Source organism: Bubalus kerabau, chromosome 7, assembly GCF_029407905.1.
Source record: "Bubalus kerabau isolate K-KA32 ecotype Philippines breed swamp buffalo chromosome 7, PCC_UOA_SB_1v2, whole genome shotgun sequence".
Classification (NCBI taxonomy): Eukaryota; Metazoa; Chordata; class Mammalia; order Artiodactyla; family Bovidae; genus Bubalus; species Bubalus kerabau.
Window position 1 is genome coordinate 74,500,530 of NC_073630.1, and position 144,179 is coordinate 74,644,708.

Below are 144,179 nucleotides of genomic sequence, written 5' to 3' on the forward strand. Positions count from 1 at the left end.
CAACAGTTCATCAACCATGTCAGTTTTGGGGAAACATTTTGACAAGGTTTTTTCAAGTGAACCTTTCCCACTGTTCCATGTGTTTCCTTTGGGTGAGAGGGGAGTACCCAGGTGAGTGCAGGATGTAGTTCAGTTCAGTCGCTCAGTCATGTCTGACTCTTTGTGACCCCATGGACCACAGCATGCCAGGCCTCCCTGTCCATCACCAACTCCTGGAGTTTACCCAAACTCATGTCCATTGAGTCGGTGATGTCATCCAACCATCTCATCTTCTGTTGTCCCCTTCTCCTCCTGCTCTCAGTCTTTCCTAGCATCAGGGTCTTTTCCAATGAGTCAGCTGGCCACATCAGGTGGCCAAAGTATTGGAGTTACAGCTTCAACATCAGTCCTTCCAATGAACATTCAGGTCTGGTTGGACCTCCTTGCAGTCCAAGGGACTCTCAAAAGTATTCTCCAGAGGGATGCAAATGGGACTTTGAATTTCTGGGCTGCCTCTTGCTCAATATGATCATGGATGTTGGGGGGGGGGGGTTTGTTTGTTTTCTGTTTGTTTGTTTTTTTCCCTCTTCAGGTCTTATTTCTTTGAGGGTAATAATTCCTACCTACTTCTATTCACTAATATGCATCATTCATTTGGCAACTCATTGGCTATATCAACTTCAAGTCCCTGAAATTACCCTAAAGTACTTTTATAATCTTTTAGTACTTTTAGAACTGTCTCTCCCAGTCCCCTCCACTATAACCTGTGTTCCTTCATGCAACAGCCTTCCTGGAAGATTTATTCTTTGAATTAGAATAAAGACTGTCTTCAGTTTTAGGTTCACAAAAAAATTGAGCAAAAAGTACAGAGAGTTCCCATATACCTCCTGACCCATACAAGCACAGCCTCCCCCGCTACTGGCATCCCCCATCAGAGTGGTACCTTTGTTACAACTCTGTATAATTCTACATTAACACAACAGTATCACTTTAAACCATAGCTTACATTAAGGTTCACTCTAGTGATGTTGAACATTCTATGGGTTTGGACAAGCATATAATGACATGTGTCCATCATTACAGTATCATACAAAGCAGTTTCACTGCCCTAAAAATCCTCTGTGCTCTGCCGATTCATTCCTCCCTTCCCCTAACCCCTGGCAACCATTGCTCTTTTTACTGTTTCCCTAGTTTTGTCTTTTCCAGAATGTCATATTGTTGGAATTACACAGTATGTAGCTTTTTCCAACTGGCTTCTTTTACTTATTAATATGCATTAAAATTCCTCCATGTCTTTTCCTGGCTTGATAGTTTGTTTCTTTTTAGTGTGAATAATATTCCCTTGTCTGTATGTATCATAGTTTATTTATCCATTCACCTACTTAAACACATCTTGGTTGCTTCCAAATATTGACAAATATGAATTAAGCTGCAAAACACATCTGCATGTAGGTTTTTGTGTGGACATAAGTTTTTAATTGATTTCGGTAGATACCAAAGCACCCAACTGCTGCATCATATGGTAAATTTTGTGAGAAACTGCCAAACTGTCTTCCAAAGTGGCTGTACCATTTTTCACCCCAACCAGCAATGGATAAATTCTACTCCACATCCTCACCAGAATTTGGTTTTGTCAGTGATTTGGATGTATGATTTGGATTTAGATTATGATAGGTATCTAGTAGTATCTCACTGTTCTCTTAATTTGCATTTCCCTCATGAAGTATAATGTTGAACTTTACCTTTTAAATTTTCTTAATCCATTTTATTGGTTTTTAGTTTGGTTAGTTACTGCATTGACATTCCACTGTAAAATGGTTCTTGCCACACAGGGTCATTATGAGGAAGAAAGGAAAGAATCTTATCTCTATAAATACAAAATCTCAGTTTATAGCTTTTATTTTTGTATCTTGCTCAAGTTGGATAAACCCAGAGCTGGAAGTCATATTGGTGGAAAGTCAGTGCACATGAAGTTCATAGGATAATCAACCTCAAATACACAATGCCTTGTGAGCACAGAGAAGGAAATAACTGGCTTTGCCTGAGGAGTTGAATTAGATTTTATGTTGCCTAGAATATAGTAGCCCCTCATTCATTCTTCATCAAATGAGAGGATGTTTGAGAAGGTGGACTCTGGAGTTGGACTCCTTAGAATTGAAACAATCCTCCATTAGTTGATCAGATTATGACTTTTGGTCAGTTACTTAACCTCTCTGTTTCCCCATGTGAAAAAATGGGGCTAATAGCAACCCGAAACTGGAAGCAACACAAATGTCCTCAGAGGATGAATTGATAAACAAAATGTGGTATATCTACACTGTGCAATATTACTTAGTCATAAAGAAAAAGAATGAAGTACTGATACATGTAACAACATGGATGAACCTTCAAAGCATTAGGCTAAGTGAGAGAAGCCAGACACAAGAGGTCCCATACTACATGGCTCCATCTATATGGAGGGCCTAGGATAGGTAAATCCATAGAGACAGAAAGCAGATGGGTGGCTCCCAGGGACTAAGAGGAAGGAGTCATGGGGAGTGACTACTTAACAGGTACAGGATTTTATTTTGGGTTGATGAAAATGTTTTGATGAAACAAGATAGCTCTGGTGGTCGTACATCATCGTGAAGGTACTAAAAGCCATTGAATTGTACACTTAAAAGTGGTTAATTTTATCTTAAATGAACTTTCAGTTCAGTTCAGTTCAGTCGCTCAGTCATGTCCAACTCTTTGCGACCCCATGAATCGCAGCACACCAAGCCTCCCTGTCCATCACCAACTCCCAGAGTTCACTCAGACTCATGTCCATCGAGTCAGTGATGCCATCCAGCCATCTCATTCTCTGTCATCCCCTTCTCCTCCTGCCCCCAATCCCTTCCAGCATCAGAGTCTTTTCCAATGAGTCAACTCTTCGCATGAGGTGGCCAAAGTACTGGAGTTTCAGCTTTAGCATCATTCCTTCCAAAGCAATCCCAGGGCTGATCTCCTTCAGAATGGACTGGTTGGATCTCCTTGCAGTCCAAGGGACTCTTAAGAGTCTTCTCCAACACCACAGTTCAAAAGCATCAATTCTTCGGCGCTCAGCTTTCTTCACATTCCAACTCTCACATCCATACATGACTACAGGAAAAACCATAGCCTTGACTAGATGGACCTTTGTTAGCAAAGGAATGTCTCTGCTTTTGAATATGCTATCTAGGTTGGTCATAACTTTCCTTCCAAGGAGTAAGCATCTTTGAATTTCATGGCTGCAGTCACCATCTGTAGTAATTTTGGAGCCCAAAAAATAAAGTCTGACACTGTTTCCACTGTTTCCCCATCTATTTCCCATGAAGTGATGGGACCAGATGCCATGATCTTCGTTTTCTGAATCTTGAGTTTTAAGCCAACTTTTTCACTCTCCACTTTCACTTTCATCAAGAGGCTTTTTAGTTCCTCTTCACTTTCTGCCATAAGGGTGGTGTCATCTGCATATCTGAGGTTATTGATATTTCTCCTGGCAATCTTGATTCCAGCTTGTGTTTCTTCCAGCCCAGCATTTCTCATGATGTACTCTGCATAGAAGTTAAATAAGCAGGGTGACAATATACAGCCTTGATGTACTCCTTTTCCTATTTGGAACCAGTCTGTTGTTCCATGTCCAGTTCTAACTGTTGCTTCCTGACCTGCATACAGATTTCTCAAGAGGTAGGTCAGGTGGTCTGGTATTCCCATCTCTTTCAGAATTTTCCACAGTTTATTGTGATCCACACAGTCAAAGGCTACCTCAATAAAAATACTCACTGGATATGCTAAACAGGAGGTTTGACATAGCTGAGTGAGTAGTAAATTAGTGGGATGGAAAATAGAGTTCGTTAAATTACCCAGAGTGCCACAGAGAACCGAGATATGCAAGACAGGTTGAAACATAGGGCGTGAGGTAGTACAGAATTCTAGAAAGATGAAAGACAAAAATGGGATGAAGAGTATTTGAAGGGGGAAAAAAACCCAGAATTTTCCATAAACATTTGTTGGAAGAGTACAAACCTCAGATCCAGGAAACCCAAAAAGTTCCAAGAAGAATAAAAGAAAACTCATACCTAGGCATATTCTAGTAAAACTGTAGACCGTCTAAAGCCAAAAGAAGATCTAAAAGGCAGCCAGAAAATAAAAGGCACTTCCAAAGTGGTGACAGTTAGACAGCTGGTGAACTTTTCAACAGTAGTAATAAAAGACAAAAGACAGGAATAAATTATGCAATATGCTGAAAGAAAAAGTGCCGCTAGTGTAGACTTTCAAAGAAAGCAAAAATATCTCTCAATAATGAAGACAAAATACTCTTTTTAGACAAACAAAAATTGAGAGTTTTACCCCCAACAGATCTTTGCCCAAGAAAATTCTAAAAGATTCGTTTCAAGGAAAAATTTCAGATATTAGTAAATACTGCGTAAGTCTAAATATAATTTGACTGGATAAGCAACTAAATTAATGTGTAAATTATGGGATTAAATAAAAGGTATAACTAAAATAATTAATGTGGGAGTATTTAAATTATAGAGAAAGTGAAAAGGGTCATGGTGTTTGGAGGTCTTACATTGCTTAGGAGGAAAGGTAAAGATATTGACTAATGTGTTAAAATATGCACAGCAGTCACTGAAGAAGACTGCCGGATGCCCCTGATACCCATTGTCCTTTTCTTATACACTAATGAGACTTTAATTCGCATCTGACCGCATGACCATTTCTCAGCCTTTGAGGCTACAGTGATGGAGGTGCAACACATTGCATTTTACTTCCACATATGGGGCGCCCCTCCTCCTGGGGGGATTATGTATTTCCTCCCCTCCTGACATCAGGTGTGATCTCCTTTGGGAGGGTTTTATTTAAATACTGGTGATATCAGGCTTGGCCAGGTGACTTGTTTAGCCAATAAACTGTCAGTGGAAATGAAATATGTCACCTTCTGAGCAGAAGTTTTCAAAACCATCATGAAGTTCTACCGTCTCTTTTTCTTCTGCTCTATCCTTAGCAATGCTTCGGAAAGGGACTGGGGCCAGGAACGAAGAGCAAAAGCTGATGTGTACATGTGATATGAATGGAAATAAACCCACATTAAAGCCGCCTGGATTTTGGAGTTGCTGGTTACTATAGCGTAATTTAGCCTTAGGTGAGTGATACCGAAGTTAATGCCCAGAAATAAACCGCTGCTATCACCACAAATAAACGAATACAACAACCTCAGATTAGCAGTATATAGTACTGGCTTTCAGAGTGTGAAGCGGGTGCCTAGGAAACGTTAGTGGAGGCTAACATATATAGAAAGATGATAATCCGTGTTACAGAGTGGCCAAATATTGACCAAAACTTGCCTATGCTAACTTGAAAGGCAAACTATGGATGGAGGTTCGTAACATTGTACAGGAGGTGGTGATCAAAACCATCCCCAATAAAGAAATGCAAAAAGGCAAAATAGTTGTCAGAGGAGGCCTTACAAATAGCTGAGAAAAGAAGAGAAGTGAAAGGTAAAGGAGAAAAGGAAAGATATGTCCATTTGAATGCAGAGTTCCAGAGAACAGGGGGAGAGATAAGAAAGCTTTTTTAAGGAACAATGCAAAGACACAGGAAAACAAAAGAATGGGAAAGACTAGAGATCTGTTCAACAAAATTAGAAGCACCAAGGGAATATTTCATGCAAAGATAGGCACAATAAAGGACAGAAATGGTATGGACCTAACAGAAGTGAAAAATTAAGAAGAGGTGGCAAGAATACATGGAAGAACTATACAAAAAAGATCTTAATGATCTGGATAACCATGATGGTGTGATCACTCACCTAGAGCCAGACATCCTGTAGTGCAAAGTCAAGTAGGGCTTTGGAAGCATCACATGAACAAAGCTAGTGGAGGTGATGAAATTCCAGCTGAGCTATTTCAAATCTTAAAAGATGATGTTGTGAAAATGCTGCACTCAATATTCTAGCAAATTTGGAAAACTCAGCAGTGGCCACAGGACTGGAAAAGGTCAGCTTCCATTCCAATCCCAAAGAAGGGCAATATCAAAGAATGCTCAAATTACCGCACAATTGCATTCATTCCATATACCAACAAGGTCATGCTCAAAATCCTTCAAGCTAGGTTTCAACAGTACATGAACCAAGAACATCCAGACGTACAAGCTGAATTTAGAAAAGGCAGAGGGACCAGAGATCAAATTGCCAACATCGGTTGGATCATAGAAAAAGCTACAAAATTCCAGAAAAACATTTACCTCTGCTTCATTGACTATGCTAAAGTCTTTGACTGTGTGGATCACAACAAATTGTGGATAATTCTTAAAGAGATGGGAATACCAGACCACCTTATCTGTCTCTCGTGAAATTTGTATACAGGTCAAGAAACAAATAAGAACTGGACATGGAACAACAGATTGGTTCCAAATAGGAAAAGGAGTACGTCAAGGCTGTATATTGTCACCCTGCTTATTTAACTTATATGAAGAGTAGATAATGAGAAACGCTGGGCTGGATGAAGCACAAGTTGGAATCAAGATTGCTGGGAGAAATATCAATAACCTCAGATATGCAGATGACACCACCCTTATGGCAGAAAGCAAAGATTAGCTAAACAGCCTCTTGATGAAAGTGAGAGGAGAGTGAAAAAGCTGACTTAAAACTCAACATTCAAAAAACAAAGATCATGGCATCTGGTCCCATCACTTCATGGCAGATAGATGGGGCAACAGTGGAAACAGTGACAGACTTTATTTTCTTGGGCTCCAAAATCACTACAAATGGTGACTGTAGCCATGAAATTGAAAGATGTCAGTTACTTGGAAGAACAGCAGTAACAAACCTAGACAGTGTATTAAAAAGCAGAGACATTGCTTTGCCTACAAAGGTCTATCTAGTCAAAGCTGTGGTTTTTCTAGTAGTCACGTACAGATATGAAAGCTGGCAATAGAAAAGGTTGAGTGCCAAAGAACTGATGCCTTCAAACTGCGGTGCTGGAGAAGACTCTTTAAAGTCCCTTGGACTGCAAGGAGATCCAACCAGTCCATCCTAAATGAAATCAGTCCTGAATATTCATTGAAAGGACTGATGCTGATGCTGAAACTCCAATACTTTGGCTACCCAATGTGAAGAACTGACTCATTTGAAAAGACCCTGATGCTGGGAAAGATGGAAGGCAGGAGGAGAAGGGGACAACAGAGGATGAGACGGTTGGATGGCATCACCAACTCACTGGACATGAGTTTGAGCAAACTCTGGGAGATAGTGAAGGACAGGGAGGCCTGGAGTGCTGCACTCCATGGGGTCACAAAGAGTCAGACATGACTGAACAACAGCAACAACAATGAACTTATGATATAAGATGAAGAATGTGGGAAATACAGAATGGGATTTAAAAGTTGCATATTACCACATTGTAACAGCCTGAGATGACTAATGGAGTGATCCATATGACCAAATAAATCAATGTCACAATAAAGTAAGGAGATGCGACCCTACACTGAATGTGCACAGATCTTCAGATTAGAGGTTTTTAAAACTTCAACTCTATGCTATCAACTCCTTGCTATTTAGTCGCTAAATTGTGTCTGACTCTTTGAGATCCCATGGACTGTAACCCACCAGATTCTTCTGTCCATGGAATTTCCCAGGCAAGAATACTGGAGTGGTTTGCCATTTACTTCTCCTGAGGATCTTCCCAACCCAGGGATGGAACCCAGGTCTCCTGCCTGTCGGGTGTATTCTTTACTGCTGAGCCACCAGGAAAGACCAGAGACATATGTAAAGCATGCTACCAGAGACATATTTAAAACATAAAGACAATGGAGAGACTGAAAATGTAAAGGAAGAAAAAGAGCAGACCCTTAAAAGCAAAGCAAAGTGGACACAAATATCCAACTCCACATTCTTTATTGCATAGACACAGGTAGACCATTCTCAAACTGGACAAAGTTCACTTAAGAACAAAATAGTGGAATTATAGTTCAAAAATAGCCTCAGAGGTTTTTATGATGGGTTAAATTGTGCCTCTCCAAAATTTATGTTCAAGTACCTTGAGATGAGATGAGACTGTATTTGGAGACAGGATCTTTAAAGAAACAATTAAGTTAAAATAGGGAGGGACCCAATCCACACTGAGTAGGGTCCTTACAAGAAGAAGAAATTTGGACACAAAAAGAGGCACCAGGGATGTGTGGGCATGGAGGAAGGACTGTACCAGGGCACAAGGAGAAACAGTCATCTCCAAACCAAGGAGAGAGCTTTCAGAGAGAACCGACACTGCACACACCTGATCTTGAACTTCTAGCCTCCAGAACTTTGAGAAAACCACTTTCTGTTATTAGAGCCACCTTGTCCGTGACTTTGTTTGTGGTATCCAGTTTGTGATACTTTGTGACAGCATCCCTAGGATACTTAAGAAAGCCTTAAATAATAGTAGTAATTGCAATAATGTCATACCCTAGATCTTTTCAGGCCATTTCCTTTTGGAGAATTCCAAAGATCAAAAAAGCGGCCATGTGCAACAAGAAGATGTCTTCTGGCAACTCCCTCCTTACAAAGAGGCTTTTAATAATGGGCCTTGGCACAGAGGTAACCAGCATTGTGCCCTGGGCCGGTCTCACCATTGTCCTCCTCTGTGGGCAGCTGAAGAGAGCCAAAGATGCAATGCCATCCAAGGGAGTGCCATCTGGGAGGATGTTTCTAAAGAAAACAGGAGGCTCTGGTTCCTGGACTTGCCATTCTGATCCAGTTTAATCGCTAACATCTATAAGAAAAGAAAGTCCTCTTTCTTTCATATCACATTGGGCTAGAGCCAAATGAGATTCTTCATGCTGATGGTGAGGGGTAATAGCTATATCGTAATCATCATTTTAGAGAACATTTCTCTCCTACCAGCTCTTGCTGAACATATTTAGATTCTGAGATAACATTAGGGGGTAAGAACATTTGTCCTTTAAAGACTTCAATTTGAGGGCTTCAACCGCTCACTGGCTTTGTCATTTGTTATTCATATGTGTTCATCAAATTGTTCAAATGTTTTTATTTCCTCCTATCAATGGTTTCATTTAGAAAACACTTCGTATCCTCTCCAAGCTAATTATTTAATAAAAAAAGGTTTCTTTCATTTTTTATTTTCTCATCTCGCTTCTTTTGACGTTGAGGTCATGTTTCTCATCTGAAACTCCAATGTGTGCTAACTTTACATTTTTATAAATTCATACATTGCGGGCACTTTGTTTTGGTCCAGTCTTTTCCCCCCAGGAAAGTTGTATTTATAGGCATCTATAAATGCAAGGCTTTGTTGTGCTGATCTTTTCTTTCTTCTCGCCCCCTCGGGGTGGTGGCTAGAAATCTGCACAATTCTTGTTTTAAAAAAAAGTAAAGAATGAAAGACAATATGATACAGTTGGTCTCTGTTGATTACTTGGTAGTCTGGTGACTGTAGAAATGCTGATCAAAGGCTCTGGACAGTGAAAGCCAAGCTTGTGGGGGAAGAGGCTGAGGGGCAGCACGATTTAGGAAAGTTACAGAGTTTTGCTAGTCTAATCTAATAACTTTTCATACCTTCTTCTTCTTCTTTTTTTTTTTTTTTTATTTTTTTGATGTGGACCAGTTTTAAAGTCTTTATTGAATTTGTCACAGTATTGCTTCTGTTTTATGTTTTGGTGTTCTGGCCACAAGGCATGTGGGATCTTAGCTCCCAGACCAGGGATCAAACCTGTGCCCCCTGCATTGGAAATGCAGAGTCTTAACCACTGGACCACCAAGGAAGGGCCCTTCTTTTCCTTCTTTCTTTCTTTCCTCTCTGCTCTTTGGTCTTTCTACTGCTCTCTATTTTTCCATGTTTTGTTTTTTCCTTTCTTTCTTCTTTCCTTCATACAAGGAAGGAAACTACAAGATTGAACCACAGGCTGGAAATGGCCAAATATCAGCAATTTCACACACTCAGCCTAATACTGGAGAAGGCAATCCCATGGACGGAGGAGCCTGGTGGGCTGCAGTCCATGGGGTTGCTAAGAGTCGGAGACTACTGAGCAACTTCACTTTCTCTTTTCATTTTCATGCATTGGAGAAGGAAATGGCAACTCACTCCAGTATTCTTGCCTGGAGAATCCTAGGGACGGGGGAGCCTGGTGGGCTGCCATCTCTGGGGTCACACAGAGTCGGACACAACTGAAGTGACTTAGCGGCAGCAGCAGCAACCTAATACACAAAAATATTCAAGATTTAAAGCTTCTATACACAAAGAAAAGAGAATAACAGTACAATATTATTTTCAAAAATAGAGATTCTTCCTTATTCAAGAACGCAAACTGGCTTAGGACTGGCCGTGGGTTTAACCAGGCCTGAATGGAATCCTAGTCCCACAACTTGTTCTTTGCAAGACTTTGATCAAGTGACTTTGCCTCTCTCAGTCTCAGTTGCCTTATCTGTAAATGGGAAACCTGGTACCTATTTTACAGGATTTTTCTGAAAACCGAAAGTAAACATAAAAAGGCATTACACCTTACAGAGTGAGTGGTCTGACACATACACATGTCTAACTTTTTTATGGTACTTTGGTGATGAGAAAAATGCATATTTATTCAAAAGCATTACTGAATACTTGTGGCTTCAAGGCAGAAGTTACAAGCTGATTCTGAAAGAATTGATCACATTGGAAAGAAAATGTATTACTCAGTTCAGTTCAGTTCATTTCAGTTCAGTTCAGTTCAGTTGCTCAGTCGTGTCCGACTCTTTGTGACTCCATGGACTGCAGCATGCCAAGCCTCCCTGTCTATCACCAGCTCCTGCAATTTACTCAAACACATGTCCATTGTGTCGGTGGTGCCATCCAACCATCTCATCCTCTGCCATCCCCTTCTCCTCCTGCCTTCAATCTTTCCCAGCATCAGGGTCTTTTCAAATGAGTCAACTCTTCCCACCAGGTGGCCAAAGTATTGAAGTTTCAGCTTCAACATCAATCCTTCCAAAAAAAAAAAAATCAGTCCTTCTAATGAACACCTGGGACTGATTTCCTTTAGGATGGACTGATTGGATTTCCTTGCAGTCCAAGGGACTCTCAAGAGTCTTCTCCAACACCACAGTTCAAAAGCATCAATTCTTCGGCGCTCAACTTTCTTCACAGTCCAACTCTTACATCCATACATGACCACAGGAAAAACCATAGCCTTGACTAGATGGACATTTGCTGGCAAAGTAATGTCTCTGCTTTTTAATATGCTGTCTAGGTTGGTTATAACTTTCCTTCCAAGGAGTCAGCATCTTTTAATTTCATGGCTTCGGTCACCATCTGCAGTGATTTTGGAGCCCCCCAAAATGAAGTCAGCCACTGTTTCCACTGTTTCCCATCTATTTGACATGAAATGATGGGACTGAATGCCATGATCTTCATTTTCTGAATGTTGAGCTTTAAGCCAACTTTTTCACTCTCCTCTTTCACTTTCATCAAGAGGCTGTTTAGTTCTTCTTAGCTTTCTGCCATAAGGGTGGTGTCATCTACATATCTGAGGTTATTGATATTTCTCCTGGCAATCTTGATTCCAGCTTGTGCTTCTTCCAGCCCAGCATTTCTCATGATGTACTCTGCATATAAATTAAATAAGCAGAGTGACAATATACAGCCTAAGACCATGAACAAATATTTAACCAAAACAGTTTGTCTCCAAGCATCAATATATGGGGGACCAAGTACCAGCATGTGATTGATTGAACAAGGATGGGTTTCCCCAAGACTTAATTCCTTTTGTGATATATCACATACATGGGGCTGTGGGCAATTATGTGAAATGTATGTGTGTGTGTGTGTGTGTGTGTGTGTGTGAAGAATATACTGTCAGGAGTCAAAAGTCAGGATATACTGAAAGGTTTTCCCACAGTTTCAGGAAGACCTTGGAAATCTCATTTTCCAACCGGATGAGGCTCCCCCTCACTTCAGTTGTGCAGTGCAGAAGCTCTTTGGGGAATATATTCCGGGGCACTGGGTAGGGCTTTCTGTTTAAATACTGACTTAACTCTGGGACAGTGGCCACCAGGTACTCTGATCATCACACTGCTGACATCTTGTGGGGCTACAGCAAGAATCTCACAGTCCTGAGGGCATGACGGGAAGCCTTGTGGCTCCATTTCAAATACCCAATGAGTCTGGGATGAACAGCCATGAGGGGTGAAGGTTGAGTATTTGTCTGATTGCAATGATTATGATAGTTCCTTTACAACTTTGGTTTCAACTGCATGCTATTATGGGCCTTCCCAGGTGGCTCAGTGGGCAAAGAATCCACTTGCAATGCAGAAGAGACAGGAGACGTGGGTTCAATCTTGGGTCTGGAAGATCCCTTGGAGAAGAAAATAGTAACCCACTCCAGTATTTTTGCCTGGAAAATCTCATGGGCAGAGGAGACTGGTGGGCTACAGTCCATGGGATTGCAGAGAGCCAGTCATGACTGTAGAGACTGAACACAAGCGCATGCTAATATATAGCTTGCTGGCCAAGTAATATGCCTTTAAATGTGTTTAATAATTTTTGAATCACCTTTAATTTTTTTACTATGAAGGTATTCACACTCTCCTGTAGGTGTCTGAAGGATTTTGAAATTTGAAAAAGAAATTCATACCCTCAAGGAAGTCGGGAACCCCCGCCCTAGGCTCTGTGACTAAACTCTTCCTGTATCTTGCTCACCCAGTGTCTGAACTGACCTGCCATTCAGGTCTAATGTTTGATCCTGGGGAAACTTTATGAAATATATTCCATCCTGACTGGGGGATAGTTCTCTAGAGCAATGGGCCATGAGTCCCCAACCTCCCTTTGATTTCTCAGTCCAGGTCACCCTCTAAAGGATTCACCACTAACCACCTGGTCCCATTTCCCCTATTTTGATATGGGAACTTGTTTTTGGGGTGTCTTTTGTTTTTTTGCAAAACCAAAATTTAAGCAAAACCAAAATTTAATTATTTATAACATCCAAATTTCTCTCTATGGCTGCCTGGGTGGCTCAGACAGTAAAATTCACCTGGCAATGCAGGCGAAGACCTTGGTTGGATCCCCGGGTTGGGAAGATTCCCCTGGAGAAGGGAATGGCAACCCACTTAAGTATTCTTGCCTAGAGAATCCCATGGACAGAAGAGTCTGGCGGGCTATAGTCCATGGGGTCACAAAGAGTAGGACATGACTGAGCAACTTTCTTTCTCTTATGATAGGGACCTTTTTTTTTAAGAGAAGAAAATGATTAGCTTTTAAAATTATGACCCTATCAGAAAACAATGTCACATTCCAGTCTCACAACCAGCAAAAGCTGAGGAGGAAAAATGACTAACCCTGGGGTTCTCCAGCCCCTTCCTCCTATGGCTAGCCCGGCCCAGTACAGAGATAACTCTGGGTTATACAGCATGTTTCACCGGCTTCAAGGAGAGCCTCAAATACCTTCCAGCAAACGCTCCCTGACACGTCCCTGCCTTTACCCCATCACAGGCCCTGCTCTCGAGGCATCCGGATGCCAACATTCTGGAGATGCCTCTTCTCAGCTCCAGCTGGAGAAGGACATAAACACACATGGCCTTCACAGCCCATGCCAGGATCGAAAAATGTTTGGCCACTAGCACTCTCTTATTTGTGGTTATTTCTTGCTTCTAATTTTGCAGCCCACACCAAATCCTCCTCCAAGAGGATACTGCCTCGCAAGCTGACAGCTCTCGGGGTTGGGTGCGGGGAATGTCTAAACTCAGCACATCACCTGCACTCATTCCGAGACTCAATCCAGGTCGTCTAATGAAAAGTGCCCTAAGCAGGGTTTCTCAGAGAAATCCCTGGAACACAACAGAAAAGCCAGTCGGCCCGGCCCAGCACCTCATTGGCTGCGTTTCCTGCGCCCTCCCTAGCTTTCTTCCTCTTTCCTCTCTGCCTACATGCTTCTTTGTCCTCTTCCTGGTGCCGCTGCCACCGTGACCGTCCTTTTATTGTGGGGGCCCATTGTGTGGGCCAAGTTTTGCCCCGGGGGAGGGCCTCAAGCTGGCTCCGTGGATTCAAAGTGCCGGGGCTGCCGAAGGAAGATTGTCTGACCACAAGCCACCTGGCATCCATCAAAGACAAACAAACATGCTGTGCTTATCACCAAGCTGCCTGGTGTAGCCAAACTGTAAATTAGATCCATAACGGCCTCCTCAGCGGCATCACATGGCCCAGGCACAGACCCTGGTGGCCCTAGGTCTTAACTGCAAATATGGATACTTGAGTGTCTCCCACCTTGGCTTTAGTTGGAGTGTGAACTTTATTTCAAAATATCCTTTAAAGTTGGGATATATGTACACACTCATACACAAGACTGGTAGCACAAAGCCAAGATATAAACAGTGGTTGCCTTTGCCTGCTGACTATAGATCTCTGGGACTTCTTTTCTTTGTATGGTTTTGTATTTTCTGAAGTTTCTCCAATGAGGCCTTAATCATTTTTATAATATTGAAAACATGGACAGATACTTTTAATTTAAAATGTTTGAAAATCAAAACATCCTAACTTATGTGTGGATGAGGAGGTGGAAAGCAAGGTGGGCTTAGTTTAAAAGGAGGGCAAATTCTAAAACAGACTTACAGAGATAGAAAACAAACTCGTGGTGACCAAAGCGGGAGGGAGGGGGAAAAACAGAAGTATGGGATTAACAGATACTGGCTTCTGTATATAGAATAGGTAAGCAACAAGGATATACTGTGTAGCACAGGGAATTATAGCCATTATTTTGCAATAACCTGTAATGGAGTATAATCTGCGAAAATACTGAATTGCTATACTGTACACCTGAAACTAATATAATATTGTAAATTAACTATACTTCAGCTTTAAAAGAAAAAGGCAAATTCTGATTATATCAGAGCCAAGCACCTGGGTGAGTCAGAACCCAGGTACAGCTCCAGCAAACTTCCCCAGCGGAGCCATCTTTCACCTCAGGTCTGGGTCCTGTTACTGCTGATGCACTCAGGGTTCCTGCAGAGACAGTGCTGATCTTCTTGTAGGATTTCAAACCAAGAGGGATGTTGGGGAAGTGCTTTCTCCTACCCACCCCAGCCACACCTCTGCCAACTTTGCCTGAGGGCACAACAATCCTGGAACCCCAGAGTAAAGGCTAAGAGGCTTGTCAGTTATTTTTGGATATACCCTTAGGCGCTTCCTACCTTTCCTCAGCGGTCTCACAGAGCTGGAGGTAAGGTAGTTTCTCACCTGGTACAGTGCCTCACTCAAGTTTATGCAACAGAGCACAGATCTAGGTCAAATCTGTATCCATGTGAATAAAACCACCAGATCCCCTTCCATCCATCATTCCCAGGAGTCTTGTCCACACAGTGACAAGAGTTGACTCAAAAGTCTGGTTGTTTGGGGAGTTGTATAGATACAATTCTCATCAGAACATCATTCACTTCTACAGGAAAGTACACCAGCCAGACTGATCATATATTACAAGTATATCTGTGATAATACAATCTGAATCATTTACTTTTAATCTGATTGACTTGGCATTTGACTTGAGACTGAGGATGGCAAAGCTCTCCCAGGACACCCCATCTCTCAATGTATGCAAAGAGACACGGGATCACCATTGTAAACACATGTTCGATTGGAGAGTTAATTTTCTTTTTTCATTTTATGAATTATTTTGGAGAATTTACTCTATCGAATTTGAGAAAGTTAATTTTGAGCTCTGAGAAAGCAGATCCTGCTTTCTTGTCTGCTGCTTTCCAAAACAGTTCTGCCAAAATTCTTCATGCAGATACACTGCCGAAAGATAACAGCAACAGAAGTCATGTCATGAAGCCGAGGCTCACTGGGGGAAATGCGAATCCACAGGCCTTCAGATCCGAGGCAGCATTCTCAAATGCTGAAGTCATCTCCTATTCACCCGAGGCCCTCAGATCTGCACATCGATGTATGAAATTGGAGGCTAATATGCAGGTATTGATTTCTCGAAGGGTGAGTGTCAATATTTACAATCCCAAGAGGTGGCAACTGATGGAGGCAAAGACCAAAGTCGAGCTGGCCACTACCAAGGTCACAGTGAGCGATAATCCTGCTCTTCACAATGCGGGTCAAAGCCTTTGCCTCCAAGTGGTGCCCCATTATTTAGATGAAAAGCAAATACTACATTTGGTCTTCTAGACACTACCAATCTCTATCACCTAACAGCCAGGCAATGTGAAACTCCAGGTAACTTACTAGATGTTTTCTACCACACAAGCTTGGTCAAATTAGTCAGCTCTGGGGTCAGGGGTTTTTTCAAACTAATTGCTCAAATCACCTATTCTTCCTTCAGTCCAAAAGCTTGTTCCCTCCACTCTGTAAATATGAAACTGTCTCTCTGACTAGATCGCAAATCTTAAATAAGATTTCCTTTTTTCCCTCTCTCCACATCTCCGGCAAACTACTTGTTGTGTGTGTGTGTGTGTGTGCTCACTTGCTGTAGTCGTGTCTGACTCTTTGTGACCCCAAGGACTGTAGTCTGCCAGGCTCCTCTGTCCATGGGATTCTCCAGGCAAGAATACTGGAGGACGGTGCCATGCCCTCCTTCAGGGAATTTTCCCGACCCAGAGATCGAACCCACGTTTCCTGCACTGCAGGCAGATTCTTTACCCACTGAGCAACCTGGGAAACCCAAACTACTCATTACAGCAAGGCAATTGCAAGTTCATAGGTCTTTTCCCCTTGGTCAATGGGCTACCTGAGGTAAACAACCATGCATTACTCTCCTGGGAAGTCAGAGTTTGACTACTCTGCTGGATAGTGAAGTCATCAAAGCTGCTCTAGTAATATCTATTGCAAGGATGGACAAAATTGGACCTTCATTTTTGCAGTCAGGGTCTTTCAGAAATCAGGCGAAACCTGGATCATTTCTATATTTAAAATGGGGAAAAATCCAAATTCTTAGTTTGAAGCTCCCTGTGTACACAAGGCCAGGACCAGAGGTCCCTCTGATTTGGCCCTCCTCCTGATGATATCCTCTTTGGGTTTGGCTGGGATAACTCAGGTCGTTTCAGCCCTGAGTACCCCACATACCTCAGTGGTACAAGAATGTAACTCTTTCCGCTTACAGGAAAGGATAGCAGATCTGATGCCAACCAGAAGATGCATGAATGTCAGGGGAGACAATGGTAAAATTGTGAGGTAGACTGTTTATATTTGGTGGTGGTGGGGGGGCTGCGTTCCTTCCTCTCTCCTGTTTCAAAACTTCCCCCCATTCTTGGCTATTTTCCCACTTTACATTCCCACTTCTTTCCATTTATTGTGTTACTAATTATTGAGTGCAAACATTTAACATCACAATTTAGCATCAAAATAAGATTGTGTACACAGAGATGAAACAGATCAACAGGATCAAAAACATGTCAGCATCCAAACATGCAGGATGTATGACCATGGCTTGAAGAGCATCCTGGAGATGATTGCGGAGCCTTTTTTTAAGAAATGCTGTAACATCAACCCTCTTGATGGCATAGAAGATAACTTTGTGTGGAAAATCAGACTCTAATGACCCTGAGTAGAAAAGTATTATAGAAAAGTCATATTCTGTACGTGAAGAAGTTTTAGGAATACCTTACCTTGTGTAAGATATTTCACTTATGACTTCCCTTTTGCATATGCACAAGAGTTTATTTGATGAAAGTTTGTATCTAAATGAGGATTCTTTTAATATGCTTAAAATAAAAATTCAAAGCCTTGATCATGATTTAATTTGCTGTTTTCTTAGCGGTATGTAAAATCATGACGCTTCTATTAGTTTGCCAAAGTGAAAAGGAAAGAGTCATGTCCGACTCTTTGCAACCCGATGGACTGTAGCCTGCCAGGCTCCTCTGTCCATGGAATTCTCCAGGCCAGAAGACAGGAGTGGGTCGCCATCCCCTTCTCCAGGGGATCTTCCCAACCCAAAGATTGAACCCACGTTTCCCACATTGCAGGAGGATTCTTTACCACCTGTGCCACCAGAGAAGCTCTGCCAGGGCCACCGTTAACAAAGTACCACAAACTGAGCAGTTTACATAACAGCAATTTGTTTTCTCATAGTTCTGGAAACTGTCAAAGATCAAGATGCTGCTGGGGTTGATTTCTTCTGAGGCCTCTCCGCTTGGCTTGTAGATCGCCATCTACTCCCTATGCTATGGTTTTCTCTCTGTCCTGTCTGTGTCCAGATCCCCTCTTTGTATAAGGACACTCATCGTATTGGATTAGAGTTCATGCTAATGACCTCTTTTTAACTTAATGACCTCCTTAAAGACCTGATTTCCAAATACAGTTTATTTTCAGGTACTGGGGGTTAAGACTTCAATAATGAATTTTAGGAGAACACAATTCAGCTCATAACACTACCTTACAATTGATGGCTTCTTAGTTCAATGAATGTGAGAGCACAAACCTCAGAGTATTGTAATGATATTAAATGAGTCCCTGGAGCATAGGAAGCACTATGTGAGCCTTAACTGTTTATTGGTACCTACTTCACAGGGTGGTTGAGAAAGCGAAACAAGATAGCACTTGCAAAGCGCTTAGCACCAATCCTAGCGCATAGGGAGTGCTCCATCAATGTTGACCGCTATCTCACTATTAATTTGGAGCTATTATTATTTTTAAAATTATTCTTATACCAGTAAAGAAAAGTTACTGAGAAAAAATTCACCATATGCTTCAAAAATAGGAAATCTTTTTTTTTTTTAATCTTGGAACTTAATGATGACATTGAAAACCCTAGTGCACAATTAAGAAAGCAAGAGCTGGTAGCCATGACTTCAGGCGTAATGCTTACAAGATTACTTTAATGTGCAAAAGTGTTTTGTAATTACCTAATTGTCTGGCACCATCTCAAGTCCTATTTTTTAACCCCTTCATGTCAAGCCAAAGACATCTCCAGCGGGTGTGACCCACTGATACAAAATGCATTAAGCTTTTATGGCAGAGCCATGAGACCACCAACAGCATCAAGAGATTAATAATTGGAGTAAGAAAGATAAATTTCTTTTATGAATAATTCAGCCTCTCATTAGAAATTAGAAACTTGAGAGCCCCAATACTTGGGAGAGTAAACAGAAACCTGCCTTTAATGGGTTGTAATTTTAAATACAAAGAGGATGTTGCCAGTTGTCACTTAGACAAGCTATAAACATACTTCTCAATGAAAAGAAACTCCCTCAAAATGAGATCACTCAATTGAGTCAGGTTTGAGACAAATAATGAGATGAATACATTTCTGATCGAGTTTAACAATGATCTTTGTCATCCTGAACAAGGTGATTAACTTCCTTATAGATAAACTTATGAAGTTTTTCAGCCACACACATAAATTTTATATCTAAACTAGGCATTCCTCCACCGAGTCATACTTTAAGACTGCTTCTTCTATCCCAATGCCCAGAGCTTTTCACTGAATCCACGCTTATCAAAGTATCCCTCAAACCCCTAGAGCTTTCTAATATTATCAACAAGGGTACTCTGCACTAAAAATAAAACTAATGAAGGTGGTCCTAGGAAGAGTTGTGCATTTTACGTCACGCCTTAGGTGTGCAAAACTCCAACCTTGGCCATCAAATACAAAGGAATGACTCAAATGATGGAAATTTCCATTCAAGTAGGAGGGAAGGATTTTATCAAGGAAATACAGTACAAGTTTGCAGGTTTCCATCTACAAAAGAATATATAGATTTGTTGCAGAGACAAGTTGTGCTCATCAAGCCCATTTCATGTTCTTCCTGGGCACACAGTCAACCTCCTCTGCAGTAGGTAAGGCCATGTGACAGAGTCCTGGCCAATGAAATGAATGACATTTCCGGGCCTGGCCCTAAAAAAACTCCCAGAGCCATCCTCCACTCTCTCATCTACCACGTGCCACCTGGTTGGTGACGCAAGCCTGGAGACCACAGCACTCAGGGTAAGTTTGAGAGAAAAGCCCTGAACATGGCAGAGCCACACTCTAGCAGGAGCCTGGATCCTTACCACCCATATTCTACTGTGACATGAGTGAGAAATGCACATTCACTGTGTTAAGCACTGAGACTTAGCAGCGATTTCTTGCAGCAGCTGTAGCTTTATTTACCATGAATACTACATGTACGGACTTTACTGAAAGGACTATTACAAGGATCAAATTTGTGTGTTTGCTTTTTAATTTATTCAACAAGTGTTGTCTCAAGTCCATCATGTAAGAGTTACTCTACTAGGAGCCAACTCCTGAAGCACTCTGCTGATAGACTTTAAGACCTTGGACTTTCAAATCAAAATAGGGATTTGAATTCTGACTTCTTCACTTATCGGCTGTGTGACCTTGCTCATGTTACTTAATTTCTCTGTACTTTAGCTTTTTCACTTGCAAGATGGGGGAATGATAATATCTCCCTCATAGAGTTGTCCTGGGAATTAAAAAATCAAGGTATGTAAAATCCTTAGCTCCATATCCGGTTATATCTCAATAAAAGTTGACATCATTGTAAAGTCTGGACAAAGCTCCACTTTTCCAAATTAAACATAACATAAATTATGGTGAATCATCAAATTTATAAGTGCATTCTACTTGCGTAACTATGAAACTCAAATCCAATGACATCTCTGAAAGAGACTGAAGAAAAGTGGCCATAAAGACAGATTCCCAGCACTTGCCCTGGTTAAGACAAAGAGGGACACCCTCTGGCAGTGTGCTTGGAAATCACAGTTTAGTCGAGGAAAAGTAAAATTGCTAGTAAGGTTACTTGCAGATCTGGAAGAAGAAGAGAGGAGGAAAATGGCAGTTACAGGAGGGCTTCCTTCCCTCGGAGACCCCCAGTGACATGTTTCCTTGGCATGCTGGGGCTTTCCCAGTATGGTGGGTCCATTAAATAAATACATATTTATTTTTCTTTACTTTTGTAAAACCCAGTAATGCAAAGACTTATGTTTATTTAGTATTTTCCTATTTGTTTTCATAGCCAAGACATGTTTGCTGGGTTGGGCAGTTCCTTGAGAAGATCCTATTTCCCTGTCCTGCCCCAGTCAAGAGTTTTTTGGAAGAGAAAACAAAATGACATTTTAGAGGTATGATTAAATAAGCTGGTATTCAGAGATGCCATTAACTTGGAGAAGAAGAAAAAGAAAAAAAACCTACAAAGTAAAACTAAATCAAACTGAATACATTGGCATTGAAGGACCCCAAGCCCGGAAAAATCTTGTTTAAAAAGTTCATAGTATATAATTTTTTGTAGGCCTGTTGTTCTGGTTTCAATTATCAATAGTTAATGAACATTACTTTTCTGATGTGAACAAAGGAAATCAAGAAAATGGGAGCTCATGCTCAAACAGGCAGTAGGTAACTTGCTTTAGGGGAGAAGCAGAGATCCAAACCAGGGTACAAATCACCCATCTTTGCCTATTCAATGCCCATGGGTTTTACCAAAAAGAAGAGTTTGGGCAAAAATTCTAGGGCAAAGATTCTAAAAATGAGAAGGCAGCAGCTCCCTAAAGAGCTATCCAGGCAAGTAGCTAAATCTATTTTCCATTACAAATTGAAGGGATCACATTGTCCCAGACTTCAAAAAAGGTCAGTGTGAACTTTAAAAACCTCCATTTTATTTGCTCAGTAGTTGGTGTAAGACAGAAGACAGAGCCATTTGTAAGAAAGGATCACAATTTTGTGACTCTAACCTTAAAGACTGGAGAAAGATAGGAGCTTCCCCTTCTTGGCACTCCCCCGATGTGATCTGAGGTGGCCAGAGCGTCCTGGGCCTTTGTTCCCCGGTGGCGCAGAGAAGGGCCTGGGAACCAGCTGCCCTCAAGGGATTAGAGCCTGCAGTTTCTGAAAAGTCTTTTGAACATTCTTAAGCAAGGTCGGAGAAGGCAATGGCACCCCACTTCAGTACTCTTGCCTGGAAAATCCCATGGACGGAGGAGCCTGGTGGGCTGCAGTCCATGGGGTCGCTAAGAGTCAGACACGACTGAGCGACTTCACTTTCACTCTTCACTTTCCTGCATTGGAGAAGGAAATGGCAACCCACTCCAGTATTATTGCCTGGAGAATCCCAGGGATGGGGGAGCCTAGTGGCCTGCTGTCTATGGGGTCGCACAGAGTCGTACATGACTGAAGCGACTTAGCAGCAGCAGCAAGCAAGGTGGACTAGTCAAATTTTCTTTTTAGTGGTCTTTCATTTTAAACAAGACTGTTCTCCCATCCAAGTACTAACTGGGCCTGACCTTGCTTAGCTTCCAAGATCAGACGAGATTGGGCATGTTCAGGGTGATATGGCCGTAGACAACAAGACTGTTCTGAAGAAGGAAAATCTGTCTCCTGTTGGAGTCAGAAAGTCAGCCTTAACAATGCAGTTAACTGATTACCTTCAGAAACCCACTTAGCCCAGACTGGGCTCAGGCTAATAAAGAATTTCTTCAGCAGCCCCAGTACCCAGTACCCCCCATCTAATTTTCCCCACATCTAGGTTCCATGCCTGGGTTCAGATTGTACGGAATCTGCCTGCAATGCAGGAGACCTGGGTTTGATCCCTGGCTCAGGAAGATTCCCTGGAGAAGGGAAGGCTATCCAAGCCAGTATTCTTGCCTGGAGAATTCCATGGACAGAGGAGCCTGGCAGGCTATAGTTCATGGGGTCACGAAGAGTCAGACATGGCTAACTAACACTCACGTTCCGTGCCTACATTATGAATCTTTGTAACTGTCTTTGAGAAGTTTAGAACTGAACAAGAGAGGGAATTCCCTGGCCATCCAGTGGTTAGGACTCCGAGCTTCCACTGCAGGGCAGCAGGAAGCACAGTTTAATCCTGCATGTTGCTCAGTGTGGCCAAAAAAAAAAAAAAAAAAATTCTTAAAATGCTTTATCTTCAAACAAAATAAAACACAAAACTGAACAAGCCCTCAAGAAGGTTACACAGAGATAGGAAAACCCAAAACAAATCCTCGTCAAGGGGAACCTTCCAGGCCTGGAAGTAACTCCTCAACGAGACTACCTAGCCACCACATTTGACTGCTCAGAGAACCTGAACTCCAATTTAGGATTGGAACTCAGGAGTGAAAAGCTGGAGAGAGGCAGCACTGCTAGGGTACTGGTCTGTGTGTTCCATGCATGGACTCAATGTAATCTTTACAACAACTCTATGAGGCAGGACAGTCATTATCCAATTTTATAAATTAGGAAATAGGATCAGGGAGTTCGGGTCATTTCCCCAAGGGCACAGAGCTAGTAAGTGGCAGAGCTGGGATTCAAACCCAAGGGGCATGACTCCAGAGTTCATTAACTTAACTACTAATTATAGTATTTCTTCTATAATCTGGAACCCTTAAGATAAGAAGGAATAACTTCTGATGTTGGAAATGCAGGCAAATAGGTATTTTTGAGTGGCACAGCCTTCTTAGCACTCTTCACCTCTCACTTCACAGGACTCTGTTGATTCATATAACGTCCCATTCATATGGGATGTTAGGTCCCAACATCTGGGATCTAATGCCTGATGATCTGAGGTGAAGATGATGTAATAATAATAGAAATAAAGTACACAATAAATGTAACACACTTGAATCATCCCCAAAACATTTCCCTCCCTGCCCTAGTCCGTGGGAAAATTGTCTTCCATGGCACTGGTCGCTGGTGCCAAAAAGGCTGGGTACCACTGCTATAAGAGCCCCCCCAGTAGCTATCCCCAGATCAGTACGGCTACAAGCAGTTTCTCCTGTGCCTCACAGGACACCATCCCTCAGACATCCTATCCTGGCAGATCAAGCACCATGGGAGGAAGCGGCTCTCAGTCCTTCCAGCCCAGTAAGAGTATTCACATTTTCCAAGATCCCTGATTACAAGCCTGAATAGAAAATTTGGTTTCTGATTCATAAGCATCCTTGCCTTTATGTTTCTACAGAAAGCACTTGTGCTAATAATATGATGCTTAATAATGAGATGTCTATCAAAGGAAGTGAAATGTCAGTGGGGAAACAATGATGTTGGACCAAGTCTAAATGTCATGCCTTTTAAAGAGTCTTCACCCAAAAGGGTCCTGCCCAAATCACTGGTATTTATTAAAGGTGCTGCAAAGCAGAAATATTTGCTTTTCTTTCTCATCGGTGGTTCTAGGGAACTTTTCCATGTTTTAGAAAAGTCCTGGGCCTGAAAGTGCTCAAGCATCAGGCTGGCAGAGCTTGGCAGAGTAACACTGCCGCCAAGTTGAGGACAAATCTATTTGTCCCTCTGTTACCATTAAAACCTTCATCCCTACATTTAGAACCTGACACGTGCCAAACTGCCCAATTGTTCCTCGCCTGTCATTAAAGTGCACAGCTAAGCACGTGGTTTGAAATACATCATCACAACTGTCCAAACACAAACCCCAGTGTGTTCAAGAGTCCCAGAGAGGATAAGGGTGTGGGACTAAAATGATGTAAATTGGCCAAGACTCAAAATGCCATTTAAAATCAAGCACAGAAAAAAATAGTGCCTGTGAAACACACTGGATTGACAAGCATAAAGGCATCAAGGTTTGAGTCCCATGTTTTCTGAGCTCTGCAGAGAGCCTGCTCCCTTTTTGCCTGGTCTATGTGGCTCATTCTAAAGGGACAAAAAGAAAGTTCTGTTTTAGAAGATGCCTGGCCAAAAGTGTGCCAACAGAACAAGACCCTAGCAACATTGTGTCTGCCCAGCTCTCCACTCCATGAAAACCAATTCAACTCCAGTCAAATCAGTGGGGTTTGGAGGTCATAGGATGAAAAGGGGCTGAAAGGGGCCTCTGGTTACTACAAAAATAAATAAATAAACATAGTCCTTTTAACTTCCAATGTAATTTTCACAGGGAACCTAAAACAAAGAAGCATTGTGCTCTATAATCGAGCCTATCTGGTAGGGCTATGTCAAGTTATGCTACAGTAACGAGCAACTCTAAAGTAGCAGTGGCATCACACAATAAAGATTTACTTCCCATCCTACCCCTTCTCCATCACAATTCAGCTGGGAGGCTCCACTCACAAATAGTCTTCAGAGACCCAGGCTGATAAAATAGCCAACATCTCCAAAAAGCCAGAGGGGAAAAAAAGCCCTGGAGGGTCTCAGAGTGGCAGCTAAATGATACGACCTGGAAGTAACACCAATTCAATGGCTAAAAACTCATTAGTCAGAACTACTTGCATGGCTCCACCCAAATACAAGAAGGCCAGGACGTACAGTCCTACCACTTGCCATGGATGACTATCACTGACACTCTTGATCACATCTCTAAGCATCGAAATTCAAACTCTTTGATTCAAACCTTCTATACATCATAACCTTAATACAGAAGCAGAGCTCACAGGCCCAACCTGGCTACAGGGTTGTTCCAGGCTTGAGGCTGGGAAGCCAAATTGTCTAGATTGCTCTACATAGCCTAAGACTCTTATCTTTGGTTGGCTATCCCATTCTTACTCCAGAAGATATCAGAATCCCTGACTTAGTCAAGGAATAATTGATTCCCTTGCTCATTTTTTTTTTTTTTTTTTTTGAGTCCTCCAGAATGGAGAGAATTTGGAAACAAACCAAGTATTCTGGAGCCTTTCTGGCCCAGGCTCCTTTGCATTCTGGGTAGGAGAAAAACAGACCCCTGGAGCTGGGCAGGGAACCTAGGGAATAATTGTCTGACATTGGTTCTGATCCAGAATTACTGCTGGAGGTCTGTGAAGTCAGCAGTATTTGCCAGCTGCCAGGGAATTCTCCTCTCCCAGGTGTGTGTGTCTATTTTTATAATGTATGCAGATCTCATGATCCATAAAACGTACATTCAGTTAAAAGGGACCCTGAATTCATCCTAACATTACATATTTTCCCAATCAATAGCTTCTCAAAGTGCTTTCAGTGTAATTTCAAGGAGCGGTGAGGAGAGAGTGGTCTGCCAAATTTGGGGGAATGATTCAAAAGACTTAAAGAGGTTCTTGTATAAACCCCTGCTCTCCAGAAAGGCTATTATGTGAGGGTCTTTTTTTGGCATTCTCAGACCCTTTCGGCAAAATTTCTAAGACAAAGGAAAGCCATAGACAAACATTTTGATAATTGATTCTGAAGCTAAAATTTGCCTTTTAGGAGAACTATCACATTGAGGGTGGGGTAAGGTTATAGGGTGGGGAGCATTTTAAGAACGTCAGTCTAGAGCTCTGTGTAAACAAAACCTCTGCTTGCTGGCAGGTCAGTGTAAGTGACATTTGGTCAAAGGGCATCATGAGAAGCGTTAAATCAACAATTATAGAGGTAGCAAGGGGAGGGGGTTGTACACACACACCCTCCAGGGTTCACTGTGATAACTGAATGCCTGTCATCACTTATTCCAGGTATATCAGAGGAACCTGTCCACAGTTATAAATGGAGGGAAAAGCATGTGGACATTAGGATCATGGCAACATCTCAACTCCTGATTTTCTGTCATGTTAGCATAGATGATAAACTCAATTGTCCAGCCACTCCCATCTGTGGGGTGACTGCTGATGGTGCAGAGTAGGGAATCAGAACAGCCTCTTTAAGTCCATCTTGTTCATATACCTAATCAGTGCGCCTGCTCTTCTTGGCAGGCTTTTCTGGAAGAGTTGAAGGAGGCGTTACTGAGTCATATATGCCAGTTGCACACAAATCCACCGTCTGAGGAAAACCTCCCTGTTGATCGTCTTCCCTCTGAAAGTGGCCGCAGCTCATCACATGAGCTTTGCAGAAGAAATTAGCCTGCTGTACCCGTCACCAAACAAAGGCAGAAAGGTTTGTCCCCAAAGTTCAAGGGAGCCCCTCAGCTCTGAGGCCATCTACTCCCGAGAGGCAGAACATGCTGGGTAACTATCAAATCCTCACACTGGGGAGAAATCAAAGGCAGGCGAACCACAGGGGAGCCTGTTGCTTTAGACTAGGCTGCTAGTCACTGCTCCTAAAAACTCAAACACATGCTATTGTTGGAATTTCTGGGAACCAGAGTGACCCCATAGCCAGTAAGACCAAGGGAGTGACTTCCTGCATTACTCTGAGTCCCCAAGTGTCTTTGTAATTAGCTTATATTGGTTAGTATATGTGACTTTCCCTTTTGTTTCTCTCTTTGGAGATCTATCAGCATTATTTTTGTTGTTCAGTTGCTAAGTCATGTTCAACTATTTGCGAACTCTTGGACTGCAGCATGGAAGGCTTCCTTGTCCTTCACCATATCCCTGAGTTTGCTCAAACTCATGTCCATTGAGTGGGTGATGTCATCCAACCATCTCATCCTCTGTCTCCTTCTCCTCCTGCCTTCAATCTTTCCTAGTATCAGGGTCTTTTCCAATTAGTCTTCACATCAGGTGCCCAAATTATTGGAGCTTTAGTTTCAGCATCAGTCCTTCCAATGAATATTGATTTCATTTAGGATTGATTAGTTTGATCTCCTTGCAGTCCAAGGGATTCTCAAGAGTTTTTTCTAATGCCACAGCTCAAAAGCATCTTTTCTTCAATGCTCAGCCTTCTATTACGGTCCAACTCTCACATCCATACATGACTACTGGAAAAACCTTAGCTTAGACTATATAGACTTTTGTTGGCAAAGTGATGTTTCTGCTTTCTAATATGCTGTCTAGGTTCTTCTTTGCATTTCTTCCAAGGAGCAAGCGTCTTTTTTCATTTCATGGCGGAAGTCACCATCCACAGTGATTTTCAAGCCCAAGAAAATGAAGTCTATCACTATTTCCATTTTTCCCTCATTTGCTATGAAGTGATGGGACTGGATGCCACGATCTTCTTTTTTTGAATGTTGAGTTTTAAGTCAGCTTGTTCACTCTCCTGTTTCACCGTCATTAAGAGGCTCTTTAGTTCAGGGCTGAGAGGGAGACAAAGACAGAAGGGGCTGGTCTGCAGGACATGAGAAAAGTTCCTGCCGCCATCCTGGGCAAAGCCAGACTTGGGACAAAGGTATAGTTCAAGCCCCAGATCCATGGGGCCAGCGAGCTCCAGCTCCCCAGGGAAGCATCTGCCACCTGCCCAAGCAATGGGAGCAGGAGGGCCGAAGGCAGACAGAACGCAGGGAAATGAGCAGATTTCCCTGACGCAAAGAGGCCGCCCCTCTTCCAGAGGCTCCTTGGGAGCAGCTGCAGATGGATGCTGCTGAAGGGGAAAATGTCTGGATTTCACTTTTTGTGTTTGGGGTAAACCCAAGGGCCCTTTGGAGTCAAAAAATTATTGAAGTCAAGGAGCACTGACAGCTGAGGTGACTGCAGCCCGCCTCCGCTCAGCAGGCTGTCTTCTGGGAAGATCAGGATCACAGAGCCCATCTGCCAGTACTTACTGCTGAATGGCCACGATCAGTGGTGCGCATGCGCAGATATGACGCAATGCAGCGGGCCAGGAGGGTAGGTCTGGAGTCCGACTCCGGGAGAGGGCAGGGCCTGCAAGCAGCCTGCAAAGGTGACCAGGATACCAGGAGCTGATGGAGTGAACCCAGATGAAAAGAAAGGACGTAGGAGGGGTCGCAGAGCGTCTCCTTGCCAGTGAAGCAGCTCCTCGAGCAAGGGCGCGGAAGGCCCTGGAGTGGGACTCCTGAATCAGCTTCTGAACAAAATCCCAAGCTGATTCCAAGGCAGGTGGTGCCCTGAGCCACATTTTGACTGATGAGACTGATGTTTTATAGGACAGACCTGTGTGTCCTGTGGACATAGGAAAATACATTTTTCAATCTTCAAATGTTTTGGTAAGCTCTTCCAGGTCACTGTATCTTCTTCTCAGGCACAATGGCAGGGAAAGAAAGAGGGAAAGAAGGAAGAAAAAGTACCTCTGTGGGGCAGGGAGTCCTGTCCTAATGGGGTCGCGTGCCAGCCATCCGAGAGAGTGGAGCTCCGTGCTTGAACTCAACCAGAGTCGACTATGGAAACTTCTGTGGGCAGAGTGTTTGCACGCCTGCCAGCTCACACACTCCCACGCAGATCTGCCCTTGGTCTTGCTGACTGTGAATCTGTGAAGTGAAGATCAGTGGTACAGGGACTGATCTTCTGCCTTAGGGTCTTGCCCTTACATTATTACTAAGCCTGCCCCATGAGTTGTCATCTCTGTGTTCCTGAAACTGGGGTCTGACTAATTTTTAGGAATCCTAACATTTTTCCTTTGGAGTTTTGTTTTCATGATCATCTGAAGCAAAAGTTTTACAAGTTATAAAAATAACACTTTTCTTTTGGAGTAATGATTCTCATTTGAAAGTTTTCTTCCACAGAATCAAACTTGATTTTTTTTAAAGTCAGTGTTTCTCCAGCGATGGTCTCCAGAAATATTAGGAGACCTTCAAATACATTCTCTGGGATCTATATGAATGGCCTTTTCTTTTTTCCATTAAAAGTGAAAACTACCATTTTTGACAGTTGCAATGGAACAGTAGTTTTAAATATAGGATCTAGAAATGAAATTTTCCTTGGCTTATAATGACGTTAGGTGGAAAATCTCCAAGGTTGAAATACATCATGTGCCAATTCATTTGAATTCAGTTCAATTCAACAACTATTTATTAAGCTGTGGTCCTAATGCTATGGTCGGCACAAGGGAATAGAGTGCACTGAAGTTCCTGATGTACTTGGAAGAGAATTATTGTCCAAGAAGCAATGGGAACATTCTCTCTGGAGGAATCAGGAAGAGCTTCTTAGAAGGATGAATTCACCATTATGACTTGCAAAGAGGGAAAAAGAAAGGGGGAGAGGGAGAGAAAGAGAAAGGTAGACTGAGCATGACAGATGCAAGCTACAGCCTGAACAAAGACACAGCCTGTAACATAGTGTCATTAGTGCATAGAGTTTGAGGTCAGATAGGATGAGAAAGGAGATAAATAGGCAAGGGCACATGTGCCGTGCTGAGGAGCTTGGGCTCATTGGCAGGAGAATTTAACAACTCTTCTAGGTTTCAATGCCTTTCCAGGATCTCTCTCTCTATATATGCCTTTATTAGTCTGTTTTGTCTGGAAAGTTTGAACACGCTCAAGGGCCGCGTTTTACAGGTCTCACACTCCTAGGTGTAAAGAAGTTTAAAAAAGGAGACATAGTATATATACATAGTATGTGTGTATATATATATATATATATATATATATATATAATCTTAGCAGTGGCATCAGAATTTCATTTGAAGAAAGAAATGAATGTCTTTGTTGGAAAAAATACGCGGATAAAGCCTTGGGATAGATTCCAAATATCTGAGAATTTGTGACTTTAAATATCAGAAGAGGGGAAATACTTTTGCATAATTGGGGAGAGAGGATTTGGGGTTCAGGTGCAGGGCTCAGTCCAAAGAGAGCTATTGAGAAGGAAGGAAAAGGTAGAAGGATTGAAAAAAAAAAAAAGCAATATGGGAAATAGTGGAAGAATATCTCCCAACTCAACAAATCTTGAGAAACATCTTTAAAAATCCATTAGTGCTGTATAACAGTGGTGTTTTGTGGTGGGATATTGAGGACGGGCTTGAATTTCAGGACAAACTTGAACCGGGGTGTACAATGGAAGGGGCACAGCAGAATGTGTTGTGGAGCCTGAGGTGGCCCTAAATACATAAGCCACTGGGAGTGTGCAGCCATCTTGGAAAGGGCCCAGGTTTCCCCAGGCTATGGTTCTGAACTAGATTTGAGAGGTGAACTGGTTAATTTTATGTGTCAACTTGGCTAGGCTGTGGTGCCCCCAGTTATCTGATCAAAAATCAGTCTGGGTATCATTGTAAAGATCTTTTTTGATTTGGTTAGCATTTACAGTCAGGAGACTTTGAGTAAAGCAGATTACTGTCAGTAATATTGGTGGGCCTTATCCAATTAGTTGAGGACCTTAGGAGCAAAGATTGACGTTTCCAAAGAAGAAGCAACTTTGCCTTAGACTGCAAGATAGAAACCTTGCTTAAGTTTCCCACCTGTTGGCCTGCTCTGCAGATTTGGACCCAAGACTGCAACATTAACTCTTACCTGAATTTCCAGCCAGCCAGCTTGCCATATGAATTTCAAATTTGACAGCCCCCAAATCACATGAGCCAATTCCCTAAAAATCTCTGACTCTTGAGAGAGAGAGAATCAATTTTATTTCTCTGAAGAACCTTAATGCAAGGGGCAAGGGGACCCAAAATTATATGCAGGTGACATAGCTCTATAGAAGGCAACAGTACATTTCCAGGTCCTGGGCAGGAGCAAGCCTTGGTAGAACAGAAAGGTAGATGAACTCTAGATAGTCAAAGACATCCATGATTATCTGCGTCAGCTCTGGACTTCTAAATATGGGAGAAAAACAGACCTCTACCTTGTTTATTCTAATCTGGCCAAATTTCCTGCCACTTGCTGATGACTGCACCTCTGCCTGAGACCGCCACAACCTCAGCCACTGATGGGTTAGGCAATGACATTGTTTCCAGATAGGAAAAAGAAGAGTGAGGGGCCTGAAGACCTGACTGAATTCCTCAGTAGGCTTTTTCCAAATAGCAAATTAGCTGAGCTTGAATGATCACATCTACTTGTCACCACCTTGAATACTGGAGAGGTAAATTTCTGTGGTTTAGGATTGAGAGTTTCATGGAGAAGTGCTAAGGAGATCATCAAGAGATGGCAACAGAAGGGGTAGAGGGTATTTTACACTATAAATGATGGTTTAAAAAATAAAAGCATAGCTTAAAAAAAAAGGAAGTTCACTCAAAATAGTATGTGCTGTGCTTAGTCTCTCAGTCATGTCTGACTCTTTGTGACACCATAGACTGTAGCCCACCAGGCTCCTCTGTCCTTGGGGATTCTCCAGGCAAGAATACTGGAGTGGGTTGCCATGTCCTCCTCCAGGGGATCTTCACAACCCAGGGATTGAACTCAGGTTTCCCACATTGCAGGTGGATTCTTTACCAGCTGAGCTACCAGGGAAGCCCTTGAAATAGTATACCTGGATCTATAGTCCAGAAGGTGTTTGGTTTAAACAAAACAGAAATGAGTACTCAGGGGTGTGGCCATCATCCTATTTATAAATAAAGACATCTTCTATCTGTCTCCTCCTATAATTTCAGTTCATTTTTTCTCCTTATTCATGCATTCATTCATTCAATAAACATTTATTAAGTGAATAGGGGCTAGGAGCTCAAGGATGAGTAACACAATTCTTGCACTTCAAGAACCCAAAATTTAGTAGACAGGATAGTGAGCAGATAAATAACCAGATTTGTAAGTGATATTATTGTTGTTGTTGTTCAGTTGCTAAGTCATGTCCGACTCTTCATGACCCCATGGACTGTAGTCCTCCAGGTTCTTCTGTGCATGGGATTTCCCAGGCAAGAAGACTGGGTTGGGTTGCCATTTCCTTCTCTAGGGTATCTTCCCAACCCAGGGATTGGACTCCACATCTCCTGTATTGGAGGGCAGATTCTTTACTGCTGAGTTACCAGGGAAGCCCTGTAAGTGATACAGAAGAGATAAAAATAAGTCTTGAACCACAGGGAATGCCCAGAGAATTAAGAATGACTCCATAATGAAGGAGACATTTGAGCTGGGCTTTGAAGTTTAAATAGGAGCTTTGCAGTGAGAGAAGGAGGGGGACCGTTTCCATCTCCTGCATCTTCATGTCTAGAAATGTAAATATTAAAGGAGATTTGGCCCATTCCAACGTCCAAGGAGGCTTCTCTGAGGAAGTTTCCCTTGCAGTGAGATCTGGGTGAATAAGAGTTGATGAGGAATGAAGAGAATTCAAAGGAACCCAAAGATGCAGAGGCCTTGTGGAAGGTGAAGAATGACAGGTAAAGAGTGGCAGAAATGGAACTCAGATCATAAGGTGGAGAGTGGTATGAAATGAGGCTGGGGACATTTTTAGGGAGTCAGGATGATACAGGGATAGACAATGTTAAAGAGGCTTTTCTTTTCTCTTTTTCATAAAAGCAGTGAGAAGTGATTGAAATATTTTCTGTAATGGACCATGTGATCATCTTAGCTACTAACAATCTGAAACTCTCAGACTAAATATCTTAAGCTTTTCCCAGGAGCCCTGAGATTCTCAGTTCCCACTGCCAGCATTCTAAAGCCAAGCTATAGGCTTATTGGCCGGACTCACCATCAGTATCAGAATATTATGCCATCTCCAGTAGTTACATAATTCTTCTCCATCAAGACTGGCACACTGGCAAACTTTAATAACTGCCAGGTCTAATTCTAAACAGACATTGCCCTTTAGACTTGCAAAGGGGGCCCTTTCCCCTCCAGAGGCTGCCCTGTCAGTCTCAGAATGACATCCTATGAAACCAAGTATTAGACAAAGCACCAGAGGCTTTGTCTAATAGATGCAAAAGATGCAATAGTAGGAGGCAATCATATCTACACATAATACAATCTCTGAGACACAGGGTCTGGAGCCCAGCAGATATGCACTGATGGCTGCATTTTATTCTTACCCTATTGAATATGTCATTTCCCACAGTTAGGATGTCAGTCTGTGACCTGAATTTCCAAGCAAGTTGCTTGTACCCTCAGCCATTAGCTTGAAGCAAGGTGAGAATTTTAGCATGCAAAGCAGGGCTTATATATTCAGTGTTGTAGGTAAGGAAGAGGCCTTGGATTTTGGCCTGGTCGAGGAGTTGCCTTTATTTTTCATTAATGTCATTTTCCTTATAAGAACATGTTGACACAAACACACACACTACACACACTGGACACACAAAGAAAATTCTTGAAGGCTTCCCAGTGAGGATCTCTTAAGAAGTAAAGCCCTCAGAGGCACATTTTATCTAAAAAGGCAAAAAGCTGAGCTGGAGGATTAGAGAGAAGAAGGCTAGGGCTAAGGACAGCTATAGCAGACACGCCATGATTCTTCGGGAACCTCAGATTTTCCTCGAGGGAAAGAAGGACTCAAGGTCAAATGGAAAAGCAAGAGAAAAAATGAAATTATGGCTCTGTCTTAAATTGCAAGCAGCTCTTTTAGAAATGCTTTTCTGTACTGTTGGTAAAAGGTAGGGGCAACTAGTTTCTTTTCCAGAAACCTGCCTAGAATATGGAAGTCAATTTTGAAAGCAAACAAAATCCGTTTTATCTTCAAACTTCAAAAGGCTTGAAGTTCTATATTCCTGGCTGTCTTCATATTCAAACTGCTTACCTGGCCTTTGCTTTGCCCTGTGGCAAACAAGCTTCTTGAACACCAAGGCTAGTTTGTGACATTAAGAAGTGAGCATGTAAACAGCTTAAATGCAGCAAGTGGGTCAGTCTTTTTATAAGAACTCAGTCTTGTCATCCAACCAAAAGACAAGCAGAATTTTCTGACAACACTGAGAAATGGTGAATATATGATTTCCTGCTTCTACCACCCACCCCAATCAGAAGACCCACTTTCTCTTCACCTTCCCCATTCTAAGCATTCTTGTTCTTTCTCATTCTCCTTACTCTTAGCAAACATTTCCCTAGATGCTTTTGCCCAGTGATAGCATTTTGGGATTAAGAATATACCCTCTCAAAGCAGCAGGGGGAACATGGCTTGTTTGGAGGTACAAGTTCTGGCATTTTAGTTATGCTTCTGTTGAGCACCAGCTGTATGCATATAGAGCTGTCTTTTTTTGTTATTGCTGGCTGGGCCCCATGATAGGCATCTGATTTCCCTTCTTGCATCTTTTCTTCACAGAATGAGTCCTTCCTATCCCAGAGCAATTGTGCTTAGTCTGTATGGCTAGGGTGGAGTTTCCTTCCACCTCCCATCCCACAAGAAAAGTCAAGTGGCCTGACCTTCATCAATTCCAGCAGGTATTCCAAGATTCCTTGCAGTGATTGGCTCAGAGATACGTGGCAATTGTTGACATTTGGAGTTTCTTGACTCTCTTTGATTGCAGCTTTCTGTGCCCTGTTGCAATAAAATTCAGTTAATACAGTAATTAGTATTCTCTTTTGTTCACAAACAGCATTGAGGTTGAAAATGGATGTGCATAAACAAATATTTCCTCATTTTCAATGACTGATTCAGGAAGATCTTTGCTTATAAATGGAAGCTTGACTCAGGTGAGGCCTCCTGGAATGCCACAGGGTTTTAAAAGACAAGTCCAATCAATATAGGTTTACAAAAATAAACTCTGTTCTCCCATCCAAAGTACACCTTGTGTGCTAAGTGGCTTCAGTTGTGTCTAACTCTTTGAGACCCTATGGACTATAGCCTGCCAGGCTCCTCTGTCTACGGGGATTCTCAAGGTAAGAATACTGGAATGGGTTGCCATGCCCTCCTCCAGGGGATCTTCCTGACCCAAGGATAGAACCTGCATCTCTTATGTCTCCTGAATTGGCAGGCAGGTTCTTTACCACTAGCACCACCTGGGAAGCCCGAAGTACACATTATTTGACCTAGTGAAATTTGCACACATGCAATTTGTTTGTGGGTTTTTTTTTTGCTTGCTTTTCTCAAAAAAACTTTTGCCACTAACAGCACAACCCTTAAAACATCCCTCTCTTTGGGTTATAGATGCAATCCCCCTTCCATAGAGTTTGGATTATGGAAGACTATTTATGGATCCATGACTTATTAGCAAATCTGCAATGCCAGCATAAAAGCAACATTTGTGATTTTTCTCTCCACTTTCAATTTAAAGGGAAAATTGCAATAGTATACTTATTTTCAATAGTCCTTTCACATTCATTGCTCAGGGGATATGATGGGGTTTATAATTTGGGGGGAAATGACTCAGAAATTAGCAAAGTGGTCATAGGTTAAAATGACTGGGCATGGTTGCTGTACCATTTTTGATGTACAGCAAAATCAGCATTATTTATTTATTTATTGGCTGTGCTGGGTCTCTGCTGCCACATGAGCTTTTCTCTAGTTGTGGAAAGAAGAGGCCACTCTCTCTAGTTGCTGTGTGTGGGCTTCGCACAGTGGTGGCCTCTCTCTACAAGGGCTCCAGGGCACGCAGGCTTCAGCAGTTGCAATGCATAGGCTCAATAGTCGTGGTTGCCAGGCTCTAGAGCACAGGTTCAGTAGTTATGGAGTAGGCACCAGGTGCTTGGTGGCATGTGGGACCTTCCTGGAACAGCGATTGAACCCATGTCGCCCACGTTGGCGGGCAGATTCTTTACCACTGAGCCATCACAGAAGCCCAAGGTACTGTTTTTGTTTAAGAGGAAAGCTTTGTTCTAATTCATGCAATTAACTGAAAAAAAAAAAGTCAAAAGTGAAAAAAAAGTGAAAAGTCATATTTAAATAGTGGTTTTCCCTCTGGGAAACTTGGGATCAGAAGATTTTAAAACTACTTAACAGATTTGGAGCAGTATTGGTGTCCTAAGTTTGGTTTCCATTTCCTGGATAGACACTTAGTGTGGTGAAAAAAAAGGGAAGAAACTTTTGTTGATGCCCGTGTGTTCAGACTACTGAAGAAGCGGAGAGGTTGCATTGGGTAGATGCTACCTACTTGATTGCTAAACCCCATTCCAGCTCTGAGAGTCTGGCTATGAGGCTATGAATTTTCTTTTTATATATGTGGCAAGCAACCTTGATTATAATTTGACTTCTCACACAGCTTACCTTTAGGGAAAAGCTGTGCTGGTCAGAGGACTTGAGTATCTCATTTTCTTTGCAGCTAGTATATTACATTCTTGTTAAGAGTACAAGCCCAGGAGTCGGAGACACCTGGGTCCCCATTCTGCCTCTGCTTTTTCACCAGCTACGTGATTCTAAGCAGTGTCTACACTTCTGAGCCTCTGTTTTGTCAGTCTATAAAATGAGGACAGTAATGAATGTCTTCCTCACTCAGGTGTGATATGAGTAAGTGACATAATGCAGGTAAAGTGTTTAGAACATACCCTGGAACATGATTCATTTACTCTTGCTATACTTCTATCATAAACAAATAAGAAGGCATTCTGATTTAAAAGTTTCCTTTTAAAGATATTTTTAAAGAAAAATCTCAAACACAGAAGCAGAGGATTGCATAAAGAAGCCTCATGTACCCATTACCCAAAAGTCATCAAATAGTAATGGCCATTGTTGTTTTACTAATGTCCCCGCTCACACCCTTTCTCTGCCACCCACCACCCCCAGCAAATTCCAAACATGAGTAACTTCACCTGAGATTTATATGCTTCTTGATAAGAGACAGTCTACTTCTAGGGTGCTTCTAAAAGACCGCCCTACTCTCACTGCACTGTCAACTGAGACCCTGAATTATTGTAGTGAATTTTCCTAGGTGACCTTCTCTAGATTGTGTTTCAGAGAACATTTTCCCACAGTGTGTTCATAGGTTTTATGCCAAAAGATCGGAGTTCTCTGATCAAGAAAACTCTCAAATTGTTGAATTCAAGAATGCCATCTTGCTTTATTCTGGGTGCTTTTCAGATCTTTTAATAGGTTCTTTCACCACAGTCTCTATGAAGTGAATCTCAGTCATATATAATTCTGCAACCACGTTTCCCAGAAGCACCTTGGGGAACAAGTGCTCAGGGACACACTCTGACCAACACAGAACAAACACAACTTCATAGCCAGATGGTCTGCTCCAGGTCACAAATTTGCATTTGCTTTGAATTTCTAGAATTGCCATTTGGTTAGTGCAACTGGAAGCCAAAATCTTAAATTCTAGGACCACACTGTCCCCACTGCTAAAGGAGAAATGGTATAGATTCTTTGCCTGTATTGACATACAGGGAAGAAATAGAATAAAATAGACTGAGAGGTGAGAGAAGCATGAATAGAATTAAACTGAACCTAAAATGCAATGTCTTGATCAGCTCCCAAGACCTGAACTCCTGAGCAGTCACGGTCTATATAAGCAGAACCCTGTGAAGTCGAGGCCCTGTTTGTTCACACAGCCATTGGACTACTGGCATTAGACTGGAATCTTTATTTAATGACTTAAAGAAGGGGAAAAACAGGAGACTTGGGAGATCTTGGAAAACTATTGAGCCAAAGTGCCCTCTGAGGAATGCCATCAAGAACACACATAACCTGTCTGGTTGTGGAACAACTCTGTTGTCATGTGTGTCTCTGGGAATGTTGCTTTTCAGTTGATACTAAGATGCTGTCCTCAGGAGAAAGGAAGAAGTTGTGAGGCTACAAGGTGGACACCACTGGAGTTCACCCATGGCCACTTTTCTCCTGCTGAGAACTTGGGAGATTGTACTTCTCCATCCTCTTGCAGTTGAATAGAGCCATTTGACTAGCTCTGGCCAAACATGACCAGAAGTGTGTTAGTCCTATAGGATGAGTTACTGAGAGCCATCGGCATGCTTCTCCAGCCTTTCGTGTCCTCACCACAGTAATCAGGGTCTCATCTGCATATTTCAGATACAAAATGGAGGAGCATCTGTCAACCTGAGCAGAACCCTCCGTGACCCAAGATAAACACATAGTGTGAATAAGAATAACACTGTGCTTTGTTTAAGACACAGGGACCTGGGGGTTAACTTGTTAACATAGCATAAGTCATACTTTCTGAGAGAAGATTTCCCAGAGATCTGATTCAATAGTTCTGGGGAGCCACAAGAGGGTCTAGCACAATAGAGTCAGCAAATAGTGCAAATACTGGGTAAGATTTCCTATGTTGAAAGGAAATCTTACCCAGTATTTGCACTCCTGGACATTTACTACAGGTAAATGAAAATTTATGTGTACACAAAAGATCATAGCAGCTTTACTTGTCATAAACAAACCTGGAAAAAGCAAAATGCCCTTCATTAGATGAATGGCTAAATAAACCATTGTATCCATGTCATGGGATACTGTGCTGTGCTGTGCCAAGTCACTTAAGTCATGCCCAGGGGATCTTCCTGACCCAGGGATCGAAGCCTCATCTCTCACATCTCCAGCATTGGCAGGGGGTACTTTACCACTAGCGCCACCTGGGAAGCCCTTATGGAATACTACTCAGCAACGAAGAGCAACTACTGAAACTATTGATATGACTTACATGGATTTCAAGAGCATTATGCTGAGTGGAATAAAAAGCCAATATCAAAAGATTATTTACTGTATGACTCCATATATACAATCTGCTCATAATGACAAAATTATGGAGATTGAGAATACACTAGTTATTGTCAGAGTTTAGAGGTCGTGGTGGAGAGAAGAGTGGGTGGGCATGACTATACAGCGATGCAAAGGAAGAGCTCTGTGGTGATGGAATAGTTTTGATTGAAGTACTGATTACTTGAATTTAATTAATTAAATATAATAAATGAATAATTAATTGAATAATTAATTCAGTAACATGTAATACAATAAATGTAATACAATACAGAATGAAGCAGGGCAAAGGCTAACAGAGTTTTGCCAAGAAAATGCACTGGTCATAGCAAACACCCTCTGCCAACAACACAAGAGAAGACTCTACACATGGACATCACCAGATGGTCAACACCGAAATCAGATTGATTATATTCTTTGCAGCCAAAGATGGAGGAGCTCTATAGAGTCAGCAAAAACAAGACCAGGAGCTGACTTTGGCTCAGATCATGAATTCCTTATTGTCAAATTCAGACTTAAATTGAAGAAAATAGGGAAAACCACTAGACCATTCAGGTATGACCTAAATCAAATCCCTTATGATTATATAGTGGAAGTGAGAAATAGATTTAAGGGACTAGATCTGATAGACAGAGTGCCTGATGAACTATGGATGGAGGTTCGTGACATTGTACAGGAGACAGGGATCAAGACCATCCCCAAGAAAATGAAATGCAAAAAAGCAAAATGGCTGTCTGAGGAGGCCTTACAAATAGCTGTGAAAAGAAGAGAAGCGAAAAGCAAAGGAGAAAAGGAAAGACACACCCATTTGAATGCAGAGTTCCAAAGAATAGCAAGGAGAGATAAGAAAGCCTTCCTCAGTGATCAGTGCAAAGAAATAGAGGAAAACAATAGAATGGGAAGGACTAGAGATCTCTTCAAGAAAATTAGAGATACTGGGACTTCCCTGCTGGTCCAGTGGTTAAGACTCTCAGCTCCCAATGCAGGGGGTCCTGCGTTCATTCCCTGGTCAGGGAACTAGATCCCACATGCTGCAACTAAGACCTGGTGCAGCCAAATAAATGAATAAATATTAAAAAAAAAAAGAAAGAAAGAAAATTAGAGATACCAAGGATACCATGTTTGTTTCATGCAAACATGGGCTCGATAAAGGACAGAAATGGTATGGACCTAACAGAAGCAGAAGATATTAAGAAGAGGTGGCAAGAATACACAGAAGAACTGTACAAAAAAGATCTTCATGACCCAGATAATCATGATGGTGTGATCACTCACCTGAGCCAGACAACCTGGAATGTGAAGTCAAGTGGGCCTTAGGAAGCATCACTATGAATAAAGCTAGTGTAAGTGATGGAATTCCAATTGAACTATTTCAAATCCTAAAAGATGATGCTGTGAAAGTGCTGCTCTCAATATCAAATTTGGAAAACTCAGCAGTGGCCACAGGACTGGAAAAGGTCAGTTTTCATTCCAACCCCCCAAAAAAGCAATGCCACATAATGCTCAAACTACCGCACAATTGCACTCATCTCACATGTTAGTAAAGTAATGCTCAAAATTCTCCAAGCTAGGCTTCAACTGTACATGAACTGTGAACTTCTAGATGTTCAACTGGTTTTAGAAAAGGCAGAGGAACCAGAGATCAAATTGCCAACATCCGTTGGATCATGGAAAAAGCAAGAGAGTTCCAGAAAAACATCTACTTCTGCTTTATTGACTATGCCAAAGCCTTTGACTGTGTGGATAACAACAAACTGTGGAAAATTCTGAAAGATGGGAATACCAGACCACCTGACCTGCCTCTTGAGAAACCGGTATGCAGGTCAGGAAGCAACAGTTAGAACTGGACATGGAACAACAGACTGGTTCCAAATAGGAAAAGGAGTACGTCAAGGCTGTATACTGTCACCCTGCTTATTTAACTTCTATGCAGAGTACATCATGAGAAATGCTGGGCTGGATGAAGCACAAGCTGGAATCAAGATTGCCAGGAGAAATATTAATAACCTCAGATATGCAGATGACACAATACTTATGGCAGGAAGAAAAAGAAGAACTAAAGAGCCTCTTGATGAAAGTGAAAGAGGAGAGGGAAAATGTTGGCTTAAAACTTAACATTCAGAAAACTAAGATCATAGCATCTGGTTCCAGCACTTCATGGCAAATAGATGGGGAAACAGCGGTAACAGTGACAAACTTTTAGAGAGGCTCCAAAATCACTGCAGATGGTGACTGCAGCCATGAAATTAAAAGATGCTTAATGGCACCCCACTCCAGTACTCTTGCCTGGAAAATCCCATGGACAGAGGAGCCTGGTAGGCTGCAGTCCATGGGGTCACTAAGAGTCAGACACGACTGAGCGACTTCACTTTCACTTTTCACTTTCATACATTGGAGAAGGAAATGGCAACCCACTCCAGTGTTCTTGCCTGGAGAATCTCAGGGACGGGGGAGCCTGGTGAGCTGCCATCTATAGGGTCACACAGAGTCGGACACAACTGAAGTGACTTAGCATAGCATAGCATACTCCTTGGAAGAAAAGTTATGACCAACCTGCTACTGCTGCTGCTGCTGAGTCGAGTCAGTTGTGTCCGACTCTGTGCAACCCCATAGACGGCAGCCCACCAGGCTCCCCCGTCCCTGGGATTCTCCAGGCAAGAACACTGGAGTGGGTTGCCATTTCCTTCTCCAATGCATGAAAGTGAAAAGTGAAAGTGAAGTCGCTCAGTCGTGTCCGACTCTTAACAACCCCATGGACTATAGCCTACCAGGCTCCTCTGTCCATGGGATTCTCTAGGCAAGAGTACTGGAGTGGGTTGCCATTGCCTTCTCCTGACCAACCTAGAAAGCATATTAAAAAGCAGAGACCTTACTTTGCCAACAAGGGTCCATCTAGTCAAAGCTATGGTTTTTCCAGTAGTCATGTAGGGGTGTGAGAGTGGGACTATAAAGAAAGCTGAGCGCCGAGGAACTGATGCTTTTGAACTGTGGTGTTGGAGAGTCGCTTGGACCACAAGGACAACCAACCAGTCCATCCTAAAGGAAATCAGTCCTGAATATTCACTGGAAGGACTGACGTTGAAGCTGAAACTCCAATACTTTGGCCACCTGATATGAAGAGCTGACTCATTTGAAAAGACCCTGATGCTGGGGAAGAATGAGTGCAGGAGGAGAAGGGGACGACAGAAAATGAGATGGTTGGATGGCATCACCAACTCAATGGATATGAGTTTGAGTAAACTCCGGGAGTTGGTGATGGACAGGGAGGCCTGGCTTGCTGTGTCCATGGGGTCAGACACAACTGAGCAACTGAACTGAACTAACTGAACTGAATCCAATGGCATGGAACTGCACACATATTATACTAATGTCAATCCTCCGGTTTTGACATTATGCTATAGTTATATAAAATATGACCACAGGGAGAAACTGAGTGAAGGGTACATGACATTTGTCTTTACAATTTCCTGTAAATCTATATTTCACAAGAAAAGTTTTAAAAGAAAAAAGGAATCCCGAGATTTCTACCAAGTCCCTTCAACATCTGTTTCTTCTATTTTGGACAACAGCTAAACCTCTGCTCAGCTTTTACAGACTTCTGGCTTTGAGTTTTACTCAGCTCCTTGGCATCTTCCACATGTGTCCAAATCACCCATCCATTTGAAAAGTTTGTAAACAGGCCTGAGAGTTTACCCTCTTTGCAGGTACTTCTTTTTCAAGATTTGCCCCCTCAGTTTCTAGTCATTCTTGCAGTCCCAAACTGTATCTTCTGACACCTCAAACCAATAAGATTGTGGTTTTCTGCTTGAATTCTAGCCACCCTGTAGTTCATAGAATGCAGAGTGTTCTCAGAGGAACAACCGAAGAAATGTAGATCTCATGCGCTGTAGCTCCTTTATTTAAAAAATCAAAACCCCTCCAAAGGCTGTCTGCCTGTTTTCAGTGTTTTTCACTGTGTTGTTGCTGTTCAGTCACTGTGTTGTGTCTGACTCTTTGTGACCCCAGGGACTGCAGCATGCCAGACTTCCTTGTCCTTCACCATCTCCTGGAGTTTGCTTAAACTCATGTCCATTGAGTCAGTGAGGCCATCCAACCATCTATTCCTCTGTCATCCCCTTCTCCTTCTGCCATCAATCTTTCCCTGCATCAGTGTCTTTTCCAATGAGTCACCTCTTCACATCAGGTGTCCAAAGTACTGGAGCTTCAGTTTCAGCATCAGTCCTTCCAATGATTATTCAGGATTGATTTCCTTTAGGATTGATCAGTTTGATCTCCTTGCTGTCCAAGGGACTCTCAAGAGTCTTTTCCAACACTACAGTTTGAAGGCATCAATTCTTTGGCACTCAGCCTTTTTTATTGTCCAGCTCTCACACCCATTCATGACTACTGGAAAAACCATAGCTTTGACTATACGGAACTTTGTAGGCAAAGTAATGGCTCTGCTTTTTAACATGCTGTCTAGGTTGATCATAGCTTTTCTTCTAAGGAGCAAACATCTTTTAATTTCATGGCTGCAGTCACCATTCTTTATGTACATATATTTACATATTTAATGATTGTTATATGTACGTGCTGCTGCTAAGTCACCTCAGTTGTGTCCGACTCTGTGTGACCCCATAGACGGCAGCCCACCAGGCTGCCCCATCCCTGGGATTCTCCAGGCAAGAACACTGGAGTGGATTGCTATTTCCTTCCCCAGTGCATGAAAGTAAAAAGTGAAAGTGAAGTCACTCAGTCATGTCCGACTCTTAGCGGCCCAGATATAAAACACAGAATGCATAAAAGCAAATTGCAAACTTGTAGTAGTATTCTATAGGATGTTTTACAGTTTATAAACCACTTTTCCATTTTATTCACATCAATCCTATGAATTAAAAGGAATATTATTCCACAATGAATAAATTTTATGTAATTTACCTCAGGTCTCTTCACTTTGAGACCATTCTTCTTTAGCATTTTATGAACATTTCATTCTTTGTGTTCTCCATAAGCACTTTGGTTCACGAGAGTTCTCTCATTTTCTGGCTATTTTCCCTCCTCTTCTTCCCATGGGTGTTCTCACTCACTTTCATAATTTTAACTATCTCTTATGCACTACAAGTCCTAAATTTACATCTCAAGCCATGACCTCTCACTAGATTGACTCATGTATCTAATTAAACTCTCTACTTGGATACACATAGATAGCTCAAAGAACATATTCAAAATTCAACACTATATCTTCACCTAAGACCTGATTTTATTTCTGTATTTTCTGTTTCTTGGAATGGCTCTACTATTTTCAGCACTCAAGTTAGAACCATGAAAGTTATTTCTCACCCTTAGATTCAACTGCCCAGCAAGTCTTGTCAATCCTGTACCTCATTTATTTCTTGAGTCCTACCTTCTCTCATCTCCATCTAGCCTCTGCCTTAGTTCATTATCTCGGGAGTTTTCATCCAGATGATTGCAATAGACTCGTAACTGCTCTACTCATTTCCGGTCTTGCTATGGACTGGGCCAGGGGTTACAGGCCCAAGAGGGCAGGCGGCAACCTTGGACTGTGAGGTGAAAGAGGAGCCCATGTGTTTACTAAGTGACTCTGGCAATGTGGAACGCCCCCAAATTAGAAAGTTAGCACCAGCAAAGATTAATATGCTCCTTATCTTCTGGTCTTAGCAGACAGGCTTAGTGTGAAGACAGCCTTGGGGAGATGGTGGGTAGTTAGGCAGACTGCAATTTCTGATGGCTCCTGTCTTCTGGGAAGTCAGAGAGTAGAGAATGAAATAGGTGCAAACAGAAGTGGATAAAGGGGTTCAGTGGATTTCCTGGCTAACTCAATGACTCTGCTGGATGAATGGTAGAAAAGCAGCAGGTGCCCCACCCCAGAACTCTGCTCATCAACAGCAGGCAGAAAGGGAGAGAGGAAAGGTTTTGGCTTAGATTATTTACTGAAGAATTCTCAGTGTCTGATGTAGTCCAAAAACTTTGGTTTCATGTAAATGTTATACAGTCACTTGTGTTAATCAAACTTCTTTAATATAATCCTGTTTAAGTGTTCGTTGTTGTTGTCCAGTCGCTAAGTTGCACCTGACTCTTTGCGACCCCATGGACCACAACACACTAGGCCTCCCTGCCCCTTGCTATCTCCTGGAGTCTGCCCAAGTTCATGTCCATTGAGTGGGTGATGCCATCCAACAGTCTCATCCTCTGCTGCCCTCTTCTCCTTTTGCCTTCAATCTTTTCCACCATCAGGGTCTTTTCCAATGAGTCTGCTGTGTTTGTAGTAAGTGTTAAGTGTTTGTATTATATTCCAAATAGTCCCAAGAGTAAGGTTGGGGGTAGGGAGGGATGCCAAATAACAATGTACCCCACACAACCAGTTATCTTAAAACGTCACATAGCAAATAAAGCGGTTCCTCACATTGCCACCCAGCACCACCTAAAATGCAAATCTGACAAATCTGCTTAAAATATTTCAGTGACTCCTCATCACAGTTATTAAGCTCAAAATCTTTGAGGTCTATAACTCCCCCACCCCCCACCATGACCTTGCTCCTCCTGTCTTTCAAGCCTTATCTAAATTTTTCCACAGGATTAAGAGTCTTTTCCCATAGTTAACCCCAGATGCTACACTTGACTGTTGGTTTCATAGGCAAGAAGTCTCTCTGATCCATTTCTGTGTCATCATTACCTAGTATGATGCATGACTCATGCAAGTGTTTAAGAGAGATTTTCTGAACAATTAATTAAATCAAGGATCAGCAAACATTTTCTGTAAAGGGCCAGAGAATAAATATTTTTGGCTTTGCAAAATTAAAGTCTCTCTTGCAATTACTCAGCTCTGCTAATGTATCAAGAAAGCAGCCATAGGTCTCTCTCTCTCTCTCTCTCTCTCTCTCACACACACACCACACAAGAGGGCAAAGCAGCGTTCCAATAGAACTTCATTTACAAAACCAGGTACAGAGCTGGATTTAGCCTGATGACTCCTGAATTAAAGGAATGGATGGATGAATACGCAAATTGCCTTGGAATCACTTGGTTTTGACCCTAAACCTTCTTTTCTAGGAAGGCAGACTTCCCCGGTCCCTCAGCACACAAATTCTTCATAACTTCCTAAAGCAAGGTCTAAATCAAAGGCTTCTCCAAGTGGATGAAGGACAAGATCTGTTTATTTTCTTATCCAATGGCTTGAATGGAATTATTTTGATGCAGTGTCACTTGAAAGGATAATAGTGGCAGCTTCATTAAAGCTGAACTTTACTATCATGTGTATTAAAAACAGGAAAAATCCTTCCTGATATTCAAGGCTGTGATGTACTGAAGCAAATACCCCAGGATTTTCTAACAGCACAGATTCCCATGGAAAATGAACACAAATGATAACAGAATGAAATGCTGAATTCAAGCATGGTTCAGGTATATGTATCACAGTCATGACTAAGGCTTCGCTGAGGCCCCTGGGGGTAGAAATGATTGACTAATTGAGCAATTGGAAAAGTTGTGCCTTCAAAAGAAGTCTCAAGCACTAACTATGACCTTTATTAGCAGTGCGTATTAGTCGCTCAGTCGTGTCTTTGCAACCCATAGGCTCATTACGACCCCATAGACTTTAGCCCTCCAGGCATCTGTGTCCATGGAGTTCTCTGGGCAAGAGAACTGGAGTGGGTAGTCATTCCCTTCTCCAGGGCATCTTCTCGACCCAGGGGTTGGATCCAGGTCTCCTGCATTGCAGGCGAATTCTTTACCATCTGAGCCACCAGGCAGTTCCTCATAAAGCAGTAGGACTCCTCGAATTATTTAACTCTTCAGGGTCTCAATTTTAATATCTGTAAGTTGTACATAGTAATATCCATATCCCAGGGTTGTTTAGGGGTTACAGGAGGTAAATATTTAAAGCCCTGAAGTTGGTACAGGAAACACGATTGATCACTATCTGTGCTGGGTGCTGTGGTAGGTGTTTTCAGGTGTCTTGTCTCATGTACCCCCTCATAGCACTGATCTCTGCCCAATTCTCCTGTATACTTTAGTTTGTTTATTTGTTATTGCCTGTCTCCCTTCCCTACTAAAATGTAAGATCCACAAAGACAAGAACCGGTCTGCTTTCTGAACTAAGGCTGAACAGACTCCAGGCTCAGAGCCTAGACCCCTTTCAGTTAAAATGTCATTTTAATGACATTTAGTTTTTCATTTGCAATACTTTCTTATTATATTCTTTCAATTATAAAAGGGATACTTAGTTTCTCTTCATGGTTCTAATAAAAGTGCCCTTTTAAATTTATTTGATAAATAAATCCAAATTTGTATATGAATTTATTTAGATTTGTTTTTCAACAGTTTGCTGATTAAAAGAAAAGTATTAGGTAAGTGGTAGTGAAGATGATATGCTCATGACAAAAATATATACATCTATTCCTCAAATAGCTAAACTTGAGGGCTTGCTGGCTCATAAAACCTCAGAGGGTTTTTCCAAGACTGTCACTAACATATGGTGCTTTTATAAGTAGTGATCTTACCCTGAGCACAATGATCCAGAGATACACTCCTGCCTTGGGAGACCAAGTTTTGGGAAAGAAAGAGGCAGCCTGTGACTAGCCTCTGGGCATACCCTCCCTACCCCAAAAGGAAAGGCTCCAAGTTCTTATTTTCTTACTTAATTTTGTTCTCCCAGCAAGTTTCTGGTTAGAAAGTTTCTAGTCAGGCCCCAAACATCTTGGAGCCAGACATTAGGAAAATCAAAACAAAACAATAAAAGTGAGGCTTGAATAAGAAAGCAAACGGCGATGGGAAGGGAGTTTGTCAAGATTTCTTCATTTTACAAGGATCAAGTCCCAGGCATGGGGACATTCGAAGGCAGGATTGCATCCTAACACGAGAGGACCCAGACTGTTTCTTCATAACTCTTTTTTTTCTTGTTTCCCTTTCCCAAGCCATTTTTTTTTTCATTTAAAGGAAGAAATTTAATGCATAGTCTGATGAAATCTTTGGGTCTTCTTTAATTTGTTTTCAATTACATCAGAGTAGGGTGGAGGGGGTGAGGGAAAGTACATGTCGATTTCCTCAGCACCATCTTATTTTCCATAAACTTCCTAACTCATGATGGTAGCTGTCCTGATGACAAGATTTCATATGCTGGGAGGATGGTCCTCTATACCCGTGCTTCTCAAAATTTAGTGAGAGTATTAATCTCCCAGGGGTTTTCTGAATCAGTAGGATGGGAGGCGGCCAGAAGAGAGTCTGCATTCTAACTTGCTCCAGTGCTGCTGGGGATGCCAGCGATGCTGATCCATGGGCCATGCTGGATCCTTGAAGTTATATCATCACCATTTACATACAACATAGCATTTACAAGCATCTCCCTGAACTATTCTTGACCTAGATGCTGAACTGACATTCCTTTTCAAACCAGAAACATTCTCCTAGGTCCTGAAAAATTAGAAAGACAAATAAGATTTGATTTCTGCCCTCAAGTAGCTTCCTGATCATGTCTAAGATCAAAGGCAAAGACATAAAATGGTAATTATTACAAGAAAAAGCCCCTGTAATGGGGCATAACATATATACCAAATTCAACTTCAAATGTATACATTACATTCTCTCTCTCTCATGCCCACCATTCTCCAAAATTAAAGTTAGCTCTATTTCATGCATCTAGGACTTGCCTGGACTCTAGATGGTGGGTGGAAGGGAGGTAGCAAATCATTTAGACAGACCTTGTAATGGCAAGAATGTAAAGCATTGAAAAATATTTTAATTTAAATCACCCTTAAAAATCTCTTTGGAATCTCCAGAAGTGGCATTTCATAAATCGCTGCTGAATTTGGTCACATCCTGAATCCTGTCCTCAATTTTGATGGAACCCGTGTCCTTATGCATATAGACAGTAGAAAGCAGAATACCAAGGTCCGATATTATGTTCTGCCTTGACATCTGGAGCTATAAGGAGGGCTTTGAACAGCCTCCCTGCAAATCTCCATCCCCCATCTTCTGCAAATGAGGTTCTCTAGTCAAACAACCCTCGTTATCAAGGGAACCAGGTGCAGTTCCCACTTTCCTTGGGTAGTGGGTTTCAGTTCCCTCTCAGGCCAGAGGATTATTCAAACAAGCCAATCACATCCTCCCATGGGAACCAGGCGTCATCTCACCCTCTTGATACAATGAAGCTTGCCTCACAGTCCTGGTTGTTCACCCTGTTCCTGAGGTTAAGCCCCTTTGTACTATCCCCTGGGGTGGGTGTCCTCTTTCCCAGGCTGTGAAGGTAGGTGGCTGATCTCATTGGCCTGCTGTTGGGTGCTCTGTGCTTGGCCATGCCCACAACCCTAGGGCAGGAATCCCTCCTCACCAGTGAGGTGAATAGGAAGCAATTAAAACAATGGATGGTTTGGCTTTGAGTGGGATTTCAGTTTGAAGTGTACTGAATGGCATGCAGCTATAGTTTGCCACGCTGAACATAGATTTCAAGCAGTTCTGGCTTCCCTCTATCATCAATATTACCTCACAGGCATTCAGGCTTAGCTAACTCCCAGATGCCTTGGTATTTAAAACTATTTTGATTGGATTTCTATTTCAGTAATCCTTCCACTTACACTAATACTGTTCATTGTCTAACACAAAATTAGAAACATTTTAACCACTCATATATATTACAATTTATCCTGAAATCAATTCAGATTGTCTTCAATTCAATACCATAATCATTACTAAAATGCAAACATCATAGAAAAATGTTCATAGCAGCATTACTTGTAATTGTCCTAAGCTGGAAGGTCCATCAAAACCCAATATCTCAACTCAAATGCCCATCAATGGTAGAACAAATAAATGAACAAAAGTGTAATACTATTCAGCAACAACAGAAAACAAACTACAGCCACATACAACTACTTGGATAAATCCCACAAACATACTATTGAATCAAAAAAGCCTGACACCAAAGAACACACATGTATGGTTACATTATATAAAAATTTTTAAGTCAAACTAATTTGTGGCATTAGAAGTTATAAAGCTAACTTTGGGGAAGAAGAAGGAGTTAATGATTTGGAGGAGAAATGAGGGAGGGATCATGAAGGAGCATTTAATGTTCAATTTCTTGAACTGGGTCATGGTTTAATAGGTATGTTCACTTTGAAATAATTCATTGTTCTGAACATATCTTTCTTTCTTTTCTGAATGTATATTTCAATAAAAAGATAGGCTCATTAGAAAAAAAAAATAAGTATCTTTTCATCCATGGACTGTAGCCCACCAGGCTCCTCTATCCATGGAATTCTCCACGCAAGAATATTAGAGGGGGCAGCCATTCCCTTCTCCAGGGGATCTTCCCAACCCAGGAATCGAACCCCGGTCTCCTGCATTGTAGGTAGATTCTTTACCATCTGAACCACTAGGGAAGCCCTATTAAGTGTTTACAACATGCTTAAAATGAGGGTGAGATTTCTGTGGTAATCAAGACAGCATGGGTGCCTAGAGTATATTACGATAAGAGTTGAACGTTAAAAATTAGTGCTCTGGTTAGTAAGCGATAAAGTCCACAAGAGAGGTATTTATAGACTGTCACAGGAATTCACAGGAGGAAAAGATCATTTCCAGCTGGGGGGCTAGGGGAGGTTTCATGGAGGAGATGTCACTACTGCTGGGCCATGAAGGGTAGATAAAATTTAAATATGGAGACATGGAAGAAGATATTAGAGAGAGAGAAATGGTACCAATGGGATGAATCTAAGGTGGTGGATGAGGAAGTCAAGTGCTTTAGGTTGGCCGAAGCACAGGAATGCAGTAGGAAGTGATGGGGAAGGTAGCTGAAGTCTTTGAGTATCAGGCTAAAGAGGACAGGCTCTGTCCTGCAGAGTATGGGGTCTTGATGAAGGAGAATTAAACTTAAGGGAGGTAAGGATAGACACAATATGGCCATCAGATCATAGATGGGAAAGCCAGCTAAGGAGAAGCCAGGGAAGGGACTGTGGCTATATCCCAGAGCTGAGGTGTTAAGTACTTGAATCTATGAGTCAACTGGGTGATGGAGAGGAGGGGCTGGTTCAGATCAGATCAGATCAGATCAGTCGCTCAGTCGTGTCTGACTCTTTGCGACCCCATGAATCGCAGCACGCCAGGCCTCCCTGTCCATCACCAACTCCCGGAGTTCACTCAGACTCATGTCCATCGGGTCAGTGATACCATCCAGCCATCTCATCGTCTGTCGTCCCCTTCTCCTCCCTCCCCCAATACCTCCCAGCATCAGAGTTTTTTCCAATGAGTCAACTCTTCACATGAGGTGGCCAAAGTACTGGAGTTTCAGCTTCAGCATCATTCCTTCCAAAGAAATCCCAGGGCTGATCTCCTTCAGAATGGACTGGTTGGATCTCTTTACAGTCCAAGGGACTCTCAAGAGTCTTCTCCAACACCACAGTTCAAAAGCATCAATTTTTCGGTGCTCAGCCTTCTTCACAGTCCAACTCTCACATCCATACATGACCATAGGAAAAACCATAGCCTTGACTAGACAAACCTTTGTTGGCAAAGTAATATCTCTGCTTTTGAACATGCTATCTAGGTTGGTCATAACTTTCCTTCCAAGGAGTAAGTGTCTTTTAATTTCATGGCTGCAGTCACCATCTGCAGTGATTTTGGAGCTCCAATAAATAAAGTCTGACACTGTTTCCACTGTTTCCCCACCTATTTCCCATGAAGCAATGGGACTGGATGCCATGATCTTCGTTTTCTGAATGTTGAGCTTTAAGCCAACTTTTTCACTCTCCACTTTCACCTTCATCAAGAGGCTTTTTAGTTCCTCTTCACTTTCTGCCATAAGGGTGGTGTAACAACTCAAAGGAGCAAAAGAGTCCAAAAGACCTGATGTTTGAATCCCAGATCCACTACTTCCCTGATGTATACATGTGGGTACATTGATTAGCCTCTCTAAGCATCAGTTTGTCCATCTGTAAAATGGGGCTAATATACAGTGGTACTGAGGATTATGAATATGAATGAAGTACCTCATACACAGCTCATAAGACAAACTTGATAAATGTGAGTGGTCGTTAAAACTATTATGACCATCCTGGCCAGCTTTAACTCAATTTTCTTTGGGTTTGGTCTAAATTAGATTGCTTTCAGGAGAAGGTAACCTTCAGCTTGTAAGGAAGCATTCTCTTTGAAACAATTGAAAATATTTTAAAATGCTTCTCAAACAGAGTATATTTAAAATAAATAAACATCTGTGTATGTGCTCATTGGTGCCTCACACATTCCCAGCATTAACCAAAAAAGAACACCTTTCTGGAAACTGATGACCATAATCAGCTCTTGAGCTGGCCTGATGATCATCTGCCATCAAATCTAAACACAGCTTCAAGGTCATGAATCACACCAATGACAGCTCCCGACTAGAAGAGATGTTTTTTCGTGAGGACATTTTTATTTATTTATTTAACATCAGACACCACTCTGTCTGACTCAAAATGTGGTTAGCGTCTGTAACAAAATCCGTGTAAATAGGTCTCCCATGAGCCATTGCAAAGATCCTCAGTAACTTCATGCATAATGGAAGCTTATGTAAGTGTGTTGCCTTAGGCAGGCGCCTTCTCAGAGCTCCTGGGGGTTTCTCTTGTGATTTTTGAGTTCTCGTGCCTTAGATGTTTGGGTTCTCTGAGCTGTCATTCCACAGAGATGTTTTCAATTCTGGATTTAAAAGCCAGTCCAAAAAAAAAAAAAGCAGAAAGTGCACATTTATTTTTCCCTTCAGAATTAATTTGTCTGACATGAAACTCACAAAATTGTTGTCAAGAAAATAGACTTTGTTTCACCACATAATCAAGAGTTCGCTGTGCTCTAAATGGTATTTTGTGAAAACGACAACTTTAGACCAAAGGGATCATTTTTAACAAACATATTCTGTTTACAGGGGTTTGTTATCTTACATTTAAAACTTACTTTACATATTTATAACAGGTAAACAGACTCAAATGTAGTTTAGATTAAATTTGGGTTGATTTTGATATATCATGCCTCTTATATGGAAGCTATTTATCTGGTAACCTTATCAAACTAGAATATAAGAGCAAGCTTCTGCCATGACTGTGCACACCATTCTAACCAGCTTGGTTATCTGGATTCCCTTGTTAGAGAAGATTGGAAGCAAGAGTTAGAAGCTAGAATTAGATACTTTGACAATTATCACAAAGATAGGTTGACAACCTGCCACAGAGTGAAATAATACAAAATATCTAAAACATAAAAACATGCATGAAAATACAAAACCCATAGTTTGGAGCTATTAAATGTAGAGGTAAATGCTACTGACCTTCAAACCACATTGAGAAATGTTTCAAGTAGTCATCATCCATGCATTGAAAATATTTCCATCCAAAATGTTTTAAATTGATTTCCATCCACTGCTTACAGGGATAATCTTCAGACATTTAAAATGCAAATTTATGTGTATAGGACTTCAAAGTCAGTGGATAAAAGAGATGTTGGTATATTTCTAAAAATGGCAGAAACTATCAGCACAATTAGTTTAAAAAATAAAAACATACTACAACACCTAATAAACAATTTTTCCTTTTGGGTGAATTTCCAATGTAGGTCCACATGCTGGATTTCAAAAGTGACTCCATGAACTGTTTCTTGGAAAACTGCTTGCAAAAGATGATTTTTAGAAAAAAACGGCTAAGCGAGTTGAAGGCTTATTCACAATATGAATTAGGTTTATTGAAGTCTCTGAAAAGTCCCACAGTAAGGTAACATTCTAATTTTGTTAGACCCTGTACTTCATAACTTATTGGACCAATGAATCTTTTTTTAATGTAAAAATTATTCCTATTTTACAGTATCCATTTTCTGTCAATTGCTCTTTTGGAAATACTGGTCTCTGGCAATGATTCCCATTTCAGTAAGGGATCCAGCAGGAGATAGATGATACATTCAAAAGGGTCTAGCTGAAGTGATTGTAATAAAGGGACTATTCTGAGAGAGGGAGAAGGCAATGGCACCCCACTCCTGTACTGTTGCCTGGAAAATTCCATGGATGGAGGAGCCTGGTAGGCTGTAGTCCATGGGGTCGCTAAGAGTTGGACACAACTGAGCGACTTCACTTTCACTTTCCACTTTCATGCATTGGAGAAGGAAATGGCAACCCACTCCAGTGTTCTTGCCTGGAGAATCCCATGGACAGAGAAGCTTGGAAGGCTGCAGTCCATGGGGTTGCACAGAGTCGGACATGACTGAAGCGACTTAGTAGTGGTAGTATTCTGAGAGAGGTGGTCAGATCAGAGGTAAGAGAACCAGCAAGAACCCAGGAATTAGCAAATGATAGGAAGCTGTCGTCATCCTAGAGAAGGGCACAGTATAACCAAAGTATGGTGAGCCCTGGAGTGGTGGAAGGGGAGCAGGCTCCAGGAACTGTGGCTAGTGGTATGCTTCCTGGTGTATGTTTAACAACCCACTTTTCAGGGAGAAAAAAAAAAAACCTATTTGTAATATTTGCTGATTTTCATGGTGTAAATCCTCCTGCCATAGTCAATTTCAAGCTACCAAAGTAACGTCAGTGAATGTGGAGTTGGGAGGAGATGCAGAATACACACCTTTACCTAGGATTTCTAACACAGGAACACAATAGTTGTAAGTAGACTCTTGAGAGTCCTTTGGATGGCAAGGAGATCAAACCAGTCAATATTTAAGCTAACCAACCCTGAATATTCATTAGAAGGACTGTTGCTGAAGCTGAAGCTCCAATACTTGACTCATTGGAAAAAAAACCCGATGCTGGGAAAGATTGAGGACAGGGGAAGAATGTGGCAGAGGATGAGATGGTTAGATAGCATCACCAACTCAATGGATATGGAGTTGGAGATAGTGAAGGATGCGGAAGCCTGGCATACTGCAGTTCAAGAGGTTGCAAAGAGTTGGACTCGACTTAGTGACTGAAAAACAACAAGAACAACCTCAAGAGCATCCATAATAAAAAAAATAATGGGTTTTGAGTATTTAATATTTTTAATGCCATGTATTTCCTATAAATTTATCTATTTTTAAAACTGGCTATGTTTAACGACTAGCTCACAAAATTACTGAACATGTAACGAGCCAGTAACAGCAAACTATTGGCTGTAACCATACATGGAATGGTCACTTATCAAAACCAGAACCATGGGGAAGGATCCTTGAATGAGACACTGGGATCTCTGATCTCTAACCAAAGAGTTGAGAGAACTCTGCATCCATGAGCAGATCCATGAGAAGAAGGCTGCAGGGGTCAGCCTCCCAGGGTACAGGACAGGGCAGCAGGGGACAGAGAATGGATCTGGGGAATGGAGACAAAGGGAGAATAACCTGTGGATTCCCAACTGTGTATGTTCAAGACTCATGTACTAGTTTGGACAAGTGCCTTGAAAAGTACACACTGAAGCAAAAATCAGTAGATATACATGTTTAATGCTGCTCAGGTGATTCTGATATATAGCTAGATTTAAAATAAAGTATTATATGAATATAGGTCTCAGTATTAACGATGCTACAACCATCACAATTGACTGTTTTTCTCTTTCCTTGAACTCAGCTGTTCTTCACTGACTTGTCTATTTGAGAAAATATCCTCCTAGATTATTTTGCCACATCAGGGGTAGTTTTAGGGTTCTGGGTGATTCAGGTAAGAGTAGTACTATAGCCAGAATTCAAAGGTTAGAGAGAGGGCTGAGAGGAACTACACAGGTGATCAGGACCCCACCCAACTTGTAAGCAGGGTACAGTGGTCCCCCTGAGCAGAGGAGTCAGAAATCAGAAGTTAGGGCAGTTGAAGTAGCTGAAATCTGCCAAACAGCTCGGGCTGTCATAACAAAATACCAGAGACTGAAGAGCTTAAACAACAGGAACTTATTTCTCACAGTTCTGGGAGCTGGAGGTCCAAGATCAATTTGGCACTGGTCAGTTTGGTTCACCAGTGAGGACTCTCTTCCTGGCCTGTAGAAAACTGCCTTCTCACTATGTCCTCACAAGGTGAGGAGAGAATGATGCTACCCGGAAATCCATTCTCCAGAGCTTGTAAACCACAGCTTGACTCTGTTCACTCAACAAGCATTTCATGAAGACCTACCAAATGCTGGGCGCTCTTTGACTCTTTTGCTTAAAATCTTTCAGCAGGTTCTTGTTACTGTCCAAGTCACTGGGACATCCAAGGCTATCTCATATGAGATATCACTCTCCTTTCTTGTGTTGGTTGTCCTTCACCATAAGTCCCCTGATTAAGTCACCTCCTGAAGGCTAGTGGTGCTTTGAGTTGGGATATCAATTTGAGCTCCATCACTTACATGGTCATGTGACTTTGAACATGTTTTTTAGCCCCACAAAGCCACAGTTTCTCTATCTATAATAAGAAGTAATAATAGTATCTGCCTCTTCAGGTTAACTTGAAGATCAAAACTAATCTTGTTCATAAATTACTTAGCCATGTTCCTGACATAGAGGAAAAGTTCATTTCATGATAAAAGTTCATTTTGTTATCATTATACCATGTGGGGCTCTGTGAAGGACCGTTGTGTGTGGGGGTGCTAAGTCGCTCAGTCGTGTCCGACTCTTTGAGACCCTATGGACCACAGCCCACCAGGCTCCTCTGTCCATGGAGTTCTTCAGGCGTGAATACTGGAGTGGGTTTCCATGCCCTCCTCCAGGGGATCTTCCCCACTCAGGGATTGAACTCATGTCTCTTACGTCTTCAACATTGGCAGGTGGGTTCTTTATCACTAGCGCCACCTGGGAAGCCAATGAAGGACAGTTAGAGATATGCAAATATCTGCTGTCCCCCAAACTTTTCCCCAGTACTGCTTCAAAACCAATACTCTTCAAATATTTGTTCAATATTTAATCTCAGAAGGATGTCTGGTGCTCCCATCCTGAATATATCTCCCTCATTGAAGCAAATACTCAGAGCTGATCAGACCCACTCTTCATAGAAGGCAGTGTATCATCTTTCTAGCAGTGAACTTCTCCATAGGGATAACTTGTTGCCATCCCACTCAACCCAATCATCCTAGGTCCCAGGGCTTTATGAGTTCCTTGGCAAGGGACAGATACAGGGGAATGTACCATCAGCCTAGAGCCAAGTCAGTATTAATGTTCCATCAAGGAAGCAGTGGGGAGGCCTCCAAAAATCTTTTTCATAAGGCAGATCTCCAACGACAACTTTCTTTTACCATATTTGGAATGTGAAAGGACATTTTTAGAGAAGGGCATGAAGCAAGCAAGGAAGTGTAAGAATGTATTTCCAGACCTTAAACGTCCTCTCTTACAGTAAATACGCAGCTGATGTTTTGGAAGGTCTAGCAGTACCTCACCTAGGGACAATAGACAGTAGTAGCAACCTATTGATGGAAGATTCAGAGTCTACCACCCCACCTGTGGAATGTCCCTGAGAATCTTCCATAAAAGGATGCTCAGGCAGCTTCACAGCCCAGGACTTTCTCTGCCGTGTCCTCTGTCTACTATATTTTTCCATGTCCTGTTCTAGTTTCATAGGGCCACCATAAATGAATTATCACAAGCTTGCACAGTTTAAAACACAGAATTTATTGCCTCATAGTTCTGGAGCCTGGAAGTCCGGAATTAAGGTTTCAGTGGGGTTAGGTCCTTCTGGAGGCTTGGAGAATCTGTTCCCTGCCTCTATCCTAGTTTCTGGTGAAAGCAAGTGAAGCAAGCAAGGACAAATCCTTCCTAATTTTTAGAGAAGTGCATGAAGCAACAAAAATGTGTAATAATGTATTTTCAGAACATTTAAGGTCCTTGCTTGCTCATTATTACACATCTTGCATCCTCTGTTCATGAAATTCTCCAGGCAAGAATACTGGAGTGGGTTGCCATTCCCTTCTCCAGGGTATCTTCCCGATCCAGGGATTGAACCCAGGTCTTCCACATTGCAGGCAGATTCTTTACCATCTGAGCCACCAGGGAGTTACCAGCAATCCTTGGCTTTGATTTGTGAATGTATCACTCCCATCTCTGCTTCTGTGTCACATGGCATTTCTTTCTGTGTGTTTTTGTGTCCACACTTCTCTCTTCTTATAAAGACACCAGTCATCGACTTGGGACCCCCCTCATTCAGTATGACTTCTCTTTAACTTGTTTTTTTTTTTCTGCAAATACACTGTTAGATCAAATTCCCAGGTCCTGGGGCTTAGGGTTGTAACTTGCCTTATGGGGAAACACTGTTCAACTCACAACAACCTCCATGCGGCAAACACCTACCTATGTTTAAGACTCTAATCATGTCAAAAACTATGGCCTTAACATAATTATTTTAAATAGCTGTGTCTCTCTGGACCACAACTGTTTTTTCTACTGTTGTTCCTACATGTTGATTGCCAAGTCAGTTATTTCTTTTCTTGTGATTTCAGTTTAGTAATGTAAGAGTTATATAGATTTAAGGGCTTTGTAGATTCTGAATTTCTTTGGATTCAGAATCCAAAGAAATCCTGGGATTTCTTTGGAAGGAATGATGCTAAAGCTGAAACTCCAGTACTTTGGCCACCTCATGCGAAGAGTTGACTCATTGGAAAAGACTCTGATGCTGGGAGGGATTGGGGGCAGGAGGAGAAGGGGGCGACAGAGGATGAGATGGCTGGATGGCATCACTGACTCGATGGACATGAGTCTGAGTGAACTCCGGGAGTTGGTGATGGACAGGGAGGCCTGGCATGCTGCGATTCATGGGGTCGCAAAGGGTAGGACATGGCTGAGTGACTGAACTGAACTGAGATTTTGAATATGCACATTTCAATCTATTATTCTCAGCTGAAACTTGATAAGTCTTATTTAACTAATGTGACAGGGAATACATTTTTAATACTGATCAGTAAAGACAGCATCTTTTTGAAAAATACATGAACCAAAAGATTTTATAAGTGACATGCCAGTATGTTTGTATTTCTCAGCATTTTAAGTTTTATATATCATACCCAAAGACTTAAATATCAACAGTAAGCAACAGTAGGGAGAAAATAATATATTGACAAATTATATTTGTTTCTAAATCTTTCTAAATCTGTTTTTAAAATAAAATGCTTATATCTTTCTAAATCTTATATCTAAAATAAAATGCTTATATCTTTCTAAATCTATTTTATTTAATGAATAAAATTATAATTGTGTTTCCAAAATGAACTTTTAGTTTTCTATAACTGGGGTTGTCATTTATTACACACGTTAACACAGAAGGTTTTTAAGCAATAACATTCTGAGATTTTGATTAAATAATTAGGGTTGAATATATATAGAGAAAGGAGATGGGTTTTTGCCGTTTAATGAGGACAGAGTTTCATTCCTGGATGATAATAGGTTCTGGAGATGGATAGTATAACAACATGACTGTACTTAATGACATTGAAATGAACACTTAAAAATAGTTAAATGGGAAATTTTGTTTTAAAATAAAATGCTTAGCTTATTGGTAGCCTCACGGAAGATGTTTCTGGTCCAGTCATCTCTTATAGAATTGGTTACTCTCTTTTTGTGTTCCCTCTGATCCTCTGTTCAGTTTTTTATCATGTGTATTCTATAACTCCCTTGGTCTCTATCAGAATACTCAAGCATCAAAAAATATTTAAGCATCAGTATTAAAAACTTCCTTCTTCCTCTCACCACCTCCTTGTCCTCTCTGCTCTTCTTTTTTTTTTTTTTAATAATGTATTTATTTTAGTTTAGTTTTATTTTGGGTGCACTGGGTCTTTGTTGCTGCTTTCTCTAGTTGTGGTGAGCAGGGCCACTCTTCATTACAGGGTGCAAACTTCTCATTGCAGAGGCTTCTCTTGTTGCAGAGCATGGAGTCTTGGGCAGGCTGACTTCAGTAGCTGTGGCTGGTGGACTCTATAGCATGGGCTCAGTAATTGTGGTGCATGGACTTAGTTGCTCCACAGCACGGGGGATCTTCCCAGACCAGGGATCCAACCCTAGTCCCCGGCACTGGTCCCTAGATTCTTATCCACTGGACCACCAGGGAAGTCCCACTGTAAGGCATTTAGTGCTGGTCAGGGTAACAGGTAGAGCAGCAAAGTTGACAAGAGTCTATAGGAAGTGGCTAAATTGACTTACATGAGAAATGGTGTGAATCACTCTCAAAGGAAGATAATATATCCAAAAGCCAAAAGGAAGATGGGGGATCTGAATGCTCCTTGGGATCTAACACAGGCCATATATCTTTTTGAATCACCAGTGGATAACACAGTCCCTGGATCTTGGTAGGTAACTATTGATCATAGATAAGATCATAGAAAAAGCAAGAGCATTCCAGAAAAACATCTATTTCTGCTTCATTGACTATACTAAAGCCTTTGACTGTGTGGATCACAACAACAGCGGAAAATTCTTAAAGAGATGGGAATACCAGACCACATTACTTGCCTCCTGAGAAACTCGCATGCAGGTCAAGAAGCAACAGGTACAACTGGATATGGAACAATGGACTGGTTCCAAATTGGGAAAGAAGTACATCAAGGCTGTATATTGTCACCCTGCTTATCTAACTTATATACAGAGTACATGAGAAATGCCTGGCTGGATGAAGCACAAGCTGGGATCAAGATTGTCAGGAGAAATATCAATAACCTCAGATAAGCAGATGACACCACCCTTATGGCAGAAAGTGAAGAGGAACTAAAGAGCCTCTTGATGAAGGTGAAATAAGAATATGAAAAAGCTGGCTTAAAACTCAACATTCAAAAGACAAAGATCATGTCATCCAGTCCCATCACTTTATGGCAAATAGATGGTGAAACAATGGAGACAGGGACAGACTTTATTTTCTTGGGCTCCAACATCACTGTGGATGGTGATTGCAACCATGAAATTAAAAGATGCTTGCTCCTTGAAAGAAAAGTTATGACCAACCTAAACAACATACTAAAAAACAGAGACATTACTTTGCCTACAAAGGTCTAGTCAAAGCTATGCTTTTTCCAGTAGTCATGTATGGATGTGAGAGTTGGACCATAAAAAAGGATGAGTGTCAAAGAATTGATGTTTTTGAACTGTGGTGTTGGAGAAGACTCTTGAGAGTCCCTTGGACTGCAAGGAGATAAAACCAGTCCATCCTAAAGGAAATCAATCCTGAATATTCATTGCAAGGACTGATGCTGAAATTGAAGCTCCAAAACTTTGGACATCTGATACGAAAAGCCAACTCATTGGAAAAGACCCTAATGCTGGGAAATATTGAAAGCAGGAGGAGAAGGGGATGACAGAGGATGACATAGTTGGATGGCATCACCAACTCAATGGACATGAGTTTGAGCAAACTCCAGGAGATGGTGAAGGACTGCGAAGCTGGTATGCTGCAGTCAATGGGGTCTCAAAGAGTTGGACACGACTGAGCAACTGAACAACAAACAACAAACTATTGAATAAATTACTTCAATCTCACAATTTGGGAGCTATTCAAAGGTTTTAAAGGTGTGAGAGTAGAGACACAAGAGGCTTTGTGCTTTACAAAGATCATTGTTGTAGAAGTCTGGAATCTGTAGAGATTTATCTTTGGGATCTAGAACTCTTGATTCATCCCATCTTTCATAAATAAGGTTTGGTCTCAAAATAAATTATTTCACCTCCTTGGAATTCTGAATCCTGAATAATAAAAAGATCAGACAAATCCAATTTTTTTAGATTGAGGGACAGTCTACAAAATACTTGACCAACACTTCTTAAAACTATTAAGGTCATAAAAAAACAAAGGAAGTTTCAGAAAACTGTCAGAGATTAAAGGGAGCTAAGATGACAATGACTATAAGTAATTTGATATCTTGGTAGGACTCTGGAACAGAAAAAGGATATCAGGGAAAAAGTACTGAAATCCGAGTAAACAGTGGAATTTAGTTGACAGTAAAGCAGAAACTCCAATACATTGCGAACCTGATGCGAAGAACTGACTCATTTGAAAAGACCCCAATGTTGGGAATGATTGAAGGCAGGAGGAGAAGGGGACGACAGAGGATGAGATGGTTGGATGGCAACTGACTCAATGGACATGAGTGTGAGTAAGCTCTGGGGGTTGGTGATGGACAGGGAGGCCTGGCGTACTGCAGCCCACGGGGTCGCAAAAAGTCAGACACGAGTGACTGAACTGAACTGAACTGAACTGAAAGCAGCAGTGTTGGTTCCTTAGTAGTGACAAGTAGTAAAGAAAGAGGTTAACAGTAGGAGAAACTAGGTGAAGTGTGTATGAGAACCCTCTGTACTTACTACCTTTATATTTTGCAAATCTGAAAGTACTCTAAAATCTCAAAGTTTACTTTCAAAAAGTTTAGGGGATGTATGTAGAGATTAACATGGAAACTTAATTACCCTATGTAAATAGGTAGCCAACTGGAATTTGCTATATGTTTCAGGAAACTCAAACAGGGCTCTGATCCAATCTAGAGGAGTGGGATGGGGAGGAAGATGGGAGGGAGGTTCAAAAGGGAGGGGATATATGTATACTGTGAACTTCCTGATGTTCAAGCTGGTTTTAGAAAAGGCAGAGGAACCAGAGGTCAAATTGCCAACATCCGCTGGATCATGGAAAAAGCAAGAGAGTTCCAGAAAAACATCTATTTCTGCTTTATTGACTATGCCAAAGCCTTTGACTGTGTGGATCACAATAAACTGTGGAAAATTCTGCAAGAGATGGGAATACCAGACCACCTGATCTGCCTCTTGAGAAATTTGTATGCAGGTCAGGAGCAACAGTTAGAACTGGACATGGAACAACAGACTGGTTCCAAATAGGAAAAGGAGTTCATCAAGGCTGTATATTGTCACCCTACTTATTTAACTTATATGCAGAGTACATCATGAGAAACGCTGGACTGGAAGAAACACAAGCTGGAATCAAGATTTCCAGGAGAAATATCAATAACCTCAGATATGCAGATGACACCACCTTTATGGCAGAAAATGAAGAGGAACTCAAAAGCCTCTTGATGAAAGTGAAAGTAGAGAGTGAAAAAGTTGGCTTAAAGCTCAACATTCAGAAAACGAAGATCATGGCATCCGGTCCCACCACTTCATGGGAAATAGATGGGGAAACAGTGGAAACAGTGTCAGACTTTATTTTGGGGGGCTCCAAAATCACTGCAGATGGTGACTGCAGCCATGAAATTAAAAGACTCTTACTCCTTGGAAGGAAAGTTATGACCAACCTAGATAGCATATTCAAAAGCAGAGACATTATTTTGCCAACAAACATCCGTCTAGTCAAGGCTATGGTTTTTCCAGTGGTCATGTATGGATGTGAGAGTTGGACCATAAAGAAAGCTGAGTGCTGAAGAATTGATGCTTTTGAACTGTGGTGTTGGAGAAGACTCTTGAGAGTCCCTTGGACTGCAAGGAGATCCAACCAGTCCATTCTGAAGGACATCAGCCCTGGGATTTCTTTGGAAGGAATGATGCTGAAGCTGAAACTCCAGTACTTTGGCCACCTCATGCGAAGAGTTGACTCAGTGGAAAAGACTCTGATGCTGGGAGGGATTGGGGGCAGGAGGAGAAGGGGACGACAGAGGATGAGATGGCTGGATGGCATCACTGACTCGATGGATGTGAGTCTCAGTGAACTCTGGGAGTTAGTGTTGGACAGGGAGGCCTGGCGTGCTGTGATTCATGGGGGCGCAAAGAGTCGGACACAACTGAGCGAGTGATCTGTTCTGATCTGATGGCTGATTCAGAGTACATCATGAGAAACACTGGGCTGGAAGAAGCACAAGCTGGAATCAAGATTGCAGGGAGAAATACCAATAACCTCAGATTTGCAGATGACACCACCCTTATGGCAGAAAGTAAAGAGTAACTAAAAAGCCTCTTGATGAAAGTGAAGAGGAGAGTGAAAAAGTTGGCTTAAAGCTCAACATTCAGAAAACGAAGATCATGGCATCTGGTCCCATCACTTCATGGAAAATAGATGGGAAATAGTGGAAACAATGTCAGACTTTATTTATTGGAGCTCCAAAATCACTGCAGATGGTGATTGCAGCCATGAAATTAAAAGATGCTTACTCCTTGGAAGGAAAGTTATGACCAACCTAGATAGCATATTCAAAAGCAGAGATATTACTTTGCCAACAAAGGTCCGTCTAGTCAAGGCTATGGTTTTTCCAGTAGTCATGTATGGATGTGAGAGTTGGACTGTGAAGAAGGCTGAGTGCTGAAGAATTGTTGCTTTTGAACTGTGGTGTTGGAGAAGACTCCTGAGAGTCCCTTGGACTGCAAGGAGATCCAACCAGTCCATTCTAAAAGAGATCAGTCTTGAGTGTTCATTGGAAGGGCTGATGCTGAAGCTGAAACTCCAGTACTTTGGCCACCTCATGCGAAGAGTTGACTCATTGGAAAAGACTCTGATGCTGGGAGGGATTGGGGGCAGGAGGAGAAGGGGACGACAGAGGATGAGATGGCTGGATGGCATCATTGACTGGATGGACATGAGTTTGAGTGAACTCTGGGAGTTGGTGATGGACAGGGAGGCCTGGCGTGCTGCGATTCATGGGGTCGCAAAGAGTTGGACACGACTGAGCGACTGAACTGAACTGATGGCTGATTCATGTTGAAGTTTGACAGAAAACAACAAATTTCTGTAAAGCAATTACCCTTCAATAAATAAATAAATAAATTAAAAAGAAGAAATACATCTAAAAAATTTTAGGGGAAAACTATTCTATTTTACCCTGTATAAATAAAATTTCACTTTTTATTTAATGTCTTATTAAATGCTCTAAACATACTTGACACTTTCTTTTACACTGGAGGATCTTACCTCAAACTCAGGGTCATCATTCTGACTCACAGGGTCAGAAAGTTTGGGACCAGGGGCTAAGTTTCACGGAAGACAGTTGTCCACTGACCAGGGATGGGACATGGCTTGGGATGATTCAAGTGCATTACATTTATTGTGCACTTTATTTCTATTATTATTACATCAGCTCCACCTCAGATCATTGGGCATTAGATCCCAGAGATCCGCAACTCCTCATTTATTGGATCCTAAATGCCAAAGAATGCTCAAACTACCGTACAATTGCACTCATCTCACATGCTAGTAAAGTAACGCTCAAAATTCTCCAAGCCAGGCTTCAATAATACATGAACTGTGAAATTCCAGATGTTCAAGCTAATTTAGAAAAGGCAGAGGAACCAGAGATCAAATTGCCAACATCCATTGGATCATCAAAAAAGCAAGAGTTCCAGAAAAACATCTATTTCTGCTTTATTGACTATGCCAAAGCCTTTGACTGTGTGGAATACAACAAACTATGGAAAATTCTGAAAGAGATGGGAATACCAGACCACCTGACCTGCCTCTTGAGAAATCTGTATGCAGGTCAGGAAGCAACAGTTAGAACTGGACATGGAACAACAGACTGGTTCCAAATAGGAAAAGGAGTATGTCAAGGCTATATATTGTCACCCCGCTTATTTAACTTATATGCAGAGTAAGTACATCATGAGAAATGCTGGGCTGGAAGAAGCACAAGCTGCAATCAAGATTGTCAGGAGAAATATCAGTAACCTCAAATATGCAGATGACACGACCCTTATGGCAGAAAGCTAAGAAGAACTAAACAGCCTCTTGATGAAAGTGAAAGAGGAGAATGAAAAAGTTGGCTTAAAGCTCAATATTCAGAAAACGAAGATCATGTCATCCAGTCCCATCACTTCATGGCAAATAGATGGGGAAACAGTGGAAACAGTGTCAGACTTTATTTTGGGGGGCTCCAAAATCACTGCAGATGGTGACTGCAGCCATGAAATTAAAAGACGCTTTCTCCTTGGAAGAAAAGTTATGACCAACCTAGACAGCATATTAAAAAGCAGAGACATTACTTTGCCAACAAAGGTCCATCTAGTCAAGGCTATGGTTTTTTCAGTAGTCATTTATAGTTGGACTATAAAGAAAGCTGAGTGCTGAGGAATTGATGCTTTTGAACTGTGGTGTTGGAGAAGACTCTTGAGAGTCCCTTGGACTGCAAAGAGATCCAACCAGTCCACCCTAAAGGAAATCAGTGCTAAATATTCATTGGAAGGACTGATGATGAAACTTAAACTTCAATACTCTGGCCACCTGATGCGAAGAACAGACTTGTTTAAAAAGACCGTGATGCTGGTAAAGATTGAGGGTGGGAGGAGAAGTGGACAACAGAGGATGAGATGGCTGGATGGCATCACCGCCTCAATGGACATGAGTTTGAGTAAACTCCAGGAGCTGGTGATGGACAGGGAGGCCTGGCGTTTTGCAGTGCATGGGGTCACAAAGAGTCAGACACGACTAAGTGACTGAAGTAAACTGAACTGATAACTATGGTGTGATGCAGAGATCTCTAAATTCTTGAATTTCAAAGACCAGTAAAAGTTCATATAAAATCCAGGAATCTATCAGTGTTAAAAATAATTTGTTTCATCCAATAAGTAAAGTAACTTTTTAGAAAAACCACCATTCTAGAATCTGCCTGTAATGCAGGAGACCTGGGTTTGATCCCTGGGTTGGGAAGATCCCCTGGAGAAGGGAACGGCTACCCATTCTAATATTCTTGCCTGGAGAATTACATGGAGATAGGTGCCTGGTGGGCTACAGTCCATGGGATCACAAAGAGTTGGATATGACTGAGTGACTAACATTGTCACCATTCAGTTGTGAGTAACACATTATAAAAGGATAGTTTTAACACCCCTAAATGGACAGAATGAAAATTAGAATAAAGAAAGGCTTTTTACTTTTTTGCATTTGGAGGCTTTTATACATCCTGCCAATGTAACAACATGGATGATGCTGAGGACATCATGCTAAGTGGAAAAAGCCAATCACAGAAGGTCAAATATGTGCCAAGTGTGCTTTTCACTCAACTGTGTCCGACTCTGCGACCCCATGGACTGTGGCCCCGCCAGGCTCCTCTGTTCACAGGATTCTTCAGGCAAGAATACTGGAGTGGGTTGCCATGCCCTCCTCCAGGGGATCTTTCTAACCCAGGGATTGAACCCAGGTCTCCCATATTGCAGGCAGATTCTTTACCTTCTGAGCCACCAGGGAAACCCAAGAATACTGGAGGTGGGTAGCCTATCCCTTCTCCAGGGGATATTCCTGACCCAAGAATCGAACCAGGGTCTCCTGCATTGCACACAGATTCTTTACCAGCTGAGCTACCCAGGAAGCCCAGAACAAATATATCAGGTATTTAAAATAGTCAGACTCTTAGAAATGAAGGTACAATGATGATTGCCAGACGCTGGGAGGAGGGCGGAACTGGGCAGCTGCTGTTCAATGGGTATAAAGTGGCAGTATATAAGATGAATACATCCTAGATTCCTCCTGTATGACATTGTGCCTGCGCTGTACTGTACACTTAAAAATTCATTCTTCAGAGGGCTGAGTGTTCTTACCACAATAAAAGATAAAGAAATAAGGAAAAGCCCTTCTCACTGACTATTTGTCTTTATGAAAACTTTACATGATTCTTACTTTTCTTAGTTTGCTGCTGGCTGGCCAAAACTGCTTCTTAGATGGAGACTAACATTTGGAAACTGCTGGGATAAAAGATGTGGCTGAATCTGTGCTGGCCCCAAGAAGTCACTGGAAGAGCTCTCTGTTTTGTTTTGAATAGATTATTGATATGGGTTTTTTCCCCAACGACTCAGCCCTTTTTCATTAAAAAAAAAAAAAAAGAGAGAGTGAGATTTTAGGAGCCAGTAAATGTGCATTTTTTGCCTAGAACATTAAGGTGAGAATTCACTGCTGGCTTTACTGATGGCCATTTGTAAGACCTTGATCAAGTTGCTAATCTCTTCAACATCTTTTTCTCCCTTTGCAAAGTAGGAATTATTATGCTGTGGTAGGCAACCTCGAAGACGATCCCCAGTGGTCCTAATTCCTGGTATCCACACCCTTCTGTAATCCACTCACCTGTAGCGGGGCTGGACCCAGTGATTCACTTCTAACAAACAGACTATGGAGAAAGTAATGGGAGGCCACTCCAAGATTAGGTTACAAAGAAATTATGAGAGCTCTTTCCACTTTCTTGCTGAATCACTGGGAGGGAAGCCAACTGCCATGTTGGGAGCTGTCTTGTGGAGAGGTCACTATGGCAACCTGCTGATGGAGACCTCAGTTAGGTGAGGAACTGCCAACAGCCACTCAAGTGAGCTGGAAAGGGAGTTCTCCTCTGCCTTTAGATGAGCCCATAGCTAAGACCAGCAGCAGAACTGTGGCCTCCCGGGAGACCCTGACCCAGAGGTACCCAGTGAAGCCACACCCAGGGTCCTGACCCACAGAAGGTATGAGATCATGAATACTTGTGGTTTTAAGCTGCTTAATGTTGGGGTAATTTGTATACGGCAGTAGGTACTAATACAAATGCCTACCTTGCAAAATTGTGAAGAACAATTGGTAAAATGTGCTTAATTAGATTACCTATGCTAATAAGCTAAACCATGTGAAACAGGAAGAGAAAAGCCTAGCTCATAAAAGGCAGCCTATAAATGTTAGTTTTCTCTTCCATTCACCTCTAAAATGAGAACAATCATAACTGCTCTCTTGTGAAAATGTTTTGAAAAATGTAATCTACTATGGAACTATAATACATGTAATAATGTAAGGTATTATTGTAACAAGAAAGAAAACATTGTTACTTTAAAAGCTGTTTGCAGTTTACACTGGTCTGGTTGGCCCAAAAGGAAGGAAGAATTCTTAAGAAGACACTAGCTCTTTTGTTTGGGAGGTGGGGACCCTAAATAAGTGGGTACGATTATGAGAAAGAAAGGAATTCACTGAAAGCTGGAATTCAAAACAGGAGGTGACCCTGATAATGTAAGAACCCCCCAGGAAGCTTTGGCAATCTTGGAAAAGGTGTGGTTTTCTCACAATACTCAAGATTGGGCCACATACTATTTAATGTGTATGTTCAAAGACAAAGTGTCTCTAAAAGGATGGAGGGCCTGGAGGGTACATGGGCAGGAAATACAAAGATCATGAGATAGGTACAGGCCTGAAATCTGACCCCAGAATAAAGCTTAGCCTTGAGTTTAGGGACAGAATGAAGGTATAAAGTAAATTATTATAGAAACACTCAAGGAAAAAGCTCTTTCTCAAAGTATGGAGGACAATCATGTCTGTCATAAATATTTTCCACTACCTCTCATTTTATTTATTCTTATTAATTCTTAATTAATCTTCTTAATCTCTTATTCATTTAAGAGATACAAAGAAGGTGTGTCGTTTGCTAATCAAGGAACTGAATCAATAGTAAGTCAAATTTTCCCACAATTTATGTTACTTTAATAAAATCATGTGATTCCTTGGGTGTTCTCCTTTTTTTCTTTTACTTTCTTTGAGGGAGAAGTAGAACTTTTTAAATTATTTATTTATTTATTATTTTTTGGCTGTGCCACGTGGCTTGCAGGATTTTAGTTCCCAAACCAGGGATTGAACCCTGGCCCTGGCAGTGAAAGTGCCAAGTCCTAACTACTGAACCACTAGGGCATTCCTGGTATGATTTTGTGTGTGTGTGTGTGAAAACTAAGGATCCAGAGTAGTTCAGAGAATAAGACATTTGTATACCCAGCTTGGGCATTGTGCCTGCAGATGTGGCTGGGTCTGTCCTTTATTTCAGTCTTTCATAAGCCACAGGACAAAGTCTAAGCTGCTTGGTGCAACATTCAAGGTCCTTCATCATCTGCCTTCTGACCATCTCTCCAGTGGCACTTCCCACCCAATCCTTACCCCCTCCTATGACACACACCAGCAACACCAAACTGTCCAATTGTCAGAATTCACCTGCTATCTCAGACTTCTCTGCCTATAATCCACCATGTACTTCATCCTTAAGAGCCCAACTCAAAGGTCACCCCTACCGGGAAGCATCCTCCAGCCCCCTTCGGTCCTTTCTCACAACCCCTCTGTCCTGGGCATCTGTTTCCATAACTGCATTATGTTTAAGTGTGTGGGCTGCTTAAAGCTACCACTCACTAGCTATGTGACCTTGAACCAGTTATTTAACTCCTCTGTCCCTCAGATTCCTTATTTGTTAAATGATGTAGGTATATTATGAGGATTAAATGAGTCAATCCTTGTAAATTTAGAATGGTGCCTGGCATATCACAAGTGCTCTGTTTTCATTATAATTATGAATTTGCTTATCCTTCTGTTTGCTTATTTGATTCTGAGCTCCTTGGAATTAAGGACAACACAATGTCCAACACACAAAAGAAACTGAAGACTATACATTTTGTGCTAATGAAAATCTGGTGTGTGTGCATGAGTGTGTATTTTTAAACAGAAACTTCTGTAGCTATGGATTCCTTAGTGAATTCCTTAATAATGCCCAGATGTTTGCAAACATGAACTAAATTTGATTTTGTATATTCCATAAGCATCTATTGATAATGATAATAAAAATCCTATTTTTGTTTAAAAATAAGCCCCCAAACACTATCCTCAGAGCCCATGGAGAAGCAAACCAGGTCCATCTTTTATTTTCCTCCATGTAAACAAAACACCAAATTTAATTTGCATCTGTATCAAGAAGCTTTTTTTTTTTTTTTGAGAGTTTCATTAAAAGCAGAATATAGCATTTGGGAAGGATAATTAAATGCATCTGAAACCCAGGAGATAACAAGAGATGAAGAATTTTGTAATAAAATCAGCCTAGTTAAATCCCCTCCCCTTCCTTCTAAGTTCAAAAATGACTGTCCTTGGAAAACAGAGTGGGCTCTTCATTTAGAGCCTTGCTGGAGGCTTGCAGTGTCTCTTGGAGTCTCCACTCCTTGAGGCAGGAAGTAGACAGTTACAGAATTAATTTGAAAGTCTAAGCTGGGGAGTGCAGCCATACTGCTTCTCCTGCAGACCTGACCCAGGTTCTACAACCTCCACGTGACCTTCCCTGACCACCCAGACATCTCTGAAGTCATAGTACTTATTAGCTAATCCAGAGACTTCCAAACTTTTTCTATTCACAGCATCTTGTGTCTCCCAATTTTTGTGTGTGTGGTATTCTTTGGCCAAAAGAAATACCTAATCTTCATCATTAGCAGTTATGTCCAAAAAAATCATGTCCTAACAACTTAGCCGCTGCTTGAAAGAAATACTACATACAAACTGAAAGAAAACTGCTCTTTGAAATTTTATTCTTACATAACCATAATTACTTACCAATGGATATATGTGCCTGTTGGGCACTACACAACTTCTTAAACTTTGAAATCAGATTGGACACCACCACTTTCTTTGCTTGTTCCATACGGATTTTTGTGTAGTACTTAACATTTTTTATCACAGTAGAGTTACTGTGAGAATTCAGCCTTGCCAAGTTGTAAGATAGAGGAATGTAGCGTGATCTAATGTAGAAACAATGAACTACCAGTAACACATATGATGAGGATTACTGTCTCTGGGATTTTTTTATTAAAAAAAAAAAAAAATCCCATGGTGCCCCTGTGAATTCACTGTAGCACCCTGGGGTGCCTCAGTGTACAGTTTGGAAATTTTAAATATTATCTCTGGCTACTCAAAATTTGGCCATGAGCCTTCAACCTTGGCATTAAGTAGGAACTTATTCCCACCACCCCCGAACTACAGATCAGAATGCGCATTTTAACAAGATGCCTACAGAGATTTGTGTGCATATAACAGTTTGAGAAGCACAGTTATAAGCATTATTGAGCACCAGATCATATCCTGCTATTCTGAGATGCCCTATATTAGTAGATATTTTTAGATTCTTGTGCTTTTTAAAAAGAGTATTGCATCTTTTCTGTACAACTTTCCCATGCGGGTAGTCAGCTAGATGGAGGGCAGAGATGTCATTATGTTTTGTGATCTCCCCAGTGTTCAGTGTGGAGTATCTTGCATGGAGTAAGGGGCTCAAATATCTGCTGAACAAATGGATCCAATCTCTGACCCTCCCAGACATACTTGGTGGAATCACTTGTACAAGAAAATTATTGGCAAAGCTAGAGCCCAAAGATACCAACAACATTCTTAGTAGATACAGATTGAATATGGCATTTTAGGATCTTGGGTTTAATATGCTAGTTCTTTTAAAATAGACACATCCCAATATTTGGGTCATAGCAAGAAGAGAATTATACCTTATTTTTCGGCCTGATGGGAATATAATTATGTTGTAGAGTTATATAGCCCCAAACTACAGTGACATGACTATATAAAAGTGAAGGCAGAACAGAAGCTGTTAAAATTTAGGTATGCTGCTTTTCCTGAAAATATAATGCACTGAGTATTCAAAGATAATAATGCCATTTATTAATTGCACTCACGAATCATCTGAATGCCAAAATCTGCATCCATGCAAAATGTCATGGAAATTGGATTTGATTCTGTTTAAAACAGCTGTCTCCACTACAGCCAAACTGAATGTACCAAATTCTTGGGAATAAATTTGAAAGGAAAAGAAAGCAGAAACATTTCTTTGCTTTGTCAGAGGGTTCAAGTTTGTTCTCAATGCCACCAGGTACTCACTACTTTTCTTTTTCCTTCAGAGATATTTCTCCCATCAAATGTTCCACTCACTCATTGAGACAAAGCATCGTGATAGTAGATACAAGGTCACTGTGGTCTCTCTGCAGCCAGTGTGAATCTGCCTCATAACCACAAACTACTTTTCTCATCCCAAGCAGCCATCTCATAGATGTGGAAGGGAAGAGGGGGAGCCAGCTAGGAGCATAGAGTGTGGCATCTTAATAGAACAGTAGGTCTTGGAGGTATAAACATCCACTCCTTAGCATGTGCTCTTGACTCCAGCTCTTAACACACCCCAGCCCCTCCCACTGCAGCCATCACTCAGCTGGGTTACTGCAGCAGGCGCTTACTTCGTGTCTTGGCTTCATTCTTACTCATTAATACAGCCCATCTTCACAGAGCCTCCTGACAAATCTTTAAAAACAAAACAAGACAAAAATAGACCACATTACTCCCTTGCCCAAAACTGTCTGATGGGTCAGAATTGCTCATGACCACTTGAATAGAATCCACCCCCCTTCCACAGGTAACCAGACCTTACAGGATCTGGCCACCATGCACCTTTCTAACCTCATTTCATATCCACTCCATTTACACTACTCTCCAGCCACGCAGGTGGCACTAGAAGTAAAGAACCTGCCTGGCAATGCAGGAGGTGTAAGAGACACGGGTTCAGTCCCTGGGTTGGGAAGATCACTTGGAGGAGGGCATGGCAACCCACTCCAGTATTCTTGCCTGGAGCATCCCATGGACAGAGGAGCCTGGTGGGCTATAGTCCATAGGGTCTCACAGAGTCAGACACGACAGAAGCAACTTAGCACCAGCCACACTCACCTCCTTATCCCTGGAATGTACCAAATTCCTTCACTCTTCCAGGCCTTGCGCTAGCTCCTCTTGCTGCCTGGAATGCTCTTTCCCTAGATCTTCGTGTAGATAACTGTTTCTACCACTCAAATATCAGCAAAGAAGGAACCTCTTCAGAAAAGTTTGCCTGTCTACCCACCCTATATAAATTGTTGCTCTTAACAAACACATATCTCTCTGGATATTATTGGTATTATCCCATTTCATGTTCTTAAACATGTATGCTATCTGAATGCATCCTATTTATTAATTAACATGCCAGTTTTAGAAATTATGTTTCCCCATAATAATAAATGCTCAGTGGGATCAGGGATCATATATATTTTATTCACTCCCACGTTCCTTGAGCAGAGTCTGATATAAGAGGCATGCTTTTATAAAGGCTTTAGAAATGAACTCTCTTGTTTTCCTAGAATAATTGAGATCCAGAACAGTTGTGGGCATGTGCCACACCATATAGGCAGTTAATGAAGAGGCCAAGGACCCAGTCTAGGAGTTACTGTTTCACTGCTATTTCTGTTGCACCTCCTGGCTTTCATTCAAAGGAAAAACAATTTCTACCCAAGTGGCTTAAAAAACCTGTTCAAAAGAAATTCAGATGACTCTGATTCAGACATGCCCCATCTTTAGATATGAAATTGTCTGCAAAGTTCATTGTCCAAACTCTTCTGTGTAAAGACTGCTCGCCAAACTTCCCAGGGCATTCACATACAAGTCAGTCTAGACTTCAAGGTAGAAGTTTTTTTTTTTTTTTAAGTTTCATCTTTTATTAATAAAATAAATCTGTTGTTGAAATTAACATATCAGATGGAACAACAAAACTAGAAATAACTTAGATCTCTGAAGATAATTTATTCATTAAATTAGAACTTTTAAACACAGGCAAAAGAGAAAATAACTATTATTAAAATGTTCCAACCAAATTGCTGCTTATCTTACGCTATGCTAATTAGTAACAGCACCCAAAATTCACTCTTCCACAACCATCAGAGAAAATTGGAGATTATAGAAAGGCTGCCGGAGGAGGGTTGATAGGCAGGCAGGGGGGCTGTGCTAGTAGTTATTAGAAAGACTGAATACAAACCATTAAGGTTTGAGTTCAAAACCATCCTTGGGGTTTGTGTCAGATTGTTAATACTTCTCTCTTCTTTCCACCATCCTGAGGACAACCCTGTAATACTTGCAAGTTAGGTGTCTCATAGGATTATGAGAAACCATTTTCTGCATGCAGATAGAATGATCCTAATAAAGCACAAAATATACTAGGTCACGTTCCCGCTTAAAATCCTTCAAAGTCTCCTCATTGCCCTTAGGAGAAAAATGCACACTCCTTAGCGTGAACTACTGGTCCTATCACAGTGGTACCCCATTTGCTTCTCAATTTTATCTTTCCTTTGTGTTCTCTGCCTCAGTCACATGCAACTATATTCAGTCTTTCACCTGAGAACATTTGTAGATGCTGACTCCTTAGCTGGATGCATATTTCTCTTTTAAATGTTGGAAGTGTAGTATAACAGCACATGTTATGGACTGACCTTTATACTCCCAAAATTTGTATGTTGAAGCTCTAACTTCCAGTGTGACTGTATGTGGAGATAGGGCCCTTAGAAGGTAACTAAGGTTAAATGAGGTCATAAGTGTGAGGCTCTAATATGATAAGATTAATGTCTTCATAAAAAGAGAAACCCAGTAACTTTCTCTTGCTCTCTTTCTCTCTCTCTCTCTGTACAAGTAAGCAATCATTGAGCACACAGCAAGATAGATGGTGGCCCCTTACAAGACAAGAGAAGAAGCCTAGGAATCAAACCCACCTTTCTGCCACCTTGATCTTGGATAGCATCTTTTATAAGCACCTTGATCCAGTCTTTAGAACTGTAAGAAATAAATTTCTGTGGTTTAAATCACCTAGTCTATGGTATTTTGTTATGACAGCCTGAGTTGGCTAATACACCCTAGAAAATATTATTAAAATAATAAAATAATAATTACCTCCACATCCAAGGTAAGAGAAACCCAAGTAAGATGGTAGGTGTTGCAAGAGGACATCAGAGGAAAGACACACTGAAACCATACTCACAGAAAACTAGTTAATCTAATCACACTAGGACCACAGCCTTGTCTAACTCAATGAAACTAAGCCATGCCCGTGGGGCCACCCAAGATGGGCGGGTCATTGTGGAGACGTCTGACAGAATGTGGTCCACTGGAGAAGGGAATGGCAAACCACTTCAGTATTCTTGCCTTGAGAACCCCATGAACAGTATGAAAAGGCAAAATGATAGGATATTGAAAGAGGTACTCCCCAGGTCAGTAGGTGCCCAATATGCTACTGGAGATCAGTGGAGAAATAACTCCAGAAAGAATGAAGGGATGGAGCCAAAGCAAAAACAACACCCAGTTGTGGATGTGACTGGTGATGGAAGCAAGGTCCGATGCTGTAAAGACCAATATTGCATAGGAACCTGGGATGTCAGGTCCATGAATCAAGGCAAATTGGAAGTGGTCAAACAAGAGATGGCAAGAGTGAACGTCGACATTCTAGGAATCAGTGAACTAAAATGGACTGGAATGGGTGAATTTAACTCAGATGACCATTATATCTATTACTGCAGGCAGGAATCCCTCAGAAGAAATGGAGTAGCCATCATGGTCAACAAAAGAGTCCAAAATGCAGTACTTGGATGCAATCTTAAAAATGACAGAATGATCTCTGTTCGTTTCCAAGGCAAACCATTCAATATCACAGTAATCCAAGTCTATGCCCCAACCAGTAATGCTGAAGAAGCTGAAGTTGAACGGTTTTATGAAGACCTACAAGACCTTTTAGAACTAACACCCAAAAAAGATGTCTTTTTCATTATAGGGGACTGGAATGCAAAAGTAGTAAGTCAAGAATCACCTGGAGTAACAGGCAAATTTGGCCTTGGAATATGGAATGAAGCAGGGCAAAAGCTAATAGAGTTTTGCCAAGAGAATGCACTGGTCATAGCAAACACCCTCTTCCAACAACACAAGAGAAGACTCTATACATGGACATCACCAGATGGTCAACACCAAAATCAGATTGATTATATTCTTTGCAGCCAAAGATGGAGAAGCTCTATACAGTCAACAAAAACAAGACCAGGAGCTGACTGTGGCTCAGATCATGAACTCCTTATTACCAAATTCAGGCTTAAATTGAAGAAAGTAAGGAAAAGCACTAGACCATTCAGGTATGACCTAAATCAAATCCCTTATGACTATACAGCAGAAGTCAGAAATAGATTTAAGGGCCTAGATCTGATAGACAGAGTGCCTAATGTTCAATGGATGGAGGTTCCTGACATTGTACAGGAGACAGGGATCAAGACCATCCCCATGGAAAAGAAATGCAAAAAAGCAAAATGGCTGCCTGGGGAGGCCTTACAAATAGCTGTGAAAAGAAGAGAAGCGAAAAGCAAAGGAGAAAAGGAAAGAAATAAGTATGTGAATGCAGAGTTCCAAAGAATAGCAAGAAGAGATAAGAAAGCCTTCCTCAGCGATCAATGCAAAGAAATAGAGGAAAACAACAGAATGGGAAAGACTAGAGATCTCTTCAAGAAAATTAGAGATACCAAGGGAACATTTCATGCAAAGATGGGCTTGATAAAGGACAGAAATGGTATGGACCTAACAGAAGCAGAAGATATTAAGAAGAGGTGGCAAGAATACACAGAATAACTGTACAAAAAAGATCTTCACGACCAAGATAATCACAATGGTGTGATCACTCACCTAGAGCCAGACATCCTGGAATGTGAAGTCAAGTGGGCCTTAGAAAGCACCACTACGAACAAAGCTAGTGGAGGTGATGGAATTCCAGTGGAGCTGTTTCAAATCCTGAAAGATCATGCTGTGAAAGTGCTGCATTCAGTATGCCAGCAAATTTGGAAAACTCACCAGTGGCCACAGGACCAGAAAAGGTCAGTTTTCATTCCAGTCCCAAAGAAAGGCAATGCCAAAGAATGCTCCAACTACCACACAATTGCACTCATCTCACATGCTAGTAAAGTAATGCTCAAAATTCTCCAAGCCAGGCTTCAGCAATATGTGAACCATGAACTTCCAGATGTTCAAGCTGGTTTTAAAAAAGGCAGAGGAACCAGAGATCAAATTGCCAACATCCGGTGGATCATGGAAAAAGCAAGAGAGTTCCAGAAAAACATCTATTTCTGCTTTATTGACTATTCCAAAGCCTTTGACTGTGTGGATCAAAATAAACTGTGGAAAGTTCTTCAAGAGATGGGAATACCAGACAACCTGACCTGCCTCTTAAGAAATCTGTATGCAGGTCAGGAAGCAACAGTTAGAACTGGACATGGAACAACAGACTGGTTCCAAATAGGAAAAGGAGTACGTCAAGGCTGTATATTGTCACTCTGCTTATTTAACTTACATGCAGAGTATATCATGAGAAATGCTGGGCTGGCAGAAGCACAAGCTGGAATCAAGATTGCCAGGAGAAATATCAATAACCTTAGATATGCAGATGACACCACCCTTATGGCAGAAAGTGAAGAGGAACTAAAGAGCCTCTTGATGAAAGTGAAAGAAGAGAGTGAAAAAGTTGGCTTAAAGCTCAACATTCAGAAAACGAAGATCATAGAATCTGGTCCCATCACTTCATGGGAAATAGATGGGGAAACAGTGGAAACAGTGTCAGACTTTATTTTGGGGGGCTCTAAAATCACTGCAGATGGTGACTGCAGCCATGAAATTAAAAGACGCTTACTCCTTGGAAGGAAAGTTATGACCAACCTAGATAGCATATTCAAAAGCAGAGACATTACTTTGCCAACAAAGGTCCATCTAGTCAAGGCTCTGGTTTTTCCAGTAGTCATGTATGGATGTGAGAGTTGGACTGTGAAGAAGGCTGAGCAACGAAGAATTGATGCTTTTGAACTGTGGTGTTGGAGAAGACTCTTGAGAGTCCCTTGGAGTGCAAGGAGATCCAACCAGTCCATTCTGAAGGAGATCAGCCCTGGGATTTCTTTGGAAGGAATGATGCTAAAGCTGAAACTCCAGTACTTTGGCCACCTCATGCGAAGAGTTGACTCATTGGAAAAGACTCTGATGCTGGGAGGTATTGGGGGCAGGAGGAGAAGGGGCTGACAGAGGATGAGATGGCTGGATGGCATCACTGACTTGATGGACGTGAGTCTGAGTGAACTCCGGGAGTTGGTGATGGAGAGGGAGGCCTGGCATGCTGCAATTCATGGGGTCGCGAAGAGTCGGTCACAACTGAGCGACTGAACTGAACTGAACTGAACTACAATAGTGTAGTTTGTGTATTCCAGGTACTGTACTAACCATTCTATAATGTGATAGCTCACATAATCTTCAAGACACCCATAATATAGCTATTATTGTTTCCATTTTACAAGTAAAGTACAGTTCAGAGAGGTTATATCTTTCTCTTACCAGTGATAAACCTGAAATCAGTCACACACACAAGGTGCCTTGAAGAACAAGGGTTGTGACCTGGCCCTAACTGGCTGCAAATCCTTTGTAATTGCTGCCCCATGCCTGCCCAGAGATTAAAGCCCTGGAGTCCTATGAGGGATTCCTGAAAGACCCTGGGATGTCTTGCCTAAAAATATCTAATGGTGTGCCCAAAGATACTCACCTCAAGTATCTGGAGGAGGGACTAATTTAGAAGAGGGACTAGATTATTTTCCAAAAACTTAAGTAAGTCATTTGAATCAATGACAGGAAGTTTCTGAAAATAGATTTCAGCCACCTCAATGAAGATTTTCCTAACAGTTCAGAGATGGGATGGGCTATCTGGAAACCTGGGTCTCAAGAAGTGGGCTGAAGAAGGAACTGGAAATTAATTAAAGGCTAGATTGGAGATGACCAGACACTAGACTAGAGTTGGACCAGATTACCTCTAAGGTTCCATCCAGCTTCGGGAATAACTGACCCCAGGTTTTCACAATGGGTGGACTCTTCACAACCTTATTGTTGGTACAACCATTTAAGTTTGCAAAACACGTGGTCCTAAACCAGCCAGACCTGTTTGGTGAAGATGTGGTTGCATTTTTCTGTCACTTTTATAACCAGACTTCCTTTTACTGAATGCCTGAAGGTACAGTGAAGTGCCCATTTTTGCTTGGGAATAAGCAATTGTACTTGTGAGTTTGCAAAGGTCATCCCAGTTCTCCACTTTTACTTCACCCTCTTCCCCTGCCTCCTGAAGCCCAAACTAGGATGGTAAAATACAGCAAGGCTCAGTGAGGGGAGTTAAACCCTCTGGTTTCCATCTTTCATAAGCAAAATCACAAGTATAATACTTTATGAAAGGAAGTTTTATATTTTACAAAAGGAAGTTTTACTTTGAAAACTATTGGAGAAGAGCTAAGGGAAACGAATATTTCTAGCTTGCTGTAGTTCACTTTGCCAAGTTGGCGGCCGGTTTATTCTTTTTCTGGGATTGTTTTATTTTTTACTCTATTTTCCCCCCACATTTAATTATACAACCATCAAGCTTTTGTTCTCCCACTATACCTAAGTAACATTGGATGCTTTCTTTTCACTTTAGACTGACCAGCACAGTTCTCGGAAAATTAATTAATTCAGCCAATTTGTGCTTTGCTTTAAAGCAATAAATAAATGTCTTGAGTGCCTATTCTGTGCCAGGGTCTTTGCTAGACTTCAGGATACAAAAAATGAACAAACCCTGGCCTCCACCCTGGAGGAAAAACTTAACTGAACTTTTTGGGTTGCAAATTACAGAAACCAAACTTCAATTAGCTGAGGCAAAAAAGGGGAGTTCATTGACTCACATATTCAAACCACAGAAATGACCAGGACAACATGCTAGAGACTTGAGTGCTTTTCAGATATTTCTTCCCATCCCTTATCTCAGCTTGATTTCTGTTTTGGCAATTTCCCATGAAACTGACACCATAACAACCAAGAACTCCAGGTTATACCTTCTCTCTTTTTTTCCACCCAAGAGGAAAAAAAACTTTTCAACACAGTTGCATATAAAAATGTCCTAGGAAAGAACTTGATTGGTCCAGCATAGGTCATATGCTGTCAGACATTGCGGCTATAGGGGCAAGGTCAGCAATCTTAAAAAAATATATATTAAAGTATAATTCATATGCAGAGAACTGCACATATTTAATATGTACAGTTTGATGAGTCCAGACATCTGCTACCATTTAAATCTCATATTACAACAGAGGAGTCTGCAAGGGTAGAGTGGGAGGAACAGTTTCCTAAGACAAAGTGGGTGCTGGTGATGGTTTAGTTGCTCCGTTGTGTTGGGCTCTTTGTGACCTCATGGATGTAGCCCACCAGGCTCCTCTGTCCATGGGATTCTCCAGGCAAGAATACTGCAGTGGGTTGCCATTTTCTTCTCCAGAGGATCTTCCTGACTCAGGGATTGAACTAGTATCTCTTGCATTGCAGGTGAATTCTTTACCACTGAGCCACCAGGGAAGGGGGTACTGTTACTTGAAAAAAGAGTGCTCCTATGCAGACCACAAATCCATCTCAAGGAGCTTACTATGTTATAGGGAAGACAGATATGCAAGCAAATAACAATAATGTAATGTTATAACACACTTTAATGAAAGTATGTTTAAGAGTAATGCTGAGGGCCATCAAAGCATGATAAAGAAATGAATTCTTCCTGGAGGTTTAGAAGGAGCTGAATTCATGGAGAAATGAGAAGGGATGGGAAAATAGGATGAAATCAGGTTGTGGTAGGCTTAGTGTACGAAGTTGAGGAGTTTGGGTACGATTCAGTGGGCTACAGGATGGGACTTGAGACTATTATGCAGGGGAGTGTCACAGAACCACTTAGAGACATCCTCCATGGGATCCTGCTCTTTTGGAAACCCAGCTGGCCCTCTGATAGACATATCAATTTCCACAAGACAAGGAGTCCATAGGGCCAATGAGGTGTGTTCACTCACAGCCTGTATTCTTTCCCACTTCTAGATCACAATCCGAGTGCTCAGAAAATGAAATTCCCTGCTCAAAGGATGACAAGCCTGATTTTAGGGTTTGTAAGTTCTGCAGACTGCTACAGGTCTCTCCTCTAGGCCTCCATAGGTCTATCCAATGGGAAAAGAATAATCTTTTCAATGAACTGTGCTGGGAAAACTGGATCTCCACATGCAAAAGATTGAAGTTTAACACTTAACCTCACATCATATACAAAATGATGTATATGAAGTTGAACACTTAAATCACATCATATAAAAAATTAATTCAAAATGAAGCAAAGACCTAAATATAAGAGATCTGTAAAACTCTTAGAAGAAGAAATTGAGATAAATCTTTATGACCTTAGATTTGGGAATGGACTTATAGATGTGACATTGAAAGCCTGAAAAACAAAAGGAAAAATAGATAAATTACACTTCATCAAAGTTAAAATTTTTGTGCTTCAAAGGACATTATCAAGACAGTGAAAGGGCTGGGAAAGAAATATTTGTAAATCAAATGTCTGATGAAGAAGATATATTTATATATAAAGAGCTCATATACCTCAGTAATAAAAAGATAGCCTAATTTAAAAATTAGAAAATGAATTGAATAAACATTTTTCCAAATAAGATAGACAAATGGCCAATAAGCATATGAAGTTGTTTAACATTATTAGTCATTCAGTTCAGTTCAGTTCAGTCCCTCAGTCGTGTCCGACTCTTTGCAACCCCATGAATCGCAGCACGCCAGGCCTCCCTGTCCATCACCAACTCCCGGAGTTCACTCAGACTCACGTCCATCGAGTCAGTGATGCCATCCAGCCATCTCATCCTCTGTCAGCCCCTTCTCCTCCTGCCCCCAATCCCTTCCAGCATCAGAGTCTTTTCCAATGAGTCAACTCTTCGCATGAGGTGGCCAAAGTACTGGAGTTTCAGCTTTAGCATCATTCCTTCCAAAGAAATCCCAGGGCTCATCTCCTTCAGAATGGACTGGTTGGATCTCCTTGCACTCCAAGGGACTCTCAAGAGTCTTCTCCAACACCACAGTTCAAAAGCAACAATTCTTCGGTGCTCAGCTTTCCTCACAGTCCAACTCTCACATCCACACATGACCACTGGAAAAACCATAGCCTTGACTAGACAAACCTTTGTTGGCAAAGTCTCTGCTTTTGAATATGCTATCTAGGTTGGTCATAACTTTCCTTCCAAGGAGTAAGCGTCTTTTAATTTCATGGCTGCGGTCACCATCTGCAGTGATTTTGGAGCCCCAAAAAATAAAGTCTGACACTGTTTCCACTCTTTACCCATCTATTTGCCATGAAGTGATGGGACCAGATGCCATGATCTTCATTTTCTGAATGTTGAGCTCTAAGCCAACTTTTTCACTCTCCTCTTTCACTTTCATCAAAAGGCTTTTTAGTTCCTCTTCACTTTCTGCCATAATGGTGGTATCATCTGCATATCTGAGGTTATTGATATTTCTCCCAACAATCTTGATTCCAGCTTGTGCTTCTTCCAGCCCAGTGTTTCTCATGATGTACTCTGCATATAAGTTAAATAAACAGGGTGACAATATACAGCCTTGACTTACTCCTTTTCCTATTTGAAACCAGTCTCTTGTTCCATGTCCAGTTCTAACTGTTGCTTCCTGACCTGCATATAGGTTTCTTAAGAGGCAGGTCAGGTGGTCTGGTACTCCCATCTCTTTCAGAATTTTCCACAGTGTATTGTGATCCATACAGTCAAAGGCTTTGGCATAGTCAATAAAGCAGAGATAGATGTTTTTCTGGAACTCTCTTGCTTTTTCAATGATCCCGCAGATGTTGGCAATTTGATCTCTGGTTCCTCTGCCTTTCCTAAAACCAGCTTAAACATCTGGAAGTTCACGGTTCACATATTGCTGAAGCCTGGCTTAGAGAATTTTGAGCATTACTTTGCTAGCGTGTGAGATGAGTGCAATTGTGCGGTAGTTTGAGCATTCTTTGGCATTGCCTTTCTTTGGGATTGCCTTTCTTTGGAATTGGAACTGAAATTTTCTGTCCTGTGGTCACTGCTGAGTTTTCCAAATTTGCTGGCATATTGAGTGCAGCACTTTCACAGCATCATCCTTCAGGATTTGAAATAGCTCCACTGGAATTCCATCACCTCCACTAGCTTTGTTCGTAGTGGTGCTTTCTAAGGCCCACTTGACTTCACATTCCAGGATGTCTTCTCTAGGTGAGTGATCACACCATTGTGATTATCTTGGTCGTGAAGATCATTTTTGTACAGTTCTTCTGTGTATTCTTGCCACCTCTTCTTAATATCATCTGCTTTTCTTAGGTCTATTTCTGTCCTTTATTGACCCCATCTCTGCATGAAATGTTCCCTTGGTATCTCTAATTTTCTTGAAGAGATTTCTAGTCGTTCCCATTCTGTTGTTTTCCTCTATTTCTTTGCATTGATCGCCGAGGAAGGCTTTCTTATCTCTTCTTGCTATTCTTTGGAACTCTGCATTCACATGTTTATATCTTTCCTTTTCTCCTTTGATTTTCACTTCTCTTCTTTTCACAGCTATTTGTAAGGCCTTCCCAGGCAGCCATTTTGCTTTTTTGCATTTCTTTTCCATGGGGATGGTCTTGATCCCTGTCTCCTGTACAATGTCACAAACCTCCGTCCATAGTTCATCAGGCACTCTATCTATCAGATCTAGTCCCTTAAATCTATTTCTGACTTCCACTGTATAGTCATAAGGGATTTGATTTAGGTCATACTTGAATGGTCTAGTGGTTTTCCCTACTTTCTTCAATTTAAGTCTGAATTTGGCAATAAGGAGTTCATTATCTGAACCACAGTCAGCTCCTGGTCTTTTTTTTTTTGCTGACTGTATAGAGCTTCTCCATGTTCTACTACTTCTATCTACTACTTCTATAGCTTCTCCATCTATCTACTACTGTGGGCAGTAATCCCTTAGAAGAAATAGAATAGCCATTATGGTCAACAAAAGAGTCTGAAATGCAGCAATTGATGCAGTCTCAAAAATGACAGAATAATCTCTGTTCGTTTCCAAGGCAAACCATTCAATATCATGGTAGTCCAAGCCTATGGCCCAACCAGTAACGCTGAAGAAGCTGAAGTTGAATGGTTCTATGAAGACCTACAAGACCTTTTAGAACTAACACCCAAAAAAGATGTCCTTTTCATTATAGGGGACTGGAATGCAAAAGTAGGAAGTCAAGAAACACCTGGAGTAACAGGCAAATTTGGCCTTGGAATACAGAATGAAGGAGGGCAAAGGCTAATAGAGTTTTGCCAAGAGAATGCACTGGTCATAGCAAACACCCTCTTCCAACAACACAAGAGAAGACTCTACACATGGACATCACCAGATGGTCAACACCGAAATCAGATTGATTATTAGTCATTGAAAGTGAAAGTGAAGTCACTCAGTTGTGTCCGACTCTTTGCGACCCCGTGGACTGTAGCCCACCAGGCTCCTCCATCCATGGGATTCTCCAGGCAAGAATACTGGAGTGGGTTGCCATTTCCTTCTCCAGGGGAATCTTCCCGATCCAGGGATCAAACCCAGGTCTCCTGCATTGCAGGCAGATGCTTTATCGGATTGATTATTAGTCATTAGGGAAATGCAAATCAAACCTAAGACATGAAGGTGTGGCATGTGAATTATCTCTCAATGAGTCAAATTCACTCAGTCATGTCTCACTCTTTGTGACCTCATGGATTGTAGCCCACCAGACACCTCTGTCCATGGAATTCTCCAAGCAAAAACACTGGAATGGTTTGCCATTCTCTTCTCCAGGGGATCTTCCTAACTCAGGGATAGAACCCAGGTCTCCTGCATTACAGGCAGATTTTTACCGTCTGAGCCACCAGGGAAGCCTATCTCTCAGTAAAACTTTTAATTTTTTTGAAAGGCAGCCTGCAGGGAAGAGCGAATAAGTAATTCAGTAAATATATAGACACATACATACACAAGTGCATAAATAAAATGGACAATATTTAAAACAAAATGTCCGGATTCCCTTTGGGTTATTGCCAGTGATGTTAAGTTATTCTGTAACTAACAACATTTACATATCAAAATTCTTAACTACTTAAAAGCTTAAAAATGAAAAGCATTCCATCCACTCCAGTTGCCTATTAAATGGGTAATTAATCCCTGTTTTCAGGCCTCATATATTCCTATGGAAATATTCTTCCAGTGCAACACACCTGGCCTCTCCAAACCCCTGTTCCCAATAAGGGAACACAGGGTTATTGTTACCATCTTTCTAAATTCCATATATATGTGTTAGTATACTGTATTGGTGTTTTTCTGTGGGAGAGAGAGAGGGTGGGAAGATTTGGTAGAATGGCATTGAAACATGTAAAATATCATGTATGAAACGAGTTGCCAGTCCAGGTTCGATGCACAATACCGGATGCTTGGGGCTAGTGCACTGGGACGACCCGGAGGGATGGTATGGGGAGGGAGGAGGGAGGAGGGTTCAGGATGGGGAACACATGTATACCTGTGGTGGATTCATTTTGATATTTGGCAAAACTAATACAATTTTGTAAAGTTTAAAAAAATAAAATTAAAAAAATAAATAAATAAAAATGAAACTGAGCGTGTGCTCTAGTGCAGCTGGGTCTGCCTACAGAGAGGCATTTTGGAAGCTCCTTGTGGCAGTCTTTGTCCCTGCAAGGGATCAGAACACGACTTAGAATGGAGGGGAAAGGTGTTAGAGATCCACGTGGTGCACACTGTGGTGGTTTTAAAACATATCTGCAAATTCTCTGGCATTTTTCCCATCTGGAGGTAGAGTCTCTATGTACATCCCTTTTGAACCTAGCTAAGGACTTTGCTTAATCAATAGAATAAGACAAATGTGGTGCAGCCTGACTTCTGAGGATGTTAAAAGAAAAAATGCCATGTGGCTTCTGTTAATTTCTCTTGGAACAATCATTTTGGGACTCTTCAGTCACTGCGAAAGAAGTTCAGGGGCCCTGAGGTCACCATATGGAGAGAGCATATGCCGCGGGAGGGAGAGACAGTGCTCTAGCCACAGCTGTTGGAGGCTTTCCAGCCCAGGTGCTAGACATGGCAGTGAATGTTTCTGCTCCCTGCCACCATATGACCGCAACCACGTGAGGGACCGTGTGACACTCACCTCCATGAGACTAGCAAGTTCCCGTTTATTTGTGAGCAAATAAATGATTGGTATCATTTTAAGGCATAATCATTTTATGATTTAGGGTGGCTTATCAGAGGGGAAAAAAATCCAGAACACATAATATTCTCCACCCCAATCTTTACTAATAATGAAGTTTGATCTCTCTTTTTTTCATTTTTGGCCCCACCATGTGGTATGTGGGATCCCAGTTCTGCCACCGGAGATTGAACCCATGCCTTCTGCAGTAATGCATGGAGTCTTAACCACTGGACTGCTAGGGAAGTTCCTGATCTGCTCTTATCTAACCTCTCTTTCATATTTGTCAATTGGTTCCAAACTCAGGAGGGAAAATTTATTCAATGGCCTCCTAAAACTCCAACGTTATCAACCCAATATAAGAATTTTTCTTGTCCACTAAGTGGACACGGATGGTGTCTCTGCTTGACTTTAGTGGTCAAAAATGTCTCCCCAAACAGTCAATTAGAAGGGCTTTTACTTAGAATGTTATTTCTTAAATTTTTGAAAACTCTTTAAAATAGCAGTGAACAAATCTGCTCTATCTTGTGCCTATACATCTGTCAAACCTTTCACGGCAGACATTTTTCTCAACTCCTTGCCACTTTTTTTCCTATTAGAGGTTCAAATAGTACGGTGGTCCTCAAATTTGCATGTGCATCAGAATTGTTTGGAGGGCTCACAACACGGGCTCCTGGATTCCTTCCCCAGAATTTCTGATTCAGTAGGCCTGGGAGGGGCAGGAGAATTTTCATATCTAGCAAGTTCCCAAGTGCTGCTAATGCTGTGATCCAGCGCAGATACTTTGAGAACCACCGAGCTTGAAAAATCAAATGCATAGAATGGTAGAAAGAGTCCTCATGTTGGCTGTACTATCTTCTAGTAAAATGCAAAGGTCCCTAATAAGATGAAGGTCCCCATGTGAATAAAGAGGAACAAATGGAAGATAATCAATTTGTAACTCGCGTTCATCAAGTGACAATGACCAAGATCATTTCATGAAGGTTGGTCATGAAGCCAGTGTTTTCTTTCATCTCATTAAAATACATGGTTTGGTCACAAAGACAGTGCCAGGCTACAAGCACTAGACACTGGTTGAATCCAAAATGCTGCCTGTTAATAATGAGTCCATCTATGAGTCTGTGAATCCAAGATGACTAGTAACATGTTTCATAAAAGAATTATTTGAATGAGGATATGTATTTCCTAAATAAATAAATGAATGAATTCTTAAAAAGAAAAAGTTCCCCAGTAAAAACCAAGACCTCTGCCTATAAAACAGTTGTGAGCATCAACAACGATAATGACAAATAAGTGCTTTGCAAACCGTCTGAGGTTATATAGCCAGGAAATGTGGCTTGAAGAGATTTGCCTGTGGATTTCATCTAAGTGTTAATATCTCTTTTCAAAGTGACACGAGAATCAAATGAAATATGACAACTGAAAGCTGCGGCAGAATCCACTAACCCATTTCCTGTTTGTTTCCTTTATAGGTTCCTGTGCTTTCCAGAAGCTCCTAAAACCCGGAAGTAAAAGCAGAGGGGGCAACATGTACTGAGTGCTTTCATGCTCACACGAAAGAGGCCATATTCCTGGAAGGGGAGAGCTGATGCCGGTCTTAGTTGGGGCCGTTATTCTGAGTCTCATTTCATCTGCAAAAAGGGACAACAATAGCCTTAATTTATAAGTTGTGAGGACTGAGTTAATATATGTAAAGCTCTTAGAAACAGACTTGGCATGTATTAATTAATATTGTTATTGTTGTTACTGTCATTTTCTCCCTTTTAAAAATGAGTTTGAGAAATATACCCTAGATCTCCTGGCTGGAACTTCTCTGCAATCCTGCCTCTCAATTAAACAGAGGAATTAGGGCAGGAAAGTCAAAATAAAATGTGTACCCATAAATCTGCCATCATCACTTCTGCCTGGAAAATACATTGCTAGTGGATCACAGCACAGTGCTCTGCAGAGTCAAGGCTTCAGGACCCTCCTGCCGCCAGTGCTGTGGTTGGTGAGGGCTGCCTGGAAGCCCTTGAGACGTACGTGTTTGACCACACCAGGAGTGGGAAAATTGAATCTGGCACACTTTTAGAGCATTATAAAGTGAGAAGACCAAACCCAACAATGGAATCCTGGAATGAAAGGTTTGGGCTGCTTACCAATAGAACACTATCACCGCCTTCCCTCTCCTTTTGGGTTACAGTTCCCTGACTCACAGTCTTCCACATCTTGGGGTGAAGTCAAAGAAAAGAGGGCGATGTCTACTGCCATTCTACTTTTGGTCTAGGCCAATGGTTTCTTCATCTTTTAAAAAATTAACTTTGTATTTCAGAAGATATGCTTCAGTGACTCAATTTTGTTCGAGGCAACTTCACATTAAATGCTTCCTGATCAGCAGCAGGAACTCCATTAAAACCAAATAAAAAGGGAAACATTTTAAGGATCAAAGAAGATGAAGCATTACAGAAACGCCACCATCATAGTCAAAGGTCCAGTAATTCTACACTGTGAGTCCCTGATTCTTTACAATGGTGCTAGAAAAATTAATTGTTTAATCATGATGAAGACATGGCTATAAGTAATATTAATTGATATTGCCTTGGGCCTAAATTTTATTCTTCTACCACACTGAGAAGGGGATTATTATGCAGAGTAGTGGATAATCTTCAAAGAGATATTTTCTCATTCTCTGCACCCTCTCTCCAGCATGCACTCATGGGCACTTTCTCTTGCTGTTGCTCCCTAGCTGACTTCATGAGTTCTTATTCTAGTTAAGAGCTCAGAACAGAATCAAGTTCTCCTTGAAGGTGAACATGTTTAAAGTTATAGCTAACACATATTCAACTCTTAGATGTTTCAAGCACAGTCTTGTTTATTTAATGTGTCCAGTGCATACTGTTCTAAGCATTTCACAAATATTAACTCATTTAACCCTCATAACAATCCTATCAAATTTTACAGAAGAACAAGTCTAACACAGAAAGGTCAAGTAACTTGCCTAAGGTCACACAGCTGGAAAGTGGCACAACAGCTACCTTAGAAACAGGTGTGATGATTCAGCCTAGGGAATGTGTAATGTTAGGTGTTTATGGTAAAGCTCTGGCTATCTGTTGATGACCTTCACGCTGAGTATGAACAATACTCACTTGCATGCTTGAACTCGGTTAATCCTAAATTAACCCTAAAAGGTAGACTCTAATTTCTTTCCACTTTGCAGTTGTTAAGAACCAAGACAAAAATGGCCAAGTAACTTGCCAGGGCCACACAGCTAATACATGGGATTCAAACCCAGGAGGCAGACCCCAGAGCAGGCACCTGTGTCCGGCAGGCTGTACAGGAGAGACTTGTAGCTCTATTCCCACTGTGCTTTGTCTCAGACATAAACCTCCTATTTTCAAATGAAGCCTTCACCATCACCATTGCTGCGGTCTCATTATGTGGTCTGAGTAAACAGTGTCATTCCCCTATCCACACTTTCACCTCCCCAGTACTACACCCAGCTGCTCTTAACACAGATCTAGACACATGAGTCAGTCTGACTCCCTGTCTGACATCAGGGTGAAGGTCACATGTGAGAGCCAGAATTTAGTCATACTAACCATCAGGCATTCCTCAACCCATATTACCAACCCTGCTCAAATAGATTCATTAATGCCAAGAAACAGACAACTTTATGACTTTTAACCTAAAATCTGCATTTCCCCAGCAATTAAATTTTCTTACTTGCACATCAGGAACAGTCACCATGGCAGAGTCTGGACCAAAGAATGAAACCAAGTTTAGTTTTAAATAGAAAGGTGGAGGGAAAGATTGTAATACAAAGGGCAGTGGAAACGTTAGGTTCTCAGCCTTTTAATGCATTTAGCATCTAAGGGACGTAGAGTTTCCCTGAAGATTTTGGAAACCAAAACACCTGGATTCTAGAGGCTCATGCTAATGGTTATCTTACAGACATTCCTTCTCTCTCCTCTGTCTCTGTCTCTGTGAAGCAGCACATGGCTATTCATTTCCTGATGGAGAGCTCCTGGGACTTGGTAACAAGATGTTTGCGATGGATGCCCTTTATCTTTGGAATCCCTTCCTTCCTGCACTGGCAGAATCCAAATCTCTTGGCCTTCCACATAGCCTGTTCCAAAGGTTGTCTTTTTAATTGAGCTTCCGCTTAAGAATGCTTAAGACTCTATGGGTTTTCTTGCGACTTACTGACACCACCGTGAAACCCTGTCCCACAGTGCTGGGCCCTCATTTTCCCCCACGATGTTTAAAGATACAGCTCAGCATTCATTTAACTAATAACTAACCTCCCTCTTTTAATTTTCTATTAAGAGTGTTTTCTTTTCTCAGACCTTAAGAAAAGGCTTTACGGTGATCAGCTTAGGACTCTTGGGAGTTGAACCTATTTTGAGAGGGAAGCACAGAGAGAAACCTGTAGTAGTGGATTCCAATGGCCAGGCTAAGCTAAACCCCAGCATCAGATGTGAGTTCCAATCTCTGGATCTTCCAAAACAAATGAGAAGGCATAAATTAATTTTGAAAGGTTTTTAATGTTAATGACTTTAAAGTTTTAGTAAAGAGCACTGTTTTCCCTAACTTTATCTTGCACAAAAGTTGAAATACCTTGCTCTTTGTCCAGATTTGAGTAACCAAACTGACCTGAGATCATTATTTTTTTAGAAAAAAAATCCTATAAACACAAACTTTCCAAAAGCAACATATTCAGTAACTGAAAGTTTATTTTGTCCACTGAAATCCATTTTATTGTGTGTCCCATTGTCCTAGTAAAACTTGAGTGAGGAAATCAAAATGCATGTTAAAACAGGGGTAGATTTTGCGGATCTGGCTGGCTCTCATTAACTCTTGATTTGTATATTTCCACATGTTGGTCGCTGTCTCCAAAACCATCCCTCCCTATCTCCAAGTCCAGTTCATTACCAGGACTGGGCTTCATGCTCTAACTGGATTGTCATTATCCTACTCTTTTCTGGCACCTGTCAAAACCCTGAGATGGCTTTTTAAGACGGTAAGGTCACTTGTGGCCATGCAGGCAGAGGCAGGAAGGCCTCCTGGTGTTTGCAGATCAGAGTATTCCCTGAATCTTGGCTTATGGGCTCCTGCTTCCTGCCTGTTTCCCCTTGAAAGAGTCCCACAGGGCCATGGACTGGAGGATGCGGTTTCCACAACTCAGGGGCTATCAAGACTCTGGGTCTTGGTTTTTTTGATGACCTCTTGGCCCCTATCTTGCTGACTTCCCCCCCCTCCCCTTCCCATTCAGGTGTTTGAAATGACAAGCTGCTATTTATCTTGCTCCATTTCCCACTTTTAACAGAAACCAGTAGCTGAAGATGTGCCAGGTGGTCCTGTTGATAAACAATGAGTTCTAATACAAGATTTCCTCCTGGAACGCCAGCTTTTTTTTTCTGGCAGATGACCGAGGTGGGAGGAAACTTGGCTCTGTCTTCTAGACATTTTTCCTTTGGCAGCTTGTCTCCGTTCCCTACAGAGTGACAGAAGAAGGAGAAGGGTACGCTGGCTGTGCAGGAGTCCTGGGGCTATTTCTGGTGGTGTCTAACAGTCTAACCTTACTCAACTTACTAAATTCCTGAGGTCAGGCCACTTCCCAACTGAGCATTTGGTCTTAAAGTGACCCCATTTGACTCTAGGATTCCCTGGTGATACTCCATCTGCCACAGCTGTGAAAAATCCAACCTTTCGATCTCTTGCACCTTCCATCAAAGTATTTCTTTTCTCTGTTCCTGGACACAGTAAGTGCTCAATAGAGCTTTTTGAAAGCTCAGTGAACTCTACTCTCTATTTTTCCAGCTTCACGAATATTCCATTATTGCAGAATTAATGCATCAGCCCAGTAACTGACGTCCTACTTTCTAAGTTCCATGAGTGAGAGGGGAGTGTGCTGGAGGCTGAAGGTCTGATGGAGATCAGTTTGGTCACGTGTGGGCCATGTGGCCTTGGCTAGTTTCTGCAGATGCAAAAAGCATTGACTGAGTGACTGTGGATCAAGGATTGTGCAGGACACGAAGATAAAGAAAATGAAAGGCACTATGCCTGCATGTAAGCAGTCTATAGGGGATGGAGGGCATGAAGCATAGCAGTATTGGCATGATGTGATGGAATTATGTGATTCCAGTGGCATGGAGGTGTAATGAAGGGCCAGTCCAGCTGTTGGTGGGATCGGCAGCCAAGGAAGTCTTCCCAGAGGAAATTGCCCTTTGGCTAGGTCCAGAATTATGAATCAACCATTCAAGGAAAGGAAAGAGGCATACTTCTGGCATAGAGAACAGAATATACAAATTCAAAAACAGTCAGAAGCACACAGATGGCCAACAGGCACATAAAAATATGCCCAGCATCACTATTTATTAGAGAAATGCAAATCAAAATGATGAGGTATCACCTCACACCAGTCAGAATGGCAGTCATTTAAAAATTGACAAATAACAAATGCTGGAGAGGGTATAGAGAAAAGGGAATCCTCCTCCACTGTTGATGGGAATATAAATTGGTGCAGCCAGTATGGAAAACTGGTATGCAGATTCCTCAAAAACTATAAATATAATTACTATTTGATCCAGCAATACCACTCCTGGGCAGTATCCAGACAGAACTATTATTTGAAAAGATACATGTACCTTAATGTTCACAGCAGCACTATTTACAATAGTCAAGACATGGAAGCAACCTAGATGTCTGTTAACTGATGAATGAATATGACAGAAGAGGTGGTATGTATATGCATTGGAATATTACTCAGCCCTTAAAAAGAATGAAATAATGCCATTTGCCAGAACATGGATGAACCTACAGATGATCATACTAAGTGAAGTAAATAAGAAAGAGAAAGAAAAATACCATATGATATCGCTAAAATATGAAATACATGAACTTATTCACAAAACAGGAACAGACTCGCAGATGTAGAGAACTGATTTGTGGTTACCAAAAGGGAGGGTTGGAGGAGGAATGGATTGGGAGTTTGAGATTAGCAGATGCAAACTGCTATGTGTATGTATAACTGAATCACTTTGCTGTACACCAGGAACTAAGACAACACTGTAAATCAACTATACTTCAATAAAATCCATTAAAAAAAAATGGTCAGAAGTTATCAACGATGGTTCAAAAAAGCTGGGACAAATGTTGTCATGGCAGAATGGTAGACGATGAGGCCAGAAGGTGAGGCAAGGTGATCTGTGTTTGATTTTCACCCTGAAGATGGCGGGGAGCAAATGAGGGTTTAAAAACAGGAGTAGCATATGCAAAAGCAGAGACATTACTTTGCCAACAAAGGTCTGTCTAGTCAAGGCTATGGTTTTTCCAGTGGTCATGTATGGATGTGAGAGTTGGACTGTGAAGAAGGCTGAGTGCCGAAGAATTGATGCTTTTGAACTGTGGTGTTGGAGAAGACTCTTGAGAGTCCCTTGGACTGCAAGGAGATCCAACCAGTCCATTCTGAAGGACATCAGCCCTGGGATTTCTTTGGAAGGAATGATGCTAAAGCTGAAACTTCAGTACTTTGGCCACCTCATGCGAAGAGTTGACTCATTGGAAAAGACTCTGATGCTGGGAGGGATTGGGGGCAGGAGGAGAAGGGGACGACAGAGGATGAGATGGCTGGATGGCATCACCGACTTGATGGACGTGTGTCTGAGTGAACTCCCGGAGTTGGTGATGGAGAGGGAGGCCTGGCATGCTGCGATTCATGGGGTCGCAAAGAATTGGACACGACTGAGTGATTGAACTGAACTGAACTGAGCCTGATCAGACATGCATTTTAAAGTGCTCACTCTGACTAAGGAAGAGAAAACAGTTGAGGGAGTTAAAATCCATTTAGTGGCATCTTCTGTGCAGAAGCAGCTGGCAGCCTAAGAGGAAGACTGTGGGGGCCAATATAGGACAGAGGGAATGAAGAGAAGGATGTCGATTTGAGAAGTCTTTAGGAGGTATAATTAATAAAACTCAGTGGCAGCTTAGCTGGGTGAGGGCAGAAGAGAGGATAAGGGATCTTGGAAGACTTTCAGGTTTCTTTCTCAGGCAATTGAATATCCAATGATGACATTCGTATAGCATTTCTTTCTTTTTTTTTAATTGGAGGATAATTACTTTACAGTATTGTGATGGTTTCTGCCATATATCATATAGTGCTTCTTAATAAACGTGCTAGTGGCATCTTGGACAGGAAGATTCTTTATGTGTGGGATTCCCTTGTGCATTTAAAATTGTTAACATCTTTGGCCCAATCCCCTAAGCTCCAGTAGCATTTCCTAGTTATTTTGACATCTAAAAAGTGACTCCCCACATCCCCTTGAGACCCTGAATACAGAAGGAAGAATGAATTGGGGCTGGTGAGGAGGAATGAGACCAGTTGGGGGCACACTCAGTTTGAGGTAATAATTAAAGCTCCCATGTCTTCACCCAACCATCTGCTTGTGACAACACTCAAAACCACTCCAACTCGAAAGATATCTTGAATTGAACCAACTCAAGTCTAATGACTCCTCTGTCACACAATATGCCCTATATCATTTGGTCCCAGCTCAGCGCAGTGCATAAATGTGGCTTCCAATGTTCACACGGGTGGGAAATTTTATGAGAAGCCCAAGATCTCTGCAGTCAGGTTACAGAACATGGGGTCTGTGCTGTTTATTCTCCCTGTGCCTCTCTGTATCCATTGTCCACATTCCCCGTCTTCCTCTGTGCTCCTGGAGGCTGAGGTCTGCAAATGCCTAAACTCAGAGTCATGTCTGGCTGCAGCTTGGTTTGGCCAATAGGAGGCACCAGTACAGAGACTGGAAGGCAGAAGAGAGGCCAGGGGTGTGTCTTCTCTCGCTCGCCCTCCCCTGCCTGCTCTGATTCTGGCAGCAGTGGCCCCAGTACTGAGGATGTAGCTCCTGTCAGTCCCCTCTCTTCCATGTCTCAGGCTCCAGAATCACTGTCTCCCCTCTTCCTGCTCTTTCATGTTAGCAGACTAGCTCACATCCTTTTTAATTGCAAATCCATAATTAAAACTTGCAGAAGAGACTGACCACCCCCTTCCTCTCCAGCTCCCACATATAGACATTTAAGGTACTTCATTGGCCACCTTTCATCTACACTTACCTCTGGGTCCTTATAGTCTCCTCTTTAAGGGCATCCGCTAGCTGTGTTGAGAGTCTAGCAAAGAGGCCCCTTTGATGGCTATACAAGACCCCTGCCTTCCAAAAGACAGATGCCCTGATTGGAGTGATGGCTCATCTGCTCTGAACAGTTTGTCTCTCTAAAAAATTGCTGGCCCAAATCAAACTATATAAAAATGTATTCCTATAATTCCAGTGCAGAAGACTTAGTGACCTAGGTAGTATTATTTTAACCTTGACGTTTCTAGATAAAAACAGAAAACAGCATGCTGACCATCCTTGAATTACCATATTAAAACCCTTAAAAAATTTAACAAGATATGTAAAAGTCCCAAAGAAATGACAGGTTTAGAAGACCTCAGAGGTCACCTTAATTTTCTCATGTTTCTGTAATTCCATTTTGTAAAAAAGTAGAGCATTAATTAATCAGTCTGTGGTAACAGGAGTTATCTAGAGCTTGCTACTCAGAGTGACCTATGGACTAGCAAATCAGCATCTCCCAGGAGCTTGTCAGAAATGCAGAATCTCCATCCCTACCTCCCAGACCTGCTGGATCCAACCTGCACATTTAATAGGTCCTCAGGTAATCCCTGGAGAAGGAAATGGCAACCCACTCCAGTGTTCTTGCCTGGAGAATCCCAGGGACAGGGGAGCCTGGTGGGCTGCTGTCTATGGAGTGGCACAGAGTCGGACACGACTGAAGCGACTTAGCAGCAGCAGCAGCAGCAGATAACCCCCATGTACATTGAAATTGAAGAAGCACTGATCTAAAAGAGTTCTCAAACTATCTGTGCTGAAGAACTAGAGAGTGGTGTTTTTTTTCCCCTTTAATCTGTTGTGGATTGATGCATTTGAAAATGCGATGAAATTAAATTATAAGAATAATGAAATAAAAGGGCAGAGACATATAAATATAAAATACAAATCCAAACTTTTATTATTAGATTCTAAAGACATGGAATTACTCAGTCAAATTGCTATGAAAGTCTCTAAATGATGCACACTCGCTGTTTCTCTGGATTCCACAACATTGACAGGTTCATGGATGGTCAATACGCAGTGGACCACACTTTGATGAGCCCTGTTCCGGTTTATTGACATTTTTACAGAAGGGAAAACAGAGGCCCAGACAAACAATGTACTCAAGGTGACACAGCTGAATAATGACAGACACAGTATTGAATTTTACATCTCCAAAACTCTGCCTGATATACCTTATTAACCCTAGTAAAATTTTTGAATACTTATAGAGAACATGATTAAGGTCAGGTAAAATGTTTTACAAGGATTATCTTGCAGTCACTTCACATACTTGTCATTGAGATTCTATCGATGCCCTTATTTTATGGTTGAGGAAACTGAAGTTTAGAGAGGTTAATACCTAGTCCAAGTCTCCTTGGGTAAATAAGTGATGAAGCTGGGGTTTGGACTCAAGTTTAACCACTAAGTAAACACGCTTGTACCAGTCAGAGTTCTCCAGAGAAACAGAACCAAATAGGAGGTGTGCATGTGTGTGTTTGTGTGTGTGTGTGTGTGTGTGTGTGTGTGTGTGTGTGTGCGTGTGTGTATGTGTCTAAAGGAGATTTATTATTAGAAAATGACTCACTCAATTATGCAGGTAGGCAAGTCCCCAGGTCTGCAGGGAGTCAAAGGCTGAAGACCTAGGAGAACCATGTTTAATTGCAGTTTGAGTCTGAGAACCAAGAGAGCCAATGGTGTAGTTCCATTCAAAGGCTGGCAGGCTTGAGACCCTGGAAGAGCCAGTGCTTCAGTTTGAGTCCAAAGGCAGGAAAAAAGCTGATGTCCCATCCAAAGACAGGCAGACAATAACTCTTTCTTACTCATGGAAGAGTCAGCTTTTCTGTTCTATGCAGGCTTTCAACTGATTGAATGAGGCCCACTCACCTTAGGGAGAGCAATCTGTTTTACTCAGTCTACCAATTCAAACATTAATCTTATCCAAAAACATCCTCACAGACACACCCAGAATAATGTTTGACCAAATATTTGGGCAACCTGTGACCCAGCCAAGTTGACACATAAAATTAACCATCACAGTGTTTAACCACTACCCCACTCTACCTCCTGTCTCTACTCTGTTCATGAATTATTAATTATGGGGACAAAAGCATCAGTTACACAAATCCCACAGACCTGGGGTTGCAGGCAATCTATTTTACATTAAAATAATATGCTGACCCAAAGTCCTTTGGGGTATCTGCAATTACGCCAAGTTTTCTGCCACTTTATAGCAAGGAACATTTTTCCTCCAATATTCAATAACATAACCCTCATTTCCATTGAGATCTCACCAGAAGCACCTTTAACATTCATGTCTGTAGTGACATTCTATTCCTGACAATATATGTATTCTCTAAGACAAGAGCTTTCTCTACAGATCTGCTCACTTCTTTCCGAGTCTTCATCAAAACTGCCTTTAATGTCTACTCTACCAACAATCTTCTCAAGATAATTTCTATCACATACCTTAAAATTCTTCCAGCTGCTACTGCTATCCAATTTCAAAATATTTCCACATTTTGAGGCATTTATTATAGCAGGGTCCTGCTTTCAGTACCAAAGTCTCTATCAGTCATGATCCTCCTTTTATTTTAAGGAGCTGGCATATCCAAAATTCATGTGGCCAGTGGACCAGAAATCCAAGCAGGAGCTGATGTTGCCATCTTGTCTTGAGTCCAAAATTTGTCGGGTATGCAAGCAGGCTGGAAACTCTTGTAGGAGGTAAGGCTACAGTCTTGAGGCCGAATTTTTTCGTCTCTGGAAACCTCAGTTTTTGCTCTTAAGGCCTTCAACTGATTAGGTGAGGCCCACTGTGTTATCAGGGCTTCCCCTATGGCTCAGCTGGTAAAGAATCCACCTGCAATTCAGGAGACTGGATTCAATCCCTGGGTCAGAAAGATCCCCCAGAGAAGGGACAGTCCACCCACTCCAGTATTCTGGCCTGGAGAATTCCATGGACTGTATAGTCCATGGAGTCGCAAAGAGTCGGACATGACTGAGTGACTTTCACTTTCACTGTGTTATTAAGTGTGATCACTGTTATTTAAAGTCAATTGATTATGGATATTAACAACATCTACAAAGTACCTCCACAACAACACCTGATCATTGTATTTATTTTTTTGCTAGAGCATTTAACATCCCCTAACATATTAGATATAGGCTTCCCTTGTGGCTCAGTGGTAAAGAATCCCCCTGCAATGCAGGAGACACAGGAGATATGGGTTTGATCTCTGAGTTGGGAAGATCCCCTGAGAAGGAAATGGAAACTCACTCCAGTATTCCTGCCTGGGAAATCCCATGGACAGAGGAGTCTGGTAGGCTACCATGGCGTTGCAAGAATCCGATACAACTGAACGACTAAACAACAAAAACAAACATATTAGATAATTTATTTATTTATTATGTTATTTACTGTATGCCCCTCTCCTTTGAATTTATAAAAGTAAGGAATCTTTTCTGTTTTGTTCACTGATGTGGCTTAAATACCTAGAATAGTGTCCGACATTCAATAAATATGAATTGAATGAATGAATCCAGGTTTTGCCACTTAATAAAAAGCAACAACCAACGGATGAATTATTTAATTTCACTGAACAATTAAAAGCAAGCAAGTGAACAAAAATCTGCCTCTTAAGATTGTCATAGGACTAAAGGAAATAATGTTTGTGAAGTGTCTGGAACACAGAGAGCATTCGGTAAGTGGCATTGTTCACTGTCGTCTCTTCCTGTTGTTTATTCAACAAATAGGGTATTAGCAAGTAGGGGCTTACAAAGCCCCTACTGTGCATCAAGTACTGGTCACTGAAGATATCACAGAGTGTAAAAGAGTCCCTGACCTCTTGAGACTTACTTTCTAGTGTGAACAAATGTCCTGCCCTAGATAGCTAGCTTCTACAGTGTTATTCTACAAACCCGTGACTTGTATTCTACTTCTACAAACCCATGGCTCTATTTCATACTCAGGCTCATGGACAAGGTCATGCCTCAAGGGTACAATGGGCATCTGTTTCAAAGTTCAGCACTTCTTCACTGTTAGGGGCTTTGCCACACAGGTCTTGCTCCTCTGGGCAGTTGGGATGTATACACTTGGGCTTCACAATGACAGATCTACCCTGAAGGCTCAGGGTAGTTAGTATCACATCTGAAGCTTCCTTGAGAGTAGGCTTATTTCACATATGACTTAAAAAAAAATACGGATGCACTATCATTAGGGTGGGATGAAAGAGAACTTTCCAGGTCAGTCTAGTCTGAATGATGTTGACTTTATTACAATTACTGCTCTAAGGAAGATGATAACTACAATTAACTACAGACTGAACAGGCTTTTGATGCTTTCTATAACGCCCCTCCTACTCCAAACACAGGGGCAGATGCAGATGTCTGGTTGTGGGGATGTGGGTGAACCCTGAGGACCTACAGAGCATGGCCAGGCATCCCCACAGCAGGGGTTCTCAACCTCGGCTGCACTTTAGAATCATCTAGAGAGCTTTAAAAATTCTGGATGTTCAGGCTGCAAGTAAATCAGAATCTCTGGGAGTGGGATTCAGGCCTCGGTCCTTTTTAAAGCTTCCTGGAACTCTCAACATGTGATTGAGATTTAGAACTACACCCTTCAAGGCTCTAGTTCCTGCTAAGACTGCTAAAACTTCAAGAGTACCCAAGTCACTCAGGAATTTGCTAATGGCACAGATTCTGGTTCAGTAGCTCTGGTGCTGAGACTCGACATTTCCAAAAAGTTCCCCAGTAGATGCTGAGGCTGCTAGTCAGCATTTATATTTTCAGTAGCAAGACTCTAGTCAGTTCTGATCCAAAGCAGACCCTGGAGGGTAGTTCTGTAACTAACAGAGGAGCTCGTGTTGACTCTGGAGAGAGTGTGGGATGGTTCCAAAAGTTATAAAGAAATCTAAAAGCCTTCTTAAACCACATCTACTGACCTGAAGTCTGCAAGCTGGCTTAGTGCTGAAGTAGTGCAAAGTAATGATCAAAAATGTGAAACCTGGAGTTAAACTACATGTGAATTCAAACCCTGGTTCCCCCCGTCTCCAGCTGTGCATGTGTGAGCATGCTAGGTTGAGTCAGTCGTGTCTGACTCTTTGTGACCTTATGGGCCATAGCCAGCCAGACTCCTCTGTCCAGGGAAGAATACTGGAGTGGGTTGCCATGCCCTCCTCCAGGGGATCTTCCTGACCAGGGGATTGAACCTGCATCTCTTATGTCTCCTGCATTGACAGGTGGGTTCTTCACTACTAGTGCCACTTGGGAAGCCCCCTGCAGCTGTGTGCTGTGCTATGCTTAGTCGCTCACTCCTTGAGACCCCATGGACTGTAGCCTTCCAGGCTCCTCTGTCCATGGGCATTCTCCAGGCAAGAATGCTGGAGTGGGTTGCCATGGCCTCCTCTAGGGGATCTTCCGAACCCAGGGATCAAATTGGGGTCTCCTGCATTACAGGTGGAATCTTTACCAGCTGAACTACAGATTGTAACAAATCACCTAACATTTCCATGCCTCAATGTCTCCATCTGGAAAATGGGAATGTTAGCAACACCTACCTTATATTCTTGTTATGAAGATTAAATGAATTAATACATATAAGACACCAAGAACAGTGCCTGGAAAATAGTAAGTGCTCATTAACTGTTAGGTGTGTACTTATTAGAGTAGAAAGGTATAGGTTTGGGGATCAAGGCAGACATGAGTTCAAATCCTAGCTTAGCTACATAACAATTATGTTACACTAAGGAATTTATCTCCTCTAAGCCTCAATTTTATCATCTGTATGTGACAGTAATGCCTATTCCACAGACTCATTGAAAAGGTCAAAATGATATGTGTAAAGCACATGGCACATAGCAGGTCTGAATGTTTGGGCCTCTCAAAATTCATATGTTGAAATCCTAACCTCTGGTGTGATAGCATCAGGAGGTGGGGTCTTTGGTCAGAAGAGTGGGGCCCTCGTGGATGGGGTTAGTGCTCTTATAAAAGAGACCCCAGAGAGCTCCCTGGCCCCTTCCACTCTGTGAGGACACAGTGAGAAGTTTTAACCTGGAAGAGGGCCCTCACTCAACCAGGCTGGTGCTCTGATCTTGGACTTCTGGATTCCAGAACTGAAAGAAATAAATATCTGCTGCCCATAAGCCCCCTCAGCCTGCAGAATACTGTTATAACAGCTGAGCAGACTCAGACAGTAGGCATCAGTGAGCAGCGGATGATGGGGAGGCTCAGGCCTGGATATACTTCATGGTGGGGGCTCCTACATGTGACTAACTTTTAGGGTGACCGCCTCTCAGGGTCTCCATTTCTGCATCAGTAGGATCGAGATGACAGCAGTACATGTGAAAGTGTTTAATCAACTGCAGAATCAAAAAGTGCAAATATAGGTTGTAATGTGGTAACGGCATTTCTCCCCAGACCTCCACCCCAGAGAGAACAGAAAGTGAGACTCGCGCGCCGGCACCCACCAAACACTTTCCAAAGTCCAGCGTTCAGTAAAGTGGGAAACTGACACAGGTAACATCTCACTTGCCACTTAAGCCTGATGACACTGTGAAAGAAATGTCATCACTCAATAAAAACAAAAATCCCTCTTGCCTTGTTTGTGGGGCAGTTTCTCTCTGACAAAGCTTCTCTCCTATGCTTCTCTCCTCCCCTCTGCAGCTTTTGGTGGCACTCTTAGCAAATACCCCTCAAAACACTACCCAAGTCCATTAAAGAGGGAGGAGGTTGTGTGCTTAATGGGTATTGAAAAGCAAATTGGATAATGCATTCTAGAGGGAACCCCCAGAGGGAGCAAGGTGGCACCCAGTGGTGCCAGGCCACTTGTCTCAGCTAATAAAACCTCCCCCAGCAGCCACCCCCTGTGCCCAGCTCCTAAGTGCCATCTGGCACCCACATCTTGAGATCTGCCGCTTCTGTTTGTGCTCCAGACAGCTACAGCTCACTTCCATGTGGCAACATAAGCGTATTGACATTTATCATTGGATTCCACTTTCCAGAACAGAGAGAGACAGGCCTGGCAGGCACGGAGGGCGTACTTCGCTGCAGGATCGCGCCCAGCCGCTGACACTGGGGATTACTTCCCTATTCTGTCACCCTTTGGCACAGACACCTCTGCTCGGTACTAATGACAATCACTGGCTTGTGCTTCAGATAAGGAGGCGAGAGGGTGGTTTGCAAATCTCTACACTCCATGCAAGCTTCTCTTTCTAGGACAAAAGGATGCAACTTTTGTAAATGTAATTCGTTTCAAGAAACGCCACAAACATGTATATATGTGTGTGTGTGCATATGTATACATCAATATCCACATGTATACCCATATATGTGTGTGCATCTCTATTTCTATATATCTACATTTCTATATCTATCTCCATATGTTCCTGTTAAAAATACTGTGGCATTATTTGAGCATGTATCTGTGCATGTGTCAGCGTGTTCTCATACGCATGTCTGTGTGGATAAACAGCATATAAAAATACAGGTTATTTTCCCACAAACTGCATCCTGATACTGCATTAAGCAACAGACTCAGTTTCCATTGCAGTATTAAGACTCAGGTTTTTGTCCCCACTGAAGGGCTAAAAATCTGCTCCAAAAGCCAAAATGTTTTCCCTTTCCGTTTAAACTCATTGTATTCCCGTTTGTGAGAGTCTCAAACGAGCTTTTAGCAAAAACAAACAAACAAACAAACAAAAAACAACTTGACTCAACTTTTGGAGCCACTGCGAATGCTACGTAAGCCAGAAAGTTCCCCCAAATCACCTCATTTGTTCAGGTGTTAGCCATTGTTCCTAGTCTTTTTTTTTTCCCCCCACCACATACCATTGTTTTGAAAGTGAGCCTGTGGTCAAAACAATGCATCTTCTATAACTGGGATTGTCAAAGAATGAACCTTTCACCTGTGTTATCAGGGGCTCTCATTTGCTGTGATCTCATAGTCAAATAATAAGCCTTGGAAGTAGCCAGTGAATCACGCTGCCTTGGTAGCAGTGTGATGACCACAGCTATGACATCTGGAATCTACTAGATAGGAGACCAAGGAGGAAATGTCTGTGGGTGAACAGGAGTTTACTACAGAGAATGGAAAGAAAAACACCTTATCATTGGGGAGGAATGGACATGGTTTTCTGTAATGCCTACCGTGTCTCAAATGATTTAGTCATTCAATAAATATTATCCGAGTTGAATTGAAAGATCTCTATCAACCTGAACAAAGGCAAAGATAGAACTCAAATTTCCATTAAGGATGCACACGTGTATACCTGTGGCAGATTCATTTTGATGTATGGCAAAACCAATACAATATTGTAAAGTTAAAAAATAAAATAAAATAAATAATAATAAAATAAAATTTAAAAAAAAAAGGATGTACACCTGAAAGGAAGGATAATGAGGCAGAATTGTGTCCAAATATGCTTGACTTTGGATTGACTTTCCTGTCCACAGATATGGAGGATGAGCCGGCAAGAGTCTTCTGTGAAACAGGAAGACAAAGGATCGCAGAAATTAAGAGCTGGAAGGAAGTCAGATGAGGTGCCTTGAGCCCGGGCTATGAGTAACTCCCAAGAACAAGACAGATGGCTCCCACTCCAGGGCTTTTTGGCCTCCCTGTGCTGTTATGTGTCTGTGCCTTCTGGGGACTGAAAAATGGTGGCCAAAACCTTCTTGCCAGAGGTCAGACAGTTCCCCTAAGTAAGAGAAAAAGCCAAATGGAAGCAGTCTCATTCTCACCTTGGAACAAGAAATAAAGGGTCAGAAGACATCTCCACAAGTCATTCAAGGCAAAGACTCTTTAGTGCTAATAGTAAGAGACATATGGGGAAATGAACATGATCATATCCCACTGGAGACTACACTGGTAAGATATTTCTGAAGAACAGCATAACAATAGGTATGAAAAGCCTTCAAATTTTGCATATCCTTTGACCCAGCTAGAGTATAATCGACCCAATTGTAGGATTTTATTCATAGGGAATAAACTATCAGGGCTTTGCACAAAGCTATAACTAAAATAGTATTAATTCTGCTGTTGCTTCTAACAGTAAAAAATAGAAACAATTTAAATTTTCTCTTACAGGGATTGGATGAATAATTAGTACATAGACAAACCAAAATCTTAAGCAGTAATTAAGTTGATGTGTAAAAATGTTAATTAGCAGTGAACTGCCCATGCTATGTAATTCAATTTTTTTAAGTTATAAAACTACACATCTGGTGTGATCCCATTTTCATACAATGCATGGGTAGAAGTACACACACCTAAATATTGAGGGTGGTTATCTCTAGATGGAGGGATAATGTATGACTCTCATTTTCTTTTTTATATTTGTTTTTAATGTCTGAGTTTTTTTATAAACATGTATTATTTTAATTATGTTTAAAATGAGTAAATGGTAAATCATCTGTTTCTGAAAACTTTGTAGCTGATTGCCTTATTCTTTGGGGTAAAGATGGGGGTTGGGGAGGAGGAGAATAAGTAGAGATCAAAATCATCTTTTAAAATTAGTATTATTGTACATTATAATATTATATATAATATCATATTTTATTTTATTGTATATAATATACCATGTATAATAATGACACCCTTTCTCTTATCTAACACAGTGTCCTTTGTGGCTTTTGTTTTATTTGTTGCACCTTCTCAGCCTCCTTTGCTGGCTCCTTTCAATTCCCCTTGATCAAGATCTTGTACCATTGGGCTATCCCATGACTCGGTTCTTGGGCCCTTCTTTTTTCCCATCCACACTCACTTTGCTGGTGGTCTCATCCAATCTCATGGTTTTAAATATAATCTCTATGCTAATACCTCCCTAATTTATATCTCCATCCCTGGCTTCCCCTGCCTACCCCCTGACCCAAGAAATCCAGGCTCATAGATCTCCCTCCCTACTCAGCGTCTTTACTTGGATGTCTAGCTTAATAAGTCAAAAAAGCAAGTTCCCTCTCTTAGCTGCCAAATCTGCTTTTCCTTAGTCATCACATCAAATAATGGCAACTCCATTCTTCCAATGGCTCAGGACAAAAATTTGGTGTCATCCTCAATTCATCTGTTTCTCTTATATTGTGTATTTAACCCATCAAGAAATTCTGTTCACTCTGCCTTCAAAATGTATTCACGTTCTGTCCACTTCTTATCCTCTGTGTGGCTGTTACCCTGGTAAAAGCCACTATTATCTCTTGCCTGGATCCTGGCTAACTGGTTTGCCTTGCCTACTTTCAGTCTGTTCTTAATTTAGCAGCCAGGGCGATCCTGCTAAACATTCATCAAATCGGGTCATGCCTTTATCAAAATCCTTCCACAGTTCCTCATTCCTTTCCGAGAGTGAGCTAAATCCATTACGACAGCTTAAAGGTCCTGCATGATCAGATTGCCTTCTCTAACCTCATTTCTTTCTTTGCTCCCCCTCTGTGGCAGTTTTAAAACCTGCTCTTCAAATTCTTTGACGCTGTTTTTATTTAGAGGCCAGGGAGCTCTGTCTCTCGCTATTGATCTGGCTTCTGTGACTGCTAGGCATAAGGTTACGTGCAGCAGCTTCCATTCACTGCCTTTTGGGGGTATTTATTCAGTGGTCCCGGCCACCATGGCTGAGGGAGCCTAGGAGACTGTAGAATGTGCCACATGGAGAGAAACTGAAGACTCCAGCCAGTAGCCCCTCCTGAGCTCTCAGCTGACAGCCAGCACCTACTTGCCAGATATGTGAGTGAGCCTTCTTCAAAGTGGATGCCCCAGCCCTTCACTGATTCTCCCCAGCCAACACCACAGGGGAATGGAGACAAGTTGTCCCCACCAAGTCCTGCTCATGTAAACAAAAAGATGATTGTTGTTGTAGCCATTATGTTTCACGGTGGTTTGTTCTACAGCCTTAGAGATTCTCCCACTGCAGCAGCCTCACCCCTCCATGTTTGCCTCTCTATCCTCTTCGCTGCTCCCTGACCACACAGACATGCTTTTCTCATGGCCTTAGCACTTGCTGTTTCCATCTACATCCCCATATTTACATGAAGGCCTCACTCAGTCTTTCCTGGTAGCTCAGCTGGTAAAGAATCCATCTGCAATGCGGGATACCCCAGTTCGATTCCTGGGTGGGGAAGATCCCCTGGAGAAGGGAACAACGGCTACCCTTTCCAGCATTCTTGCCTGGAGAATTCCACAGACTGTATAGTCCATGGGATCACAAAGAGTCGGACACAACTGAGCAAGCTTTACTTTCACTCGCTCATCTCCTTTAGGTCTGCAACCACTTGCTCTCCTTCCAGTAATAATTTCCCTCCCAAACTGGCAAACCAAACATGCTCTCCCTAGTGTCTTCCCTTTTTCCACTTTATTTTTTCCCTTGGTAATCATCACTGTCTAATCACGGCATCCAGTCCCATCACTTCATGGCAAATAGATGGGGAAACAGTGGAAACAGTGTCAGACTTTATTTTTCTGGGCTCCAAAATCACCGCGGATGGTGATTGCAGCCATGAAATTAAAAGACACTTGCTCCTTGGAAGGGAATTTATGACCAACCTAGACAGTATATTAAAAAGCAGAGACATTACTTTGCCAACAAAGGTCCATCTAGTCAAGTCTATGGTTTTTCTAGTAGTCATGTATGGATGTGAGAGTTGGACTATAAAGAAAGTTGAGTGCCGAAGAATTGATGCTTTTGAACTGTGGTGTTGGAGAAGACTCTTGAGGGTTCCTTGGATTGCAGGGAGATCCAACCAGTCCATCCTAAGGGAGATCAGTCCCGGGTGTTCATTGGAGGGACTGATGTTGAAGCTGAAACTCCAATACTTTGGCCACCTGATGCAGAGAGCTGACTCATTTGAAAAGACCCTGATGCTGGGAAAGATTGAGGGCAGGAGGAGAAGGGGATGACAGAGGATGAGATGGTTGGATGGCATCACCGACACAATGGGCATGGGTTTGGGTGGACTCCGGGAGTTGGTGATGGACAGGGAGGCCTGGTGTACTGCGGTTCATGGGGTCGCAAAGAGTCAGACACAACTGAGCATCTGAACTGAACTGAACTGAATGGACTATATGATTTATTCATTTAGATTGTTTGTTGCATGTCATAGCTTTAAATATCATCTCTATAGTGATTACTAGAAGATGAACTCTGTGGAGATAGGAATCTTTGTCTGTTTCATTCCCTATTGATTCTTATGTGCCTTGAACAGTGTCTCCCACATAGTCACCTCTCAATATTTGTGGTTCTACTGCAGCCATGTACAAGGATCTGTTTCCTCTGAGATTTGACCATCCCACTCAAGCTCTCTCCTCTCTGGGGCTCTCTGTTTTCCTTCTCCATGCTCTTCCCCTCCTTGCTAGACAAAAGCAGCAGCTCTGCTCAAGTCTCAGACCATCGGAGACACTGGACAAGCTAGTTCCTGCACTAGAAGGACTTTCTCCTTCCTGGGCACCAGGAACCTTCTTTATATCAGATCCTGTGTTCATTCCACAGTAGGGCTTGATTGCAGACTTTATACTCAGGCTTCCAAACCTTGCTCTTGATAGCAAAAATCAGTAAAAACTTCAGCTCTGACAATGAATGAGCCAAGAACAGGGTGAATGACGTGCTCTAAGAATCTATTGCTTTGTAACAACTACCCCCAATCTTAGAGGTTTAAACCAACAATCACTTGTTTTATTCATGAGTTTGCAGTTTGAACTGGGCTTGGTAAAGACAGTTTGCCTCTGCTCTATGTGCATCCACTGGAAGCAAATCAATTAGGGGCTTGGAGACTTACTTTCAAGTGTGTAATTTTTTTTAATTTTATAATATTATTGGAGTACCATTGCTTCACAACGTGTGTTACTTTCTGCTGCACAACAGAATGAATCAGCTATATGTATACATATATCTCCTCCCTCTTGAGCCTCCCTTCCTCCTGCCCCATCCATCTAGGTCATCACGTAGCACCAAACTGAGTTCCCCGTGCTTTATAGCACTTCCCACTAGCCATCTATTTTATACACGATAGTGTATATATGCCAATCCTAATCTCCCAATTCATCCCACTCCCCTCTCCCTCCCATGTTCACAGGTCCATTCTTTACATCTGAATCTCTATTTCTGTCCTGAAAATAGGTATATTTGTACCATTTTTCTAGATTCCTTATATATGCTTTAATATATGATATTTGTTTTTCTCTTTCTGACTTACTTCACTCCTTCTCCAGCTCAGCAAAATCTGGCTTTCAGACTTTATCTATATTTTGCTTTCAAAACAATTCTAATTTGAAGCTCAGAACACATTCACTTTTCTCAGACTTCACTGGGACATTTTCGTATAGAAAGGAATGCCATTGGCCCAAAGGCAGAGATCCTCAGGGCAACACAGCTAATAATGATTGACTTAATTTCACAAATAACTAATATATATTGCATTTGATTAATTCATTAATTTACCTAATATTCTGATTATGAGAATAGGAATTGTACTGATAGTTGTATGTCCAGGCCTGAGATATAAGTGCTTTGACAAATCTTTAGTAAATTAATGAACAATGATAATCATAGTTAACATCTACTGTAATAGTTCAATTATTATTATTTTTTTTTTTTGGCTGGGCACTAGTCATAGCATTTTACCTGAACAACTCTAGAAGATTATATTATTTTTATTTCTATTCTTATTTTACAGATGGGTAACTGAGGCACAGGGAGGTTAAGAACCTGCTGTGAAATGGCAGAGCTGGGATTCACACTCAGGCAATCAGACATTGATACCCGTCTCTAACTCTTACATATGAACAGGGTGCGGTGGGGACCATATAGGAGAAGCATCATAACCCAAGTCTCAGGAGTTGAGTAAGGCTTCCCAGGAGGTAATGTCTAAGCAGACTCCTAAAGGACAAATAGAAATAAGAGTCATGCAAAGAGGTTGAGAAAGGTCTTTCTTGGCAGGATTTGCAAGATCACCTCGAGAGAGTGCCAGGCATGATGCTAGGAATACAAGGAGAAATAAAACATGCTCCTTCATGAAACAATGTGTGGTGGGGGACAGCAGAGATGTACACAAGACACTGTGAGGAGGTGGAGGAAGCAGGAATTGAACCTGCTTGAGTAACAAGTTAGTGAGGGCTTCCCAGAGGAGGTGGCATTGGAGTTAAATCTTGGAAATTGTGTAAGAGTTTGCTAAACAAACAAGGAGTTGGAGGGTCATTTCCAATAGAAGGAAAGACACATGCAGTGAAATGTGAAAGAGCTTTTGGAAGTTAAGCAAATATCAAATAAGGTAGGCAGATCATAGCTTTATTTTTTAAATATTTTCAGAAAATTAGTCTGCAGCGTTGCACAGCTTTGCCTCAAGCTTTCTGAGAGCAGCAAGTTCTGTTTGATGTTGAACCTTTGTTCATGTCTCTGAAATACAGACATATGTATCCTTGTTCTCCAGTCAGGGGTCAAATAGGCTCATTGTCTTTGTCATTCACAAGATACTCCTTCATATGGGAGGAGATTGCTAATTTAAGTCTCTTGTCTTCCCAGACTGCAGGGATTTCATTCTCTCCTTGGCCACTTCACTCTATAATCAAGAAGTTCATATTGAATGCCGGCATGTGTGTGCACAGATGGAGCTAGCCACTGCAGGGAATAGAGGAGAAATCCAAAGTGTTTTTCCTGCCATCTTGAAGCTCCTCACTATTAGCCTGTAAGGTCTGCTTTTCCAACTTCAAATCACAGTGCTACCTTCCATTCAACACTCTCCAATGCCCCTCCATAATGTGGGAGTTTAAGGATGAGTTCACTGAAGTCATGTGGACACGTCATGCGACCTTGGGTGAGTTACTAATCTTTTTGAGCTTTGGAGTCCTCATCTATGAAATGTGATAATATTATTAACCTTATGGGGAATTTGTGAGGATTGAAAGAGTTATTGCATGTGTAGAAATTGACACAATTTTGGAAAGAAGTCCCCGAAAAATACCTTAATGTGGTTTAAGGAGAAAGGGGGAATTTATTGATTCACATGATTGAAAAAGCCAGAGGGTATGCCAATTACAGGAAGAGCTTGATCCAGGGGCTCAAATGTTGTCACCAGAACTTAATTTTTCTCCATGTCTCTGCTCTCATTTCTTGGCTTTGTTCAAGGCTCCACATGGTGTTAAGATGGCAGCCAAGAAACATAGACTCCATTTTCCTATGGCCCAGTCCAACATTCAAATCGAGTCCTGAGTCTGACACTTTTGATCTGAACACATTAAGATGTTCATCTTGAACTGATTACCTGGCTAGGGGATGAGAAAGCTAATTGTCTTAAGCCTGGGTCTTGACCACTACTTTTCACAGAGACTTTGATCTTCATGATATTCACTGTAATGAGTTTCAACCAGGGACAACATGAAAAGTGAACCTGCCTATATTGGCTTGTATCAAGGTCCAGCACTAAGAATGTGGACTCTAAGGCAAGACTGCCTGAATTTGACTGTGGCTCTGGCATTTTCTGGAGAAGGCAATGGCAACCCACTCCAGTACTCTTGCCTGGTGAATCCCATGGACAGAGGAGCCTGATAGGCTATAGTCCATGGGGTCGCTAGGAGTCAGACATGACTGAGCTACTTCACTTTCACTTTTCACTCTCATGCATTGGAGAAGGAAATGGCAACCCACTCCAGTATTCTTGCCTGGAGAATCCCAGGGACGGGGGAGCCTGGTGGGCTGCCGTCTACGGGGTCGCACAGAGTTGGACACAACTGAAGCGACTTAGCAGCAGCAGCAGCAGCTGGCATTTTCTAGCTATGTAACTACATGTGAATTATTTATTCTTTTTCTGCCTCAGTTTCCCATCTGATAATTAGGCTTATTGATAATACTTATCTTATAACATTGCTCATAAAGAATGAAAACAGTTAATGTTTGTAAAGTGTTTAGAACAGTGCTTTTTAGTGCATTGTAAGTTCTACCACAATTTTTAATTTTTTAAAAATAAGCTTGTATTTAACTAAGCTCTCAAATCTCTGTCATGTATGTGGCTGCCAACTCAGTCTCCCCTAATCTAAAAGTGTGCAATAAGGCCTTCCCTGGTGGCTCAGACAGTAAAAGTGTGCAATTGATTTCTTTTTTTCCAGTCTAAATGCACGACTTAGCATTTAACCCTATTAAATTTCTTCCCGTGGTGCTGGCTCAGCAGCACTTTATTTCCCTCACTTTCTGCATCCACCCATCCACCCGTCTCTGGGTGCAAGTGCTGATAATGAGAGAGGCGGAAAAGAGAAGGGAAAGCAGTGCCCTGCAGACTAAGCATGCAGCCTGCAATCATCAAGTCCTGCCTGCAACTTAACACTGGAGCCCAACCTAATGTAAGTGGTTCTAATCATTTTAAAATTAGACATAGAGTTAAAAGTTGACAAGCACATAAACTTAATAGCTGATCTCCAGGCAACATTACTATCAAACTGCATTCAAAATAAGTCCAGGAGGTTGTTATCCAAAGCACCTCAGTAAAATGAAACGAGCAGGACAATGGTTGTGACAATTGCAAAACTGCCGAGACCACAGGTGGAATTAAATGTCTGTCCTGTAAATGAATAGAGACAATTCAGGGAAGCAAGCCATCAAAGATACATCACTTGAATCCTGTTTGGCTAGTCTGACATTGAAGAAGGTAAGAAAAAGAATCAACTGGGGGAACCCTAAGATGTGGAACTACAAAAATAAACTTGTCATCCCTGACATCTGTGTTTATAAATGCATTATGTTAAAAGACACAGAGTTCCCTATGGCTTGCAATACCAAGATGAAATCTTGGGTGTTTAAGTTTTTCCTATAGCCCAGTCGTAGGGGCTTTTCTTACTATCTCTTTGCTTCCAGCTTTTGTTTCAGTCTCTCCATAAAAGTTGGCAAAGAGTTAGTTGGACAGTTTCAAAAACACAGTTTATAACCAACCTGCTTCAAAAAGTGAACCTATACTAATTATTCTTTAATGAAGAAGTAGTTGGCCCACCACCACCACCACTAGCCCGCCCTTCCAATCCCAGATGGAGATTTTATCAATAATCCCAGGGCAGGTTTGAATCAAAGAGGTGACACACGCAGGAGCCAGATGTTTGGAGGGTAAGAAGGGGAGGTAGGTTCACACAATTGTTCTGCCTTCTTGCTTTCCGCTGAGGTTCTTTCCTGTGGGCCGTAGGACACAGCAACAGGCTCCGGGCGCATGCGCGGACAGCCCCGCAAGGGCGGCAGTGGGAGTCTGCTCACAGGCTGCCTTCCTGTTCCGGTGCAGCTGGTGTTTGCAGAAGAACGCGATCTGAAGGTTGATTTATTTACCCTGTCCCCCCTCCTTTTTTTTTTTTTTTTTTTTTTTAAATGAATGGACGTAGATGTCTGTTTGTTGAAACAATTAATAAACTCTAGTGTTGTGATTAAAATTTAACAGAAACACATCCTTGGCTGGCAGGTGGAACTCTCTGCACTGATTCTTGCAACGTTCATAATGTAACTCAGAGTGAGATTAGAGGATTTTTGTTGTTGTTCTGTTTTAAAGAAAACAGCTGATCACTTTCTCTTGTGGAAAGCAACAGACTCTGGTTCCTGCCCCTTCATTTTGTCTTTTTTGTCCGTGGAGACTCCGAAGATGTTGATGGGGGGGCCTCATCTATGGAGGGAAGGAAATGTGCCTGAAGGTCCGCCTCCTCTTGTGCCAGCTCCTCCTCCCAAGTCTGTTCAAAATCAGAGGTATAGAGTCCTGAGAGACGCAGTCTGATTGCGGTGAAATGAGGGGCTAGGCCAGAGGAAGTACACTTTTCTCCTTTAAGAAATTTAATCTTTATTTTGAGGGGTAGTTGGAACATGCACACCCATTGATAAAGCTTTAAAGGAGTAGTCAGTGAAAAATAATTAATTTTTTCTTGCACCCTTCCCCCAGCCTTGCCCCAGCTTCCACCCCAGTCCCAGCCATCAGTTCCCTTACCAGAGATAATCTTTATTAACAGTTTCTAGAGCATTCTTCCAGAGACATCTTATATAGATACAAACATTCATATATGGATATGTGTCTTAAATACAACAAATAATAACGTTCAATACACATTGTTCTACACCTTGCTTTTTTTCATTTAACAATACATCAAAGGTTTTGTTTTTGTTTGCTTCCCCAAAGTGCTATCGAAGAGAGAAGTCATCCTTCGGCTCAATGATCTGATTCAGGTTCTGGCTCACTGTACTGACAACAAAGATACCAAATTAAACTCTACCTCAATCTCAGATCATGTCAGTCTGGAGAAACAGGGATTTGCTATTTCTGCTAAATATGACTTCAAATAACAAGAAGTTTGGCGTGGATAGAAAAGAAGGGGAAGGATGGATTCTGTTTAATATTAATAGGATGCCGTGTGGGACTGACAGTTGAGCAGAAGGACCCTTTGAACTCAGTCCTGCAAAACAAAAACCCATTAGTGCCTCTCCCTGCGTTTGTAAGTAGGACTCAAACTTACTGGTCATAGTTGTGTCATTTTTGCTAGTTAAGGAACTCTAGGGGCAAGATAGCATCAGTATTCTGGATACAATACAGTTGACCCTTGAACAGTATGGGGGCTATGGGTACCAACCTCCTATGCAGCTGAAAATCCACGTGCAGGTTTTGACTTACCCAAAGTAACTAGTAATAGCCTACTGTTAACCAGAAGACTTACTGGTAATATAAACAGTCCATTAACACGTATTTTGTATATGTACTATATAACCTTGCAAGACAACTTCACCCACTGACTCAGTGGTAAAGAATCCACCTGCAATGCAAGAGACTTGCAGAAGACACAGCTTTGATCCCTGGGTCAGGAAGATCCCCTGGAAGAGGAAATGGCAACTCTCTCCAGTACTCTTGCCTGAGAAATCCCATGGACAGAAGAGCCTGGCAGACTGCAGTCCATGGGGTCAAAAAGAGTGGGACTCAACTAAAGCAACAATAACAACAAAAATGTATTATATACAGTGTATTCTTACAATAAAGTAAGTTAGAGAAAAGATGTTATAAAGAGAAACTTAAAATACATTTACAGTTCTGTTTTTATTGATAGTGTACATCTATATCATCTGTTTACAAGATGAATTGTCTGTCAATATCTACATCAATATTGTCTTATTCAAAACACTGTAGATGTTATGTATGCATATTACTAATGCTAGACGTCAAAAATGAAAAGATAATGTGAAAAAATTCAGATTTATTTACTGGTATAATGAGTCATGTATTGATAACAAAGAAGAAGCAATATGATTGCTTTATGGTAGTCTGGTGTAATCGATACAATAGCTTCACAGTAGCCTAGCCTGTACACTAATGAATTTATTGTAATAAAAATTTTATGGCATACAGTATTACAGTGTTGAAAACTGTGACTTTTTTGAAAAACCACTGACTTGTGACGATAGAGTGATATGAAGTTTCTCTAATTACAAGAGAGTTATATTATACATATGTACATTATATATATGACATGTATGTCATATATGCAATTCTTTGAAAGCAAAGTTATAAAACAGTAAGAAAACTAACACATTAATTTTACATTAAATACCACTCACCTTTTACCTATGTAAGATTAGACTAGTATATTTTATGCATTCATGACATACCTAAATTTTTCTTAATCATTTCAATATTTCTAGGGTATATGGTTCATCTATGAGTCTTTTCAAATTGTCACAAATCTCAAAAATTTTTTCTAATATATTAATTTAAATAAATCCATGTATAAGTTGACCTGCACAGCTCAAACCAGTGTTGTTCAAGGGTCAGTTGTACAAGGGAGGTGGAGATGGAAACATGTCAGGCTTTGGACTGGAACAGGCCTGAATGTTAATACTGGTGGTTATAACAGTTTTTAACTTAAATAAGTTATTGGACCTCTCAGGACCTTCATTTTCCTTTATGTAAAATAGAAACACATATCTTAAAGAGTGGTTGTGAGACGTTGTTAAAAAAAAGTCAGGCACTGTAGGTATCTACTGTCACTGTGATAATGCCGCATAACAAACCATCCCAGATTTTCCATGACTTACAGAGATGGACATCCATTTCACATGCATGGTTCTGTTCAGGTGATTTGGCTGTAGTCAGCGGTACTTGCCTGAACTTGGCTGGACTCAGCTCTGGGTCAAGTTCAGGTTGGCTCAATATGTCTTGGTTTCAGATCAAAAAGCAACAATTACTGGGGAATATGTTCCTCTCATGGTGGAAGAAGGAGCCTCAAGAAAGCTGGCAGAAACTCACCAGTCCTCTTTCAGGCTCAGCTTGTAACTGGCACATTCTTACTTCTGCCCATGTTATATTGGTCAAAACATAATATGACCGAAGCCAAAGTCAATGGAGCAGGAAGAATACAGTACCCATAGTGAACCTCAGGGAAGGAAGAATTGCAGACAAAATGTAAAGGCACACAGTGAAAGTGTTAGTCACTCAGTGGTGTCTGACTCTGTGACCCCATGTAGCCCACCAGGTTCCTCTGTCCATGGAATTCTCCAGGCAAGAATACTGGAGTGGGTTGCCATTTCCTACTCCAGGGGATCTTCCCAACCCAGGTCTCCCACACTGTAGGCAGATTCTTTACCATCTGAGCCACTCCAGGGAAGTTATTATTCTTATTATTATATATTATATTATCATAATATAACTATTATATCAATTTATTAGCACACTGAGAAAGCAAATCTAGATAAAAAGGCAGATGTTAAATTTCACTATCAATTTATTAGCATATTACTGTCATATGTTATATAATAACATATTTATTATTATATACCTTTCACATACAGAAGGTATAAGACACTGCACTAAATTTACAATACTTCTAAAAAACACCCTAAAAAGCAATGTTTTGAAAACATTTAATGTTTTTAAACTTTAAAAAGGCAATCAGTTTGTTATCTTCTCATCGATATACCGAATCAGCACTGAAAACATTTAATATTTTTAAACTTTAAAAAGGCAATCTGTTTGTTATCTTAACATCTATATACCTAATCAGCACTGGTGTATAATCTGAAAAAGACTGTGCCCTCTAAGCAGGTGCCACCCCAGGGCCAATAGCATAGCAGTTCAGTTCACTTGCTCAGTCGTATGCGACTCTTTGCAACCCCATGAATTGCAGCATGCCATGCCTCCCTGTCTATCTCCAACTCCCGGAGTTCACTCAGACTCACGTCCATCATGTTGGTGATGCCATCCAGCCATCTCATCCTCTGTTGTCCCCTTCTCCTCCTGCCCCCAATCCCTCCCAGCATCAGAGTCTTTTCCAATGAGTCAACTCTTCGCATGAGGTGGCCAAAGTACTGGAGTTTCAGCTTTAGCATCATTCCTTCCAAAGAAATCCCAGGGCTGATCTCCTTCAGAATGGACTGGTTGGATCTCCTTGCAGTCCAAGGGACTCTCAAGAGTCTTCTCCAACACCACAGTTCAAAAGCATCAATTCTTCAGCATTCAGCTTTCCTCACAGTCCAACTCTCACATCCATACATGAGCACTGGAAAAACCATAGCCTTGACTAGACGGACCTTTGTTGGCAAAGTAATGTCTCTGCTTTTGAATATGCTATCTAGGTTGGTCATAACTTTCCTTCCAAGGAGTAAGCATCTTTTAATTTCATGGCTGCAATCATCATCTGCAGTGATTTTAGAGCCCAAAAACATAAAGTCTGACACTGTTTCCACTGTTTCCCATCTATTTGCCATGAAGTGATGGGACTGTATGCCATGATCTTCGTTTTCTGAATGTTGAGCTTTAAGCCAACTTGTTCACTCTCCTCTTTCACTTTCATCAAGAGGCTCTTTAGTTCCTCTTCACTTTCTGCCGTAAGGGTGGTGTCATCTGCATATCTGAGGTTATTGATATTTCTCCCAACAATCTTGATTCCAGCTTGTGCTTCTTCCAGCCCAGCATTTCTCATGATGTACTCTGCATAGAAGTTAAATAAGCAGGGTGACAATATACAGCCTTGACTTACTCCTTTTCCTATTTGGAACCAGTCTGTTGTTCCATGTCCAGTTCTAACTGTTGCTTCCTGACCTGCATATAGGTTTCTCAAGAGGCAGGTCAGGTGGTCTGGTACTCCCATCTCTTTCAGAATTTTCCACAGTGTATTGTGACCCATACAGTCAAAGGCTTTGGCATAGTCAATAAAGCAGAGATAGATGTTTTTCTGGAACTCTCTTGCTTTTTTGATGATCCACCAGATGTTGGCAACTTGATCTCTGGTTCCTCTGCCTTTTCTAAAACCAGCTTGAACATCTGGAAGTTCACGGTTCACATATTGCTGAAGCCTGGCTTGGAGAATTTTGAGCATTACTTTACTAGCATGTGAGATGAGTGCAACTGTGCAGTAGTTTGAGCATTCTTTGGCATTGCCTTTCTTTGGGATTGGGATGAAGACTGACCTTTTCCAGTCCTGTGGCCACTGCTGAGTTTTCCAAATTTGCTGGCATATTGAGTGCAGCATTTTCACAGCATCATCATTCAGGATTTGAAATAGCTCAACTGGAATTCCATCACCTCCACTAGCTTTGTTCATATTTGATGCTTTGTAAGGCCCACTTGACTTCACATTCCAGGATGTCTGGCTCTAGGTCAGTGATCACATCATCGTGATTATCTTGGTCATGAAGATCTTTTTTGTGCAGTTCTTTTGTGTATTCTTGCCACCTCTTCTTAATATATTCTGCTTCTGTTAGGTCCATACCATTTCTGTCCTTTATTGAGCCCATCTTTGCATGAAATGTTCCCTTGGTATCTCTAATTTTCCTGAAGAGATCTCTAGTCTTTCCCATTCTGTTGTTTTCCTCTATTTCTTCGCACTGATCACTGAGGAAGGCTTTCTTATCTCTTCTTGCTATTCTTTGGAACTCTACATTCAAATGCTTATATCTTTCCTTTTCTCCTTTGCTTTTCACTTTTCTTCTTTTCACAGCTATTTGTAAGGCCTCCCCAGACAACCATTTTGCTTTTTTGCATTTCTTTTCCATGGGGATGGTCTTGATCCCTGTCTCCTGTACAATGTCACGAACCTCTGTCCATAGTCCATCAGGCACTCTATCAGATCTAGTCCCTTAAATCTATTTCTCACTTCCACTGTATAATCATAAGGGATTTGATTTAGGTCATACCTGAATGGTCTAGTGGTTTTCCCTACTTTCTTCAATTTAAGTCTGAATTTGGCAATAAGGAGTTCATGATCTGAGCCACAGTCAGCTCCCGGTCTTGTTTTTGCTGACTGTATAGAGCTTCTCCATCCTTGGCTGCAAAGAATATAATCAATCTGATTTCAGTGTTGATCATCTGGTGATGTCCATGTGTAGAGCCTTCTCTTGTGTTGTAGGAAGAGGGTGTTTGCTACGACCAGTGCGTTCTCTTGGCAAACCTCTATTAGCCTTTGCCCTGCTTCATTCCGTATTCCAAGGCCAAATTTGCCTGTTACTCCAGGTGTTTCTTGACTTCCTACTTTTGCATTCCAGTCCCTATAATGAAAAGGACATCTTTGGGGGGTGTTAGTTCTAAAAGGTCTTGTAGGTCTTCATAGAACCGTTCAACTTCAGCTTCTTCAGTGTTACTGGTTGGGGCATAGACTTGGATTATTGTGATATTGAATGGTTTGCCTTGGAAACGAACAGAGATCATTCTCTCGTTTTTGAGATTGCATCCAAGTACTGCATTTTGGACTCTTTTGTTGACCATGATGGCTACTCCATTTCTTCTAAGGGATTCCTGCCCGCAGTAGTAGATATAATGGTCATCTGTGTTAAATTCACCCAATCCAGTCCATTTTAGTTCGTTGATTCCTAGAATGTCGACGTTCACTCTTGCCAATTCCTGTTGGACCACTTTCAATTTGCTTTGATTCATGGACCTAACATTCCAGGTTCCTATGCAATATTGCTCTTTACAGCATTGGACCTTGCTTCTATCACCAGTCACATCCACAACTGGGTATTGTTTTTGCTGTGGCTCCATCCCTTCATTCTTTCTGGAGTTATTTCTCCACTGAATTCCAGTAGCATATTGGGCACCTACTGACCTGGGGAGTTCCTATTTCAGTATCCTATCATTTTGCCTTTTCATACTGTTCATGGGGTTCTCAAGGCAAGAATACTGAAGTGGTTTGCCATTCCCTTCTCCAGTGGACCACATTCTATCAGGCCTCTCCACCATGACCTGCCCGTCTTGGGTGGCCCCACATGGCATGGCTTAGTTTCATTGAGTTAGACCAGGCTCTAGTCCATGTGATTAGATTGACTAGTTTTCTGTGATTATGGTTTCAGTGTATCTGCCCTCTGATGCCCTCTCGTGACACTTACCGTCTTACTTGGGTTTCTCTTACATGGCAAGTGCCTAACAAAAATAACTACTTGCCTGAAGCAGACATAGCTCTGCTGGAAAACATAGGAGTTGGCGCCTTGGTGAGCTGACCAAGCGCTGAACAGGAGCTGCCGCCTCAGCAGCATGCTGTGCAGTGCACGACCTGTGTGCCATACACAGTGATGCTGCTCCCGAGAGGGGAAGGCAGCCCAGGAGTCTCATCCCGCATGGGTTCTGGTTCATTGCCACCAATGCCAGAAGCAGTTTCCTTGGAGCTTTGATTCACAGCCTCCTTTCCACTTTCCAAGGTATGGACTGGAAAGTTGGAGCTTTGAGAACACCATGACATTCATTTCCCAGAACTCCTGAAACTTTTCATGTCTGAACCCACACCCAGGTGATGTGGGAACTTGCAGGCAGCTCTAAGTCCTGGGAGCTAGGATCACAGAGAAACATACAGACTTACACAACTTAATTTCTTTCATCCTGACTGACAGGATAAGGACAGAAGGAAGAGGAGAGAAATCTAAAGGAGCTTTACTGGCGCTGACATTCTAAGCTTGCCAGAGATAAGCAGCTAGTGGGGAGCAGGGGGGTGGGGTAGGAGGCAGCAGACACGGTGGGGCTGGGGGGAAGCTTGAGAGGGGCACCCAGGGTCAGGTGGGCGGGGGAGACCCTTATTCTACACAGAACAACCTATGTGAGGAGAAAAGATGTGGAATTCAGTCCTAAATTGCTTATTTAGTGGACAGTGGTTCCACTGAATGGAATATTAATTTTCCCCAAAGTTATTTAGAACCTAGTCATGGAGAGGAGAGGAAGAAGGTGGGAGGGGAGAAACAGAGACAGAGAGAGGAGAGATAGAGACAGAGGGAGAAGACACAGGGAGAGAGACAGAGAGAAGGGATAGGAATGGAAGCGAGAGAAGACAGAAACCAAGGGCTTTGCCCACCCTCCCGCCCCCACCCCAGAACCTGTGTGCATCTCAGGGTCTGGCACAATAATAATGAAGGTGTGAGAGTGAGAAGAGGTGAGGTGACATCGGTCTCTATGATGCTACTGAAAGCATTGTCCAGAGACCAGACTGGAACATCTAAACTTCCCACTGACTTGTTGGCTCTCTTGTTTGGAGAACTTCCATATATGCTCTTTAACATAACTCGTCCATCCTTGCCCTACTTCCTTCATTGTCCTTCTAGACTTTGCTCTTCCTTCCACTTCCCCTCCTGCAGACAGAACAAAGGAAAGCATCTCTAGCTCCCTGCCTTGAAGACGGTCTCTTTGGTTTTCCTGTTTCCTCTCTTGTGAGAGGCTGTCAGGCACTTCCTCTGAGGTTTATCTGCAGTCTAATCTGTCAGTCTTTGAGATGGTCTCTCTCTTGGTCTCTCCCTGCAGCGACACCATGAGGCCCCCCTCAGCAAGGTCTGAGGAGCAGCCGCTCACCTGGAGATCTTAGCTGCTGGTCTATTCTCTCCTGCGCTGTGGAGACTGAAGCTCCTGAAGAAGGAAGGGGGTAGAAGGATGCTGCCTGGGTGAACGCTGCTTGGATACCAGCAAGAATTGAAGCTTGGCTTCTTTTCACCCTTTAAAATGTGGATGGGCTCACAACGTCTTACCTGCCTGCTATGCTCAGGAATGACTCTCACCACTGGACAGCCCCACCTTTTACCTGAACCTGTTCCAGATCCATCCAGAGCCCAGCTGCCGGCACAGGGATTCAGCATTCCGAGCATGGCATGTTTATTTCGAAACAGTCATGAGGCTTGATTTGATGTAGTGAAAGAAATTAGTGCTTGCTGAATACGGCTCAATTATTACTGCATTAATTCATACAGATTAGCAGCTGACATTGGCTGGGAGGCAAGAATTTGGACATTTCAGTAAGTTTGGCTGAAGAGAGCTGCCTCTCCACAGCTGCCGAACACCCCTCCCCAGCCCCAGCGTGTAGATGATAACTCAGTGTTTGGAATGACTTTCACATCCGGGGTGCATGACGTCATTTTAATGTTAGCTGGAAACGGGCAAATTAAAACATGGTTGAGGGATGCCCCCACATCAGTCATCAAACTGACACCCTTAGAGACCTGCTTTCTCCCAAGCCTATCATCAAATGACTCTTCAAAGTTGGAAGAAGCTGTAACATGCTACCAAGGAGATGTAGCAAGAAACCTTCTTGTGCACCATCAGCCTTGGTATGTGAATCTGTACCTTGTGTAAGCAGTTAGGTGTCTCAGCTGCAGGTAACAACGGCGAACACATAAAGGATGATTTGCTTGCTGTATACTCCTCTCCAAAATAATATGTTGAAGCCAGGACTTCTCATACCTCAGAATGTGGCTTTATTTGGAGATAGGACCTTTATAGATGTGATTAAATTAAAAGTTCCCTGGTGGTCCAGTGGTTAAAACTTCACCTTCCAATGCATGGGGTTGGTTCGATCCCTGGTCGGGGATCTGAGGTCCCACATGCCTCGTGGCCAAAAACCCAAAACAGTAAACAGGAGCAATATTTTTACAAATTCAATACTTTAAAAATGGTCCACATGAAAAAAAAAAAAAAAAAAACCCAACTTAGAAAAAAAACAAAGGAATCCCTCAGAATGGGCCCTTGTGTTAAGTCAGCATTCTCCAGGGAAACAGAACCAATAGGATACACACATACAAACACACACACACACACAGATTCATTACAGGAAATTGACTTGCATGGTTATTTTGTTGTTGTTCAGTCACTAAGTCCTGTCTGACTCTTTGCGACCCTATAGACTGCAGCACACCAGGCTTCCCTGTCCTTCACTATCTCCCAGAGCTTGCTCAAACTCATGTCCATTGAGTCAATGATGTCATCTAACAATCTCATCCTCTGTAGCCCCCTTATCCTCCTGCCTTCAATCTTTCCCAGCATCAAGGTCTTCTCCAATGAGTTGACTTTTTGCATCAGGTGGTCAAAGTACTGGAGCTTCAGTATCAGTCCTTCCAATGAATATTCAGGGTTGATTTCCTTTAGGATGAACTGGTTGGAACTCCTTGCAGTCCAAGGGATTCTCAAGAGTCTTCTCCAGCACCACAGTGCGATGCATGTTCATGCAAGCTGGCAAGTCCCATGATCAGCAAGACTGTGTCAGCAGGTTGAAGGCACTGGAGAGCAAATGGTTTAGTTTCCACCTGATCTGATGACCTGGGAACTGGGAGAGCTGAAGGGGTACTGCTGCTGCTGCTAAGTCACTGCAGTCGTGTCCAACTCTGTGCGACCCCATAGACGGCAGCCCACTAGGCTCCCCCATCACTGGGATTCTCCAGGCAAGAACACTGGAGTGGGTTGCCGTTTCCTTCTCTAATGCATGAAAGTGAAAAGTCAAAGTGAAGTCGCTCAGTCATGTCCAACTCAGCGACCCCATGGACTGCAGCCTACCAGGCTCCTCCGTCCGTGGGATTTTCCAGGCAAGAGTACTGGAGTGGGGTGCCATTGCCTTCTCCGAGCTGAAGGGGTAAGTGCATCCAATTGCTGGCATGCTTGAGGCTCAGGAAGAGCTGATGTTTTGGTTAGGAAAAAAGTGAGCCCTAGTTCAAAGAAGGCATAGACAGGAGGAATTCTTTCTTACTCGGGGAAAGGTCAGCTGTTTGGGGTTCTGTGTTCATTCTTGCTGGTCAAGTTCCCAAACAAACTCAATTTCATGTTGTACTTACTACCTCAAAGCCCTTCCACCATTCATTCATTCATGTATGCACAAAAGATTATTCTAAATACTTGGCGTGTGTTGTCTCATTTAACCATTGGAGTTGGGGGGGGGGGGACCCAGGAAGCCCTTGCTTTTATATAACAACAATCCCATTAAGTGAATTTTCCCCCAATTATAGACAAAAAAGCTGATGCTCAGAGCCTCAAGTGAGCAGACCTTTGCACTAATACTCCCCTCTTCCTGCAATCCTCTTCCTCCTTCCTTGGATCTTGGTTCAAATGTCACCTCCTCCAAGAAGCCTCCCTTGACCATTTGTTCTTAAAGAGCTAGCACTCTGAGTCACTCTTGCACATCATTCTATTTTTTCACAGCCCGTATCACTCTCTGAAATTATATGTTTAATTTATGTGTCTCAAGTTTATTGTCTGTCTTCCTCCATTAGAATGAGTAAGTTCTGTGAGGTTGAGAAAGGTCACCTCCTCTAAGTTGGGCCAGTCTGAATCTTTGGCTCTTAAAAGGATTCTTGGTGCATAGTAAGCCATCAATTAGTGTTCTTTGGATGAAATCATGGATATACCCAGAGTCACACAGCTGGTAAGTCACAGAGTTGAGATTTCAACCTAGACATGCCTTTCTCTAAAATCTAGGATTTATGCCTTTTCTAGACTTCACACTATCCATCTTGCTTGAAACTTTGTTATTTACTTTTCTGTCTCTGCTTCACGGTTTCTGAGAGTAATGAGACCACATCCTCTCATAGCTCCTATCAGGACATGGCCTCGCTCTCCAGACACTCCGCCCCTGTTTGCTGAGATGACTACATTTCCATGACAACATCAGAGGAGGAAGAAGGGCTCAGAGGCCCTGTGTGCTTTTCCTCCCCTTAGCATCACAGAATAAGAAGAGGTCCTCCTCAGCTTGCTTCAGGCCAGAAGTGTCATCTGCAGCCTTGGGAGGAGTCACAGCCCCGGTGCTGACAGCCTGCCCCGGGTGACACGCATGCAGGGGCAGAGGTTTCAGCCCAGGCCCCATTTCAGGAGTAAGCACCGGCCAAGTTGCTTAGAAGATGTTAGACCTTCTGGCAAGGAAACTTGCTTGGCCCCTGTTCTCAAGGGCAGGATTCTTCTTGGCCAGTGAGAGCCTGGGTGATTCAGAGGGTAGCCAGCCATCTTCTTACTCCTGGAGTGAACACAGTGCAGCAAAAGCCTTCCCACATGAGCCCGCCTTGGCTTTTTCCATTTTCCCCTGAGCAGGAAAAAAAAAAAAACAATGGAAACTCCCCATTTGTGCCCGTGGAGAGAGAGAGCTATGAATGAAACCCTTCTTTAGTGCTCACAAATCATTCACTCTGCCGTCATCAGAAAACCCAGAGGAGTAAAGAAGGCAGACTCGGCTGCTGTGGCCACCCTGAAGCCAAGGGGCCTCCGGAGCAACAGAGAGGATGTGCTCGCCTCTTCCTCCGTGGAACCAGCCCCAGCCATGAAAGCCAAGCAGCCTCTGCTCCCCTACGCACACTGTTTTGCACAGGGATTTGGAAGCAGTACTCCACTTTCCTGGACTGATAGAGCAGGCAGCTGCCTGACGTGTATGGCTTGACAGCAGCTAGACATGACTTCCTTCCTCAAAATAGCTCCCTATGCCTGAATTTCCCCCATTAACATAATACCCTTGAGTCTCACAGAATTGTCCTTTAAGAGAACCGTGACAACAATGCAAACTCCCCTAGAAGGCCAATTGTCCACTCGACAGGGGTCAGCAAACTTTTTCTGAAAATGACCAGATGGTAGATATTTTAGGTTATGTGGACCACACGGTCTCCACTGCAACTGCAATATTAACTTCTGCAGAGGTAGCCCCATAGCAGCCCCAGATGGCATGTGAGTGAATGGGCATGGCTGTGTTCCAGGAAACTCCACCAAGCCTGTGGCAGGCTGGACTGGGCCCATTGCACATGACCCCGTCAGCCCTGCGCGAGGCTGTTAAGTCAGTGACCTTACCATCTCTCTACCCCCAGAGGCATGCAGAATGAAGAGATGCTGCAATGCTGTTTGTTGAAGTAGTTACCAGCTAACAACAGTCCAAGGGAGGCTGTTTGATAGCCAGCATTTCCAGAAGGAGCCTTGATATAGCAGGGAATATTCAGAGGGCTGAGAATTGAGGAGGGTAGGGCTCTAAAATCAAATTTGCCAACTTAGCAATTTTAACTAAACAGATCTGTTGGTTATAGTCATAAATCTCCAGATACCATACCTGGATGAGAGCATCATGGATCATGGTCCCCATCTGGGGACCAGCAGAAAGGAAAGATTGGGAGCAAAGGAATCAAATAAGAAGCCCTGGGCACAGTCACTCTTTCCAACTTTGGCATTTTTGTTATACTCCTGCCTCAGGAATGACGTTTGCTTTTGTCATTCCAGACAATGAGCCAGAGTCCTGTTGTTCTGGCTTAGGTGAATCATAAAGCCCTTTGGAAACAGTTTAGTTCTTCTGTAAGCCAGGACTGCAAGGCAGCGTGCCACTGTCCTTCTTTCCTCCCTCTCTGCAGTTGCATCACCGTGGCAGTCACAGCACCCAAGATCAGTCTATTGACCTCTTTCAAGATGGCAGAAGTGATGACTGTGAAGGCGAGAAAAGATTTCAGTAAAGGATAATTGCCGTCGTTTTCACTTGGCTGCTTTTTGGACTACCATAGCGGTTTGGTAGAGCACAGAGCAGCACAGCCCGAGTTGTGCGCGCTCATTGCAGTTCCAGACTTTCAGGGACCTTGTGTCTGTCAGGATAGGTAAGGTTCGGCCGCAGTAACGTCAAAATTTCAGTTTCTGCACACAACCCACGTTTATTTCTCATGTTGCATGTCCAACATGGTTGTCAGGCAGGCTCTCATTAGTCGTTCAAGGACCCAGATACTCCTGGCTTCACCATCACATGTGTCTTCTTGATCATCTCATCAGGGGAAAGGGCATGGCATATTATGCCCCAGATTCTAAAGCCTCTGCCCAGAAGTGTCATAATCTCACATTTCATTGACTGAATAAGTCACATGCTACATGGAACTTCTAAGAGGGGGGTTAAGTGCAATCCTACCATATGCCTGGAAGGATGACACAGTAGTGAGCTAGCCTGATGACTACTAGAGGACCTGAATAAAGGGTTGAGGCATCAGCTTGCATGAGGAATCAAATATCCTCAGGGAAAGACACTTAGCTAGAAGCTGAGTACTGATTCAGCTTAGGGAACAGGAGTTAATATGAATATTCCAGAGAACAACGCTCATTAAGGAAAGGCAATTGCTGAAGGCCAAGTTGAAGTTGAAGCCTGAGGACTGAAGCAGGTATTAAAGAGAACTGAGGCTCCACAGTGGGAGACTCATCAGACTGCCTTCTTCCAGGAAGAAGCAGCCTTTAAAAGAAAAAAAGGCTGAGATAAATGCAATGTGGATATCACTAGATTCAGTATAAAATCAAGGGTTAAGCACAGCAGTAGCTCTGAGAGTGGGTAAAACTACTGACGTGGAAAAGAGTTGACATATTCTGATGCAGAAGGAAACGGAGTGATGAGGAAGATGCTGGTATGTCTGCCCCATCCTGGTTTCCAAGTACAGCCCTCCAGGCACTACAGTAGCCCTAGAGCCGAGGATAAAACGAACCAGGCCTTAGAGCAAGGCTAGTACAGTTGCGTAGATTGAGCACTGCACGTCTCGAGTTGCTGCCAGCCACACTGTGATTTATGTGAATGGAGTGCCCAGGAGCTGACAGTGAGCAACGTGAAGAATCCTGAGTGATAGCCCTGTTTCCACACCCTATAAAAGGCAAGATTTAGACTCCCGCTCTTCACTTTCCACAGCTCCTGCCCCCTTCAGCGTCATTTCCTGTTTCTGGCCTTGCCCTCACCCTTTGACTCTGACAGCAGAGCTAGCTGTTCTGGTTTCAATGGTCAGGGTTTACCAGTGCTTCCCTTACTTGTTCCCCAGAAGTGAGGTCACAGAGGGTGAATTCAAGGTCATGCAAAGTATGTCAGCCTAGAGCGAAGTAGAGGAAGCCCGCTGTTTGCAAGCATGTGGACATCCCCATATCAGGAGAGGCAAGGATGAGCCTGGAATTCCCATGAGCAGAGGATGCAGGGAATTAGGTTTTTTGTTCCTGTTATTGTCAGTCTCCTGGTTCACTGAGGCTGGTGTGGAAGATAACAGAGGTATCTTTAGTGCCTACACAGTGCTCAGTATAAAGCAGGTCCTCATTAAATGTTGGTGGGAAAAAAATCATGAATACATGTATTTAAAGAAAATTCAAACTTCTTCTTTCCATAGTCATAAGGATGAACGGAATTTGACTACAAAACAAGCTACTGAAATGTGAAAAAGTCAACCAACTAAAGTGGAAGGAGAGAAGGTGGGCTTTTTTTTTTCCTGTAGGAAAGCAAGTTACCATCTAGAACCGAATTGATGCTTGGGGACGGTGTCGTCTAGGTAAACCCTCACTTGTGAATTGGTCCTTACAATTTCAGTCCTAAGATGTTCAGGGGTGGAGTGAGTTTCAGCTCTTTAAATGCTTGTAAAAACACCAGGCAGGGTTAGTGCTGTGTCTGGTATTAGCACAAAACATTGAAGGTATTATCACATTGAAAACTAGCACCAAACATCAACAGTGTTGCCATAACAATATTGAACAAATAGAAAATTGCTTAAGTCCTTGGTCATTTTGAGGGAAAGCAATATATTTACATACTTCTCCTTAAAGAAGCACAAATATAGGTGATAATTGAATGTGCATGGGTGTGGAATAACCATTTTTCATGAAATCATGATGCTCAGCAAAATAAATACTGAGACTGAAGCCAAGTCAATCTTAGGCAAACATTTGCCTCTGAATGCATGTGTGACCTCCCCTCCCATTGTCCTTCCCCATTTTACTTTCTGACAGAGACATGTGTTGAAATGTGGGCGTGGTGAAAACTTGACTCACATCAATAATGGTGAAAACTCAGCTCAGCATCAACAAGGCTCTGGCTTCATAAATATCTGTCCTCAAATAAACAGAAATTCCCATTTAGAAACAAAAAAAGAAAGTAGGGAAGATGGTAAAGGACAGGACAGAGGGTGAAATCTGACTTGATTTATTGGATGCTATTATCCAACAGCTGGTTCTCTGCCAACATGTGTACTGGCCATCAAAAAACCCATGCTTAACGAAGATTTTCATCAACGCATTTGCATAATGCCTTATTTACATGCATAGAATTCCACATAGCATTGCTTCTGACCAAGAGACTCAGGTCTTAGAGAAAAAGATGTTGCATGGGGTTCACACCATGAAATTCACTGGGCTCACCACATATCAGGGGCTTCCCTTGTGGCTCAGGTGGTAAAGAATCTGCCTGCAATGCGGGAGACCTAGGTTCGATCCCTGGGTTGAGAAGATCCCCTGGAGAAGGGAAAGGCTACTCACTCCAGTATTCTGGCCTAGAGAATTTCAGGGACTGTATAGTCCATGGGGTCACAAAGAGTTGGACACGACTCAACATTCACCACATATCCCATCACCCAGGAGCAGCTGGCCTTGTAGAAGGCAGAATGGGCTGTGGAAGACTCAGTTACAGCCCAATTTGGGAGAATCACCTGAAGGTCAGAGTTCTAATTAATAGGATGCCACATATGCTTTGCGGAGAAGGCAATGGCAACCCACTCCAGTACTCTTGCCTGGAAAATCCCATGGATGGAGGAGCCTGGTGGGCTGCAGTCCATGGGGTCGCGAAGAGTCAGACACGACTGAGCGACTTCACTTTGACTTTTCACTTTCATGCATTGGAGAAGGAAATGGCAACCCACTCCAGTGTTCTTGCCTGGAGAATCCCAGGGACAGGGGAGCCTGGTGGGCTGCCGTCTATGGGGTCGCACAGAGTTGGACACGACTGAAGTGACTTAGCTGCAGCAGAACATCTGCTTTGAATCAGTTGCCAATACATTTCTCCCAAAGCCATAGGTCCAGGATCAAGGGTAAAAGTGGGAGTGGCTTTTCTCACTATGTCACCGAATATCCACTCACAGCTTATTTGCTTTCCGTCCCTGCAACTCTGGGCTCTTCTGTCTCTGAGGTCCAATTTCATACGGAGAAAAGCTTCCGTCAGGTGACATGGAGCTGCTGCACTGATGCGAAAGCCGTGACTGCCAACCGGGGCTCCCCCTCCTGCTGAACTTGCTAGGGGAGAAGGGGTTTCTGTACTGGTGGATCCTCACCATGTACTGAGGGACATCAGTTTCCTATTACACAAGACTGTTCTCTAGAACTAAGGGATTCTCCAGGGTATTACATAGTACATCAGCTAGAATCTGATTTTGGAAGTGGCTGTTTTATGTACTTGCATACTAAGTAGCTTCAATTGTGTCTGACTCTTTGTGACCCTATGGACTGTAGCCCACCAGGCTCCTCTGTCCATGGGATTCTCTAGGTCAGAATACTGGAGTGAGTTGTCATTTCCTTCTCCAGGGGATCTTCCTGACCCAGGGATCCAATCTGCATCTCTTATGTTTCCTACAGTGGCAGACAAGTCCTTTACTGCTGGCGCCACCTGGGAAGTCCCTATTACATAGTTCATGCTAAGTTGCTTTAGTCGTGTCCAATTCTTTGCAACACTATGGACTGTAGGCTACCAGGTTCCTCTGTCCATGGGATTCTCCAGGCAAGAATACTAGAGTGGGTTGCCATTCCCTTCTCCAGGGGCTTCCCAACCCAGGGATCAAACCTGGGTGTCTTACATCTCCTGCATTGGCAGGCAGGTTCTTTACCACTAGTGACACCTGGGAAAACCCATTACATAGTACACCCACGTCCATACTAAAAGGTAATGAACATGATATCATCTACAGCCAAACCAAGAAGCTATCATTTTTGTATGGAACTTTAAACATGTAGGAAAAGTGTGTACCTTAGCTGAATAGCCAAGGGAGTGATCTGTGCTCCAAAACTACCTTTCTGTGTCCCTTGGACTGCAAGGAGATCCAACCAGTCCATTCTGAAGGACATCAGCCCTGGGATTTCTTTGGAAGGAATGATGCTAAAGCTGAAACTCCAGTACTTTGGCCACCTCATGCGAAGAGTTGACTCATTGGAAAAGACTGATGCTGGGAGGGATTGGGGGCAGGAGGAGAAGGGGATGACAGAGGATGAGATGGCTGGATGGCATCACTGACTCGATGGACGTGAGTCTGGGTGAACTCCTGGAGTTGGTGATGGACAGGGAGGCCCTGCGTGCTGCGATTCATGGGGTCGCAAAGAGTCGGACACGACTGAGTGACTGAACTGAACTGAACTGAACTGATGTTCCGCTCAGTGATGTGAGGACTGACCCCTCTCTTTTGACAGTTGGCTCCTGGTTGTGCTCTGCCAGTAGGGGGCACTAGCGAGATACCAAAAGGCTGGAATTGGGGTAGGGTGGAGACATGCTGCTCTTAGGAACTTTGCCTCACAGGGACCCTTCACCTTGGCATTGATGAGGTCCATCCAGTGTCAGAGTTGCTTAAAGCAGCTTCCTTTCACCCTCTTAGGAGTACAGGCATAACCAAGTCCCTTCCCTGGAGCATCTAGGTTTTGATAATCCCACCTCCTCCTCTGTTTCCTCAGCCCTGCGAGCAGTTGCTACTCTCACCCGTAATGATGTTGATTACCTCGGTGGTCCCCTTTTTGCTCCCTCAGCCCTCTCACACCTGTGTGATCAATTCTCCATCTTCAATTCTTTCTGTTGAAATTTCAAATGTGGTTTTTGTTTTCCTGCATAGACCCTGACTGATACCCAGGCTTAGAATGACATTCAAGATTAGGTGGCATTTCAGTTATTATCCATTTTTTCAAAAAGATTCATTGGAACACTCAATCACAAAAAAAGGCGGGGGGGTTAGGTAAATTTAATATGGAATTAGTATTTTTCAAGACTACTATCCAAATAGGAATGGGGAGATTCCTGTGAATTCCTGCTGGAAAACAAATTCATTTTATTAAAAGGTTTTCCTCTTTGTATTTGGAGATTAAAGAAATGATAGAATTTATCATTCCACTAAACAAACAATTTCACTTATTTTTGATAAATTGCACTACGTGTGGTTTAATTACTGTGTCCAGAATAGCATTTCACATCTGTGGCCCCAAAAGCTGTTATTGCTGTGGACCTGCGGGACAAAGAAATAGAGCCCTCCTGTGGCCAATTTAAGTACTACAACCCCTTGCAGTTCAACGTTGATAGTATTAACATCTTGATCTTTCGTATTAACATTTCTGATCTTTGAACAGAAAAATATCATACAAATCCTGCCCTGCATTTCTAAGAAACAGAATAGAAGCTTACTATCCATAGAAATAATACCTGTGCTTCTTGGCACTACACAAATATAAAACATAAACTGTGTAATCAAGGCCATATTAAATGCCCAATTTTTGAAGGCGTAAGTAGAAGGAGTGAGAACAGGTCTGGGAACAAAAGAGCTACTTAGACCCTGTATGTGGCAGAGGTCTTAACACAAACACAGTGATTTACTTTGAAATTGGTTATACACACAAGTAAGTCTCCTGGGCACCACAGAGAAGAAAACTCAATAAATGCTGCAAGAGTTTTTGATGTGCAGATGCAATGAAATATGTACATTATTATCTTTTGTGGCAGAGACAAGGGAGCCCAGAGAAGAGGAGTGGTATAGACCTCTCAGGGCAAGCCGGAGAGAGATGGAACATGGAAGGGGGGAGCATTTATGCTTTGCAGTTGGATGGTACTGGGTTCTAATGGCATTTTAGCACATCTCTTGCCTGGAAAATCCCATGGATGGAGGAGCCTGGTGGGCTGCAGCCCATGGGGTCTCAAAGAGTTGGACACGACTGAGTGACTTCACTTTCACTTTTCACTTTCATGCATTGGAGAAGGAAATGGCAACCCACTCCAGTGTTCTTGCCTGGAGAATCCCAGGGACGGGGGAGCCTAGTGGGCTGCCATCTATGGGGTCGCACAGAGTCGGACACAACTGAAGCGACTTAGCAGCAGCAGCAGCTGTATGACTTAGGGCAAGTTGTCCAACCTCTCTGATTCTCAGCTTCCCATCTGTAAAGTGGATGTAACAATATCTGCTTCAAGACTATGTATAGTGTCATGGGGCAGGGAATATGTTTCTGAGCCAAGCTCCCAGGCTTGAAATCCTGACCCTGCCACTTACAGTGTGACTTTAAGCAAGTTATTTAACCTCTCTGTGCCTAATCTATAAAACAGGATGAAGTAGTACTGACCTTGCAGGGTTGTTTGAAGATTAAATGACTCAATATACACAAAACACTTAGATCAGGCATCGTGGATGAATTTTCCAGTGTTACTACTATTTAAAGTACCTTAGGATGCCTTCCACATGTTAAACAGTGAGTGTTAGCCTTATTATTTGCTGTAAGTCATCATGGACAATTTACTTGTTATCTATTCCTTATCCGCTTCTTTCTCTATTAAGTAGAGTCAAGTGAAATTGCCATTTTTATAGGTGAAGAATACTTGAATGCAATATTTTCTTGGTTTGATGGAATACAAACCAGTGCTTATCACCAGGTCACATTCAGGGTTATTGGCAAGAGCTTAAGATGAAGGAATAAAGTAGGGCTTTCTGTCCACATTTATGCCACTGAGCCCAGAAGCCCCTTCCCTGCCTGGAATGATAAATCCCTTGAGCAGAATTAGTGGGGCTTAGTCCCCCCAGTTCCTCTGCTAGTGCAGGAAAGGAGGAGCAGGAAGTGATGATTGGGGTATCTGTACCAATCTTACAGTCTGGCAAGGAAAACAGAATCCACCCCAGGTAGTTTTTATAGAGGGTACTTAATATGGAGAACTAGTTACAAAGGTGTCAGAAAAGTTTGAAAGCCACATAGGACACATTGAAGCAACCCAGAGATGAGCAACAGTGGGGAGTAGCTACCACTTTGACTGCTGGAGGGGAAAAGGGCAGAGGGGGCATCAGAGCCAGAGCAGGGCCCCTGGCAAGAGGGGGAGCCATGAAGAGCTTCCCAGCCACTCCTAGAGCTGCCCCCACAAGCAGAGAGGGGGAGGGAGGTCTCTCTTCCTTCTGCTCCCTGGTCTCTGGCCAGTGCCTCCCTGGGGCTGAGCTCGCCCTTCTCTGTTGGCAAAGGGGCATGGGGTTTGCAGGCATTAGCTCCTTGAATACAGAGAAGAGCAGGGTAAAAGAGAAATAGACTTGCCAGCAAAGAGGCAAATGCCTGTCTGGAGAAGCAGAAGTTGAAAGAAAGAAGGGGAAAGACTGGGAGGTGGCGGCAGCAGAACATAAAGTCCAGCCGCTGCCCTCTTGTTTCTGGCGCTTCAGCATCTTCTCAATCCAGTGGAGGTAGAATCCGGACACTTTGCTACTTTAGCCAGGCCCTTCCAAGTAAAAACTGTGGGAACCACCAGAATCCGTCTCTGGTGACTTGATAAGATGGGGAGGGGTACAGGCAACTGGACAGGAGCCTTCTGGTTGACTTATGACCTCCAGGCAGAGAGGTTTAAAGACCTGCACTGCATATTCTTGGCCTCCACCCTTTTCTCCTGATGCCAAGTCCAGCGGCCAGGGAAACAGACTTCAGGAAGAGAAGCCTCACCTTGGAAGCTGTCTCCTCTAAAAGTACAGAAATAAGACAACAGGATGTGATGTGGGTAGCCTGGATTGAATACTAGAACAGAAAGGGGCAGTCATGGAGAAACTGGGTAAAGTCTTTATTTAGTCAGTAGGATTGTTAATTTCTTAGTTTTGACAAATGTACTATGAATGGGCTTCCCAGGGGCGCTAGTAGTAAAGAACCCACCTGCTAATGCAGGAGACATAAGAGACATGGATTCCATCCCTGGGTCAGGAAGAGCCCCTGGAGGAGGGCATGGCAACCCACTCCAGTATTCTTGCCTGGAGAATCCCATGGACAGAGGAGCCTGGCAGTATACAATTCATAGGGTCACAAAGAGTCGGACACGACTGAAGCCACTTAGCACGCATGTACACGCTATGAATATGTTAGATGTTAACACATTACGGACTGGGCAGGGTCAGCGGGAGGGGTAGGCAGAAACCAATACCTGCATCTGGCAATTTGTTATGTAAGTAAACATTGAAGTGTCCCCAGTTGGTAATGTTCTGGAAACAAAAGATGTATTTATAATATGTAACGTTCTGTACTATTTTCTCTTCTGTAGATCTAAATTTATTTTAAAAGAAAGCCCACAAGATTTCTGTGGCCTCCTCCAGAAAGGCTTCTTCCTTTAGCTTCAGTGGGCAGCTTCAGCTCACACAGCGCCACTGAAGCACCACCAAGGAGAAGGTGCTTCCCCCACAAACCCACGAAACACCAGTAAACACATTCAGGAGCGTGTCGGAAAGCTCACATCCAGAAAGACTTCTGCAGGACTTTTCATACTAATAAAAAGCATGAATGCATAACAATATCCTAAGTACAAGGAGCATGATTAACTCATGTTGTGACCACAGCCATGCTGTCATTCTCATTGATGGGATTTGTGTTATACCCCCTTTGGTTAAGCCAATGAACTGGGTGATGTTCAAACTTAATGGACAAAGTTCATGCTCTGAGTGTGTGTTAGTCAGTGGTGTTCAACTCTTTGCAACCCCGTGGACTGTAGCCTGCCAGACTCTTCTGTCCATGGGACTCTCCAGGCAAGAATACTGGAGTGAGTTGCCATTCCCTTCTCCATTCATGCTCTAAAGAAGTTCTTAACCCAAGCCCAGTCATGGTACTGGGTTATCTACAAATGAACTGACCTTGTATAGACACATTCATCTTTTAAAGTCACTTGAATAACTTTTAGAAAAAGCAGAGCATAGCTATACACACATGCACACACACACACATACACACATGACCAGTTTAGGAAGCAATCTGACTCAATAGCAGAGAAGTGTGAATTGATTTTTTTTTTTCCAGTTTTTTTCCCCTTGTCCTCTATCAAAGTCCCCATTTTCCCACTGGGTGGTGGCTCCCTTTAAAGCATCTCAATCCAATCCTATAACTTTTAATTCACTTTTGGTAATTATAACAGTCTCATTCTAGTTACCAAGACTTAGTTCTGTTCATTTTAAATTTTCAATATTGTATATTTAATTCAAAGTGGCCCCTCCCAGCATAGGTGGCTGCAGCTAGTTCTGATGGGGTCTTTCCCCCTCTGCCCTCTTTCTGATAGTTACTCCTCTGACATTGATCTGAGGGTGGGGACTGAGGAAAGTCTCCCTTTGGGACTCGTTATGATAAAATATATTTACCCTCTTTCCTGTAAACTCCTGGCCACTAATCTGTCTTGTAAACTGTATACTCCATTGTGGTTGCAGATGGAAACTCTAACAGTATCTAATAAAGAGACACTTGATTCCATTGACTTCTGATCCATGAGTACTAGCCCCAAATCTGCATCCCCCTGATAGAATGTACTTCTTTGGTCATCACTCTGGCACTTCCTTGCAAGCCTGGGGCCCTGGATCTGATACACAGTCTGCAGCCCTAATCCACAGGCTCAGTACATCTTCTGGGCCCCTCAGAGACCAGCCAGGAGTGAGTGGTCTTTGGTCCTTCGTCTCTGTGTGGCTGTGCTCTGCTCAGGTCAGGTGTGCTAGGTCAGGAAGCTTTGGCACTGCTAACCAGGACAGGGAAGGTCACCCCTTCTTACAGAACTCACAATTCTGTAATTAATTTGGGGGGTTTCTATCTCTGATCTTTGCAGACAAGATCCAGCCATGCTCATCCTCGTCCCCCCGCCCCCCAGAAGAAGGCAAAGATGAGGAAATGGCCTCTCTGTCTTGTGTACCACCTCGACCTCCAGCTTCCATCTCTCGACAGTATAGGACCTAACTCTGGTTAGCATTGCTTGCCCCTGGAACTACAGACTGTAATACCAAGAATGATCTCTTATTTAAACCTGGCCCTAGAAAATTTGGAGGTTTCTCACATCGTGAGACCATCTTCCCTGTGTGTAAGCTTCAGAGCAGAACAAGAGCTCAGTTACAACCTCTCCGCAGACTCCTGGGCACATACGCATAAATACATTCCTACTTGAAACAGCTGCCCAGTCCAGAGGACTGACCTCTACGGCTCCAAGGACGTATCCTTTGAGATGCACAGTGGATGCTATAGATCTGTCCCACCTTGACATTCCTTTGAACTTTGTGAATTCTTTTTTACTCTTTTAACACAGTACTGGCAGGGGACTTGAGAGGCAAAAATTATCAGTGACTGTTTCAAAGCTCCATCCATACAAAATCTGGAGGATGGGGGAGGTGCCTCCCCGTGGACCACTCTTCGAGGGAGAGCTGTCGATATCAAAGGAGCAAGTACTTGGCCAAAGTCACCTCAAACCACAACTTCACACTGGCTGGCTGGAGTGTCCCCACAGGACTTACTTCCCTCCTGTCTCTATTCAAAGGCCACTTGTACTGGTGATTTAACAATGAATATCTCCCTGCTGCGTGCTTCTGAGCTTAGACTGTGTTGAAAGGGCATCGCTGCCCACTTCTTTCCCTTCGTATTGCTCTTCCGAGGGATGTAACCAGGATGGAGAAACGGGAGTCAAGAGGTAGAAGGGTTCTCTCTAAATAAATGTTTACAGCACTGCCTAAATTGTGCTTTTAGAAGCATTGGCTGATGGCCTACTAAATGCCAAGTGTAAAGTAGGTACTGAGAAATGAAGATGAGGGAGGCGTGGTCCCTGAGTTCCCAGTGCTCAGAGGCTGGCAGGGGAGACAGGCAACTGTAAGTGCGAGGGTGACGTGTCTCCAGGGTCAAGGGGAGGGATTCATCTGTTCTGGGTGCCAAGGTAAGGTTACAGAGAGGGAGTGACCCAGGAGCTGGGTCTAGAAGGGTAAGAAGCTGAGGGTGGAGGTGGAGGGAGGCAGCAGCTAAACAAGAACTGGAGGTCAGAGCTTGTGGCCTGCCTAGTGCTGGGCCTGTCAGCGGTGCCAGAGCCCAGAGTGCAGGCTTTGAGGGTGGTTTCCCTGGTAACCACACGTCAGTAGATCCTGAAGGATACCCCTCCTGTCTTGTGTCCAGGAGTGGGATAAAAACACTGCAGGACTTGGGAACAGAATTGCCCGCAGCAAGTCTTTGGTGGTAGTATTTTCACTAAGCACTTTCTCATATGCCACGGAGTCCGCTAAGCAGGCGACATGCTGCAACCCTCACTGAATCCTTACAACCACCCTGCGAGCTGGTATGATGCGCCTATACCCTATTTTGCAGAGGAGGAGATAGGTTTAGCAATATCAATAATTCTTTTGAAAAAGCACATAGCAAATAAGCCACAGAGCCAGGTTTTGAGCTCGGGTGACTATGACTCCAAATCTCCTATTCTTAACCCCCTCTCCTTCCTAAGAGGAACTTAGGAATCTCCTTTCTAAGATTCAGGATGTTGACAATGGAGTCCCTCCATGTGCTGGGTTCAGGGTATTTAATACAGACCATGAGACCAGTGCTTGCCCTCGAGGAGTGTGCACCCTATGGAATGAAAAACAGCTGAGCAGCCAATTGCAGCCCACAGTGACAAGAGCTACGATATGTACATACAGCCTTAAAAAGTAAAAAGATGGGGCAGCCACCCAGCAGAGAGTTCCAGTGATGAGTCCATGTGTGTGATTTATCTCAGTTTTAGAGCCCAAATGGTACTTTAGTGTCTCCAGTTCAGTTCAGTTGAGTTGCTCAGTCGTGTCCGACTCTTTGCAACCCCATGGACTGCAGCACCCGGGGATCGAACCCAAGTCTCTCTCATTGTAGGCAGATTCTTTACCAGCTGAGCCACAAGGGAAGCCCTCAGTGACTCCAGGACTCCGACTAATCAGGATCAGGTAATTTTACCCAATATCACATGAGGGATTAATCACCTTAGGCTTGGATAAGGAGCATCTCTCCTAAGAAACAGGAAGATTAAAGTTTTTAATTTGGGAGAATGACAGGAACTTATTGCACATCGGCAGGAGGTCTCCAGGAAGGAGATGTGGACTCCCTTAAGGGAGAGCTCTCACTTTGCCAGGCTCCCTCATTTCTATTCCTCTTGCAGTTTGCTACTCTGGTCCCTGCTGCAAATGACTTTTTAAAGACAGTCAGGGCTAGTGTTCATCGCAGAACTGTTTATAATAGCCAGGACATGGAAGCAACCTAGATGTCCATCAGCAGATGAATGGATAAGAAAGCTGTGGTACATATACACAATGGAGTATTACTCAGCCATTAAAAAGAATACATTTGAATCAGTTCTAATGAGGTGGATGAAACTGGAGCCTATTATACAGAGTGAAGTAAGCCAGAAAGAAAAACACCAATACAGTATGCTAATGCATATATATGGAATTTAGAAAGATGGTAACGATAACCCTGTATGCGAGACAGCAAAAGAGACACAGATATATAGAACAGTCTTTTGGACTCTGTGGGAGAGGGAGAGGGTGGGATGTTTTGGGAGAATGGCACTGAAACATGTATAATATCATATATGAAACGAATCACCAGTCCAGGTTTGATGCATGATACAGGAAGCTTGGGGCTGGTGCACTGGGATGACCCAGAGGAATGGTACGGGGAGGGAGGAGGGAGGGGGGTTCAGGATGGGGAACACGTGTACACTTGTGGCGGATTCATGTTGATGTATGGCAAAACCAATACAATATTGTAAAGTAATTAGCATCCAATTAAAATAAATAAATTTATATTAAAAAATAAAGACAGGGCTGATTAAGACTGTAGTATAAGAGAAAAACAGTTATGTTCCACCTTGTAAAGTTAACTAGACAGAGCAGGGAATCTGATATTGAAAGGCAGAGTAGCCTGTCATCAGAGCTTAATTCACCTTTGAATTCAAGATTTTGCCCTCAAATCAGGATTTTGATTATCTTGTCAAGATCTTACCTAGAGCTGTTAGTTTTGTTTGGTTCAGCTATTTTAGGATAGAATGCTTTACTGAGCTTTACTGAGTGCAGAAGAAAGCTGAGAGTTACAAGAAAAAAAGCCTCACTCTTGAATCTTAGAAAACCTCATTCATTCAACAGATTCAGAATGTTCACAATGGAGTCCCTCCATGTGCTGGGTTCAGGGTATAATACAGACCATGAGACCCAGTGCTTGCCCTCGAGGAGTGTGCACCCTATGGAATGAAAAACAGCTGAGCAGCCAATCGCAGCCCACAGTGACAAGAGCTATGATATGTACATACAGCCTTAAAAAGTAAAAAGATGGGGCAGCCACCCAGCAGAGAATGAAGTTGAAGAAAAGTCATGGAAGGCTGCTTGGAAGTGGTGAAATCTGAGTCTTGAAAGATCACTCTTCAGGAGCATTTAACTCATGTTTTAAAGTCAAATCCTCACTTAAAACCAATAAACCAAATCATGAGGTCATGCACTCACTGGACAATAAAAACATATGCAATATTGACAGCCCACCATCCGTATTGTGGGAAAATTCACTTCCAAAGCAAAGATCAAAAGGAACAATCAATACAGCAGAACACACAATAAAATCTACCCTCATACTAGCTGATGAACAAAGTTTAAAATTAGTGATCTTTTCTAGGACAGCAGTAATTTCAAAGTTAGACGCTAGGTGGTGATCTTAGCACAGTTTGCTGTCTTTGACATTGCCTGGAGAGAGCCAGTTAGGGAAGGTTCACCCTTTCCAGGAAAAACAAAACTCTGAATACAGCCATCATAAAAGTGAGTTGATTGAAGGGGATAATAGCTTTCATGGTATCTTTTCCCTATAACAAACAATATATATCTTCGGTTTACAGCAAATGTTTTCTTGTAGACAGTCACATCTACAGTGATGAGGACCAGTGGAAGGACACTCTCCCAGGCCCCTTCAGCCAAGTTGTTTTATAGGTAGCAATGCCTTTGGACAATGGAGCCGGGAGTTCATATTCAAGAGTCTCCCCAAGCAACCTTAACCTTTCACTCAACTTCATAGTCTCTAAGGAGAGGCTTACAACCTGGAAGAAGTTGTTAAAAAAAAGTCAACTCCCAAATCACTAGATCTGAGCCTTGGTACAGAATGCCTGCCTCCCTCTCTGTTAACGGAAGAATGCTATACTAGAGGATTAAAGGTACTATGGAAAGCACGTTAAGCTCCTTGAATTAAAGGAATTATGAGAATACCAGATGTTAGCAATAAGTCTCAAAGATGACAAAGATAAGGGGAAACCTTAACTCTTAGAGCCATAAAATAGCAAGAAGTTGATATCACAGGCAAAAAAGAAAAATGAAGGAAATAGTTACAACTGAAAGTATTTTAGGTAAACAGGTAAATTGTGGGGGAGAGGAATGTAGATTTCATTTATTATATGCAAAAGGAGTGGAAAAAAATTTTGAGATTGAACACCAGAAGTCAGCAAGACACTAGGCAGAGAATAAAAAAGGAAAAAAATGATTTATTGTTGATAATATTGTAAGCAAGCAGGTTATTTATATCTGGTTTCCAAGCGCTGACCCAAGAACTTGACCCATGCTAAGGGTTCACTGGTCTGTGAGGAAAAGGGGAAAAGAAGGACACTGTAAAAATATTTCAGTAAGTTAAATATGTTAAATTCTTTAAAATTTGCTTTTATCCTTAGATTAGATTTCTACCTTTCTAAAATGGAAGAAAAGCCTTCCTTGTGTGAAGTGGCCACCATAGAGCTGTTTGTGCCTCATTTTGCTGTTTCGTTGTGAGTCCTGACACCTCCAATCCGTGGCACCATTGTGTGGGTCCTGAAATGTGTTTTTTGGAGATTGACACTGGTGTAAGGAATCCGGAAGTCTGAAAACTACAGAATCAACAACCCATTTAAGAGAGCAATAGTCAGCCAGGTGTTAATCACTTTCTCATTCAACAAGTTTTTGCTGAACCCCTCCCGTGGGCCAGGCCCTTGTGTTGGGCCATGGGTGGTGATCCATGAGCCAGACGACCCCATCCATCTCTGACACCCATCGTGCAGGGGTGGGTGAGGCGTGAAGAGTCTGGTGGGAGGGGTCATATTTAGGATGGTGGCCTTTTAGTCACGTAGTTGCACAGGGAAGAATTTTTAACATCTTACATAAAATTGAGCACTGTATTTCATTAAAGCTAGCTGGGAGTGTTTCTTTCCTGTAACAGTAGGGTAAGTGAATGTTATTAGTGAGTTACTTAAGAAGTATCTCCATCTCCACTCTGAGAGTTGCCATGCTCTCTCTCCAATTCTGCCTGCTCCCTATGCAGAGTATGCCGTAAAGGAATCCGACTGAAGACAGAGACCCAGAGGTTCTCAAACTGAGTATCCATATCTATCCTGAAAAGGTAGACTAGGTAGGTATAGGCATGGACAAGATATTTCTCACCATGTCACGGCAAAAAGAAAAGTCTGTTTAAGGGATCCATGGTTACTCCCTTTCTGATATGTACAGGCGTCCCTGAAGGACATTTTGAGACTCTTGGGAACATTGACTTATATTTGGAATTCATCCCAGCTGCAGTCTGGGTCTCCAGTCCTCAATGGTCAAATCAGCAGGAGGATTTTAGATGGAGGAGATTGAAAGAGCCTGATAGTGAGCACGCTGGTTTCCATGGTGACATGCTGAGTACTTACTGCTCCTTAAAGACTAGCAACATGAATAATTTAAATTATTTATTAAGGACTGCCTAGCCTAGAATATAGGGATCTGAGTTAAGAAAAAATTTAAAGCCTCTGCTTCTAGAACAAGAGTGATAAATAAAGATACCTAAACAGAGGCTTAAAAGTAGTATTTAGGAGTGGTTTCCTTTATAGAAAAGTCAAAACATACAGAGATTGGCTATAAACATTTACATATCAGAGAATTGTTTCAATGCATTACCTTAAGTGTTACAAGGTTTTCAGGCCCTTTAGGGAAACGTTTCAGTACAGGTACAACCTTACAAATTATTTTACTACCGCTTAGTTCCCTTAACTATGCACCTGTGGGTCTTACTTTACATTTTTAGTTCACTTGGAATTATTATATCTGCAATATACTCCTCAGCCCAAATATATCTGGCGAGTTTGGGCCCCTTCAAACCAGTGTGGCTGCCAGTACCATGGGTGGTGGATGGTGAGTGCCCTCTCCATTGCACGGCATCTGCAGACTTGGTCCAGAGGTGTCTTTCCTGTATTTCTCGACACTCTGGCTGGATCTCATAGGTTCACTTTGCACACATCTTTATTCCCAACTGTGAAGAAGCCACGATGCTTCAGGCACCTGACTAGGTTAAACAGGCTTCCCACCCTGCTCATCCACTTCTGGCCACTTGGTCTCTGCACTGCTCTTCTGGCTGGGCTTTTCCATGGATAGAAGAAGTGTGTGCTCAGTCGTGTCTGACTCTCAGCAGCCCCATGAACTGTAGCCCTCCAGGCTCCTCTGTCCATGGAATTTTCCAGGGAAGAATACTGGAATGGGTTGCCATTCCCTTCTCCAGGGGCTCTTCCTGACCCGAGGACTGAACCCACATCTCTTGCATCTCATGCATTGGCAAGCAGATTTTTACCAACTGCATCACCTGGGAAGCCCATGGATAGATCTCCCGCAAATACCCCTCTTTCAATGATCTCTCCAACAGGCAACTTTCTTGAGGCCAGCCTTGTATGATAAAGCCTTGGATCACCCTTTTTGAGGACCACCCTTGAGACAGCCTCACCAGACACCAACTGGCTCAGCAGGAGGGCCTGGATCAGAGTCACCTTCCACTTTCATTGCTTCCTGACTCCCTCCCTCCCTCCCTTCTTTTGTAAATTCCACATTAGATCTCAAATCCAAATCCTCAACTCATGATGTCTCATCACCATCTATCTATGCAAGGCTTGTTTCCATACCTCTCTGGTATGTACAAAATTATGTATTTCCTGTGGAAAAAAAATACTGTTGTCTCCTATGCAGGTATTTTCAATGTACACAAATTTGTGTACACAAATTCAATGTACACACATATTTGTGTATTCAACGTACACAAATCGTATTGCACTGTACACCTCAGTCTGTTTCTCGCGTTTTCTCTCAGCATTCTGATTCAAAGTTCTCTTTATGTTGCTAATCATATATGAAGCCTTGGCTAACCGCTGCTTACTCCCTAGAGAATATCCACTACAAATGCTTCTCCATTCGCCTAGTGAGGGACCCAGATGGCCTCCACATGAAGTTGAGAAACAATGAACATCTTCATATACATCCCCTTAAGGACCTTTCTCAGCAGGATGACAGGCTTTCCCAGCAGGATGGCTCGGTCATCAGATATACTAGCCTTAACTTGACCAAATAGAGCAGGCGGCTAGCCAACCTGACCACGCCAGTCTACAGGGCCACCAGCAGGGAATAAAGATCTTTACATCCCCACCTCTTCACAACACTCAGTGTGAGATCATGTGGGATCTGATTTGAGTAAAGTGAGAAATTTTGTTTTGATTTCCATTTTTTTGGAAACCTCAGTGACTCTGACCACCTCATCACAGACTGGATATCATTTTATGCTTTTTCTTCTTTATATATCAAGTGTTTTTTCCCTTTGATTGAGTTTCTTTTTTTTTTTTTAATCTTCATTTATTTATTTTGGCTATTCTTGGGTCTTAGTTGCAGCTCTCAAGATCTTCATTGCAATATGTGGACTTCTTAGTTGCAATATACAGGATCTAGCTTCCCAGCCAGGGATCCAATGTGGGTCCCTTGCATTGGGAGCACTAAGTCTTACCCACTGGACCATCAGTCAAGTCCCTGACTGAATTCCTATTAGAATTAACAAATTCCCTACCTGTTCTCCATCTCTTACCTTGGTCCATGGTTATTTTC

At 42.3% G+C, this 144,179-nt stretch overlaps 2 long non-coding RNA genes and 1 other non-coding gene across 3 annotated transcripts; 1 reads left to right on the top strand and 2 right to left on the bottom strand.

The window, feature by feature from the left end:
* Positions 1–9,665: 9,665 nt before the first annotated feature.
* On the bottom strand, positions 9,666–9,738 carry TRNAG-UCC (transfer RNA glycine (anticodon UCC)). Its single transcript has one exon. It is a non-coding gene; the product is annotated as a tRNA-Gly (tRNA).
* A 22,364-nt stretch (positions 9,739–32,102) lies between these two features.
* On the bottom strand, positions 32,103–67,828 carry LOC129657240 (uncharacterized). The gene is made up of 3 exons (XR_008716633.1): positions 67,708–67,828; positions 34,337–34,724; positions 32,103–32,302 (listed from the first exon to the last, which is right to left on the bottom strand). It is a non-coding gene; the product is annotated as an uncharacterized LOC129657240 (long non-coding RNA).
* LOC129657239 (uncharacterized) lies at positions 67,809–88,180 on the top strand. The gene is made up of 2 exons (XR_008716632.1): positions 67,809–68,078; positions 87,769–88,180. It is a non-coding gene; the product is annotated as an uncharacterized LOC129657239 (long non-coding RNA).
* The last annotated feature ends 55,999 nt before the right edge of the window (positions 88,181–144,179 follow it).